This window comes from Tamandua tetradactyla, chromosome 20, assembly GCF_023851605.1.
Source record: "Tamandua tetradactyla isolate mTamTet1 chromosome 20, mTamTet1.pri, whole genome shotgun sequence".
Lineage (NCBI taxonomy): Eukaryota > Metazoa > Chordata > Mammalia > Pilosa > Myrmecophagidae > Tamandua > Tamandua tetradactyla.
The window spans coordinates 29,743,630-29,887,808 of NC_135346.1; the positions used below are offsets into that span (position 1 = coordinate 29,743,630).

Here is a 144,179-nt window from a genome sequence, read left to right on the forward strand (position 1 = left end):
GTTATTTCTTTCCTTTTGCTTGCTTTGGGGTTAGCTTGCTGTTCTTTCTCCAGTTCTTCCAAATGGATAGTTAATTCCTGAATTTTTGCCTTTTCTTCTTTTCTGATATAGGCATTTAGAGCAATAAATTTCCCTCTTAGCACTGCCTTTGCTGCGTCCCATAAGTTTTGATATGTTGTGTTTTCATTTTCATTCGCCTCGAGGTATTTGCTAATTTCTCTTGCAATTTCTTCTTTGACCCAGTCGTTGTTTAGGAGTGTGTTGTTGAGCCTCCACGTATTTGTGAATTTTCTGGCACTCTGCCTATTATTGATTTCCAACATCATTCCTTTATGGTCCGAGAAAGTGTTGTGTAAGATTTCAATCTTTTTAAATTTGTTAAGACTTGCTTTGTGACCCAGCATATGGTCTATCTTTGAGAATGATCCATGAGCACTTGAGAAAAAGGTGTATCCTGCTGTTGTGGGATGTAATGTCCTATAAATGTCTATTAAGTCTAGTTCATTTATAGTAATATTCAGATTCTCTATTTCTTTGTTGATCCTCTGTCTAGATGTTCTGTCCCTTGATGAGAGTGGTGAGTTGAAGTCTCCAACTATTATGGTATATGAGTCTATTTCCCTTTTCAGTGTTTGCAGTATATTCCTCACGTATTTTGGGGCATTCTGATTCGGTGCGTAAATATTTATGATTGTTATGTCTTCTTGTTTAATTGTTCCTTTTATTAGTATATAGTGTCCTTCTTTGTCTCTTTTAACTGTTTTACATTTGAAGTCTAATTTGTTGGATATTAGTATAGCCACTCCTGCTCTTTTCTGGTTGTTATTTGCATGAAATATCTTTTCCCAACCTTTCACTTTCAACCTATGTTTATCTTTGGGTCTAAGATGTGTTTCCTGTAGACAGCATATAGAAGGATCCTGTTTTTTAATCCATTCTGCCAATCTATGTCTTTTGATTGGGGAATTCAGTCCATTGACATTTAGTGTTATTACTGTTTGGATAATATTTTCCTCTAACATTTTGCCTTTTGTATTATATATATCATATCTGATTTTCCTTCTTTCTACACTCTTTTCCATATCTCTCTCTTCTGTCTTTTTGTATCTGACTCTAGTGCTCCCTTTAGTATTTCTTGCAGAGCTGGTCTCTTGGTCACAAATTCTTTCAGTGACTTTTTGTCTGAGAATGTTTTAATTTCTCCCTCATTTTTGAAGGATAATTTTGCTGGATATAGGAGTCTTGGTTGGCAGTTTTTCTCTTTTAGTATTTTAAATATATCATCCCACTGTCTTCTAGCTTCCATGGTTTCTGCTGAGAAATCTACACAAAGTCTTATTGGGTTTCCCTTGTATGTAATGGATTGTTTTTCTCTTGCTGCTTTCAAGATCTTCTCTTTCTCTTTGACCTCTGACATTCTGACTAGTAAGTGTCTTGGAGAACGCCTATTTGGGTCTAATCTCTTTGGGGTGCGCTGCACTTCTTGGATCTGTAATTTTAGGTCTTTCATAAGAGTTGGGAAATTTTCAGTGAAAATTTCTTCCATTAGTTTTTCTCCTCCTTTTCCCTTCTCTTCTCCTTCTGGGACACCCACAACACGTATATTTGTGCGGTTCATATTGTCCTTGAGTTCCCTGATACCCTGTTCAAATTTTTCCATTCTTTTCCCGATAGTTTCTGTTTCTTTTTGGGATTCAGATGTTCCATCCTCCAAATCACTAATTCTATCTTCTGTCTCTTTAAATCTATCATTGTAGCTATCCATTATTTTTTCTATGTTTGCTACTTTATCCTTCACTTCCATAAGTTCTGCGATTTGTTTTTTCAGTTTTTCTATTTCTTCTTTATGTTCAGCCCATGTCCTCTTCATGTCCTCCCTCAATTTATCGATTTCATTTTTGAAGAGGTTTTCCATTTCTGTTCGTATATTCAGGATTAGTTGTCTCAGCTCTTGTGTCTCATTTGAGCTATTGGTTTGTTCCTTTGACTGGGCCATATTCTCAATCTTTTGAGCGTGGACAGTTATCTTCTGCTGCTGGCGTCTGGGCATTTATTCAGATTTCTCTTGGTGTTGGACCCAGCAAGGTTGTAATATTTTTCTGTGAAATCTCTGGGTTCTGTTTTTCTTATCCTGCCCAGTAGGTGGCGCTCGTGGCACACGTTTGTCTGCGGGTCCCACCAGTAAAAGGTGCTGTGGGACCTTAAACTTTGGAAAACTCTCGCCGTCCGGGGGGTTCGCTAGCCGAAACGGCTTGAGCCGGCCCGGGGTCCGAACGCAGGGAGGGTTGCTGGTCGCCGCAGCCAGGGAAAGAGCCCGTCCGAATTTCCTAGTCGGCCCTGGGCAACAAGCGTGGCGGGAGGGCGCCAGCGGCAGCGGCCCGCCCGAGAGAGTGCACGTTCTCCGGGAGTCACGGGTTTGGAAGGGGCCTCCCCCACCCGTCACCGTTCTCCGCGGCCTGGGGGTTTCCGATCCAATTCTCTCAGTTGGTCCGGGGGCTGCGCGTGGTGTGGGCGCCAGCCGTCTTTGTTTCAGGGGACCGCCTCTCCAATTCTCCCAGCCGGCCCGGGAAGGGGGAAGGGAGTAACTCCGGCCGCTTGCCACCCCGCCCGGTAAGGCCCGCGCGCCTCGGCGATCTCACCCGAGCTGCTTCTCTCAGCCAGCCAGCCGTTCCAGGATGGGGTACGCTGTCTTTTTTATCTCTGTTGTGGCTTTGGGCGCTTTCTGTATCGTTTCTACTCCCCTAGTAGGTGTCCTGGAGAAGAAACTAAGATCCGCGCGTCTTACTAAGCCGCCATCTTCCAGGAAGTCCTTTACTTTTGTTTTGATGTGTATACATTCTCAGGACTCAATCAAATTGCCCATAAAATGATACATAAGAAAGACTAAAGGCCAGTGCCCTTCCTCTCTTTTTCCTCACTGTCCCTTCAAGACAGTGCTATTCCACCTGCAGATTACAGAATCATGAAATCAATTTGGTGGGTCAGGAGCTGTACCTTTTAAGAGAAGTAGAATAGAATATTGTGAAATAACAAGAGGAGACAAAAGCATCAGAGTGTACCGCATGTTATTAGAAATAAATGGTGTTTTGCCAAACATGCATGCGTGTATGTTTGTGCATATGTGCATGGGGATACAATGCAAAATGCATTTCCTACCGTGGGTCATGGTAAAAAAAAGTTTTGAAAACCACTGCACTAGGCTGATCCAGAACAAGTAAATACAGTCTTTGGGAAATACATTACTGCCCCCTACTGGAACTCTTGATTTTTCCCAGAGAGGGACAACCCAGCATGCAACTGTAGCTTTGCAAGGACCTGTCTTCTCCAAACCCATCTCATTACCCATGCCCCGTCCAGAAGCCCACCTGGAGAGGACTCACCCCTTGAGCTAATTCAAGACCCTGGACTATGCGTCAAAGACACAACTGGAAGAGGGTATCGGAGCTCCCACTTTTAAATAAGTCAGTAAGCACACTGCTACCCACTCCCCAGCACTCCCTTCCCCTCCAATCTCTCCTAGGCACCTATGCTGAGCTGGCCCCATTTTGGGTCCAGCCACAGGTGTGATTCTTGGTCCTAACTCTACCCCGTCACAGCTGGGCAGAGCCCAACCCTAAGCAACCACCGTCTCCCTGCTTCTCCGGGAAGGATACGTCCCTCCGTGGAATGCAAACCAACTGCAGGTTCTCAGTGTCAGGACTTCAGGCAGCCTTGATCCTCTAATCCCCTCAAGTTCTGATGTAACTGGCTTGGTTGAGAGAGCGGGAGGTACACACCAGAAAGGATGTGCTGTCCCATAAGAGGTGAGCCTGAGAGACAAAGGCCCCGGAGAACGCTGCACCCTGACACACACACCCGACTTTAGGCGTGGGCCCCAGAACTAGCCACGCTTATGAAGAACCTACTAGCACCAGTGCTCACACCAAGCATACTTACATGGGTTATCGCAATTAAAACTCCAGGCAGAGGAGAAACCTGACATTTAAGGAGGTAAAGCAGCTTGCTCAGGTCACTGAGTGAGGAGGAAGAGAAACCAGCTTTAGATCCACGTGTCCTGGAGACAGGGCCACTGCCCCCAGCCATTGCCCCAGACTTCAAGGCCTCTGTCAGGAGCCAACAACATGTGGCAGGTGATATTTGGTATGAAAATAAGTTTTAATGTTAACTTTAAAATAAATAAACTGACGGGTGGGGTCAAAGTAAGCATTTTTTAAAACAAGCCACTTTATTAACTCCCTTTAAAAATAGCCTCTGTTCTAAGTCCTGAATTTGGGCTTCTAAAGAAGGTAAGTGTATCTTTATCAGATCAGCTAGCATTTGCAGTGTGCTGTGTGTGCCCACTGCTCTACGTGTATGCTCTGAAGTCATTCTGTCAACACTGGACTCAGATGAGTTAATTCAGAGAAGGGGACTAGAGAAGGTTGCATGGCTAGTAAGTGGCAGAGGCAGGATCTAACCCAGGTGTGCCTGACTCCAAAGCCTGTCCCTGACTCCTTCCTGGAACTGTCCCCTGGGCATTCCTGCCAGCAGCTCCATTTTGTCAACATCCTTAAATTTCTATCTCCTCCCTCCCTTACCCCTTGCTCCAATACTGCTCAACTGGAGCAACTCTCGGGAGGAAAGTCCATCAAAAGTGTCAGGGTCCTGAAAACAAGGAAAGACTGAGACACTGTAAAGGAGACATAGAGATCAAATGCAATGCAGTGCCCTGGACAGTGAGCTGGAGCAGAAGAGGACAGCCGTGGAAAAGCTGGGGAAATATCAGTGAAGTCTGGAGTTCAGTTAACAATAATGTACCAACATTGGTTTCTTAATTGTGACAAATGCACCATGGTGATGTAAAGTATTAATAATAGGGGAGACTGGTCAAGAGTACATGTAATTCTCTGTCCTCTTTTTGCAGCTTTTTTGTAAATCTAAAATTACTCCAAACTAAAAATTTCATTTAAAAATAAGTAAATAAATACATAAAAGGAAATGCAGAGTGCATTTGGGAATAGAGAAAAGAAACCAATGTTTCCGTTAATCCCTTCCTTTCCCTCAGCCTTCCACATCCAAGGACTGCTGGACCTGTTTTTTAAACATCATTTTCATGGGTTCCCTTGTCCTCAGACATGCTACCCTGCCATCTCTCCCTGTAATGTTGCGATAGCTGGGTCCTCACGGGTCTGCTGCTGGCCCTCTTGCTGCCCTGCAATCCATTCCCATGCAGCTTCCAGAATCATCTTTCCCTAGCACAGATCAGGCCGTGTCTCCCTCTCCTGGTTATAAGGCTTCCCACAGCCACTCTCACCCTCAGGATCAAGTCCAAACCCCTTCAAGGTCTGTCTCCAGCTCCCCTCTCCAACATCTCTCATCTCACCTCCCTACCACCCTGACTCTGCTCCAGTGTTGGTGAACTTGCTGCTATTCTCAGAAAACGTTAGCCTTCGCTAACCTCTGGAACTTTGTTTGACACATGCTCTGCCCATCAACACCACACCCAGGCCTGCAGTTAGAATAAAGTAGATCTTCCTTTCAGGATTCAGCTTAGATGTCACTTCCTCCAGGAAGCCCTCCCTATTGTCTTCATTCCCATGCCTGGGTTAACGCCCCTCCCCTGAGTCCCTCTGATACCCTGTAATTAACTCCCATCACAACCCTTCTTAGTCTGAATTATATTGCATATTGGATCATTTACCCTTGTCTTCTCACATCACTGAGTCACACTTTCCCAGAGTGGGAGGTACATGCCCAGACGTGACACCCAACATCATCGGCTCTCTTCATGAGGAGGTCAGACCTTTTCACTGCTTTTTCCACTTCTCTGATTGCTCAAAGAGAAAGTCTTCCATGTTAGTCTGTCTTCAACACTCCCCACCACTTGTTAATTTCTCTGTTTTCAAACAAGGCCACATCAGATGTAGGCTGGGCACTTGCAATGGCTCTAGCTCGAACTTAGTACTCTGTTTTTACAAATCTGTTATTATTAACAGAATCTTCTTTATGGAAAGCAGTACAAGTTTTTCTTATATATGGACCAGTCATACCTTATAAAATGAATTTATGTGAGTAAATAAAGTGAATCAATTTAGAAAAACAAAGCTTGGCAAATGACTATTCAGTCATGTATGCACATGATTATACATGCATAGAGACAGACATGCATACGTCCAGACAAGTGTGTAGGTAGTCCCCGAGGTACAGAAACCCTGCCATTAGTGCAACTAAGCCTTTGGGTGGTGAGACCCAGGTGAGACCCCCAGGGTACTGTCGCCTTTGCCACTAACTAGATGACTGACCGGGAGAAAATTACTTTTCTGTTTCTTCACTTCCTTGCCTGTAAAAAATGAGAATAAAATAGGGCTATAAAAGTATTATGATGTCATCTCCCAAATACTGCCTCCCTTCATGCACAGCAGTTATAGAAATAATATTGCTGAAAAAAGGACCCAGGGGTGACCACACTTACTTTGTAGATCAGAAGTCTGAGGTAGCTGGAGCTTAGGTTAATTGGCCAAGGTCATGCTGCATTTAATGTCAAAATCAAGACAAAATTCAGGTCCCTCTCCCTCCTGGTAAGTGTTGCCCCCTCCCATTCTCACCCCCACCCCCAGCCCGGAATACTGCCTTCCGCACATAAACCCCTGTCAAAAGAGCTACATTTTATTTGCAAAACATAACCAAACACACTTCCACATAATATGCAAAAGCATCTTAAAATAATGCAAAAGCAAATAAGAAAAGGATAAAATCAATATTGGATTTCCGAGCATTGCCACCATTGGATAGGGAAGGAATGTCCTCCTGAAAGGTGAGAAAATGTATCACAGGGTTCTCCACAACGCTGCAATTGCCTCTGCAATCTTTATTTACATTAGGAGCCAGGCAGTCCACTCAAGTTTTCCGGGAGGATTAGGACAAAGAGGGTAGCTAATTCATCTTTGACTGTGATATACGTACATAATAAAACCTGCTCATATAGAGACCACTGTTGCATTCTCTGTAGGTCATGAAACAAAAACAGCATCAACAAAATTCCAAGGGAAACCATCAGCCACATGTTAAAAATGGGATTTCCAAATACTTTTTATGACTATTTTGGCAGAGCAACTTGCATATGGGATGGAGTAATTGCAACAATACAGTACAATGTTTTTATCAAAAAGAAAAAAAAAAACCAGGAAGAAAAGATCTACCCTTGTCCTTGGAAACATGCTGAACATTTTTCTAATCGACCTGGTGAGAAGCAAATTTACCACATTTACAAGTAAACCAAAGAATATAGGATCAGAAAATTCTAAACAAACGCCACAAAAAAAATGTAAAATGAAGCGATACAATGCCCTGCAGTTGATTACATATATAAATATCTGTAGCAATTTAAATCAGACTGGACAGAAGTTCATAGAAGAAGATATAGAAGTCTCAATCAATCACAAGCTCTATGTGAGCCAATGATACAATGTGGCTGTTGGGGAAAAGAAAACCTTAATTCAATGCTAAAATGCAACGTTAAATCATAGCAAGAAAAATACAGTAACATCCCTGGGTACACTTCACCCACCAGGCAATACTTTAAGAGGGACAGAAACAAATGTGGATTTGGCCAGAGAAGAGAGACAGGGTTGTGAGAAAAGAGAGGTAGTCTGCAAACCGTGTCAAATAAGGAGCAGTTATGACCTGGCTTCCTGGGTCAAACGAGCTTTCTTCAAACATAAGATGCGTAACTGTCCTGGAACGCATTCGCCCCTGTCCATCTCCCAGGAATGTTGCTGAAAGGATCACATGGAAGCTTAGACTGGATGGCCTCATCCACAATGTCCCTCCCAACTCAGGGATTTTATGGTTTGTGGGAGCAGCAAAACCACATCTATTTCAAGTGGTAGTAGGCTACGTCATTTCATCTCCTTCTTGGGGCAGAATATTCTCTAGAGTAGAGAGTGTTTTGACAACTAACTAGGCCCTTAAGAGAAAAGAAGATACACTGATGTGCAGATAGCCTTGATGACTGGAAGATACAACGGTGACTCAACCCAGTGCCCCCAACCCACCCTAGCACACGACCACCACCTGCTCAGATAGTAGGGCCATAAAATCTACACTGATGGGCCACCAGGAGGAAAGGCCCCCGGCCAGACAGTCTCATGTATTCACATATTTCAGAGCAAGTGGTTTAGGGCTCATTCTGAGAGTTTGTGGATCTTAAAGTGTGGCCCGAGGACCACCTACATGGGGGTCATAGGAGTTGCTTTTTAAACCTACATGGTCCTGAGGCCTTTCCCGCTGAATCAGAATTATTAGGGGCAGGAACCAGCACGTTCAGTTGCAATGAGTTCCCCAAGCACTTCTTAAACACATCATCTCAGAACCAAAGCCACGTTTTCCTACTTTGGTATACATTAGAGTCACCTTGAGAGCGTGTTAAAGCTCAGGTTCCTGGGCTCCAGAGATTTCACCTCCTTAGATCTTAGGTGGGGCCCTAGCATTCGCCTTTCGAGAACGTTCACAGGTGATGCTAATAACCAATGGACTGTCCTTAGAGAATTCTAATTCTAATCAAAGAACTAGGATACTGTCGCAGGCAGCTTCTGAAATAGTCCAAATGCCAATTCCCCACCTGCAAGCAGTCACTCTTTGATAATCTCCTTCCCTATGGGATTGGCTGGACCTGGTGACTCACTGCTAAGGAGGAACAGACTAAGGCAAAAGAGATGGAATTTCACTTTTGAGATCAGATTATAAAGGACTCTCCGTCTCTGTCTCACTCTCTGTCTCTCTCTCTCTCTCTCTGTCTCTCTCTCTCTTAACTCTGAGATAATAAATGTTGTTTCCAGCTACTAATTTTAGGGGTGATTTCTCACGCAGCGATAGACTAATAATATAAACAGATTATGAAAGATTACCCTGAAATCAATCAGACACTGGTATTTAACCCATCATTCTTCAAGTCCCATCTTATCTGTCTCTACTACAAAGGAGACAAAATGTGCATATAAATGTAAATATTTAATAATATACAGTTTGCATGTCATTTATATCATAATTTCCATTCAAGCCTTGACCTTGGAAAGCTGCCCCGGGGTGCCTGGGAGGTGGTGTGGGAGCCTAGCCTTGGGGGCAGGATGGGGATGGTGAGTATCTGCAAACCTCACACCCTGGGAAGCAAATTCTCTCCCTCCATGAACAGGGGCCATGGTACCTCCTCCAGTTCTAGCTGAAGAGAGAAGAAATGATGGGTTTCTTTGCTGGCAAGGGGAGGTGTCTTTCACCGAGAAAAATCAGTGATGGGAACGCATTCTAAATTGCTTGCCTTCTCACCAATGCGGTGCCTTATTTCTTCATTAGGGGGAAGGCAGTAAGGTTTCCCAGGGGAGAAGGTTTCTCATTTTCTCCAGGAGAACAAGCGTTGAGAAATCTCAGAGGCAATCTGTACGGAGGCACCACAGCCAACTGCAAAAGGCTCTCGATCTCAAGCCCGGACCCAGGACTTCTGAACTCTGCTGCATCAGTAAGCCCTTGGTGACCCAGGACGAGCCCCTCTACACTTAGCTGTCCTCATCTTTAAGATGAGGTGGCTGGGCCAGGTGACGGCTCAGACCCTACGGGATTAGGCCTGCGAGTCGAGGGTGGGAAGGAAACTTCTGCCGTGTCAGCGGCCGGCCGGGCCGCAGCGCCGCTCAGAGGGCCAGGCCCCCGCCGCTCAGCCACCGTGCCCTCTCGGAGGAGCGCCCGGCTGGGCTGCTGCGCCACAGAGGGCTCCGGCGGAGGAGGTCCAGCCTGTTCCCAATGGCGTCCTCCAGCTTCTGGTCACCCAGCAGGACTGCAGCCGCCAGGGCCAGCAGGAAGTACTCAGTGGCGTCGTGGACATCCTAATCCCGCGGCGTGGGGGCAAAGCAGAGACAGCGTTAGCAAACATTTCCAGGAGAGGGTGGGGAGGCGGTGCTGGGAACTCTGGCGATGACAGCTTTTGCCTGCCCAACATGCTTTCCCATCCCCTTCTGGTTCCTCGGGGGGACTCCTCGCCCACTCCACTGTTGTCCCCAGGACACTGCTCCTCCCCAGGCTCAGCCGAGCAGGCCTGCATGGCCCTGGGCCCCCTAGCTCAGGGACGCCCACATGACCCCAGCTGGCCGGTCCCAGCCACACCCCCGGACTTTTCAGCCTGCCTTAGGAAGGAAAGGGGTCCCTCATCTTTTAGATGTAGGTTTGAATCTGCCAGGAGCTGGAGGGGCATGAAGCCAAGAAACAAAAAGAAATAGGAAAATCCAGAGCCAAGAGATATGGGTGCAAGTACCTGATGACACTTGAGTCTCAGGATTCTGAACGATCAAAAACTAAATCTGTACCTGAACCTTCCAGTTACTTGAGCTAATAAGTGGACTTTTTTGTTTGGTCTTTTTTTTTTTGGCTTAAGGTCATTTGAATTGAAATCTCCCCCTCGCAGTCCATAGAGTCCTAGGTTGGTACAAAAAGATCACTCACACTTTTTGCCCCTGAATCACTTGTTTGGAGTTTGCAGGGCAGAGGCAAGATGCCAAGGGAATACCTTCACTACCAACTATCCTTCCCTACATGGTAAGGATGAGAAACAGATGCCTCTTTGGTTAAGAGTCAGAGAGAAATGCCAGGATTCCATTAACACTTACAAGTCAATAATTAATTCAGGCCAGAAACAAAGTCTGGCAAATAAGTGTAGGACATCATAGCTGCCATGAGGGTCCCCTGGGAACCCACCAGCGGCAGAACTCATGAGGCCACTGCATCACAGGATTAAGGATTGGGGTGGATGGGACAGGGGCCTCTCATAAAGGGAAGCCAAAGATCCAGGACACAGTACAAGGGTCAGAGTTGTAACAGAGAACTGCAGACCATTCACATAGTTCTGGAAATGACTGGAAAAGTAAGTGTTGGAGCCAACTCCAGCACAGCAAGCAGGAGAAGCAGGGCTAACTTAGAGCCATCTTAAAACCTAGGCCTGCTTACATTTGAAGACCCCACACCTCATTATCACAAAGATACTAAAATGTATCCACCTTGCTCCTTAAATATAATTTGAAATAACTTCCTAAGAAGTGGGTTGCAGTTGGCTAGTTGGCTTGTCACATTTAGTGGATATTCAATTAAGTATTTATTAATTTCTATTTTAATTTGGGAGCTTGTATGTGCATGGCCCATAAAAGGCCATGTTCTCAATCTATCCCTGTGAAGGCAGAGCTATTATTGGGTGGAACCTTTTGATTAGGTTGTTTCCATGAAATGTTTCCATTCAAGACAGGTCTTAGTCCCATGGCTGGACTCCTTTATGAGAGGATAAAAGACACTTGAAACTCAGAGAGCTCAGAGAAGCAAAGAGATGAAATCCAGCGAGAAACGCCCTGGGAATATGAAGAAAGGATCCAGGGGAACTGAGAGAGAAAACCACTGAAATCAGAAGCTAAACCCCAGAGAGAAGGACGAGCAGATGTTGCCATGTGACAGAGAAAACCCAGATGCCAGCAGCCTTTCCTCAGAGAAGGTATCCTCTTATTAATGCCTTAATTTGGATATTTTCATGGCCTTAGAATTGGAACTTGTAACTTAATAAATCCCTATTGTTAAAAACCAACCCATTTCTAGTATGTTGCCTTCCAGCAGCTTTAGGAAACCAAAATATTGCATTTCTTTTGTTTAGGGGTCATATATTTTTGTAGGCCCTTAAGGAGCTCACAGATATTAGGCAACATGCCTGAAGTGGCTAATGGATAAAAAGCCTCAGAAATCATATGATCTGTGTCCTCAACAGAGATGGGAGCAACCTCTGGATCCCCACATGGGCAAAATAGAAAGAGCTGACGTCCCCAGTGGAGCCACTACCCACTTTATGAGACAAGACTCCCCATCCCTAGCCCTTTGGATGGTCTCTACCCCATGCCAAGGGCTCTTGACCACCTTTGCATGGGTCAGGAAAGAATGCAATTAGGTGCTTGTCCTTGCACATCCTTGGAAGCTTCACTCTTACCTTCAGCTGGTTGTAGGTGAGTAGGCCCAGGCGATAATACACCCTGGCATAGTACAGGGCCTCCTTCGGACTCTGCAGCCAGGGTGGACAGAGGGACAGAGTCTTCAGATAGCAGTCTTCAGCCATCTCGTACATGTGCAAAGAATAGTACACCGTGGCCAGGCGGTGAAAGGCCACCAGCTCCTGCTTCTGATCTCCTGTGATTTGGAAGGCAGAGAGAGAGAAAGAGAAACCCTGTAGCCCACATTTTGCATCATTCATTCATTCATTCTGTAGAATTTTTTGAAGATCTTCTAGGTGTCAAGAGCTGTGCTTGGGCCTAGGTATATGATAAAGAACAAAGTAGAAGAGGTTCCTGCTCTTATGAAGTTTTATGCCTCATCGGACAAAGACATTCCTTAAATAATCACACAAACAAACAAATATAAAATTACACCTGTGTTATGCTATAGATGAAAACATAGGACTCTAATTGGGGTATTTTTCCTGGTTAAGATTGTCTAGGAAGATTCACTAAAGAAAATTCTCTCCTTATTGCAAATGTCACCATAACTCAGAACTCTGGAAAATAATCATTTCCAAATCCCTTTGATGGGACATGATGACAAGACTTTATTGACTGAGTAACCAAGAATGCCTTACAATGGAATGTTTGTATAACAAATGTCTTCCCCACATTAAAGTGGCTCTCGTAGCAGACATGCCAAATACATCTGAGACCAGTGGTGGTCTCAGATAAGCCACAGAGTTATCACATGTTCACTTTTCTTTTTTTTTACATGGGCAGGCTCTGGGAATTGAACCCGAGTCTCCAGCATGGCAGGCAAGAATTCTGCCACTAAGCCACCGTTGCACCACCTGTCACCTGTTCATTTTTAAACTGTGCTTTGGAATGCTGATTTCTAATGAGTCTATGGCTTGGTATTTGAAGTTTTGGTGGGTATGCTGTATTAAAGCTAGTTGAGCCCCTTTAATACAAAATGATCTTTTACAGGGAACAGAGGGTTCCAATGTTGTCTTTGGAATATTTGCAAGGTAGCTGTTTGATATACTCTAAAAACATCACTTTCAGGCTTCAAAGGGTCAAATGACTAAATTAAATGAGAAAGTCCAAGGCAGAGAAATATTTTCTGATATGGAAAAATCCAGTCATGGGGAAATTGCTTGTATATAGTCTGCTTTCAGCTTCTGTCCATGGAAGGGAAAAGAATGCTCAGAGGGAGCCTCCTGGGGCAACCTAAGGCTTTTCCTGAGATTAGCAGACAGTCGGCTCAGATAAGATTTTCTGCAGTAAAGGAAAAGGAGAGAGAAGCTTTGAAGTGCAATTAGTCACGGTAAGTCCAGCACCATCCACACGTGAAGCCTGAAAATGCCCAGAAGTCCCTTCCCTTCTAGAATTGTCACAGAAGACTCCATTTACCTCTATATCCTCCTCTAATCAAGCCTGCTTTTCCTCAAGCACCAACACTTTAAGAGGAGGTTTTTTAAATCTTTTTTTAGTCTGCTGTTTTTCTGTTTTAATGGCTTGCATTGTTTTCTACTGGCTTTTGTTGAAAAACAAGCTATTTCAGCTATGTCATGAGTTGAGTTAATGCCCTAGCTAGCCTGAGAAACTGACCTTCATTTACGTTTTGATTCCATGGGAAAAAATGAGCTTTTCACTAACAACCAACCAATTAAAAATCCAAGAGACAGGATTTTGTCTTTAGCCTTTTGTAATGGGGACATCGCATGTGCACAGGATAAAATGCCATTTACCCTATACTCAGAGGATAATACCAACTGCGCTATAATAATTAACATGATGCAGGTAACACTTATCAAAGCACTGTGCTTCCTCATAACAGCTGCATGCAGTGGGTGCTATTGTCAATCCTGTGTTGGGATGATGATCTTGAGGTTTATAGAGGTTAAGCAACTTGCTTAAAGTCTCCCTGCATATTGAGAAAGCCTTCTTGACCAAAAGGGTGAAGGGAGAAATGAGACAAAATAAAGTTTCAGTAGCTGAGAGATTTCAGAGTCAAGAGGTTATCCTCAAGGTTATTCTTATGCACTATATAGATATCCCTTTTTAGTTTAAGGTGTATTGGAAAGGCTGGAGGGAAGTCCCTGAAACCGATGAGCTGTGTTCCAGTTGCCTTGATTCTTGAAGACAATTGTATAATGATATAGCCTTTACAATGTGACTGGTGATTGTGAAAACCTTGTGTCTGATGCTCCTTTTATCCAGGGTATGGACAGATGAGTAAAAAATAAGGATAAAAATAAATAAATACTAGGGGGGATAAAGGGTAAAAAATTGGGTAGATTGAAATACTGGTGGTCAATGAGAGGGAGGGGTAAGGGGTATGGGATATATGAGTTTTTCTTTTTTCTTTCTTACTTCTTTTTCTGGAGTGATGCAAATGTTCTAAAAATGATCATCGTGATGAATACACAACTATGTGATGATATTGTGAGCCACTGACTGCACACCATGTATGGACTGTGTGTGTGTGAAGATTTCTCAATAAAAATATTTAAAAAAAAGAAGTCTCCCTGCAAATGACACTGGGACCTGGGCTTTGAACTCAAGCAGTCCTATTCCAGAACTTATGCTATTGTCGATTTGTTGTCTACCCTTGAATAGTGTCTATCCTTCCCATTTAACATGCTCAACAATGAGGACCACCTACCAGTGACCGTGCTCAGTCTGGCAGCCAGGGTGGCAAATTCCAAAGCCTTGTCATAGCCTTCGAGGCTCATCTGTAGCTCCGTCAGCTTGTTGAAAATCCGGAGCTCAGTTCTGACCACTTTCATCCTCCTTGCTAAAGGAACAGCCCCAGCCTGAGAACAGAGGCACAAAGAACCTTAGTTAGTCCTAGCTAGGAGCTATCAGTTACGTACCCCAGGAGCTTATGTTCTACTGGCAGGACGAGGGGAGGGCGGTGGACTGAAGTGAATGCGGAAGGACCATGTTTCCATGTACGCCTTTTCTCAGTTGGTTCTCCTGGTTCTTGTTCTTTGTTGCTTTGCCCAGATCTTCGAGGTGGAAGAATAAAAGTCATCAGATCCAACCCTGTCTCCTAAAACTGGAGAAACTGAGAGCAGGAAAGGGGAGGTGATTTTTTCCAAGGTCACATGGGAACATCACCCAGCCATGTGCTCCCATAGCACCCATAGTGCTAGTTTATGAGTACACACATGGTCTGAAAGTGTTTGAAAAATGGTCATTTCTATTATTTTTATTATTATATAATTTTAGGCAAGTCGCTTCATCTCTCTGAACCTTATTTTTTTAATCTATAAAAGGCATATGGAAGTAGGCACTGGTTTCTGCTATGTCCCCACCCCTGTGCCTGGCACATACTGGGCGTGTGATAGATATTTGATGACTGAATAAACAAATGAACAAACAAATGAATGGCTATCTGATTAAGTGATATTACAGGATCAAATAAGATAATGAGGTTCCACGAAGTTCAGTCAATGATGGACAATAATTATAATTTGTGATATATTTGTTTGACACCTGGACAGTTATTTAGTTAGTATTATTTTCTAAATTAACTGTCTTTATCTTATGCATTATTTCTTAAATTAACTCTTGCTTTATCGTCTATAATATCTGTGAAATCATGTTTGATGAGCTAGTATTATACATACATTTTTAATGTTTAATGTATCTTAATACATGCTTAATAAAAATAGAGCGGAACAAAAATGCTCATTCATGTCCCATCTTGAATCGCGTCTCAGGCCACCAGTAGTATGTGGGAAACACTCTGGGAAACATGAAAGTGTGTTACAAACTGTAAAGTGCCATGTGCCCAACAAATGTAATTATTACGGTGTATTATTCAAGGAAGGATAATTTATCAAGCCTGAGAATGTCTGAACTTATCAGACCCTTCCCCAAGAACCTGCCAGACAAAAGAGGAGGGACAGCATGTGGGCAGTGGACGAAGGAGGGAGAAAAAAGAAATCCCGGCAAGGGAGGGAAAGGGGGCCCAAGGCGGTCCAGTGCGGCCCGCAGATCGCCTAGCCCCGACTTACCCGATAATACTCTACTGCGCGATGCCTGCTGCGGGGCCCATTGAAGAACACATCGCCAGCTTCTTCATAGAGTCTGAGAGCCAGGGAGGGCTCCTCTGACTTCAGGGCTGTCTGGATGGCTGCCTGGTGGGACAGAGATGGCCATCAAAGGCAGAGAGAAGGACTTCCAACCTTCTGTGGGACTTGCACTGGTAAGACCTTGACTGCCCGGTTTAGCCCTCTGCTAAAGCCCTCCAGATCCTAGATGGTGCTTCGCACTCATAGGGCCAGTTAGAAGCCTGAGAGAGCTCTAGTCCAGCATTTTCTCCTCATGGTATAATTAGCGTGACACAGGGAATACTCATCAAAGACCTATTATGTACCAAACTGTGCTGTGTCCTTCACAAGGGTAATCATTAATTTTTGATTAATACTTGAGTTGGGTGATTATTTTTTCTGGTACTAGAAATTATTTTTGGCAGTGCATAAACAAACATTTTACATTTTAATAGTTATTTTAATGCATTTATGTATTTTAATGTGTTTTAGAAAAGAAAACATTAAGAATAATACATCAACCTGTGATTTCAGATAGCATTATTTAGGATAAGGCTAAGTTTTAAACGTTAAGTTGATTTGAAGTTGAGTCAAAGAAACATAAGTGACTAATGGTACGGATGGTACATGAATACGGCAAAATCATAAGCTTGATATGTAAATGACTGAAGTTTGGAAAAGAGTGATCTGTCCAACCTACATTTTCCAGGTGGAAAAACTGAGGGTCGAAAAGAATAAGGAACCTCTCCAAATTCAAACCAAGAGTAATGAACAAACGCTAGCGTCTTCCAGCCCAATATTCTCCTCCTGTCCTTGCCATCTCTACTTCATCTAAACGAAATGCAATGAGTCGAAGAATGAAGAATGTCCTGCTGCATCTCCAACACAGTTAAAGGACCTCGAATAGCCCCAGGTGGGAGAATGAGTCACTTGCATGGGAATGACACTGCAGAACCACAAGCTCAGATGAAGCATATGGGTGGGTGGGACCCAGAACCAGTGCTGGTCAGTGAACATTTAATTTCTGGTGCAAGACCTTCCAAATACTATTACTGAATATGCAGTTATACAGAGAGAGAGAGAGAGGCAATGAGATGAAATCCTGGGGTCAGAGGTCTCTGCCACCAAATGCAATGCACAAACCTGAACAGCTCTTTCTGGCTCTCAGTCTCCCAGAACATGAGAGAAGCCTGAATGGTCTGCTCTCTGAAAACTCTTCCATATCCAAAATTCTGAGGCAGAATAGTGTGGAGTTTGAGAGTGAAGGCTCTATGTCAGACTGCCTGTGTGCAAGTCTCAAGCTCCAGCACTCACCTGCTATATTACCTTGGGCAAGTTACCCAGCCTCTCTGAGCCTCAGCTATAAAATGGAAATGGAAATTACAATAGAGACTTCTATTGCATGAAGTGTATAGTCATCTCCTGTACATGGTAAGCATTCAATCAATATTACACAGCTTTATTAAGCCTCAGCGGGAGTGAGTGTCTGCTAGTTTGAGTAAGGTGTGAGGGGGAAGGGATAGGGAGTACAAAGGGAAATAAGAAAGGGGAAGGAAGAAAAGATAGGCTATTTTTTTATGAAACAAAATTCCCTAAACACTATGATACTACTCAATGTCAGTATTGTGCAGATAACAGTAATAACAATAATAATAATGAAATACCATTCAGTATTTACTAAGACCCAAGAAGTTATTGTATATTTATTATGCAAAACCTTGCAATCAGGGTGTACGTCCGGCTTTGGAAAGATGAATATACTTGACACAACAAGGGAGGGAGTGACCTCCCCTCACTTCCTTCAGGGAAATTCGGGCTGCGGCTCAGGGACTGGCCCTTGGCTGCTGTTGCTCACCCTGTCAGGCCACCCTGGTCTCAATCACATGTCCAGTGAACAGCCCAGGCTGCTGACCCCCCCTTCAAGGGCTTGGCCTGGCTCCTTCCTCTCGCTGGTTCCAGCTGGTGACTTTGAGGGCCGAGCTGACCTCCCCAGCAGCCCAAGTGCACGTCCTGGAGAGCTCAGCAAGGGGCCCACCTGCAGGTACAGCTCCACCAGCTCATCTTCCTGCAGGAGGTAGTGGAGTCGCCCGGCCCCCAGCCAGGCCTCGGCCGCCTTGTCTCTCTCCCCCAGGTCGATGAAGATGCGCAGGCTCTCCTTGATGCACGTGAGGGACCTCCTGAGCGACCTGGGGGCAGATAGGAATTGGTGAAGTGGGGGGGGGGGGGGGCGGGGGTTCAGAGGGGACCTAAAGGCCTCAGCACAGAGGAGCCCAAGGCTCTGGGAGAGAACCTGGTCCCAGATCACACAAAGACGTCAGGACCTGATTTGAACTGTGGCCTGTCCCAGACAGCTGTGTGACCTTGACACAGTACAGAGCCTCTTCAATGCCCAGGTTCCCTGCTATGTAAAATGGGGATATAATTGTATCTGCCTCCCAGGACTGTTGTAAGAATTAAATGAGGTCATAAAACTAGAGAGCTTAAAATTGCCTTGCATGGAGTAAATTTTTTATGTTAGTTACCATTATTATCATTATGACTGATTCATGGGCCACCAACTTTTCTACTGCTCTATAACATATTTTTCATAAGCACCTAAAACACAGTGGATACCAAATGCATTTATTTTTTTAATGGATGCAATCAAGTTTCCCTGCAAATGGAGGATTTTCCAAGACACTGACTCTTATCGAGATTTACACCTGATTCATGGTCTCGAGTTTAAAAAAAGACCATAGATTTTAGGCCTTTCTTTTTTTTCTTTTTTCCACATGGGCAGGCACCGGAGAGTGAACCTGGATCTCCAGCCTGGCAGGTGAGAATTCTGCCACTGAGCCACCGTCACACTCCCCAAATTTTAGGCTTTTATGGTCTAAAGTTGGGAGGTGGTCTCCAGTTTCCTTGGTTCTCTCCTGTCAGCACTTACCATCTCATTGTTTAACAACCATACGTGGCTATGTCACCCACCAGATGAGCCAGTGGCTTGGCCCGGATTGACCCAGCGTGCCAATTCCCCCAGCCACCACCTGCAGTCCAGGCCTGGTCCAGCTTTCAGATGAAAAGATGTAAGGAGTGTGGCTGGCAGATCAGTGTCCATATCACTTTATTCTCAGTTCTTATGCACTGCTCTGCTTGGAGATCTCTTTTTTCTAATCTCAAGTCTTCTCTTTTCCTTATTTTTCCTTTCCCCAAAGTTCAGCCTCTGACGCTGAGTCCTGCTTCTTCCTTCCTGCCTTGACACTAGCCATGATCCTGGGGAATAGTCACCCTGATACACCTGTATGCCCAGACTTCCTCCTACCAAGCCCTGTGAGGATTCCCAGATATCTGCCCGGATGACTCTGTCCTGCCACTGGCCAGAGCCCAGCCTCCACTAATTTGTCCTGTCCTGTGTCAGTAAGAAGAACTGCCATTTATGGAGGGCTACCCTCCTGCCTGCTGTTAGGTAAGCACCTTCAGTATACATCTGTCATTTAATCTTCATAGAAACCCTAAATCATGAGGGTCCTTATGAAGAACACTTAACTTATAAATAACTTAAAGCCAGTTATTTTTAAACTTGCCCAGGTTTGTGCTGCTCATTTCTAAAGCCTTCATTTTAAGCAAAGTGCTACTTTGTCTCTAAGAAATCAGTACAATTAATATATCCACTTTAAAAATGGAAAAATTAAGGCTTGGAAAGTGTAAGTGACTTAGACAAGGTAATAAACCAGTTTAAAATAGGCTCTGACCCCGAAGGTCTGACTCCAGAGTCCCCAGGCTCACATCAGCAAGCAGCATTTAATTTCCAGCTCAGGGATCTGCAAGTGAAAAATTTCTGCTTTCTTTTGCCCCTTTAAGAACGCTGACGTTTTAAGAACATAAGCTATTTTAAAGCTTGAGCAAAGTTTCCTCATCTGCGAAATTAGGGCACTGATGCACAGCACAGTCTTGTGTGATGGACTGAAGCTGTATGAACCCCAGAAAAAGATATTCTTAAATCTAGTCCATTCCTGTGGATGGGAATCCATTGTAAGTAGAACCTTTTGATGAGATTACTGCAGTTAAGGTGTGACCCAGCCCAGTCCCCCGGGGTGTTAATTCTAGTACTGAAATTCTTCATAAGCCAAACAAAATTCAGAGAAAGCCACAGACTGCAGCCAGAAGCTGAACATCAATGGAATCAGGAAGAGAAGGGAGAGACCAGAGACCAGGAGACGTCACCATGTGCCCTGCCATGAGACAAGCCAAGGATGAAACATTGCCGCAGCCAGCCCCAGAATGCCAGTCTTTGGGGAGATAGCATCGCCTTGATGATGCCTCAATTTGGATATTCTTTTAGCCTCAAAACCCCATTGTTTAAACTAAACCAATGCATGCTATTTGCTTGAGCAGCCTAGGAAACTAAAACATCTTGTGATCAATGAGAAAATGTCAGTGAAAGCAATTCTTTCCTGGTTTAAGACTACAGAAATTCTACATATGGGTAATATTAGTTATATTGAAAGCCAAACATTAAGATCATTTTTCCCATTCCACAGGAAGACAGTTAAAGAGGTAAGAATAAAAGCAGAAGTAATGCCTTCCAGGCTGCTATTGTGTTCTTACGCAAGAATTAGTCATTATTTAGTGTAGAACTATTGCATGCAAGGTGTTCCTTCTCTTTAAAAATAACATGCACATCCTTTGTGGCACTTACCACAGTTTATATGATAAGTTGGTGATTATTTGTATAATGTCTATTTCCTGTAGCTCTGTGAGTTTGGGAACTGTATCCCTTTTGTCAGTTGTTAGCACAGTGACCGAGCCCTAGTAGAATCTCAGTAAATATTTAACTGATTCAATATAGCCACAAAGTTCTCGTGAGCCTTACCTGGGTCAGTTCTAGAGAAGGGCACCCTTCTGATTTCGGTCACCTAAAGGCAGATAACGAGACTCCCAAGGACCCCTCCAATTGAAAGACTAAAAACCCTTATCAAACTAGATTCAAAGTATCCCAGCTAAAGACTGAAAGGCTGGGCCAAAAGTTTTCAGCATCTACTTACCCAACCCCACCATCTCCCACCGCTAACCCCTACAGAGAATTCCTCCAATAGGAGGAGTTTAAATCGGTAGAAAGGCAGGATAGGATGATGAAAGCTACCTGTGTTAGTTAGACTCAGTTGTCAACTTGGCCAGGTGAGCATACCTAGTCTTGTTGCTGCGGACATGAGCCAACGGTACGTGAACCTCATCTGTTGCCAATTACATCTGCAGTCGGCTAGGAGGCGTGTCTGCTGTAATGAGTGACGTTTGACTTAATTAGCTGGTGCTTGAATGAGAGAACGCAATGTAGCACAGCCTAAGCAGCTTGGCATTCCTCATCTCAGCACTTGCAGCTCAGCCCAGGCCTTTGAAGATGCAGAGGGAGGTCACCCCCGGGAAAGTTGTTGGAACCCAGGGGCCTAGAGAGAAGACCAGCAGAGACCATCCTGTGCCTTCCACGTAAGAAAGAACCTCAGTGGAAAGTTAGCTGCCTTTCCTTTGAAGAACCAACAAAATAAATCCCCTTTTATTAAAAGCCAATCCGTCTCTGGTGTGTTGCATTCCGGCAGCTAGCAAACTAGAACACTACCCTAAGTTGGGGTGTTGTGGATCTGAGCTAATACCAGTGAAATGAGAGCCTACCAGCGTAATCAGTTTGGACTCTGTAGCAAACAAACCGGGGTCAAACCAGATGAAAAATGAACTCATTTTCATCCTTACAATTCCATGAGATTTTACTACATAGCCCTCCGCACCTATTGTTCATCTAGGATGATTAGTACTGGCTGAGCAGGCAGAATATATACCAAGCAGTTACTAATATGCACTGTATGTGATGCCCTGATAAATTCCAGAGTGATTTGAACACTGAATAAAGTAGTATTTGCTAAGTCCCTGTTCTAGTTTGCCTGCTGCCAGAATGCAATGTACCAGAAACAGAATGACTTTTAAAAAAGGGAATTTAATGAGTTGTTAGTTTACAGTTCTAAGGCTGAGAAAATGTCCCAATTAAAACAAGTCTATAGAAATGTCCAATCAAAGGCATCCAGGGAAAGATACCTTGGTTCAAGAAAGCCAATGAAGTTCAGCATTTCTCTCTCAAGCTGAAGGGCACATGGCAAACACAGTCAGGGCTTCTCTCTCTCATCTGGAAGGGCACATGGCAAACATGGCATCATCTGCTAGCTTCTTCTCCTGGCTTCCTGTTTCATGAAGCTCCCCAGGAGATTTTTCCCTTCTTCATCTCCAAAGGTCGCTGGCTGGTGGTCTCTGCTTCTCACGGCTATGCCATTCTGCTCTGTTCTTTCTGAATCCCTTTCATTCTCCAAAATATTTCCTCTTTTTTAAGACTCCAGAAACTTATCAAGACTTAGGAGACATGCCTCCAGCTATCCAGATTAACAACCACATCTCCAGGGAGATGATCTGATTACAGTTTCAAACATACAGTATTGAATAGGATTATTCTGCCTATGAAATGGGATTTAGATTAAAACATGGCTTTTCTAGGGGACATACATCCTTTCAAAGCATCACAGTCTCCTTGGGGGAATGGTGAAAAAGGGGGGAAATTCAACTTCCCCATTTGGAGAATTCCTGATGTTCTCGCAAGCATTGGGGACAAACAAATCAATAGGCCAAGCCTTCAATCTTGGGGTTTGTTCCTATGAAACTTATCCCCGCAAAGGATAAGCAAAGCCTACTTAAAATTAGGCCTGAGTCAACCCCAGAGAACCTCTTTTGTTGCTCAGATGTGGTCTCTATCTCTCTCTCTCTCGGCCGACATGGCAAGCAAACTCACTGGTCTCCCCTCCTCTATGTGGGTCATGACTCCCAGGGGTATAAATCATGGAACAGAAATCCTAGAATGAGCTGAGATTGAGAAAACCTTCTCAACCGAAAAGGGGAAAAGAGAAATGAGACAAAATAAAGTTTCAGTGGCTGAGAGATTTCAGAGTCAGAGGTTATCCTGGAGGTTATTCTTACACATTATATAGATATCACATTGTGCTGGTTTGAAAGGATGTATGTCCCCTAGAAAAGCCATGTTTTAATCCTAATCCCATTTTGTAAAAGCAGCTGCTTCTTCTAATTCCTATTCTGCATTGAATGTTTGAAACTGTAATTAGATCATCTCCCTGGATTTGTGATTTAATCAAGATCAAGATGTGGTTGTTAAGCTGGATTAAGTAGAGGTGTGTCTCTACCCATTTGGGTGGGTCTTGATTAGTTTCTGAAGTCCTATAAAAGAGGAAACATTTTGGAGAATGAGAGAGATTCAGAGAGAGCAAAGCAGAACGACATAGCCACAAGAAACAGAATCCACCAGCTAGCGACCTTTGAAGATGAAGAAGGAAAATGCCTCACGGGGAGCTTCAAGAAACAGGAAGCCAGGAGAAGAAGCTAGCAGATGATGCTGTCTTTGCCATGTGTCCTTCCAGATGAGAGAGGAACCCTGACTGTGTTTGCCATGTGCCTTCTCACTTGAAAGAGAGTCCCTGAACTTCATTGGCCTTCTTGAACCAAGGTATCTTTTCTTGGATGGCTTTGATTGGACATTTCTATAGACTTGCTGTAATTGGGATATTTTCTCTGCCTTAGAACTGTAAACTAGCAACTTATTAAATTCCCCCTTTTAAAAGCCGTTCCATTTCTGGTAAATTGCATTCCAGCAGCTAGCAAAATAGAACACCCATTTTTAGTTTAAGATGTATTTAAGAGGCTAGAGGGAAGTGCCTGAAACTGTATAGCTGTGTTCCAGTAGCCATGTCTCTTGAAGATGATTGTATAATGATATAGCTTTCACAATGTGACTGCATGATTATGAAAACCATGTGTCTGATGCTCCTTTTACCTATACTATGGACAAATGAGTAAAAAATATAGATAAAAAATAAACAAATAATGGGGGAACAAATGTTAAAATAAATTGAGTAGATTGAAGTACTAGTGATCGATGAAAGGGAGTGGTAAGGGGTATAGAAGAAAATAGGGGGAACAAAAGTTAAAACATATTGTGTAGATGGAAATACTAGTGGTCAATGAGAGAGAGGGGTAAGGGGTATGGTATGTATGAGTTTTTTCTTTTTTCTTTTTATTTTTTTCTGGAGTGATGCAAATGTTCTAAGAAATGATCATGGTGATGAATATACATCTATGTTGTGATGATATTGTGAGCCATTGATTGTACGAGTATGGAATGTTTGTATGTTAAGAATGTTTGTGTTTGTATGTTGTTTCGTCAATAAAAATTAAAAAAAAAAAAAAAAAAAGAATGTGCACTCTAGACCCAGGGTTGGCAACTATGGCACAGGGGCCAAATCCAGCCTGCCACCTGCTTTTGTAAATAAAGTTTTATTGGCACACAGTCACACACATACGATCTACAGCCACTTTCATGTTACAACTGCAGAGTGAAGTAGTTGTGACAGAAACGTAAAGCCTACAAAGCCTTAAATATTTACTATCTTACACTTTACAGAAAAAGTTTGCTGACCTCTGCTCTGGACCCAGTCTATATGGGTATCAATACCTGTTGTCTGGCATCCTGCAAGTTATTTGGCCTCTTTGGCTGTCAATTTTAATTCTTCCTACCTCATATGGTTGTCCTGAGACTTGAGTCAAAAGCCCTCAAAGCAATTACACAGTGCCTATACAACAGATGCTTTTTGTTAGCATTATGGACAATATTTTCACTGTGGATACTCATTGTGCAGACCCAGAGGTACACTGTCCCCCTCCCAACCCCCTCCTTACCTCCTGCAGGCAGGCTTGAGTCCTCTCTCTACTTCACTTCCCCTGTCTGGCTGGTCATCGAACTTTGTCTGTTAAATCTACAAATGTCTTACAAATGTCTTCCATTGCTACTGCTATTTCTTCTTCCCAAAATGCTATTCTCCTACCCTTCTTCACTTTTCGAAATCTTACTTATCCTTCAAGGCCCTCCTCAGATGTTTCCATCTTCATGAATTCTTCCCAACAGATCTTATCCACCTTACCTGAAAGAGTTCTCTCCTTTCCCTCCAAACCTGTCCCTGCAAATGCCTGCAGTTTCTTCCATGAAAGCTTCCTGCCTTTTCTGGCTATGGCTTAGAATTTTGGGAGAATGGAAATCCCCTAAGGAGAGTTCATTAGTTGAAGAAATCTGTCTTTTGTTGAAGAAATCATCAAGACTCACTTAATTAAATTCCTCTTATAAATCTGTGCCAGGAAAAAAATTTGTTCCAACAGAGACATTTGTTTATGGATTTTTATCAGACAGTGAGAATTTCATAAGAGCTCCCCCTTTTACCCCAGCTACCAGGAAGCTTAGAGCTAAATTACAGTAACTATTCCCAGGTGCATTGAACCTGGGAACATTTATCTGTGTTTGTGAGCTGGTCTTTGTTCATTTCTTTTTATTCAAGTGCTCTGTAGGAGTAAGTGATATCTATATGCTAAAAAGTATTACAACATGTTCTCTTTGATGAACTGGACATTCTGCAAGGGGATAATGAGCTCATGTTTGCAGGAATTGCCTCTGACACCTGAGACATTTCCCAATCTTCCTTTCAGTATCACTCATGGTGGTTGTAAAGCAGAAGTCAATGTTATTTTCCTTCCAACTATGCAAATAGGAGCCACAGATATCAGAATCACAGAACATTAGGATTAAAAGACCCCAATCCTCAATAAACTTCAGGAATGACGAAGTAAGGACCACTGACAATCTATTCCTCTATAAAAGCAACGAGAACACTGGCAAAAGTTGTCAAAATCAACTTTTACAGGTCTCTAAAAACACACCAAATGCTTGTAGCAGTCAGAGGAACATCTATTCAATAAGAATTGCTAAGTCTCAATAAGAACACCAAACTTTGTTGCGTTTTAGCTTTCCCTATCTCCATCCCCCTCTCCACATCTCTTTGGTAGCCTTGAAAACCAACAGCCTCACAATCATGGCAGCCATGAAAACCTGCAGCTTAGCTGCCATCAGAGAAGGCAAAATGGGTTTGGGGTTCCCCAAAAACCCCATTCCCAGAGAACTGTCACTATTTGACCTGCCTGACCATTCCGAGAAGGGTCCACTTGCAGGGCCTATCTTTATTTTACCTGACTCAGAGCCCTCTTGGGAAAGAACAACCTTCCCCCCAGCCTCCACCCCACACCCCACACCCCACCATCCAGGGCATTTGTGGTAAAAACATCAGTACCAATTTTTTAACATCACTGCTGCTTCAGAATTTAGTAACAGTTGGGTCAAAGAAAAAGCTGACAAAAAAATATAAGGGGAAAATCCGGGGAGTAACAAGTCCATGGAGGGATTTGAAAAGCTCCAAAAATTTCCTGGGAACCTAGGAAACCACAGGCATGTACAGAGTTGAGCACATGCTCAGGAAAGACCTTAAAAGGCCCTAATCTATCACCTCTGACTGACATTCAGGCTCTGCAAAAGCAGGAAGCAAAGTTTAAGGCAGAGTTGTAAAGTGCCTGCTGAAGCACTGAATACATACCCCGACATGCACAGAGCACTTCAGGAAATGCTGGGAGATTTATTGTTGCAAGGCATTTAAGCAAATGTCTGTCCAATCATTAGCTGACCAATAAGTTAAGTGAGCAGAGGCTTCAGTGGTCAAAATGACAAAGAATACAGACTTAACAGAATTACCTCAATAAAGGTAACAGCAGCAGCAGCAACAAGTCTTGAGGAGAGGAAAGAAATAGATTTCCAGAGTTGATACATTGTATTATTTTAAATGTCCAATTTTCAATTAAAAATCATGAGACATGGAAAAATAAGAAAAGAAAACAGCCAGGAAGGTATGGCCCATACTCAGAAAAAAATCAACAGGAACTGCCCCTAATAAAGCCCAAACATACTAGATGGATACTTTAAATCAGCTATTATAAACATGTTCAAAGAATTAAAGTAACTATATCTAAAGAACTAAAAGAAAGTATGAGAATGATATTTCACCAAATAGAAAACATAAATAAAAAGATAGAAACTATTTTTTTAATGAGAAAAAGCAAATAGAAATTCTAGAGTTGTAAAGTACAATAACTGAAATGAAAACTTCACTTGAGGGGATCAACAGCAGATTTGAACTGGCGAAGCAACAGGTATTTTAATATAGGTCAGAAAAGAATGAAGAAACATGAAGAGAGCCTCAGAAACCTGTGGACACTATCAAGCATTCCAAAATATACATAACGGTAGCCTCAGAAGGAGAGGAAAGAGAGTAAGTGGCAAACAATATTTAAAAAATAATGCTGAAAGCCCTCCAAATCCGATGCAAAACATGTACACATCTGAGAAGCTCAATGAACTTTAAGTATATCAACTCAAAGAAATCCACACCTAGAAACATCCTAATCACACTACTGAAACCCAAAGACGGAATGAGAGAATCTAGAAAGCATGTAAGACACGGAATTCATCATGTCCTAGGTATTTTCAAAAAGATAGTTGACTTTTTATCAGATAACATGGAGGCCAGAAGGCAGTCAGTCAGATGATATTTCCAAAGCGCTGAAAGAGAAATATTGTCAATCCAGAATTCTATATCCAGCAATACTATGCTTCAAAAATGAAGGAGAAATTAACATATATTCAGATTAAAAAATTGAGAGAAATCATCCCTAACAGACTTGCTCTGTAAGAAAGACTAAAGGGAGTCCTTCAGATTGAAAAGAGAGTAAATTAAACAGTAACACAAATTCACACAAAGACTTAAAAAGCATCAATAAATGTTAACATGGATTAATAAAAAAGATAATGAAAGTGTATTTTTGCAGCTCTTTTCTTCTCCCGTCTGATTTAAAAGACAACTGCATAACGCCATAATTACAAAACCGTAGAATGAAGTAATTTGTATAATAGTCCAAATAAGATGGGATGGGAAAGGACATATATTGGGAACAAGTTGTTGTATATCATTGAAATCTACTTGGTAATAACCAGAACTAGATTGTTATAAATTAAAATGTTAATTGTAATCTCCAGAGGAATCACTGGAAAAAAATAAAGAAGCAACAAGGGAATCAAACTATTCATGGAAACATTTCTACTTCTAACATTTCTAAACATTTCTAACACAAATGAAGGCAGTAAAGGAGAAACAGAGAAACAAAAAGAAGAGAGAAAGAAAACAAGAGGCAATGCGCGCGAAGCCAGGGCCCCGGGGGCGCGAGCACGCTGCCGCCACCTTTGGCCGGGACCGTGGAGCGCCCGCGAGGCGAGCATGGGAGGGAGCCGCCGGAGGGTCCGAGTCTTACAGCGACAAGCACAGATGTATGTGGCAGAAAGCTGGTTGGACTAGTCACAGTGAGCAGTAAGGCGCCATTCCAGTTATTCACATTTGTCGGTTCTTTTTGACTCCCATGCCAACAGGAAAGAGAAACTGGAAGTATTTTTTTTTTAATCATCATTTGATTTGATCACAGTGTCATTGAGGTGTTCTGAAGTGTCTGCTAAAGAGCCACCCTGCAATGTGACAACAGCACTGGACAGAATATGACAGACACCTAGCATGTAGCAAAATAATTGGCAGCAGCCTACCTTGACCCAAACTTGAATCACACACCAAATTCATGTAGGAAGACTCACCTGGGTACTGATATGGAATACTCCGCTGGGACGATGGAGCGAGTGCTGACGATCTCTCATTATTTTGAAAACAGTAGTGAACCAACCACATGGGCCAGTATTATCAGACATGGAGATGCCACTGATGTCAGGGGCATCATTCAGAAGATAGTTGACAGTCACAAAGTAAAGCACATGGCCTGCTATGGATTTCGACTCAGTCACCTGCAGTCAGAGGAAATTCACTGGCTCCATTTGGATACTGGTGTTTCCAGTGTGAAGGAGAAGTGTGAACTTGCATTCCCAGCAGAGGAGTGGAAATAAGAATTGAGAATTCCTTATTTGTCCAAAGGATTGTTAAACCAATTTACCGAAGACAAGCCAACTGAATTTCTTCTGTCAGCAGGTGAAGAGTGATTATATGTTAGAAATAGCTGATCAAGTGGACCAAGAAATTGCTTTGTAGTTGGGTTGTCTAGAAATATGACAGTCATACTGGGAGACTGGGGACAATGCACTAGAAAAGAAGTCTAACTATGAAGTATTAGAAAAAGGTATTGGTTTAAAGTTATTTTTTCCTAAGAGTTTACAGGATTCTGTCAAGGCCAAAATGCAAAGAAAACTGATCCAACAGACATTTAGACAATTTGCCAACCTTAATAGAGAAGTATTCTGAAATTCTTTGGGATTCTTTCTCCAGTGTTCAGATTTGATAAAGGATGCTTCAAATGTGCTCTTGGTTCAAGCTGGATTATTTCCGTGGAGCTGGCGATTGGCCCAGAAGAGGGGATCAGTTACTTGACCGACAAAGGTACCTGACCTTTGGCAGACTTTAATCGAGTGCAGACCATTCAGTACTCAAACAGTGAACACAAGGACAGGAAAGGAATGCTGCAACTGAAAACAGCAGGAGTGCCCGAGCCTCTGATGGTGACGGCACCATCCTTGACCATAGCAGAGAACATGACTGATTTAGCGGATGGGAACTGCCGGCTGGTGTGTAGATACGCCCTCTCTTTTATCATAACACCCCAGAAAGAAGGTGAGCGGGCTTTACCATCAATATCAACGCTGGCCAACAGCGAAAAGCAAAGCGTGTAGACACATACATCTTCCGTGTCAGTAACAGACGACTATGCTGAGAACATAGATAAAGAAGATATTTATACCATACCCTCAACCAGGGATTAGGAAATTCAAAGAGAAAGGATAGAACTTGGATGTATTGGGGAAGGCCAATTTGGAGATGTACATTAAGTTTACATGAGTCCAGAGAATCTAGCTTTGGTCGTTGCAATTAAAACATGTAAAAATTTTATTTTGGACAGCATGAGAGAGAAATTCCTTCAAGAAGCCTTGGCAGTGCATCAGTTTGACCATCCTCATGTCATGAAGCTGATCGGTGTCATCACAGAGTACCCTGTCTGGATAATCATAGAGCTGTGCATGCCAGGGGAACTGAGGTTATTTTTGCAAGTAAGGAAATACAGTCTGGATCTAGCTGCTTTGATCCTGTATGCTATCAGCTTAGCACAGCTCCTGCTTATCTAGAGGGCAAAAGATTTGTACACAGGGACTTTGCTGCTCAGAATGTTCTGTTTTCCTCAACTGATTGTGTAAAATTAGGAGACTTCAGATCATCCCGATATATAGAAGTCAGAACTTACTACAAAACTTCCAAAAGAGAATTGCCTATTAAATGGATGGCCCCAGAGTCCATCAATTTTTGACATTTTACCTCAACTAGTGGCATGTGGATGTTTGGTGTGTGTATGTGGAGATACTGATGCATGGGGTGGAGCCTTTTCAGGAAATGAAGAACAACCACATGGTTGGACTCATTGAAAATGGAGAAAGATTGCTAATGCCTCCAAACTGCCCTCCTACCCTCTACAGCCTTATGACGAAATGCTGGACTTATGAAATGCTCGCCCAGCGAGCAGCCCAGGTTCTCGAAACTTAAAGCCCAACTCCGCACAGTCCTGCAGGAGTAGAAGGTTCAGCAAGAAGAACAGGTGAGAAGGGAATCAAGAAGACAGGTCACAGTGTCCTGGGACTCAGGACGGTCCATGAAGCACCTCCCAAGCCCAGCAGGCCTGGTTATCCTAGCTTGAGGTCCAGTGAAGGATTTTACCCCAGTTCCCAGCACCTGGTGCAGGCCAGTCATTGCCAGGTCTCTGGCTACCCTGGCTCACATGGAATCACTGCAATGGCTGTCAGCATCTACCTGGGTCAGGCAGCTCTTTTGGACCAAACAGATTCATGGAATCAGAGGCCTCTGGAGAAATCAATGTGGCAGTTCAGAATGGAGGACTCTGCAACATTGGATACGCAAGGAACTGGGCAAGTATTGCCAACCCACCTGGTAGAAGAGAGGTTTGATACAACAGCAGCAGGAAATGGAAGACGGTCAGCACTGGCTGGAAAAAGAGGAGAGATTTCTAAAGCCTGACATGTGACTCTCTCAAGGCAGCCTAGATCGGAAGGACAGGGCCAGGGACCAACTGGAAACCAGCACAACTACCAGCCTGTGGGAAACCAGACCTTGTAGCTCCATCAATGAAAATGCCATGCCCTGGAGCCCCTGGTCACATAGACAGCCTTGCTGGCCTCAGCAACCCTGGGGACAGTTATAAGGAGGGTGTCAAGCTTCAGCCTCAGGAATTCAGTCTTCCCGCTACTGCCGATCTTGACCAGTCCAATGACAAGGTATACGAGAACGGCACAGGCCTGGTGAAAGCGGTCATCAGAATGTCCAGTAAAATCCAGCCAGCCCTGCCTGAGGAGAATGTTCTGATGATAAAGGAAGTTGGCTTGGCCCTTAGAACACTAATGGCCACTGTGGATGAGACCTTTCCTGTCCTGCCAGCCAGCACTCACCAAGAGATCAAGATGGCCCAGAAGCTCCTGAACTCTGACCTGGGTGAGCACATCGAGATGAACCCGGCCCAACAGTAAGTCATGACGAGCCTCCAGCAAGAGTACAAAAAGCAGATGCTGATGGCTGCCACACCCTGGCTGTGAATGCCAAAAACTTATCGGACTTCATTAACCAAGCAAGATTGGAAATGATTGGGCCGATGAGGTTGCACTAAGCCTTGCATGTGGAGCAAGACTTCCCACACAGAGAGAAGCACCCTGGGGAAGATGCCTCCAGCCTTCTACCAGTGAGAGGCGGTAGCTCTGTGTCCTTAGTCACCAGCATTGACAGCTCTAACTTCTTTGACTGACGGTGGGTTGAACATCATCTCTCTCATGTGAGTTTCATCACATTTTGATTTGGGTTGGGTGTTTTTGTTGTTGTTGTTTAATCATAATGTTCAGACATATTTGGGATCCAAAAATGTGGTATTTTCTGAGAATGAGAATTGTACCTGAGAAGCTTTTAAAAATCAGGAAGAACAGTTCATGTTCTATTAAATGTATTTTAGTGGGGAAAACAAAGACAAGAAAAGAAGTAGCAAAACGGAAATAAATCTTACAGTAGTTACATTAAATATATTTGTATTAAACACTCAGGTCAAAAGGTAGGCATTGGCATAACGGATTTTAAAAAATGCTGTCTACAAGAGACACACTTTAGATTCAAAGATGTAAATATGTTGAAAGTAAAAGAATGGAAAAAAAGATGTACCACAAGCAAGCAGTAACCAAAAGAGAGCTAGCATGGCTATACAAATACCAGAGGGTGGAAAGGCTAAAAATGTTATGAGACAAAGAAGGTTATTTTGTTATGATAACCTTGATGGGTCAATCCATCAAGAAAACATAACATTATAAATATATATGTTTATAACATATATAACCTCACAAGAGAGCCACAAAAAAAAACCAGAAACAAAGACTAACAGAATTGAGGGGAGAAATTGACAGTTGAACAAAAATAATTGTATACTTCAATATCCTACTTTCAGTAATATATAGAACAATTAGAAGATCCACAAGGAAGTACTAGGCAGCAATTAGACCCAAGATAAATCTATAGAACGCTCCACCCAACAATGGAAGAATACATTCTTATCAACTGCATATGGAACTTTCTGCAGAATAGACCACATATGAGGCCACAAAACAAGTCTCAAGAAATTTCACAGAATTTAAATCTTACAAAGTATGTTCTTCCACCACAATGGAATGAATCAGACATCAGTGATGAAAGGACGTTTGGGCAATTCACAAATACGTGGAAATTAACAACCCACTCCTAAATGTACAATGAGTCAAAGAAGAAAGCACAAGGGAAATCAGAGGTACTTTGGTATGAACGAAATGAAAACATACCAAAATGAATGAGATACAGCTAACACAGGGCTTAGATGGAAATTTACAGCATAAACACCTATGTGAAAGCAAAAGACCATGGTATTCCACTGTAAGGCCCTAGTGAAGAGGAGGGAAGTAAACCCAAAGCAAAGAGAAGGAAGAAATCATAAAGATTAGAGCAGAAATAAATTACAGACCATAAAAACATGAAGAGAATCTGTTAAATAAAAATTTGGTACTTAAAAATGATTGACAAAATGGACACACTTTAGCTAGACTGACCAAGAATAAAAGACAGATGACTCAGATTATTAATATCAGAAATAAAGAAGAGGACATTACTATCACCCTTACAGAAATAAAGTGTTATAAGGAAATACAATCAACAATAGTGTGTCAACAAATTAGACAACTTAGATGAAATGGACAAATTCCTAAAAAGATACAAACTACCAGAACTTCCTCAATAATGGAAAATACAAATAGGTGTATAACAAGTAAACAGATTAAATAATTAATCACAGTGCTCCCCAAAAAGAAAAGCATAGTCCCAATGATTTCACCAGTGAATTCTTCCAAGTGCTTAAAGAATAATTAACATCAGTCCTTCCAAAATTGTTTCAGAAAACAGAAGGGGATGAATTCCATGAGAGCAATAGTACCCTGGTACCAAAACCAGACAAAGACATCACATAAAAAGAAAAACACAGATTAATAGCCCTTAAAAATATAAATGTAAAAATCCTAAACAGAATACTAGCAAAAATCCAGCACCATATAAAAGGAACATACCTCATGACCAAGTAAGATTTATCCTAGGAATGCAAGGTTGCATTCCTAGAAATGAAAATCAATCATTGTAAACACCACATTCAGGAACTAAATGAATAAGAACTACATGATGATTCAATAAATGCTGAAAAAACATTTGACAAAAATCAGCACTTTTTCATTCTAAAACATTCACAAAATGGAAATATAAGTAAAGTTTCTCTTTGATAAAAAGCATCTATGAAAATCCCACTGGTAGCATCATACTTAATGGTGAAAGATTAAAAGTTTTTCCCCTAAGATCAGAACAAGAAAAGGATGCCTACTCTTGCTGACATATTCAGAAACAGGACAAAGATGTCTGCTCTTGCCATTGAATGTTCTATTCAAAATCATACTGGAATTTCTAGTCAGAGCAATTCAGCAAGAAAATGAAATAAAAGGCATCTACATTGGAAAGGAAGAGCAAAAATTATCTCTGTTTGAAGATGACATGATCTTAATATAGTTAAAAAACTATTAGAACTAATAAACAAGTTCAGTAAAGTTTTAGGATACAAGATCAATATATAAAGATCGATTGTATTACTATACATTAGTAATGAACACTCTGAAATGATTTAATAGAATAGTTCCATTTACAATAGCATCAAAAACAATAAAATACTTAGGAATAAATTTGACAAAAGAAGGGCAAAATTTTTACTCTGGAAGCTGCATAATAGTCAAAATATTACTGAAAGAAATTAAAGAGTAGCTAAATAAAAGGAAAGACATATGTTCATGGACTAGAAGGCTTAATATTGTTAAGATGGCAATACTCCCCAAAGCAATCTACAGATTCAATGCAATCCTGTGAAGGATTGAATCATGCCCCCCAACAAAGGCATGTTTAGGTCCCAACCCTTGGTCCTGTGGGTGTGAACCCATGTATAATAGGGCCTTTGAAGACGTTATTAAAGTGTGACCAAACTGAACAAGCATGGGCCTTAATCTACTATGGTGACATCGTTATAAACAAAGGAAACTAGAAACAGAAGGAGCAGCCAGAAGCTTCAAGTCAAAGGAACCTGGAAGAGAAAGGAAGAAATGCCGCCACGTGCATTGCCATTGGCAGAAAACCCACGGACAGAGACTCAACAACAGCCAGCCATGGAATACCACAGTCTTCAAGGAGAAAACCTTGCCTTGCTGATATTTCAATTTTGGACTTCTCACCTAGCCTCAAAACCATGAGCTAATTAATTCCCATTATTTGAGCCAATTCATTGTATGATTTCTGTTTTAGCAGCTAAGAAAGTAAAACAAAATCTTAGCTGGCCTCTTTGCAGAAATTAATGAGCTGATCTTAAAATTCACACAGAAATTCGAAAGAAACCAGAATAGCAAAAAAATAAATAATTGAAAAGAACAAAGTTGGAGGACTCACACTTTTCAATTTCAAAACTTAGTACAAAGCTACAGTAAATAAGATAGCATGACACTGACATCCTTATGACATATAGATCAATGAAATAGAATTCAGATTCCAGAAATAAACCCATATATCTATGGTCAATTGATTTTTGACAAGTCCACTAAGGTTATTCAATAGGGAAAGAATAGTCTTTTCAGCAAATTGACTGGGACAACCGGATAACCACAGGCCAAAGAATGAAGTTAGACAGTACCTCATACTCAAAATGGATTAAAGACCTAAATATAAAAATTAAAACTATAGAACTCTTAGAATAAAACATAAACATAAATCTTCATGACCTTAGATATAGCAATGGATTCTTATATATGGTACCAAAACTATGAGCAACCAAAGGGAAAAAAAAGATAAATCAGACTTCATCAAATTAAAACTTTTTGTGCATCAAAGAACACTATCATGAAAGTGAAAAGACAACTTACTGAATGAGAGAAAATACTTTCAAATCATATATATATGAAATAAGAGGCTTGTATATAGAATAGATAAATTCTTACAGCTTGACAACAAAAAGACAAGCAATCAAATTTTAAAATGGGCAAAGAACTTGAATAGACAATTCTCTAAGGAAGTATACAAATTGCCAACAAGCATAGAAGAAGATGATCAACATGATTAAAATCATTAGGGAAATGAAAATCAAAACCGCAATGAAATATCACCTCATACCCACTAGGATGGCTATCATCTAAATAACAGAAAGTAAGTGTTGGCAAGGATGTGGAAAAATTCGAACCCTTGTGCATTGCTAGTGGAAGTATAAAATGGTGCAGCCTCTGCGGAAAACAGTTTAGTGCTTCTTCAAAAAGTTAGAATTACCACATGGCCCAGTGTTTCCACTCCTAAGTATAAACCCAAAAGAACTGAAAGCAAGTATTCAGAAGTGCTTGTATACAGATGTTAATCACAGCACTATTCACAGTAGTAGCCAAAAGTTAGAACCAACCCAAATGTACATCAACCAATGAATGAATAAACAAACTGTGGCATACACAAACAGTGGAATATTAGCCATAAAAAGGAATAAAGTACTGATACATGCTACATCATGGATGAACTTCAAAAACATTATCCTAAGTGAAAGAAGTCAGACCAAAAAATTTCATATATCATATGATTCCATTTATATGAAATAGCCACAATAGGAAAATCCATAGAGAAAGAAATCAGATTTATCTTTGCCAAGGACACACGATAGGAGGGATGGGAGTGACTGCTCAGTGGGCTTGGGATCTCCTTTTGGTATGAAGAAAATATTCTGAAATTAGATAATGATGATAGTGGCACCAGTTCAGGAAACTTTTCTATAAGATTCCTGAATAGGCAGGCTCTGCTTGAGGCAAAACTTACCCATTCTCCATTTTAATCTGTGGCAGTCAAATCAGCATTTAGTTGCAGCCTAAGAGCTGTGAGCTATTGGAACAAGTAACTAGCTACTTGGTTGTCCTGCACAAGCATGCATTGTATGTCTCTTCCATGTCAAGCTCTGTACTAGACATGGTGCCAGCCCAGGTGGAGTTTACAGTCACTATGCCAAGACATTCTGAATATAGTGCAGAATCCTTCAAAACCCCAAAAGCTTAGGTCTCTAAACTAAAAGTTTCCTAGAAACTAGCAACTTCCTGAATATGTGCCCTAAAGTTCAAGACTCTTAGAAGGCACAAGGGATTCTGGTATAACAGGTTTGTTGCCAGTGTCAGAATAGCATAGTTGCTTGGGCCCGGACTCAACATTTTAGAACTGGAAGTTACCTTAACATTCACTTGATTCAATTTAACTTTATAGCCAAGAGAAGGAGTGACTTTTAGGCCACTTTATTAGTTCATGGCAGGATCAAGTGTTCTGAATCCTATTTATGTTTTGGTTACCCCTCTCCTACCTCTATGGCTTCCAACTTCTTTAGTCACTCATGGATCAACTGCAGCTCCACTCTCTGCTCCTCTCCATCCCCTAAGAAGCACAGTAATCCTTGATACTGTCTTAAATGAAGCCTCTGCAATCCATGCTGATGGTGACCAGGGTTTTCTATCTCTGGTTTCCCCCTTGGGATTTCAGGGGTTTTTGATAACTGTTGGGAGAAGACTGGGGAACAAAGGATGGGAGTAGGGAAGGCAATGACAGAGAGCTGGGATTAATATAAACCTGAGTTTGCGCAGCAGCAAGAGGAGGCAATAAGCCACCTTAAAATCCAAATTTCCCAAAGCCCAGCTCCATGATGCGTCACCATGAACATACGACTGTTTCATCTCAAAGGTTAATTTAAGTCTGCCCTCTGGACCTACTCCAAAATCATCCAAACTGCAGGGGGGGATTCTGTAAAGGAATCAGGGCGGGACTGGGACCCGGCCTCCTGTCCCCTTATGCATTACAGTCCCTCTGTGGGACCAAAAGTGAACACAGTGGGAGGTGTGGAGGATGCTTGATTTTTGTGAGAGAAGGAAAGGGAGAAGAAGTGAAAGCGAGAGAGGGAAAGCATTATTGATTGTTCATATTATTCATGATCAGGATGTCCAGGCACCCAAGGTTTCTGTGTTGCCTAGGGAAGCAAAATCTGCCATTTAATTAGGCCCTCCTTTATCATTCTCATTTAACACTAGCAATTATCCCTGTTCTACTTTAAAAATCACTCATAATTATGAATACAATGCTACATTGCAAATCTGTTGCAAAGTGAAATTGAAAATCTTGCAAACCAGGCAGGATCTAATGAAATCAATTATAGGGTTGTTAGAGAGCAAAGCTACAGGCCTTGCCACTGAAAATGAGGATCAAGCAGTTAGAGCAGTAAATAAAGCAGAAAATCAACAGGAGATGGCAGGATAGGTACTTCACGTGAGAAAAATTAGAACATCAAAGGGTTAAAAGAGGCCTTTGGGTAAAAGGGCTAAGTCTTGGTATATTCTTGCAAAATTCAGTCTTTTTTGAAACAGTGCTGAAAAGTCAATCACAAAACAGAGGAGATCTCATTGTGCTGTTATGCAATTTTGTCAACAAGATTAAACCAAAAAAATCAACACTTCTTTGTTTACTCTAAGACTTAGTGCAGAGTTGCAGCTATAACTAAATGTACTTAACTAAAAGGTACAAAGAAACTTAGTTTCATAATTTTCAGTTTCACTTGTAAGGCAAGGTCTCAATCAAACATTTTTACTGTGTAAACTTACAGCTTTGCTTTCAGTGCATTTAGCTTCATTATGTGTCCTTTCTCTAATACCCCTTGTCTTCAGATAATGAAGACCTCCTGAGGGTTCCATGGTCCCCAGTAAAACTGCTGCCTCTCTGATTTATGCACCCTCAGGCACAGTCAGGTGATGGATTGTTATGGAAACACACAAGTAACCGTAATACAGTTTTTTGTTTTGTGTACATTAACCCATTTATTCCTCACAATAACGATGTAGGATGGAAGCCGTTATTAACCTCATGTCATTGATGAGGAAATTGAGGCATCAAGAAATGAAATAACTTGCCCAAGGTCTCCCAGCTAAGTGACAAATGGCACTTGATTTGCACTGTGTGGCAGCTCCAGAGCCCACACTCTTCACCTCAGTGCTGTGGGCAGACCATGTGCATTTGGGCTCAGCTGTCTCAGGAACAGAGCAACGTATTTAAAGAATGAAAGATGCTTCTAGGAATGTCCCCAAGCCCTGACTTACCCGGCTGTGTTTAGGTTCCGATAGAGCTGCCCGAGGGACTCCAGCAGTCTCCCCTCCATCTCCCGGTCCCTGAGTTGCTGAGCTAGGGCCAGCCAGTGTTCATGGTAAGTGATGCATGCCTCTGGGTTTGGGGACACAGAGCTGTAGAAATGGCAGAGGGATTTGGTGACCTCAAGCTGACCTGAACATAAAGCAGGGAGAAGAAGGAGATGACTTGAGATAGGACATGGGTGAAACATCTTCTGACTTCTCTCTAAAGTTTCCCAGGAGCCCAGGACATACTCACTCTTTAGATGTCGATGCCTTAAGCCAAACAGCAATGCCATCTCATAACAAATGCGACCCTTGGCCAGTTGGCGTCCATACACCTGGACTTGGGCCAACCAGAGAAGCACCTGCACTAATTCCATGTCTGTCTCCTTGCTGGCCTGGAGTTCCGAATAGAGTTGGATGGCCTGCAGGAGATAGTCCCGGGCCGGCTGCTGAGCCCGGGAACTAAGGGTCAGGTGGCCAAGATTGGCCATAGTCACCGCCTGGTTACGCACATCCCCCATCTCACGGGCTCTGTTCAAGGCCCGGAGATAGCTCTTGGCTGCCCTGTTCACCCGGCCTTCACCTTGAAGCGCAAGCCCCAGGAGATTATGGACCACTCCCTTTTGGGTGACTCTCTCTGTCTCCTTCAGGGAGCATAACAGTGGCTCAAGGATGTCCAAAGCCTTCTTTGCCTGGCTGGCTAAGAGGTAGGCCCAGGCCAGGCAGAGGGAAGACTCAAAGGCTTCCTGCTCACTCAGCAGCTGCCCTAGCACCAAGGCTTGGCTCAGATAGTAGATGGCACCATCAGGAGACCTATGCTGGAGGTACATTTTGGACAGGATGAGACATAGGACCCTCTGGGTGCTCCAGTCTGCCTGCTCCTCACAGGCAGCCAGTGCCTGCCTGAGTGTTGGACAGGCCAGGGCGGAAACTTCATCCCAGCCTAGGGAGGGAATGCCAAGGAGCTTGGTGACGTTCTGGAGAACCAGATGGACCTGCCAAATGGGAAGAAACATCCCTTGGGCACTCTGGGTACCACGATGCCGTACAGAGGCCACTGCAAGATGTGGCAGGTATTTCTTATCGTAAAGAAAGCTCAAGATAGTGGCCACAGTGTCCGATGCAGGAGTGTGTCCAGAGAGGAGCTGCAGTCGCTCAGCGAAGGGCAGGACCTCCTCGTGCCGGCCCAGGCTTAGGAGCATTCGAATGGCCAGAAAGCAGGCCCTGGCCTCCAGGGGGCTACTGCCCACCACAATGCCCTGGCGCAGCACATAGGCCACCACGTCAAGCTCGTTCTTGGCACTAGACTCGCGGTCAGGCAAGCAGGCCAAGAGGGTGCCTGCCTTTTCCAGCAGGGCTGAGCTCTTATGCCTCAGCCTCTGCCTCAGGTAGATGGCAGCCAAATTGGTGTACAGAGCAGCCGCCAAGGACAGGTCCTCAAATGCCCCATTGAGAATGTAGATGGCCTCCTCAAAGTACACCCTGGCCTGAGAGAGTTTGACCTTCCTGACACTCAGGCGGCCCAGGAGGAAGCAGAGCCTGGCGTGGGCCCAAGTCATGTGGCTCCGCTTGGCCCACTTCCTTGAGGCCTCCAGGTAGGCCACGAGCTCGTCTTCCTCAGAAAAGCTGTAGAAGGAAGAAGTGAGAAAAGAGAAGGAGAAATCATACAGGCTCTTAAAATGGTCGGTGTAACCCTTATGATCCAGAAAAGCCAATATGGGGGCGAAGTTCTCAGCCTCCTCATCCTCCTGACCAGTGTTCAGGTCCACGAACAGTTCCGGGTCATCGAGGTTATCAGGCTCCGGCAGGTGATAGCTGTCCGAGGCAGCTGAGAGGAGCTCCTCCTCCAGGCTCGAGTCCTCGGAGCTGCTGGACTGTCCGGAGCCTACGGCCTGATGCTCCTCCCAGGCTCCACCACACCTGACCTCCTTGAAGCCTTCGGGCTGGGATGCTGTAAGGGACAGTCAGAGTTGAGCAACCGTAAACCCTTGCACATAAGGTGGCGAGTTCTTGGCCAGTGGACAAGAGTGCTGTCCTGTAGAACTAGAGGACAGATTCAGCGTGATCTCTACTCACCACTCAGATCCTTTGGAAGATTCTGGATGGATTCAAATCCACCTGGATAGAGATGAAGGACAAACTTGGTGTTACATCAGAATGGACCACTGTGTACCTGCCTCCAGGTATATCCCACACCAAAGGTCCCTTAGGAGACTCTGCGTTTAAGTTTCAGACCATCAGTCATCTTTAGGGACCTGGGCACAATTCTCCCCTCAGCACCAGTTTAAGAGCTGCAGGGACCTGAACATCATCTTGCTTGATCCACTCACTATACAGATGCGGACTGAGATAGAAATGAGTCCTAGAGTCAGAGAAGACATACTGAAAACACAACCTCTAGGCCAAGAGGTGTGGGTTCTGGGGGGATAGTGGCTTCTGGAGGCCAGAGGGGGGCAGAGGCTCACCCACATCTCTCAGTGAGTTTAGAGCAGAGCCAGGAATAGAACTCCAAGTTTAGTGTACTTTGTGGCACATGATATTTCCCCACGTTTCTGTGTGTGTCACGTCCTTTCTTCTTCCTCCATTCATTCCTCATCCATCCACCCAACTTAGCATGCATAATGTGCCGGGCACTCTATTTCTTAAAACCAATAGGTTAAGTGACCAGATGTGAGCAGTGAAGCAAAGAAAGCAAAGTACATCTGAGGGTTCTAGTTTTATTCTCCAAAGTGATGTAGTGGAATGAGGTGGGGGGAGAAGGGATACTGGAGCACAATTTTAGACATTTTGAGTTTGAGGAATTTGCAGGAGCCCTAGACATAGAATAAAATAGGTCTATGGCCACGGAGAAAAGTTGAGACTCACAAATACGGATTTCTGACCTACAACAGAGAGAAAAAACAAAGCAGGCCAGGGAGTGGGGTGGTGGGGGACGTGATTTGTTAATGAACCTGAGGAATATCAGCATTTACTGGCAGACAAAGGAAGTTATAAAGACATGGAGAGGAAAGGAGAGCCACAGAGTTACAGAGGCCAGGGTGGAGAGACTTATAACGGTCACCTAATGTCACAAAAGTGAAGCGAGACCAGGTAAGAACCAAAAAGATACCTTGGGTTTGGCAGCTAAGAAATCAATGCCCGTGGCCAAAGCAGCCACAGGTTTCTGTGGAGGTGAAGGCCATATTCATACTCCACTCCTGACTTTTCGATAAGTAGCAATAGGCTCCATGTACTCACCTCCTGCTGCCTGGCACCCCTCCTGGAGTTTCCCTAACAACTGGATCAATGGTTAGGGAGTACCTTTAATCTAGGCCTTCCCCTCGCCCCTGCCCCCCAGGCCATACACTGAGTAGTTCTTGATTCTCAGTCTCAGCTCCCTCCTACTATGCAGCACTGTCAGCTTCCGCTTCCTAGCTCAGCCTGGTGGGGTATGTGATCTGCATGTGGCGAGAAAGATCTGCCAAGACTTGGGATGATGCCTGGGAGCATCAGATGCTCCTTACGGATGGGTAAAGCTCCCAACTCCCACTTGTGCTCCTGGGGCTGGCCTTCAGAATCTCAGGTTATACCCATGAAATATGACTTACTTAATCTGGCCACACAGGGATGGACCCAACGTTACCACCACTGAAGAGACTAGAAAAACGTGTCCTTTCTCAAATCACTGACAATGAATAAGTATACTTCCTAATAAAGAGCAATAGGCACTACTCAAAGTAAGGAAAGGAGTAACATTCATTCACTCATTCATTCATTCACTGTTGAAAACTGTGCTAGGCAGAGAGGTAGCCTCACCAGCCAAAGGCTGACATACCCAACAGTCCAACGTCATTCTGGCCTGGGGGCAGTGCAGTGAAGTTGAGATTGTCCTGACTAGATGCTAGGAGGGCTCAGTTCTTATCCTGTCTCAGGCACTAATTCATTTGGACCTCAAGTTTCCCATTTTGTAAAATGAGAGGTGAAGTCATCTCTTAGGGCCTTTCCAGCTGTGACATTCTGCAGCCTCATGTTTGTCAGAAGGAACCTAGACCCACTTCAGCCAAGGAAGTTTGTCTTCTCCATGATTAGAGTATAGGCCTAATACAGCACACCACTTATGGTATAGCTGATTTGGTTTCATTGTATATCATAGTTCCTAGGTAACGCATCCCCATGTAACCCCAGAATTGTCTACAACAAATCAGATTTGATTCCAGTCATCAACTGAATAGTGGCCATGGCCCCAAATTCATAGATGGGATTAGAATTTAGAGATATTCTGTTCCTGGCTGGGGACCTAATTTTGAGGAGTCTAGGTTTCAAACAGATCTTAGGAACAAACACTCACTAAGCCTGTAGACAGATGTTATATCAGTATGAGCAAGAGAGTGGAGAAAGCTGATGCATTCTGCTTTCCTCTCACTTCCCAGGACCCACAGCGAGCATCTTTCCTCGTCACTGAAAAAGGCAGAGTTCTTGCTCCTGCATTAAGGAAAAAGACATAGAGACAGATCAGTGGAAGTTTCCATATATAACCCCTTCTGCCCTCCAGGTCAGGACATAATGAAGGGCACAGAGAAGCCACCAGCCCATTTTGTCCTTATCTGAAATCTGACTCCTCATTTTCCTATTGCATTCAGACTGCCAATGAAGAAGAGCTATTACCGTCTCAACCCTAGTGACATGAGCCATGCTGTTGCTGAGCAGGTCAAAGTGGGAATGAAAACACCCCACCCATTCGAACCCCATCTCCCAAGAAGAAACAGAGCCCCTTCATCTAACCCTTACTCATTCTATGAGAACACGTGGTGCCCATTTTTAATTGGTTGCCCTAAACATAACGGCTGGAAAGGGACCATTAAAAGAAATTTTTTTGTCCTTCAATTATTTTAGGAAAAATCTAGGGACAGGTGACACAATGCGGAGAAACAATGAAGAAACTTTTACTGTGGTCAGAAGGAACCTCTCACAATTGTTGAGATCTGAGTTAGAACGACAGCATCAGGAACCACTGAGAAAAGAATAGAATTGCAAAGAGATGGGAAATGGGTGGCAGGACGCAGGGCTAGAAGAAAGCGATCATAAACAATGGAGACCTTTATATTTACTCTGTTGTGTAAACTAAGTGTTAAAACAAATTTGCCTACTAGATGTGTTGTAGAATTCAAGAATTTGCAAACCAGAAATTCCTTAGAAAGTATTCAGTCCATAATGTATCTGAAAAATTCTTAAGATCCTTTTCAGCTATAAATAGAGAGTTTTTTGTTTGCTTACATCAGAACTCTTTTTTAAATTAAAAAAAAAATTAGCTTGGAAGCTCGAGTTAATAATAGCTAATACTTTTGGAAGATTTATGAATTAGACATTGTTATCTCATTTAATCCATGCAATTAACTCTATGAGGCAGTAAATAAATTTAACCCCTTTTTTAAAGATGAGGAAACTGAGGCACAGAAAAATAAAGTCTGTGCTCAGTGTTCCTTAGTTAATAAGGGTATGGCCGGACAAAAGAAGAACTTCTCTTCTTAAAAGCAGAATTGAGGGAGGGTTTGAGATAAGAATGCAATAGTCTTGTTCCTTACACTTTATCCCTGGTCTTAGATTAAAAACACTTTGAAAGCCAGTGATGAGAAAATTAGCAGCTGAAATGAACTGCTCAAGGTCACACCGTTAATTAGCGGCGGAACTGGCACTGGCGTCAGGTATTCTGACATCTGGCCCAGGGCTTTTCTCACCAGACTCTACTGAACCCCCATGCCTTTGGCTTGATCCCTAGATCTCGCCAGCAGTATGAGCATATCCATCCTCAAAAGAATATGTAAGTGAAATCTACAGCTAAATTTGCCTTGGAATAAAAAATAATATGTGATTCCTAATTTTTACAGAACTCTTAAATTTTACAAAGCACTCCTGAATTTACTATTTCATTTACTCTGCATAACAACCCTATGATGTAGGTATTTTCCCCCCTGTTTATTGATTAAGAAATGGGTCCAGAAAGGTTCAATGTCTGCTCAGAGCTGCACATCTCAAAAGTATGTACTATTGAGACCAAAACTGAGTTTTTCCTCCTCTGTGACCATGGCACAACTGATCTGCTGATGCCCTAAGGTCCAGGTAGGTGGAAAGAGTCTAAGAAGCTTGGAAAACTACATTAGGGCTGCCCTAGCATGGAAGTGGTGTTAGAAGGAGTGCAGTAGGACTTCTAGCAACACATTAGGCCATGGAGCACCACAAGGGATTACTCTCCCCGTATACACAAACCCTGGATAAAATGTGACAAAGATGTTAATAAATACTCTAAAAGAAAAGAAAGGGAAACCCCTAGGAACCAGAAACAAAAACTAAGGTGGGCGCACATGGTCCAGAGACCCTGAGGGCTCTCGTCTGGGATACTGGCCCTATGAGCTGGGGGTGACCTTCTAAAGTCCTTGAACAGGAGATGTGACCTTGGAGCTGCTTGAAGCAGGAATGCTGGATTGATCTCCTTACATAAAGCCTAAAGTCTGGAAGCACTGCCATAAAGAGGATATTGGAAAGCTTTCATAAAGAGGAAGTTGGAAAACTTCTTACTATCTTTCCATCTGTTTGAGTCCTTGAATAAAAACCAAATACCCATGCTTGCACCACTGAGAGATATGGGACCTGAGTTTACACTGCACAGTATAGGTACCACAACCAGAAAACTTAACATTAAAAAACTGGCCCTGGACCATTGAATTCTTAAGTCTCTAGGAGATGAAAATGCAGAAACTACCCTCAGAGATGCTAAGTCCAGGATTCATATAAAGACAATCTTCAAAAATGCTGAAAATTAGTTCATATAACAAAAAATACAAACCACACAAAAGAATGAAAATAAGTAAATTAACACCGTAAGATCTAGAAATAACAATAATAACCATGATTAAAATGATAAAAAGATAAAAAGAATGAATAGAAGCTACAATGAGAGGTTGGAGCATTGTCAGGAGAAAACAGGTATATGTGAAAAATAACAGAATACAAATTCTAGAAATGTGAATAAAGGCATGGAAATTGAGCAGTGCATGCATCGGTTAAGCAGCAGATTTAATCACAGCACAGGAGAGAATTGATGAAACAGAAAATGGCTCTGAAGAAATCATACGGAATGTAGCCTAGAGTCACTGAAAGATGAAATATACAAATGAATTGATTAAGCCAGATGGGGGAAAGAATAAGTCCAACATACCTCTAATAGGAACTCCAGAAGGAGAGACTAAAAGAATGAAAGAGGCAATATTCAAAGGGAGAATGACTGAGAATTTTCCAAAATTGAAGAAAGACATGGGTCTTCATATTGAAGAAACACACCAAGTCCTGAGCAAAATAAATAAAAATAATATAATAATTTTAACATGGTTTCCATTTCTTTAAAGATCAAAAAGTCTTTTCAGGTTCTCTGTTTCTCCTAATTCTTCTTTATGAGTTCAATTATCCATTTTATTTAGATATTCAATTTTATGAGATGAAAGAATTAAACATAAAAGAGAAGAATATAAATTAATGAAATAAAAACACAGAAAGTAGAAGAAAATAATCAAGATAAATGACGAAATTTAAGAAAAGGAACAATAAAGATGGTCAACAATAGCAAAAGTTAGTTCTCTGCACAAAGACAAAATGGACAAACTTTGGTAAAATGGATTCGCACTTTTATATTAATAGCTCTTTTTCCCTCTATACTTTAAAGTTGTTATTCTATACCTAGTTAAATTATCAATCAAGAGAGTAAATTATGTTTTAAGACAAACAAGGAGGACCAAAAGTATTAACAACTCATATATGTCTACTGAAATAACTAGTAAAAAGTATACTTTATGAAGAAGTAAATGAACAATTTTCTATAAATATACATATATTTATAAATATAAATATATAGTGTATCACATCTAGATATATCACGATACAGTTACAAAACATCAATGACAAATAGTAAATCTTAAAGAAACAACTAGTGGAGAAAAAAATGACTACCTGCAAAGAAATGGCTATGAGACTGACAGCAAAATTCTAATCAGCAGAAATATATGCCAAAAGAAATGTAATTATAAAGAAGATGCAGATAAATAATATGAAGAAATGGGATGCAACAAAGAAAGTTTGTTTTTAATTTTAATACTATTAAATCCTAGCTTTTTAAACATTATTTTCTCTGATTTTGACTTCATTCATTCATTTTTCAATTCTGCTTGTTTTTAAATTTATCCATTTAGGTATGTAAATTTCCTATAAATAATAGTTTATTAAAACGAATTGAACCTATATCAACACAATAGGCACATGTAGACTGAAAAAAAGTCACCTGCAGAAGAAACATTTATATATATATATATAATTTTTTTAAATATATAAAGCCATACTATTTTGTGTTTATGAACAAATATCTATTTTTAAATGTATCAGAATAAGGAGTAGAAAGATACATTTAAATTTCAAATTAAAAATTGCATCTGAAGAGGGGATCAGGATCAGGGAATAGAAGCACAAAAGAGAAAGGAATGAACTGATTGCATTGAAAACCTCTTTTAAAAAAAGTCTTTTTCTTTAAAACACAAATGGTTGAAAATTGGTGCCATAAAAAATGGGAACCCAGATATTTGCTTCTATGGATAAGCAGGATCCTTTTTCCAAGGCGCAGAGGCTAAATCTGGATCAGAAAATATCTTCTGAGAAATTTCATTCACAATATACTGTTGATTTGTTCAAACAAACAAACAAAAAGTATTCTAGGGGCAACAAATCAGCCAAGCACAGGGAGGGAGCCATGCTGAGACCAACTTCAGAAACCTGATGCCAAATGAACATAGACTCAGAGCGACACCCAGTGGCCAGACTACCAACAGCGCACACTGGGCAGGAGATTTCAACTTCTGGCTGCTACTTGTGTCCAGGTTGTTTGATTAGCATTCCTCTGAGCTTAAAATTCATCCCTCGATTGCTGCAGTTCAAGAATGTCTGTAATGGAGAGTGCTTTGAGGTATATATAAGCAGCCAGCCAGCCCCCATCCCTGCTGTTCTCCCTCTTCTCCCCCTCCCTGTTTCCTTCCCTACAGAATGTGTCATCTCTGGTACACTGGGTGACCAGGTGTGGGCCAAAAAGGACACTAGGAATAAGGAGAAAAACTCATGTCATCTACCATGATCAGAAGACAATATTCTGCAGCATGAGAGTATTTCCCCCAACAAATGAGCCAACTAAAATGCGATGACTGAATTTACTTAATTGTCATTCAGGGCAAGGTATAAGGTGCAGAAGTCCAAATATAATTTATAAAATCTGACACCTTTAATTCCATTAAACTTCCTCTCAAAGATTACACTACAGCTGGGAACAAGAATAACAGCAACAGCAAACACACATTGATCACACACACACACAGTGTCAGGCACCATTCAACGTGCTTTGTACGTATTACCTCGTTTAAACTCATGACAGTCTTATTAGGCAAGTGCTAATACAGTCTACATTTTATTGATGAGAAAACTGAGGAATAGTGAGATAAATTAACTAGCCCAAAGTCACTCATCTGGCCAGCTAATGGAGACACCTGACGAATTCATGAGACCCTAAAATGCCCCTTCGGCAGTCTGTCTCCAGAACTCTTGACTACTAAGGCACGCTGCCTCCCAGTGACCAAGGCCCTCCCAATGGGCAGTCCCAAAGGCCATTCCTCAGGCTTCCTTGCTTCACCTGAGGCCTTCAAGTGGTAACCTTCCCCTCACCGTCCCCATGATGGTTCCTTCATCTCTGCAGCCTGCTCCTCTACCTCCTTTGCTATATTCTCTGTCTTTTGCTCTGAAAATAAAAGTGCTGTCCGAGATTTTTCCCCACCAGCCCTATCTTACACCCCGTTTATTCTCTCTCCCTTTTACCAGGACATTAGCTGCAGAAGTGTGGTGTTGAAAGAGAGCCCTGGATTTAATGCCAGGAATCTGGGGTTCCTAGCCAAGGCCTAGGGTCCAGCCCCTACACTCCTCAGTTCCTTATTAAAATGAGGGGGATGGTTCAGGAGTGGGTCTCATCTTGCCTGCATCACCTGGGGAGCTTTTATAACTATCAGCTCCCAGGCCCCATGCAGACCAGTTAGGACAGAATCTCTGGAGATAGGACCCAGGTATCCATATTTGTAAAGTTCCCAGGTTCTTTAAATCCCTTGATTGCACTTCAAAAGTGCCCTCTCCTCTCCAGTCCCATCACCCCTTTCTTAGAGCAGGTCTAGGCTTTCTCAATAGACTCCTGCCTCCAGGTTCTCCTCTGCCTCACCCAGAGCCAGGTTTAGCTTCCTGGATAAAAGTTCCTGAGACATTGTCACCCCCACTCAGAGACTCAGTGGCTCCCCATTCTTCGACAAGTTAAAGATAGACCCCTGGTAGAGGCATTCCTGTCTTCTACATCATGGCCCCACCAGGCCTTTGCAATACCAGTGCCCTCCTTGATACCTGCATCCCAACCGACATGAGTCATTTCTTGAGCATCCCTGTGCTTTCTTACCTGTAGCCTCCTTTCCCCACTAACATCTGTGGAACATTTTACATCATGCAAGCCTTAATCAAATACTACCTTTTCCATGAAATCTCTCTTGATAACCTTTTCCTCCTTGTAAATCTCCATAGCACTCTGTACCTCTAAAGTGAGGTACCGAGTGAGTGGTCTTCCCTGGTTTAGTTATTTAGGTCCCCACATTTCTGTCTTCATTCCCCATGAATGCACTTAACTTTTCACCACGAAAGGACTTAACTTCTGCCCCAAGCCTTCTCTCCTCACTGGCTTTTCCCCAGGAGAGAAGGAATTCCAATCTGTTCAAAGCCTTAGGCATTCTTTGGGCCACATTTCCAATTGTTCAGGGCTGTGGTATATCAGGAGTAGGAAATAACTCCATGTTTCCTCTCGTACTTCCTGGACCCAGGCTTTCTACAATTTCTTATCTGCATACACCCCACCCCACTTCCCTTCTCAGGGAGACCGGGCAGCACTCCTGAACTCTGCCCCTTTCAGGCAGGGTGAGTGAAGCAGATTGGCCATCTGCTGTCTGTTGGCCAGGTGGATGGAGTTGGCACCTCAGAACCACCTTTCAGGATTCACGGCAGAAAAAAATTGAAAAGCGTACTTTATCATCCTGGTCAGTGATGCTGTCACAAATTAAACTTTTAGCATATAGACCTACAGGGGAAGGGAATCTCCATTCACCAAACTGGTCATCCCTTGGTCCCTGTGTGTGCACTTCCCTTGATGGGGATGCTTCATTAGAAAAGAGTGAGTGGCAGGGTACAAGTTCCAACTCACACCCTCAGTGCCTAGCAGTGGGTCCTTTGTGTGGGGGTCATCTTTCCTTGAACAGAGTAAGGTCTTCAGACCATCTGTTGAAATGAACTGAACAGACTTATTCCCTCTCCTTCCTATCACTTTCTGGGTCCACCTCAGTTGTCAGAATGTGCTCCTCTAGCTCCGTGTTACCAGATAAGCCATGCAGCTCATCTGCAAATCTCCGTAAAGAGGGGGGTAACCACTGGGAAGGTAGCCCAGCTCCATGACATCCCAGAGGCCTCTCTGTCATACTCACATTGGGGAATAAGAATCAGGATCTATGTTCCTGGTAGGCACAAAGCCCACTTCTCCTGAGGTCATCGACTTCCCAATGAACCACTGAAGCCCAGGTATGATGAAGCCGATGATCTCGATGCTTTCTCCCTGGTGGAAATTCAATTCATCCTTTTCTTCCCTTTCAGAATCCTTCAAGGCCTTACACTTTCCTCTGCCTGTGGGGAAATAGCACACAGGTCAGCTATATAAGGCCTACTAGCTGCGCCCTCTGCTACATTGCAATGTGATATAGCAGCAGGGGATCCCAAACTTTGAAATTCAAAAAAAAAAAGTTTGGCAGAAATGATACATGTACCTGACTTTTCAAGTTGCTTAAACTAGGACATTCAAATAAATGAACTCTCATCCACTCTCACCATCTTATTTATACAAGAAAAGATATTTTACTTGTAGAATCTGAGGTTGTTGTATAGCTTTGTTAAATGGGTTTTTTTTTAATGAAAAAAAAGGAAAGATATTTTAACAAATGTAGTCAACGTAATCTCAGAGTACCCTAAAAATGGAATAATCTTAGCTAACTGAAAACTCACTCCATTGTCTTGGCGTGTACATTTTGTCACTGTCATGTGAACACTTCATCTTGTTGGACCAACCCACACACAGACCAGCATGGGGCACCACCATACCGGGCCTCTACCTCTCCTCTCTCAGCCTAGTATCCACTATGACCCTCAGTTTTCCTGGCTGTAAAATGGGGATAATAAGAACATCTGCCTCTTAGAAATATTAGGAAGGATCAAAGAGAGTGCGCCATGCTTGGTACCTAGCCAACACTCAATAACTGTTCGCCTCTTTGCCATGGGTGGGATCAAGAACTGCTGATGACCCAGAGGGATCTGGGACACTCTCCTTCTGACTATGGTAATTACCCAGTTTGTTCAGGTGCGTAAGTAACATCTAGTAATGACACACTTTTTGTCCACTTTACAAGGTACAGTTATATCCATTTCCTCAGATCTTCCCTAGGGCCCCAAAGGCAGCAGGGCAACTATCAGAACCCCTTAACTCTAGAGAGAAAATGGAGGCCCAGAGAGGGTATGGGATTTGTCTAAGGAACTTATATATGGCAAAACTGGTCTAGAATTTAAGTCTTCCAACTGCCGGTAAACTCCTCTTCCCCTGAGACCTTCCCGGATGTCATAATGGCACTCATGTGCCTCGGCTTCCATGTTTGCTTTAGCTCCTCTGCTAAAGCTCACGGGCTTGTTTTTCATAATGACTCTGGTTATGTTTCTTTTGATTACATCTTCAAGGTCAGAAATTTCCAATGCTTTCTGGATTAATAGCAGCTACATACCACATATTAAACACTTACAAGGGGAAAGAAACTGTACTAAGTGACTTATAGAAGCCATTTGTTTCCCTTTCTTGACGGCATTTTAAATGGGTATTATCATATTTTAGAGAAGAGAAAGCAGCAGCTTAATGAGGGCATGCGAGTTGGTCATGGTCACACAGGCTTTAAGTTGTGGAGCCCTCAGAATTCAAACCCAGAACGGCTGACTCCACAGCCCACATCTCTAACTACACTGCTTTGGAGAGCTAAAAATCTAGTCGGTGGTCACTATTGATTAGACCTAGTGGTTGGACTCTATAAGTCCCTCTGTTTCCTTATTGTTAAAAGCATTATTTGGGCTTAGAATTTGGAAAATTGCACTTTGTACTATGCTGAGAATAGAAATGGGGCTCTAAAACTGAAACGAAAGAAATGTATATTCTAGACACCCAGAAAACATTGAAGTTCATTATTCAGTAGATACATACATACTTACAAATGTGTGTGTATATGCCCACACTAATGCATACATGTACATATTTAATTCACTTATTGAACAAATATTTATTGAGTACCCACTGTATACCAGGAACTCTTACTCTTCCTATGTTCAAGGTTACTTTCACAAAACTCTAAGAGAAATTAGAAGACATTTTCATCAGAGATTGAAAACAAGCAGCCATGTTTGGCTCACAAAATGTTTAATTCGGCCCACACAGATCTCCTCCTCCCCCACCCCACCTCGACCCCTACCCCATGCCAATCCCTAGCAAATTCCATCCAGGCCACCGCACTCATCTGTGCATTCTGCCTGCCCCTATCAGCATTCGAATGACAACCCTGGATTCTGGATCGAGAGCACATCACCACGTTTTGCAAACAAGGAAACCCACGTGGATAGACCATAACTGATGTCCTTAAATCATGTCAGATGCAGAGTCAGACAGAAATTCACCCCAACTGATGCCAAACCTACAGACAAAATTAGGAGGCAGGATGACATTATCTCCCTAAGAATACTGTGTTTTCAACTCAGGCATACCGATCGGATAGGAGCCTGTCCAATCTCTCTTCCTGGGAAGGCCACAGCTTCCTGGATAATTCTTTAGGAACCATCTGCCAATGGAAACATGGGGTTTGCAAACAAGGATTTCAAAAAATAATTAGAAGAATGAGCAGAACAGACTATTAAGTGGTGATGAGATGATAGTGGTAGGGTGGTAGGTATTGTTATCTACTCTTATGATTAACTATGTACTGGGCACTGCAGAAAGGAGACAAGCAGGCCTGGGACATTTCTTGACTGAAATTAGGGTGTCAGTTAAATAGCTAGCAAACAACCCCTGTACGTTCTCACTGTCAGAATCTCTGCCAGAGCCACACGCGGGGGTCGATGGCATGGTGTAATGTTTACTGTTACTCTAAATGTTTGAGTTTACCATAGCTTACAGCAAGGATTCTCAAACTTTAGTGTGGAAAAAATCACTTAAGGAGCTTACTTTCAGTGCAGACTCCTGAGTCCATCCCCAAGAAATTCTGACTCAGTGGGTCTGAGGAGAGCTAGGGGTTCCAAATTTGTAATGAAACCCTAGTTGATTCTGAAGCAAGTTGTTCCCTGTCCATATTTTGAGAAAATGCTACATTGGAGATCATGGAGTATGTTCCTCATAAGTACAATGTCCATTGAAAATGGACAGTTGCTACAATTTCATTAAATCCTGCAAACCTTCAATAAAACAACAAAGGATGAAAGCCACCCTAGTGCTTTATAGGCTCCTATCTGAAAGCATGCCTACCCCTCTCCCAGAAGGCAGTGGCTACTCACTGGTGGAAAGGGAGTGGCAAGGGCTCCAGGGCTGACACCGGCACCAGGCCCCGCTGACCCGTCACCAAGGACACACCTTCCCACTCGGGCCCTCCCTCGGTGGTCTTCACCGAGATTAACTCGTTCTTGCAAAATGTCAAACATTCCCCTTCCTTCTCGGCTGGCTGAGCCACGGAGCACGTGGCTCTGCAGAAGAAATGGCCTGTAGATAAAAAGGAAAGCCATTTCCACGGAGCAGCAGGAAGTAAGAAAAGATTATCACACATGCAACATTTCTATCCAGAGTCCACATATTTTTCTCCCGAGAGATACGTGCAGGCAGCCCAGAGGGAAGCAGTACAGGAGGTTGTATGATCCCAGGAAACCCGGTACCAGGAAAAATCCACTTAAGAAGGAATTCGCTTATAACAGGCACCAACATTTCTGTGCAATATATAAAAATAAGGTTTGATTGGGACTTTACCTTGAAAAAAATGAAGTGAAAATATGTTTATATTTAATAAAATTTAAGTTATAATTGCAACCTCGCACATAATCTTAGGACCAAAAAAAGAATAAATAATGCTAATTTGGGTGAATATAGCTTCTTCAACTAAATTTTATAATAGCTTGATATGAAATTCTTTCGTTCATATATAATTTGTGCAATGCAATCATAAAGAGAATCATTTTTTGCAAAAATATTCTAGGGCTTTACACAAAGCTGGCTCTTTCAATGTGTCATGTCATCAGGCTTGTCCACTTCAGTTATTAACTGGTCAGTTGTAACCTTGGTCAGATCCTCACTTGTGAACAGACTGGCGGGTGTTTCAAGCAGTTTATCAACATCACTTTGCTCAACTTCATGAAAGCTTTCAAGTTTTTCGAGATATGGAATTTTATTTTACAATCAATTTACAGCATATGTTTAGAAAAGTGATTCCCAATCTTGGAAGCATATTAGAATTACCTGGGCAACTTTTTAAAAATAGCAATGCCTGGACCTTACCTCCAGAGGTTAAATTGGCCTGGATAGAGCCATGGCCTGGGCATCTTTAAATGATAATAATAATAATAATAACCCAAGTGATTCTAACATCAGATAATGAGAGTGATTGACCAACAGAGCTGTTCATCTAATATTAGCGTCAAATTGAGAAAGATGTTTGCAGTAATATTGTAACAGATCAATTTATTCAAGAATATTTTCATGTTTGAATGATTTTAGCCTTCCTTTGTAACCTAGTTACAAATCACCCGGGATCTAATGCAAAAACAGACTCTGATGGGTGGGCCACGGTGGCTCAGCAGGCAAGAATGCTTGCCTGCCGTGCCAGAGGACCCGGGTTCGATTCCCGGTGCCTGCCCATGTAAAAAAAAAAAAAAAAAACAGACTCTGATAATAAATATTCAAACAAGAGCCCCATCCCTACCCCCCCTCCATGCTTACCTTCCTGGACCAGGAGTCCCAAGTATATTGCTTCCAGGTGTTTATCATCTACCAAGACTTGAATCTCCGTATCCTCCATCAATCTGCAGTTAAGCCAGTGCTTGTGGTCAAAGAGGAGATGCTCCAGACACGTGGATACGAAGCCTTAGGGGTTAAGCCAACAAAATTACAGAAAAATAAATTACTTCTAGCATTTGCTGAGCATGGAAGAGTGAGAAAGCACCTTGTTGAGTTTCCCTCCCAGACTTTGATCCCCAACCTGACCCAATTTAACTGAAATTGAAAGAGCATGAAGTTCGGGAGAAGGAACTAGAAAATATATAGAATGAACAGATTTTTGTTAAACATCTTTTGGGAAGTTCAAGGCATTTTTAAAGGATATTTTCTATTTTCAAAATGTTCTGGGTCTCCATAAATGCAAAATGAGACAAACCCCACCCCACCCCCCAAAGTCAATTCGCCTTTTTCTAGTACATCCATGGGAGAAATCTTCAAGTTTACAATGCCAACTTTGGGGGTTCCTGGTCCTCCCCTTGAAGTTCTGCTGTCCTGAGATTCATATTTCAGTTCCCCTGATGATTCACTAGCTGGAGTTTTTCCTTGACCCAAAAAGGAGTCAAGATTTACTTCAATGCCCTGCTCCGCACCTCCTCTTCACCTAGTGCTCACTAAATTCTGCCTTGTTGAAAGCAGACTAAAAACTTTAAAATTTCAAATTCCAATAATGCATGTATTTTATTTTAAACACACCTACAAACATGAATTATATCAAAATTTTGCTTCGTTCTCGGCTTCCACTCATAAGATGCAAAAATCTGTCCATTGTACCGATCGAGGACTAGAGTAGCTTCTATAATTGTGCTCCTCAAACTTTAATGAGCAACACAAATCACCTGGGGATCTAATGAAAAAACAAACGCTGATTCAGTAGGCCTGGGATGGGGGCGGGAGTTTGCTTTTCTAACAAGTCCTACGTGATGCCGGAGCTGCTGGTCCATGGACCACGCTTTGACTAGCAAAGATCTCTAATAGTCACAGGAAGAGATGTGTAGTGTGGAGATAAGAAAATCACCAAATCTACTAGAAGGTACCCCCCTCTCCGTGAGGCATTTTGACCCTCCACTCCTGCATAACATCACTTACTGTGAAAGTCCACTCCATCTCTGGGAGATGTAAACATACAACCAATCAAGTGACTTCACCTTGATTTGCTGGACTAGCAAAGTCAAAGCTCTGCTTTGTAACCAGAACTTCAGCATCCTAATTTATTCTCCCTGGAGGTGGGTGAACCAGTTCTAATCACTGTGGTACTAGTGCTGCACCCCAATGTCTTTATTTCCCTTCTGGAAAACCCTATAGCCCGAGGCTGCTAAAAGCAGATCATTTCCCTGTCTTCTATGACTCTTTTCCGAATACTTGGGATAAAGTATCTAGAACTTCCTATTTTTGTCTTACTCAAGCTAGCTCTTCTTTTTTTTAACTGTCAACTTTGCATCTATCTCAGTACTTTGAATTTAGTACATGACTAATAAGTATTTGCCAATTGATTGATTATCTAATAAAAAAAAAAAAGGATCTCCCTAAAGACAAAGACACCAACTTCATCGCATGGCATTTTAGAGTGGTAGTTAATATTTGCTTTTGATTAATTTCCAGGCAGTTTCTAATATTTTGCAAAGTTGACTGTCCATTTCAGGACTCCACTCCTTCTCACTATCAGAGCCAGACCAACGTTTTGATGTCAAGCCCTAAAAATTGGCTGGACCGTGAAGTAGCTGCTCCTCTACCAGCCTGCTCCGTGGCACACCTAAGCTCAGGTAGGTGCAGAACTTCCAGATTTCCTCGAGGGTCTTGAAGGTGATGAGGAACTGAGCCTTCTGGGACTGGATACTCACCAACCTTGCAGAGAGATCCTGAAGAAAGAGGACAACAGGTCAGCCTGGGATAACTGAAATGTCCTGTTAACAAGCTCACATATGTACAGAATGACTTGCACAGGCTTATTGATTGTGGTATAGATTATTTTTATTAATAGACTTTCTGTTAAGAGCAGTTTTAGGTTTGCAGAAAATACAGAGAAATCATACATTCCTTCTATTCCCTGATCACAATTTCCCCAATTATTAACATCTTGCATTAGTGAAGTACAATTGATGAACCAATGTTGAGGCATCATTAAGTCAAGTCCATAGTTTGCATTACCATTCACTCTTTGTGTTTACAGTTCTGACACATGTATAATCCCATGTATCCACCACTATAGCAGCATACAGAACTGTTTCACTGCCCTAAAAGCCCCCTGTGCTCCACCTATTTATCCTTCCCCATCCCCCATCTCCAAGTCCCAAGCAACCACTGATCTTTTCATGCCTCTGTAGTTTTTCCTTTTCCAGAATGTCATATGGTTGGAGTCATACAGTATATAGTTTTTTCAGATTGGCTTCTTTCATTTAGCAGTAGCAGTTTGCTAATGCTGCCAGAATACAATATACTAGAAATAGATTGGCTTTTTTTTTTCTTTTTCTTTTTCTTTTTTTTTGCATGGGCAGGCACAGGGAATCAAACCCAAGTCTCCAGCATGGCAGGTGAGAATTCTGCCACTGAGCCACCGTCACACTGCCCTGAACTGGCTTTTACAAAAAGGATTTATTAGATTACAAATTTACAGTTCTGAGGCCTTGAAAATAAGGCACCAGCATGAGGATACTTTTACCCCAAAAAGGCCGATCGCGTCCCAGAATTTCTGTCACATGGAAAGGCACATGGCAACATCTGCTGTCCTTCTCTTCCAGCTTCTGATTCAAACAGCTCTCTCGGCATCTACAAGCATCTGTGTCTGAGCTTTTTCCAAAATGTTCCCTTCTTAAAGGACTCCAGTAAGCTAATTAAGACCCAACTTAAATGGGCAGAGTCACATTTCCATGGGGATAATTTAATCAAAAGGTCCCACCCACAATAAAGTCTAAGCCCACAAGATTGGATTAGTAGAGCATGGCTTTTCTGGGGTACATAACCATTTCAAACCAGCACAGGGTCCTTTACATCTTTTGTGGCTTAATAGCTCATTTCTTTTTATTACTGAATAATACCATGTTGGATGGATGCACCATGGTTTGTTTCACCTTTCTAAGGACACTTTGGTCCTTCAATCTGGGGCAATTATGAATATAGCTGCTATAACCATCCATGTGTAGGTTTTGTGTGGACATAGTTCTCAAATCATTTGGATAAATACCTATGAGTACAATTGCTGGATAATATGGTAGGCCTATGTTTAGCTTTGTGAAACACTGTCAGATGGCAGGGATTTTTTTTTTTTTTTTTTTGCTGGCATTTATTTTTAAATCACTAAAAATAAATAAATAAATAAGCAAACCTAACTGGGAACAACCTAAAATGTCCATCAGTAAAAGACTGGTTCAAATGAATTTTGGTTACTCCATGCAATGGAATATTATGGTATGCAACCATAAAAAAAAATGAAGAAGCGCTTTGTTGACTGATGCAGCTCCAAATATATACTGCTAAATGGAATAACAGCAGCAACAAAAGAAGCAGGGTGCAAGTTATGGTGTACAGAGTCCTATTAGTTGTGCCTAGGGAAAAAAAGGTGTGGAGGGGGAGAATGGATCACCTTGGAAGCCAACTGATTGTGAATCTATGTATAATGATTATTTTTATAAAGGTGGCAAATAGAAAAATCAAAGCACACAAAAGTAAAAATCACCAAACATCCCTTCTCCTAGAGAAGATCAATGCTAACAACTTCATGTATTAATGTTCAGTCTTTTTTCTATACAGCTATTTTTATATAAACAGAATCATACACATAAATTGTTCTGTAATCTTTTTGTCTCTAGAAAATATTTTATGAAGCACTTCCCACGTCATTAAATAGACTACATTATTCTTAATAGTTACATATGTCATTGGGCATTAACACAATTTATTCTATCATTTTCCTATGGTTTAACATTTGGGTTGTTTTAATTTTTAAAGAATCTTACACAAAACTGTCATAAACATTCTCACAGCTAAATCTTTGTGCACATCCTTGCTTGTTTACATATAAGTAATTCTGAAAAATATATTTGGAGAGTGCAAGGATATGCATATTTTTAGTCCTTAGATGCTAGGGTCCAAACTGTTCTCCAAAAGGGCTGTCCCAATTTACATGCTCACCAGGAGAACAAAAAGAGGCCCGCAAATCCCTATTTTTATGCATGTTAAAAAAAAAAAAAGTCTTTTAAAAACAGGCCCAATTCACTACCAAGATTTCCCCCTAAAGTCTTTCTCTGCTGTTTGTCCAAGCTTCTGAAGTTGATTATATCTAGAGCTCATTCTAAAGTCCCTTCGAGGGAACCTGGGGGAAAACAGAGAAGAGGATAGAAGGTCCAAAGGAAGAAGCCGCCAGTTCAGAGAGATCAGAATTTTGGGGAACAGATGCCACACTGCCCCAGAAGGACCCAGATCCCTGGAGGATGTAGATGCAAGTAGACAGGGAAGGAAGTAAAAAATTGATTTATGGAAGGTTTACTACAGACCAGGCACTTCACCTAAAGCTTGCCTAGCAATACTTCATTTAACTCTCACCATAACCATCAAAAACGGCACTTAAAAATGATGCATTTTATAATCAATGGCATTTGGATTTAATGAAAAACAGTATTATCCCTGTTTTACAGTCAAGGAAGTGGGAATAGAGAGAGGTTCAGTAATTTGCCCAAGGTCACTTGCTGGTAAACTGCCAAACCCTGGATGGACCACAGATGCAGCTGACTCCAGGCTTCAGCTTTAACCCTGTTGCAAGTTTGCCTAGCTGAAGCCCCTGCCCAGCTTGCCAGGAAATTCTATTGTTCCAATTAGTAGTCATTGCCTCCAAGTTCCTGAACTCCAGGGATTATAAGAAAAGGAAAAAAAAAATCCTTTAGCCAATATTTATGAAGTACTTTTCTCAAATTAATAACTAAAACAACTAGAATTTTTAATGTAATATTCTCCTTCCCCTACCTCTAGTGGCAACTTTTTGCCATTTCTGAATCTAGTTCTCCTAGAAGGTATCTCCTAAACTGTAAATAATTTGATCATACTCTTCTTCCTCAGTTTAGCAACTTAAGATATTATCTACCCCCTATGAAAGAAAAGGAATTGATTTATTTGCTTTATTGCCTTTCCCTCCTTTCATCCTAACGTTTGCATTTATTATTTTTGTATTGACAATGTTGGCACTTTTAAAAAGTCTACTTAATGAGATAGGCATTATAATGATTTCCATTTTATAGAGTTAATTAACTTGCCAAAAGATCATGCAATTAATGGTGGCAGATTTGAAACCAAGTTTTTTACTTTGACCCTACAAGTGTTTGCCCATTCTTGCTAAGCAGAGGATATTTACATATCCTTCATTTAGTCAGTGAGGCCCCTGCTTGGTCCAGGAACTGTCCTTGGTGCTGGGGATCCCACAGAGGATGGGCACAGAGCCCAGGCCACTGAGTTAAATGCCATCTCTGCCAAGACTCACCTTAAACAGTGCCTGCACCTCCTGGTTCTCATTCTCCAGTGCCCAGAGCCTCCTCCTGGCAGCTTCCTGCAAAGGGCCATTTACACACCTTCTGGAGCGGCTCTTCACACAGAAGGAGAGCACCAGATCTGAAAGATCACAGAGGGAGGAGGATCAGGCCAGAAATGCCATAAAGGGATGAAAATTAGACAAGCCCCCAATGTTTCCCATACCTGATTATTTAAACCCCAAATAACCTTTAATTAAAGGTTAGAGGTGGTCTCAATTATCCTCTAAGAGCCTCCCCCACTTAAACTGGCCTCCCCAGGAAAGAAAAAAAAAAAGAAGCTGAAAACTGGGAGAGTTCTGGAATCCTGGGAGTTGATGCTTTCAATGGCATTGGTTACTTCTGCTTTGTGCAGGGTTTATTCCTCCCTGCCTGGCACAGTTGGCACAGAATCACCTATGACATATATAATTTGTGGATGTCTTGAATGAGTACTCCTTTATCCATTTTGAGGAAATGTATTTACACATCAAACTTAAAGTATGTAATAGGTATTATATACTTTTATGAATTATACATACAATCTCTCATTGTCATTTAACATTGTCTCTAACCTACTTCTTCTTCCCAATGTATTTATTAATTTTATCAGTGCAACTGGATAAGACAAAATTTTATCTCTAATTTTTTTCTCAAAATGGACATTTATTCAACAAATACTTATTAAGGGCCTCCTGTGAGCCAAAAGTTGATTTAGGTGCTGGGGATACAGCAGGGAGCAATACAGTCATGGCCCCCGTTCTCATGGAGCTTATGTTCTACCTGACAAGTAACTAATGATATGAACACAATAATTTCAGATGAGAAAAATGCCATGAAACAGAGGTCATAGGGTAGTGAGACACAATGCTGGAGCAGCTGGAGGGCAGGGTCTGTCTTTGGATGGTGTTATCAGGAAAGGCCACACTGAGGAGGTTCCTCATATAATTGCACTTTGCAATATGTCTTCTTTAGACAATAAATATCAACTCCATTAATGTTATCAAATGCAATAAACCAGGAAGGTGTTTGCATGATTATTCTTCCTGTTTATTCACGAAGATTATTCAGATCACTCTTCTGGCCCAAAGTTACCAGAGCCTTTGTAAATTCCTGAGCACAGCAGAGCCGGCCCCTTTTGTGTCAGCCTGGGTCCACACAGCAGCCCTGGACCCCTACCTGTAAAAGGCCTGTCTTTGACCTGGAAATCCTGAAAAGGCAGTAGCTGCTGACTAGCTGCTGTATGACATGCTCAACTGACCTGGCTTTGATGTGAACTTTGGATGGATGTTTGTCCCCCTCCCTTCCTCCCTGGCCTGTATTCTAATCTCACCCAAACCCCTCAACTTCATTTTGCCAACACTGGCCCGAGTCCGAATCTCCATCTGGTAGCTTCACTGCACACCGATCTCTAGGAGGACCTACAGCACAAAGGAGAAGCCCAGGGGAGGGAAAGTCACACAGACTCAGGCTCGAGACTCGATTCCATCCCTTGCTAACTGTGCCACCCTGGACAATTAATTACCTCTATGCTTCACTTGTCTCATTAGCAAAATGGTGATTATAGTACCTACCTCAGAGGAGTCTTAAGAGGCTTACGAAATGAGATTATGCATATAAAGCTTTTGCTCCGTGTCTGGTACATATTAAATATTCATAAACAAATTGAGTGTTAGCTGTTGCCATCATTATCTGCCCCTTTGAGTGCTCCAACAATTACTGCTCTTGACTGCCCTCATCTGGTCATACCTATATTAACTTTGGCACTAACTGATTCTGTGACTCGTTTTCCCTAAACCCCAGCCCTCCCATCATTCCAAAGCCGAAACCAAACTCTCAATAGCCCCTCCTGACTGGTATTCTTTCAGTGAACCATTTATATAGAATTCAAAATACCCAGATTATAATAAGCAAATTGCTTTTGAAATCTCAACCAGTGGGAATTGATGTTCAGGACAGAGCCTCTGGGAAGGCGAATGAATCAAGTCCTCTCTCATTTTAGTGTAAAGTGTTTTTTTGTCATATTTTAATCCTCTTGAGAATTGAGCCTGTGATTGTGGTAATATGTCTGATTGATTCTGCGACTCTTCTACACAGAGGAGAGGCTGTCACTCCATGCATTCCTGGAAGCAGTATCATAGTAAAAAATGCTAAAATATGGACAAGTTCAGCCTCAAGTTGGTTTGGCTTCACCTACAGAACCCTTTGTTGATTAGCCTTCAGGCATCGATAAAGCAAAATGCTGACTCCACAGCGTTCATGAAACAACAGATGGTGATTCAGCTTTTTTCGGAGCAGACAGACCAATGAGCAGATTGACACAGTAGCAAGAAATAAAGGGCAAGGTTTTCTCACTGACAACCATTCGGTTTGACAGAATTTGAAAGGGGAAAAGAAAGAGCCTGGTATGACATTTATACAACATCTCTCAGCCTGGTTTATGTCCTGAACAACATTCATGATGTAAATCTTTTCCACAATCTATAATTTATGCATTTTTGGAGAGGACAAGGAACATCATGGTGAGGAGCAAGGTCCAGGTTGGAGTCCCTTCCCTACCACGTATTAGCTGTGTGGCCATGGGCAAGACACCTCCCTCTCTGAAACTCTGTTTCTCACCTGCTCTATGGGAGGGGAGAGAGGGGAGTTTGACACCATCTCAGACAGATGAGCATGTGAGGATGAGATCATGGAGAACATGTAGAGCAGCCTTCCCATGATTCATTCTCAAAAAGTATCACTGTCACTGGGCCACAGAAACCAAGTCTCCCACAGGTTTGTCCTAAGAGTTTCAGGTACAGGGTTCAGCTCAGGTGTGACCCTCTCCTATGACTCCTCTCTCTTCATGGGCTTCACTGAGTTCTCTTAAGGGGCATATTGTGAGGGACGTGTATTGAGAAAAAGAGTTTTTTTCACATTAATTTCCAAAATCTTTTCCTGCTTCTGAAAGATTCATACATGGTAAAGACAGATGCCTTTTTGCCAAATCAATCTCATCCCGCAAATTTAACCCTTCATTCACTAATCCATTTATGTGGCAAATATTTCTTGAAAATGTACTATGTATAAAATACTTAGGCACTACATAGAATATAAATGTGACCTTCACATATTCATTCAACTGTTCATGTATTTATCAAACATTTTCTGGGCACCAATTATATGCAAGTAACTGTTTTAGGTACCATATGCAAAACATAATTAGTCAAAAGAATTACTCCTGCCTTCTAGCATCTTAAAGCCTAACATTATATACTTGCATTAATACAACAAATGTATATGGAGCACTTAAAACACTGCAGATTGTGAAGCTTTGTGATTCAGCCTGAAAAGGTTTAAATTAATCTTATAGGCAATTGGGTAGCCATAGAAGATTTGTGAGCAAACAAATGTCATAGTCATAGTTATGCCTGCAAAGATGCATTTGTGGTGGTGTCTAGAAGGCATGTGATGGGAAGAGTCTACAGATGGCAGTTTTAAGGAGGCATTCAGAATTCTCTACATAAAAGCTATAAAATCTTTGGGATTTAAATACCTGGTGTCATGTTCTGCCGCAGGAAACATTTTTCTTTATATTCTGGTGAGGATATAAACTCACTTGATGTTGTTGGATCCCTGGAAGGAGTTTCTTTACCTGGAGGAGATAAAAAATGAAAGATCATTTGTGAGAGTGGGTCAAAGCCTTATAATTAGTTCAACTGTTGTCAAAGTCATACAGGCTATGTTAATCCAACAACAGCCTTGGTGTTCCCATTTTATTTAAAAAAAAAAAACAGATTCCCATCACAGATTAGACTGAATCCCACAGCTTAGTACACTGTATGTATTCAATATATACTGAACCTACATAAGCCTTGTGTATCTTACTAACAGCATGGTTTATGGTCAGTAGGCACATAACAGAAAGGCTGGATCAAAGAATAATGTCATCCTTAGAGAGATGGCTGGCATGTAGTTGGGATGGCCTTGAAATGTATGGTTGATCCTAGACTATCCTTCTCTCTGCCCATAAAAAGCTCTCCTCCACAGCTTTCAAAAAAATTCTTATCTTTAATGGTGAAGAATTGGAATAATAAGGAGAAGCAAGCAAATCAGGGCATAGGCTAGCGTGGGGAAGAGGTTATTTTGATGAGAAAGTTTAAAAGAGAGGAAAAGAGTGCATCTGTAAAGCACAAGGCAGGATATAAGAAGAGAGGAAAATTTCACAGGTATTGCTATGGAGTATAGATGTCCTTCATGATGTCCCCAAATTCAACAAGAGAACATAAGTCTTTAACACATTCTCTTTGGTTGATGGACTCTGTTCCTTCAACCATGACACTGCTCAGGTCTACCCCATAGGGTCAAAATGCTACAAGCATTACCTGGTCGTGGAGAGGGAGATTGGAAATCTTGGGTCTACCACTGTTGTGAGTCACTCATTTAATCCTCCTTATTTCTTCAGTTTTAAATTTGGGAATGTGGGATGGATTTAAGCAGGACTACCAGATTTTGCCTTCTGGACCTGTGTGTCTATTGAGGCACCCAACAGAGCATCAGAGATGCAGCAGTCACGCCCACTGCTGGTTAGAGTTGGATCTGAGCCACCTAAATCCTCATACTGCTGCCAAGAGTCTCCATCTCCATTCTGTGCCTGTGTGGTACAACTTTGGAGTGGGGGACCTTCCATTTCTTCCTAGCAGAACCATTTAGCACTTGGGTGAGGTTATAGGGGTAATGAGGAGATGACTCATAGCTTGAATGGGCAGAAGGAAGTGTCCATAACTCACAGCTCTTTATCCAGCAAATCTTGTTAGGTGTGCAATGCTGAACAGTAAGCAACTTAGCTGGAAAGGCTCTTTTGTTCAAAAGACTCTTTTGTTGCTCTGCCCCCAGGAATCAAAAGTAACCACAGCAAAAAGGCACGAGCTGGGAAATCATGAGATAAGAGTTTGAGCATAAGTCACAGTCTACCACTTTAGCTAAGTGAACTTGGGTAAATCATTTCACCTTTTTTTTTTAACAGTTTTATTCACACACCATACAGTCCATCCAAAGAGTAGAATCCATGGCTTTCAGTATAATCACAGAGTTGTGCTTTTCATCACCACAATCAATTTTAGAACGTTTTCATAGCTCCAAAAGAACATCAAAATATTACTAACTGCTCTCCGCCGGCCCGCCGCGCGGCGCCCACGCCCCGCAGCAGCCGAGCCGCCCGCCCTACTTCTCCCCTCTCTTTCTCCGCCGGCCCGCCGCGCGGCGCCCACGCCCCGCAGCAGCCGAGCCGCCCGCCCTACTTCTCCCCTCTCTTTCTCCGTCGGCCCGCCGCGTGGCGCCCACGCCCCGCAGCAGCCGAGCCACCCGCCCTACTTCTCCCCTCTCTTTCTCGGCTCCGGCTGCTCTCCAACCACCACGGTGCCCTCTTCCCCCGCCTTCACCGTGCTCCTCTGCCACCAGCCTTGACAGCCTTGCCGCCCTCACCTTTCCTCCTCCAGAACAGCTACTGGGGGAGTGGAGATAATACAGAGCAGCTCCCGGAGCCACGAGGGAGATCAAAGGGACAGCGTACCCCATCCTGGAACGGCTGACTATCTGGGAGAACCAGCTCTGGTGAGATCACCAAGGGGCACGGGCTTTCCTGGGTGGGACGGCAAGCGACCGGAGTCCCTCCCTTCCACCTTCCTGGGCCAGCTGGTAGAATTGGACAGGCGGTCCCCTTAGGCCGCGGCGGCTGGTGCCCCCACCACACGAGGCCCCCCGGAACAACTGAGATAGTTGGGTCGGAAATCCCCAGACTGCGGAGAACAGTGACCGGGGGATTCCTTCCAAACACGTGACTCCCCCGTCGGCTGGGAACAGTGTATTCTTCCGGGCTGCGACAGCTGGCACCCTCCCGCCACGCTTGGTGCCCCGGGACGACTGGCTAATTTGGCCGGACGCTCTCCTGTGCTGCGACGGCCGGCGACCCTCCCCGTGTTTGGAACCCCGGGCCGGCTGGCATTCTTCCAAGACGCTTCGGTTGCCGAACCTCCCCTACGGCGAGAGTTTTCCAGAGTTGAGGGACCCACAGCAACTTTCGCTGGTGGAACCCACAGACAGGCGTGTGCCACGAGCGCCACCTACTGGGCAGGATAGGAAGAACAGAACCCAGAGATTGCACAGAAAAATCTTTCAACCTGTGGGGTCGAACACCCGGGGAAATCTGACTAAATGCCCAGACGCCAGCAGAAGATAATGGATCATGCTCAGAAAATTGAACATATGGCCCAGTCAAACGAAGAAACCAATAGTTCAAATGAGATACAGGAGCGGAAACAACTAATGCTGAATATACGAACAGAAATGGAAAACCTCTTCAAAAACGAAATCGATAAATTGAGGGAGGACATGAAGAAGACATGGGCTGAACATAAAGAAGAAATAGAAAAACTGAAAAAACAAATCACAGAACTTATGGAAGTGAAAGATAAAGTAGAAAAGATGGAAAAAACAATGGATACCTACAATGACAGATTTAAAGAAACAGAAGATAGAATTAGTGATTTGGAGGATGAAACATCTGAATTCCAAAAAGAAACAGAAACTATCCAGAAAAGAATGGAAAAATTTGAACAAGGTATCAGGGAACTCAAGGACAATGTGAACTGTACAAATATACGTGTAGTGGGTATCCCAGAAGGAGAAGAGAAGGGAAAAGGAGGAGAAAAACTAATGGAAGAAATTATCACTGAAAATTTCCCAACTCTTATGAAAGACCTAAAATTACAGATCCAAGAAGTGCAGCGCACCCCAAAGAGATTAGACACAAATAGGCGTTCTGTGGAGAGCCGCCTCCCGGGTCTGGCCTAGTGGACACGCTGCGGCCTGCTCTAGAGATCCCCCCGCCCATCGAGTGAGTCAAGATGGCGCCCGCATCCTGTTTCCGAGTATGACGCACGCACCCACCAACCCTATCTTCCAATCACCTCTGTATACGTGGCACTAACCTATTGGGTTTGGGCACAGTATATAAGAGGTTACCCGGACAGGGTGGGGGGAGACGACCCATAGGGAGCTGTGGAGAGCCGCCTCCCGGGTTGGGCCTAGTGGTCGCGCTGCAGCCTGCTCTAGAGTTCCCCCCGCCCATCGAGTGAGTCAAGATGGCGCCCGCATCCTGTTTCCGCGTATGACGTACGCGCCCACCAACCCTATCTTCCAATCACCTCTGTATACGTGGCACTAACCTATTGGGTTTGGGCACAGTATATAAGAGGTTACCCGGACAGGGTGGGTGGAGACGACCCACAGGGAGCCGTGCCTGACGGCCGCATAGAGGTTGTTCCCCCGCGGGGTATCTTGTCCCGCGCGGAACCTGTAACAGAGAATGCAAGCTTAACTCCAGTAAAGGTCTGTGCTTACAACTGCTACGTGTCTTGGATCTGTGTTTCTCACCAGCGCGGATTTGTCTGCGTCTCTCTGTCTCTCCTCATTGTCTCACCCGCCGGCCGGGGGCTTGACGCTGAGCGAGAAGTCGCGGACAAGTGGTGGCCCGTACGGGGAACCCTTCTGCTGCCTTTCCCCGAGCTGGTGAGGACGTGCTTCTTGAGTTCGCAGCGGACTTCCCGCGCTTGATCACCGCGAGAAGGTGAGTACTTCTTATTACGTGAGAGTTAAGGCCCGCGGGCTTTCAGGTAGCCCCGGGGACTCGGAAGAGCTCTCCGAGTGATTAAAGTACAGTGCCGACTGCAAACATGGGGCAGTCCGGAAGTTTACCTTTGTTAGCTCCCTTAAAGACCCTTTTAGCGGACGGCTCCTGTGAAAGTGAGCCGCCCACTTGTAAGCCGCCAGAGTCTGGCGCTAGTTCAGACACCTCTGACTCAGAGTCAGATGGTGATGAGACCGAGGGTGCAGACGCGCCTCCGCTGATCGATTGGGGGAGGCCCCCTGTCTCACCCACGCAGCCTTCCGCCCCGCCAGCGCCTGCTGCAGGGACGCGGCGGCTTCCGGTGAATGGTTTTGGTGATCTCGCCAAAAACCCTCACCACGGGCTCCCTCTGGTGGCCGAATCAGGTAATTACAGTGGCCCTCCTTTGCGAGACCCGGAACCCCTTACAGGCTGGTCGGGGGAGGAGCAGTTACTGCCGTGCCCCCCGCCCGAGTACACAGGCCCTCAGAACTCTTCGTCATCAGGTAACAGAGGGAGACATTTCTGGAAGTGGACCCCTTTCTCAGCATTTAGACCTTTTGGCATGCTGGGTGGTTACCAACCACTTGAGCCACAGCCAGCCTCAGAAATGTACCCAGTTATTATCAATCCCCAAGGTAACAATCAGCATGAGCCATATGATTACAAAATTTTAAAGGAATTGAGGCAGGCCGTCCATCAGTATGGCCCCAATGCCCCTTTTACCCTGAATATGGTTGAAAACCTCTCCGCCCTGAATCATACACCCGCAGATATTTTTCAGCTGGCCCGTGCTTGTTTACCACAGGGCCGATATATAGATTGGAAAGCATGGTTTGAGGAGCTAGCTGAGGAACAAGCCGCAAAAAACGCAGCGGGGAGACGTGGCGGGTGGAATGCAGATATGCTATTGGGGAAAGGTGCCCACTCCCAGAATCAAACAGGGTTCCCTCAAGAAGTTTACGCCCAGATTTTCCGTTGTTTCATAGGAGCCTGGAAAAAGCTGACAGGTGAGGGAGAGGCTCAAGCCTCACTCAGCAACATACATCAGGGCCCCACAGAACCCTTCGTGGATTTTGTAGCCAAAATGCAAACTGCGGCTGAGAGAATTTTCTCAGATCCAGGAGTGGCAGAGACTGTAGTTAAACAAATGATATTTGAGCAGTGCAACAAGGAATGTAAAGTTATCCTAGCACAAAACAGAGGGAAAAGCTTGACAGAATGGGTTCGGCTCTGCAGGGATGCTGGTAGCCCGTTAACTAGTGCAGGCCTAGCTGCCATGCTGGCCAGCTCCTTACGAATAAATGCAGTGCAAACCGAAAACCCAGGAGCAAAGCCTAAAGGATGCTACCAATGTGGCCGATCGGGACACATAAAAAGAAATTGCCCTAATAAGGACCAACCAACCACCGCCCAACAATCTAATAAGCCTCATGCGATGTGGAGAGCCGCCTCCCGGGTTGGGCCTAGTGGTCGCGCTGCAGCCTGCTCTAGAGTTCCCCCCGCCCATCGAGTGAGTCAAGATGGCGCCCGCATCCTGTTTCCGCGTATGACGTACGCGCCCACCAACCCTATCTTCCAATCACCTCTGTATACGTGGCACTAACCTATTGGGTTTGGGCACAGTATATAAGAGGTTACCCGGACAGGGTGGGTGGAGACGACCCACAGGGAGCCGTGCCTGACGGCCGCATAGAAGTTGTTCCCCCGCGGGGTATCTTGTCCCGCGCGGAACCTGTAACAGAGAATGCAAGCTTAACTCCAGTAAAGGTCTGTGCTTACAACTGCTACGTGTCTTGGATCTGTGTTTCTCACCAGCGCGGATTTGTCTGCGTCTCTCTGTCTCTCCTCATTGTCTCACCCGCCGGCCGGGGGCTTGACGCTGAGCGAGAAGTCGCGGACAGGGAGCCGTACCTGACGGCCGCATAGAGGTTGTTCCCCCGCGGGGTATTCTGTCCCGCGCGGAATTTGTAACAGAGCTTGCAAGCTTAGCTCCAGTAAAGGTCTGTGCTCACAACTGCAGCGTGTCTCGAACCCGTGTCTGTCACTTGAGTCGGTTTGTCTGCGTCTGTCTCTCTCTCCCTCCTGTTCCCTCCGCCGGCCGGGGACCAGAAGCTGAGCGAGACGGCGCCGGACAAGTGGTGGCCCGTACGGGGACCCTCCTCTCTCGACACCTCTTCTGCAAGGAGAGCCGTACTGTCTCTTCTTGAACTGAGAAGGACGTGCATCCTGAGCTCGCAGCGGACTTCCCGCGCCTGATCACCGCGAGAAGGTGAGTACTTCTTATTACGTGAGAGTTAAGGCCCGCGGGCTTTCAGGTAGCCCCGGGGACTCGGAAGAGCTCTCCGAGTGATTAAAGTACAGTGCCGACTGCAAACATGGGGCAGTCCGGAAGTTTACCTTTGTTAGCTCCCTTAAAGACCCTTTTAGCAGACGGCTCCTGTGAAAGTGAGCCGCCCACTTGTAAGCCGCCAGAGTCTGGCGCTAGTTCAGATGACTCTGACTCAGAGTCAGATGGTGACGAGGCCGAGAGTGCAGGCGCACCTCTGCTGATCGATCTGGGGGGGCTCCCGGTCTCGCCCCCGCTGCCCTCCGCCCCGCCCGTGCCTACCGCTGTGCCCCTAGAGACGCGGCGCCTTCCGGTGGATGGTAGGCAAGGGCTCCCTCGAGTGGCAGCATCAGGTAATTCCGTCTGCCCTCCATTGCGAGATCCGGAGCCCCCTGCAGGCTGGTCCGAGTGCAGTGGAAGTTACAACTAATTGATTACAGTCAGTTACAGATTACTTTGTTCATTCTCCAAAAAAGATTTTAGAGCATTACCCTACCGCAGTTGCAGAACTAGCCCTAGAAGCCATCAAGAAGGCCATACAACATTTTGGCCAACCACCCAAAAACCTCAGGGTGCCTTACTCTCTCCAGCAAATTGAAGTACTTACCGGGTGCATAGATCAATGGGCCGTTCTCCGGTGCACCTTTTTGGGATGTATTGACAGTCAATACCCTAAAGACCCCCTCTTACAATTTGTTACCCGACATCCAGTGATCTTTCCCAAAGTGACTTCGCCTAAGCCACTAGCGAGCGCCCTCACCGTGTACACGGATGGCTCCAGCTCCGGTACAGGGGCGTATTGTGTGGAAGGGGACACTCCCAAAACAGTATTTTTTCAACCACAAAAACCTCAGTGGGTTGAATTGCAAGTCATTATTACAGTCCTGAAAGAGTTTCCTGGCCCCCTGAATATTATCTCTGATTCTATTTATGTCGTAAATTCTCTACAAATTTTAGAAACTGTGGGCATTATAAAATGTTCCTCCACAGTGAGCACATTCTTTCTCGAGCTTCAAGAGACAATACGTGCTAGACAACATCCCTTTTACACAACTCATATTAGGGCCCATACAGGCCTGCCTGGTCCCATGACACAAGGAAATCACATAGTAGATGTGGCCACTCGACAGCCACACGTCTTCCCCGCGCTGACACCATATCAGCAAGCCCGAGAGTTCCATGCCAAATTTCATATCAATGCAGGTACCCTAGCTAAGCGGTTTAGTATTCCGCGTGCAGCGGCTAGAGATATAGTCCGAGCCTGCAGGGATTGTGCAGAACAAAGAGCAGTCCCTTCGGTTGGAGTTAACCCTAAGGGCCTCATCCCAGGAGACATTTGGCAAATGGATGTCACTCATCATTCAGAGTATGGTAAAATTAAATACCTGCATGTGTCAGTAGACACATGTTCTCAGATATTATTTGCCTCTGCTGAGACAGGAGAAAAAGTCCACCAAGTCATTGCACACTGCCTTGCCACTTGGGCAGCGTGGGGTAAGCCAAAAATATTAAAGACAGATAATGGACCTGCTTACACCAGTAGAACCTTCCAAAAATTTTGTGATAATATGGAAGTACAATTAAAACATGGCATCCCTTACAACCCTCAAGGACAAGGAGTCATTGAGAGAGCTCACAGGTCTCTCAAAGACTTACTAAAGAAACAGAAAGGGGGAATAGGTCACGGCCTGTCCCCAAAGGCTCAACTGTCTATAGCCTTGTTTACGTACAATTTTTTAAATGAAAATTCACAGGGAATGACACCTGCCCTTCAACACACCACTCCGAGTCCTCCACATAGAGGTCTAGTCCGATGGAAGGATGTCCTGTCGGGACAGTGGCAAGGCCCTGACCCCGTGCTCAGCTGGGCCAGAGGCTCTGTTTGTGTTTTTCCCCAGGAGCCAGGACGTCAACCAGTGTGGGTTCCGGAAAGACTGGTGAGAACCGTGACATCGCCCGAGGAGGCCACGGAGCTGTTGCCCAAAAAACCAACAAGCCTTCAACCTGAACCATCAGATCAGGCCTCCAACTCTGCTGATGACGGCGGCGACTGACGAGATGGCAACGAAAACGCCGGTCACCCTTCGACTGTTTAGAAGGGGGGGACCAGTTTTAATACCCCCCGCTCTCCCAACAGGTGGAATCAGACCTTAAAGTGCTTGGGAAGATCAAGTTAACCCCCGTTGCCTTCGACCTTTCCAAACTGGGCGAGACTGTACAAAGTCTATGGAACCGAGTCACCTCTTGGTTCTCTTGGCCCAATTTGACTACTTGGATTCTCGTAGCGGTGGGACTATTAGTGGGATTAGTCACTGTTAAATGCTTGTTAGAACGCTTGTTCCAGACACAGCAGCAATTGCGTGTTACTACCATGTTGGCTATGTTACTCGCCCCTGGTGCTCCTGACAACGACCGCCCTGCTGCCCAGTCCCCCATTTCACCGTATGACCCATCCCGGCCACTCAGGGCGGGACGCTCGAAAGCAAGACCCGCTGCAAGGCCCATGGCTGTGTCCCGGGTATAAAAGGCGGCACCAGCAGTCATAATTTTGGTCGTAGGCTGATCTCTTAGGCGAAGTCGCAGTCCTGGCCAGACTAGACTCCAGCCATTGCACAGAGACACCTAGCGACACTCTCGATTCTGGTTGCCGCTCTCCTGCCCCCCCTCATAACCCAGTTGCGAGGCGAAGCACTGCAGGGAGAGTCACGTGGTTTCCAGCTCACGGGCTCTCCGGTCTCTATATGAGGTGGCATTCTGGTTGGTGCCTAGCAAGCCTAGTCCAGACTCCCCAAAGCACCAAAACATGTAGTGGGCCACTCAGGCCCACGGGAGCACACTCATCAATGGAGACACTGGGTCAAAATAAATAAAAAAAGGGGAGATGTGGAGAGCCGCCTCCCGGGTCTGGCCTAGTGGACACGCTGCGGCCTGCTCTAGAGTTCCCCCCGCCCATCGAGTGAGTCAAGATGGCGCCCGCATCCTGTTTCCGCGTATGACGCACGCGCCCACCAACCCTATCTTCCAATCACCTCTGTATACGTGGCACTAACCTATTGGGTTTGGGCACAGTATATAAGAGGTTACCCGGACAGGGTGGGGGGAGACGACCCATAGGGAGCCGTACCTGACGGCCGCATAGAGGTTGTTCCCCCGCGGGGTATTCTGTCCCGCGCGGAATTTGTAACAGAGCTTGCAAGCTTAGCTCCAGTAAAGGTCTGTGCTCACAACTGCAGCGTGTCTCGAACCCGTGTCTGTCACTTGAGTCGGTTTGTCTGCATCTGTCTCTCTCTCCCTCCTGTTCCCTCCGCCGGCCGGGGACCAGAAGCTGAGCGAGACGGCGCCGGACAGCGTTCCCCAAGACACTTACTAGTTAGAATGTCAGAGGTCAAAGAGAAAGAGAGGATCTTGAAGGCAGCGAGAGAAAAACAATCCGTCACATACAAGGGAAACCCAATAAGACTATGTGTAGATTTCTCAGCAGAAACCATGGAAGCTAGAAGACAGTGGGATGATATATTTAAGTTACTAAAAGAGAAAAACTGCCAGCCAAGACTCCTATATCCAGCAAAATTGTCCTTCAAAAATGAGGGAGAAATTAAAACATTCTCAGACAAAAAGTCACTAAGAGAATTTGTGACCAAGAGACCAGCTCTGCAAGAAATACTAAAGGAAGCACTAGAGTCAGATACAAAAAGACAGAAGAGAGAGACATGGAGAAAAGTGTAGAAAGAAGGAGAGTCAGATATGATATATATAATACAAAAGGCAAAATGGTAGAGGAAAATTTTATCCAAACAGTAATAACTCTAAATGTCAATGGACTGAATTCCCCAATTAAAAGACATAGACTGGCAGAATGGATTAAAAAACAGGATCCTTCTATATGCTGTCTACAGGAAACACATCTTAGATCCAAAGATAAATATAGGTTGAAAGTGAAAGGTTGGGAAAAGATATTTCATGCAAACAACAACCAGAAAAGAGCAGGAGTGGCTATACTAATATCCAACAAATTAGACTTCAAATGTAAAACAGTTAAAAGAGACAAAGAAGGACACTATATACTAATAAAAGGAACAATTAAGCAAGAAGACATAACAATCATAAATATTTACGCACCGAACCAGAATGCCCCAAAATACGTGAGGAATACACTGCAAACACTGAAGAGGGAAATAGACACATCTACCATAATAGTTGGAGACTTCAATTCATCACTCTCATCAATGGACAGAACATCTAGACAGAGGATCAATAAAGAAATAGAGAACCTGAATATTACTATAAATGAACTTGACTTAACAGACATTTATAGGACATTACATCCCACAACAGCAGGATACACCTTTTTTTCAAGTGCTCATGGATCATTCTCAAAGATAGACCATATGCTGGGTCACAAAGCAAGTCTTAACAAATTTAAAAATATTGAAATCATACACAACACTTTCTCGGATCATAAAGGAATGAAGTTGGAAATCAATAATAGGCAGAGGGCCAGAAAATTCATAAATACATGGAGGCTCAACAACACACTCTTAAACAACAAATGGATCAAAGAAGAAATTGCAAGAGAAATTAGTAAATACCTAGAGGTAAATGAAAATGAAGACACAACATATCAAAACTTATGGGACGCAGCAAAGGCAGTGCTAAGAGGGAAATTTATTGCCCTAAATGCCTTTATCAGAAAAGAAGAAAAGGCAAAAATGCAGGAATTAACTGTCCACTTGGAAGAACTGGAGAAAGAACAGCAAACTAATCCCAAAGCAAGCAAAAGGAAAGAAATAACAAAGATTAGAGCAGAAATAAATGAAATTGAAAACATGAAAACAATAGAGAAAATCAATAAGACCAGAAGTTGGTTCTATGAGAAAATCAACAAGATTGATGGGCCCTTAGCAAGACTGACAAAAAGAAGAAGAGAGAGGATGCAAATAAATAAGATTAGAAATGAAAGAGGAGACATAACTACTGACCTCACAGAAATAAAGGAGGTAATAACAGGATACTATGAACAACTTTACGCTAATAAATACAACAATTTAGAAGAAATGGACAGGTTCCTGGAAAGACATGAACAACCAACTTTGACTCAAGAAGAAATAAACGACCTCAACAAACCAATCACAAGTAAAGAGATTGAATTAGTTATTCAAAAGCTCCCTAAAAAGAAAAGTCCAGGACCAGATGGCTTCACATGTGAATTCTATCAAACATTCCAGAAAGAATTAGTACCTACTCTCCTCAAACTCTTCAACATAATCGAAGTGGAGGGAAAACTACCTAATTCATTCTATGAAGCCAACATCACCCTCATACCAAAACCAGGCAAAGATATTACAAAAAAAGAAAACTACAGACCAATCTCTCTAATGAATACAGATGCAAAAATCCTCAATAAAATTCTAGCAAATCGTATCCAACAACACATTAAAAGAATTATACATCATGACCAAGTAGGATTCATCCCAGGTATGCAAGGATGGTTCAACATAAGAAAATCAATTAATGTAATACACCATATCAACAAATCAAAGCAGAAAAATCACATGATCATCTCAATTGATGCAGAGAAGGCATTTGACAAGATTCAACATCCTTTCCTGCTGAAAACACTTCAAAAGATAGGAATACAAGGGAACTTCCTTAAAATGATAGAGGGAATATATGAAAAACCCACAGCTAATATCATCCTCAATGGGGAAAAATTGAAAACTTTCCCCCTAAGATCAGGAACAAGACAAGGATGTCCACTATCACCACTATTATTCAACATTGTGTTGGAAGTTCTAGCCAGAGCAATTAGGCAAGAAAAAGAAATACAAGGCATCAAAATTGGAAAGGAAGAAGTAAAACTATCACTGTTTGCAGACGATATGATACTATATGTAGAAAACCCAGAAAAATCCACAACAAAATTACTAGAGCTAATAAATGAGTACAGCAAAGTAGCAGGCTACAAGATCAACATTCAAAAATCTGTAGCTTTTCTATACACTAGTAATGAACAAGCTGAGGCAGAAATCAAGAAACGAATCCCATTTACAATCGCAACTAAAAGAATAAAATACCTAGGAATAAATTTAACCAAAGAGACAAAAAACCCATATAAAGAAAACTACAAAAAACTGTTAAAAGAAATCACAGAAGACCTAAATAGATGGAAGGGCATACCGTGTTCATGGATTGGAAGACTAAATATAGTTAAGATGTCAATCCTACCTAAATTGATTTACAGATTCAATGCAATACCAATCAAAATCCCAACAACTTATTTTTCAGGAATAGAAAAACCAATAAGCAAATTTATCTGGAAGGTCAGGGTACCCCGAATTGCTAAAAACATCTTGAGGAAAAAAAACGAAGCTGGAGGTCTCGCGCTGCCTGACTTTAAGGCATATTATGAAGCCACAGTGGTCAAAACAGCATGGTATTGGCATAAAGATAGATATATCGACCAATGGAATCGAATAGAGTGCTCAGATATAGACCCTCTCATCTATGGACATTTGATCTTTGATAAGGCAGTCAAGCCAACTCACCTGGGACAGAACAGTCTCTTCAATAAATGGTGCCTAGAGAACTGGATATCCATATGCAAAAGAATGAAAGAAGACCCATCTCTCACACCCTATACAAAAGTTAACTCAAAATGGATCAAAGATCTAAACATTAGGTCTAAGACCATAAAACAGTTAGAGGAAAATGTTGGGAGATATCTTATGGATCTTACAACTGGAGGTGGTTTTATGGACCTTAAACCTAAAGCAAGAACACTGAAGAAGGAAATAAATAAATGGGAGCTCCTCAAAATTAAACACTTTTGTGCATCAGAGAACTTCATCAAGAAAGTAGAAAGACAGCCTACACAATGGGAGACAATATTTGGAAACGACATATCAGATAAAGGTCTAGTATCCAGAATTTATAAAGAGATTATTCAACTCAACAACAAAAAGACAGCCAACCCAATTACAAAATGGGAAAAAGACTTAAACAGACACCTACCAGAAGAAGAAATACGGATGGCCAAGAGGCACATGAAGAGATGCTCAATGTCCCTGGCCATTAGAGAAATGCAAATCAAAACCACAATGAGATATCATCTCACACCCACCAGAATGGCCATTATCAACAAAACAGAAAATGACAAGTGCTGGAGAGGATGCGGAGAAAGAGGCACACTTATCCACTGTTGGTGGGAATGTCAAAGGGTGCAACCACTGTGGAAGGTAGTTTGGCGGTTCCTCAAAAAGCTGAATATAGAATTGCCATACGACCCAGCAATACCATTGCTAGGTATCTACTCAAAGGACTTAAGGGCAAAGACACAAACGGACATTTGCACACCAATGTTTATAGCAGCGTTATTTACAATTGCAAAGAGATGGAAACAGCCAAAATCTCCATCAACAGAAGAGTGGCTAAACAAACTGTGGTATATACATATGATGGAATATTATGCAGCTTTAAGACAAGATAAACTTATGAACCATGTAATAACATGGATGGACCTAGAGAACATTATGCTGAGTGAATCCAGCCAAAAACTAAAGGACAAATACTGTATGGTCCCACTGATGTGAACGGACATTCGAGAATAAACTTGGAATATGTCATTGGTAACAGAGTTCAGCAGGAGTTAGAAACAGGGTAAGACAATGGGTAATTGAAGCTGAAGGGATACAGACTGTGCAACAGGACTAGATACAAAAACTCAAAAATGGACAGCACAATAATACCTAATTGTAAAGTAATCATGTTAAAATACTGAATGAAGCTGCATCTGAGCTATAGGGTTTTTTTTGTTTTTGTTTGCTTGTTGGTTTGTTTGTTGTTGTTGTTTTTTACTATTACTACTACTTTTATTTCTTTTCTTTATATTAACATTTTATATCTTTTTCTGTTGTGTTGCTAGTTCCTCTAAACCGATGCAAATGTACTAAGAAACAATGATCATGCATCTATGTGATGATGTTAAGAATTACTGAGTGCATATGTAGAATGGTATGATTTCTAAATGTTGTGTTAATTTCTTTTTTTTTCTTTCTGTTAATAAAAAAATAAAAAATAAAAAAAAATAAAAATAAATAAATAAAAAAAAATATTACTAACTATTTTCCATAGTTTGCTTAAAATCAGTTTTCCAATAAACCACCCTATTATTAGCACCTTGTAATGGTGTCATATATTTGTTCTAGATCATGGAAGAACATTCTTATATTTGTACAATTAACTACCTCATCATCCACAACACAGTTCACTATGTTATACAGTCCCCTGTTGCATCCTCTAGCTTTCCTTCTAGTAGCATACATGACCCTAAACTTCCCCTTTCAACCACAATCATATACATGATACAGCTCTGTTAATAACATATACAATAATGTGCTCCTATCCCTTCCATTCATTTCTAGTCTACCTTATTTTTAAATTCTGCACATCAGTTCTCCATTTTCTACGTTCATTCTATCTTCTGGTAACTTATATTCTAGACATTAACTCCATGAGTTTGCTTGTTATATTTAGTTCATATTAGTGAGGTCGTACCATATTTGTCCTTTCATTTAACTTAATGCCTTCAAGGTTCATATATGTCGCATGCATCACTTCTTCTTACAGATGAGTAACATTCCATTTATGTGCATGCACCACATTTTGTTTATCCATTCATTTGTGATGGACATTTGGGTTGCTTCCATCCTTTGGCAATTATGAATAGTGCTGCTATATACATCTGTGCGCAAATATCTGTTTGTGTCCCTACTTTTGAGTTTTTCTCGGTATATATCAACTGGGGTTGCCAGTTCATATGGCAGTTCTGTATTTAGCTCACTGAGGAACTGCCAGAATGCCTTCCACAGCAGCCGTACTATTTTACATTCCCACCAGCAATGAATAAGTGTTCCTAATTTCCACATCCTCTCCAACTGTCGAACTTTTCTGTTTGTTTAATAAGGACCATTCTAGAAGGTGTACAATGATATCTCACTGTGGTTTTGATTTGCATTTCTCTAGTAGCTAGTGAAATTTAACATTTTTTCATGTGCTTTTTAGCAATTTGTATTTCCTCCTTGGAAAAATGTCTATTCATATCTTTTGCCCATTTTTTCATTGGGTTGATTTTCTTCTTATTGTTGAAATGTAGGATTTCTTTATATATTATGGATATTAAACCCTTATTGAATATGTGGTTTCCAAATATTTTCTCCCATTGAGTAAGTGGCCTTTCCACCTTCTTGACAAAAGACCTTTGGAGAGCAGAAGTATTCAGTTTTGAGAAGGTCCCATTTATCTTATTTTTTTTCACTCATTGCTTGTGCATTGGGTGTAGGGTCTAAGAAAACACTACTGCAAGGTCTTAAAGATGCTTCCTTACATTTTCTTCTAGGAGTTTTATGGTATTGTTTCTTATATTTAGACCTTTGTGATCCATTTTGAGTTCATCTTTGTATACCGTGTGAGATAGGGATCCTCTTTCATTCTTTTGCATATGGATATCCAATCCTCCTGCACCATTTGTTGAAGAGATTGTTCTGTCCCAATTGAGTGGACTTTGCAGCCTTGTCAAAAATTAATCGACCACAGATGGTGGGAGTTGATTTCTGAACTCTGAATTCGATTTCATTGACCAATATGTCTATCTTTATGCCAGTACCATGCTGTTTTGACCACTGCAGCTTTGTATTATGCCTTAAAGTCAAGACATATGAGTACTCCAACTTCATTCTTCTTTTTCAAGAAGTTTTGGCTACTCACGGCCCTTTATCCTTCCAAATAAATTTGATAATTGGCTTCTCCATTTCTTCAAATTAGACTGTTGGAATTTTGATTGGATTGCATTGAATCTGTAAATCATTTTGGTAGAATTGACAGTATACTGATATTTAGTCTTCCAATCCATGAGCATGAAATGTCTTTACATTTATTTAGATCTTCTTTAATTTCATTTAGAAATATTTTGTAGATTTCTGTGTAAAAATCCTTTACATCCTTGATTAAATTTATTCCTAGATATTTGATTCTTCGAGTTTCTATTGTAATCAGAATTTTTTTTTCTTGATTTCTTCCTCAGAGTTCTTACTGTTATTGAATAGAAACACTACTGATTTTTACATGTTGATCTTGTATCCCGCCACTTTGCTGAATTCATTTTTCAGTCTAGCAGCATTTTTGTAGAATTTTGAGGGACTTTCTATATATAGAGTTATGTCATCTGCAAATAATGAAGGTTTTATTTCTTCCTTTCATATTTGGATGCATTTTATTTACTTTTCTTTCCTAATTTCTCTGGCTAGAACTTCTAGGGCAATGTTGAGTAACAGTGGTGTCAGTAGGAATCCTTGTTTTGTTCCAGACAAGCTTTCAGTCTTTCACCATTGAGTATGAGGCTAGCTGTAGGTTTTCATATATGCCCGTTATTATTTTAAGGAATTTTCCTTCTATTCTTATTTTTCTAAGTGTTTTTATCAAGAGAAGATGCCTGATCTTGTCAAATGCTTTTTATGCCTCAATCGAGACCGTCATGTGGTTTTTCCCCTTTGATTTGTTAATGTGGTATATTACATTAATTGATTTCCTTGTGTTGAACAATTCTTGCATACCTGAAATAAGATCCCTTTGATCATGGTGTATAATTCTTTTAATGTGCTGTTGTATTTGATTTACAAGTATTTTGCTGAGGATTTTTGCATCTATATTTGTTAGAGAATGCTTTGATTTACTAAAGCTGCTAGAATGCAATATACCAGAAATGGATTTGCGTTTATAAAGGGGATATTAGGTTCCAAATTTACAATTCTAAGGCCATGAAAATGTCCAAATTAAAACATCAAGGGAGAGATAACTTCTCTGAGGAAAGGCTGCTGGCATCCGGGGTTCCTCTGTGACACTGGAAGGCACTTGGTGATGTTTGCTGTTCTTTCTCTCCCAGCTTCTGGTTTCAGTGGCTCATACTCTCCTCTGGAGAGATCCAGGCTTCTCTCAAGATTTCATCTCTTAGCTTCTCCCTGGACGTTTTCTCTCTCTAAACTCTCTCAGTTCTGAGCTCTCATCAAAATGTCTCTCTCTTAAAGGACTCCAGCAAAAGGATTAAGACCCACCTTGAATGGGCTGGTGCACATCTCCATGGTCCCACCCACAACAGGTCCCACCCACAACAAAGGTCCCACCCACAACAGGTCCCACCCACAACAAAGGTCCCACCCACAACAGGTCCCACCCACAACAAAGGTCCCACCCACAACAGGTCTGTACCAGCAAGGATGGAATAAAAGAGCATGGCATTTTCTGAGGTACATAACAGTTTCAAACCCACACACACAGATTGGTCTATAATTTTCTTTTCTTGCAGTATATTTTTATCTGGCTTTGGTATTAGAGTGATATTGGCTTCATAGAATGAGTTAGGTAGTATTCCCTCCTTTTCAATTTTTTGGAAGAGTATGGAAATGAATAGCAGGATTGTTATTCATTTTTCTTGGAATGACTGGTAGAATTCACCTGTAAAGCCATATGATTCTGTACTTTCTTTTGGGGGAGATTTTTATTAGTGATTCAATTACTTCTGATTTGTTTGTTGAGGTCTTCTATTTCTTCTAGAGTGAGTATAGGCTGTCCATGTATTATAGGAAATTATCAATTTCATCTAAGTTGCCTAATTTATTGACATACAGTTGTTTATAATATTCTCTTATGATCTTTTTTATTTCGATGGGGTTAGTAATAATGGCCCCCTCTCATTTCTGATTTTATTTATCTACATCATCTCTCTTTTGTTCTTTGCCAGTCTTAGTTAAGGGTTTGTCAACTTTATTGATCTTCTTAAAGAACAAGCTTTTGGTGGTATTGATTCTCTAGGTTTTTATTCTCAATTTCATTGATTTCTGTTCTGATTCTTTGTTATGTCTTGCCTTCTGTTTACATTGGGATTAGTTTGCTATTCTTTTTCTAGTTTCCCCAGGTGTTCAATTGGGTCTTTGATTCTAACTCTTTCTACTTTCTTAATGTAGACATTGAGCGCTATAAATTTCTCTCTCAGCACTGCCTTCGCTGAACCCCATAGGTTTTGATATGTTGTTTCCTCATTTTCATTCATCTGAAAATATTTATTGATTTTTTCTTGCAATTTATTCTTTAATCACTGAGTATTTAAGAGTGTATTGTTTAACCTCCATTTATTTGTGAATTTTCAAGTTCTCCACTTGTTATCAATTTACAGCATCATTCCATTATGATCAGAAAAAGTGACTCACTGCTTCCCATAGGTTTTGATACATTGGGTTTTCATTTTCAGTCATCTCAAGATATTTACTGATTTCTCTTGCAATTTCTTCTTAGATTAAGTGATTTTTTTAAGAGTGTGAAACTAATTTCCATATATTTGTGAATTTTCCACTTTTCCATCTGTTACTGATTTCCAGCTTCATTCCATTATGGCCAGAGAAATTGCTTTGTATACTATCAATCATTTTTAATTTATTGAGGCTTGTTTTGTGACCCAACTTGAGGTCTATCCTGGGGAATGATCCATGAGCACTTGAGAAGAATGTATATCCTGCTGTTTCGGTGTGCAATGTTCTTTATATATCTGTTAGGTCTAGTTCATTTTTCAGATTATTTAGGTTCTCTGTTTCCTTACTAATCCTCCATTTAGAAGTTCTATCTATCAATGAGAGTGGTTTATTGGCCTCTCCAACTACTATTGTGGAGACATTTATTACTTCCTTCAGTTTTGCCAGTGTCTGCCTCATGTACTTTGGGGCACGCTGGTTAGGTGTATAAATATTTACAGTTGTTATTTCTTCTTTGTGAATTGTCCCTTTTATTAATATATAATGTCTTTCTTTGCCTCATAACATTTTTGCTTTTAAAATCCACTTTGTCCAATATTAGTGTCGCTACCCCAGTTATTTTTTGGTTACTATTTGCATGGAATATGTTTTTCCAGTCTTTCACTTTCAACCTAATTGTATCATTAGGTCTAAAATGAGTCTCTTGCAGACAGTAGACAGATAGATCATATTTTTTATCCACTCTGCCAATCTGTGCCTTTTGATTGAGGAGTTTAATCCACTAATATTCAGTGTCATTATTAAAGGCAGTACTTATTTCAAGCATTTTATCCTTTGGCTTTTATATGCCATGTCTTATTTTTTGTTTCTCTTTTTACCCTTTTAGTTACCCTTACTGATAATCTTCATTTCTACACTCTCCTCCAAGTCTCTCTTTCTCTTGTCTTTTCTTTTGCTGCTGCAGAACTCCCTTTAGTATTTCTTGTATGGCAGATCTCCTGTTAACGAACTCTTTCAGTTTTTGTTTATCTATGAATATTTTAAACTCTCCTTCTTTTCTGAAGGTCAGTCTTGCTGGGAAAATAAAAGAGTTCTTGGCCGGGCAATTTTTCTTTCATTATCTTAGATCAATCATATCACTGCCTTCTCCCTCTGTGGTTTCTAATAAGAAATCAGAATTTATTCTTATTGATCATCCCTTGGAATCATTTTTCTCTTGGTGCTTTCAGAATTCTCTTTTTATGGCATTTGACAGTCTGATTAGCATGTGTCTTGGAGTAGGTCTATTTGGATTTACTTTGTTTGGAGTACATTGTGATTTTTGGATATGTGTATTTACGTCTTTTATAAGAGTTGAGAAATTTGGGGCTGTTATCCTATCAACTATTTTTCTGCCCCTCTTCCCTTCTCTTCTCCTTCTGGAACACACATGATGTGTATGTTTGTGTGCTTTGTGTTGTCATTCAATTCCCTAAAACTCTACTCAATTTTTTCCATTCTTTTCTCTATTCTTTCTGTTCAATTTCAGATGTCTTGCCTTCTAGCTCACTGATTCTTTCCTCTGCCTGTTAAAATCTGCTTTCGTATGTCTCTAGTGTATTTTTAATCTCACTTATTGTCTTCCATTCCAATAAGAGCTGTCATTTTTCTTTGCATGCTTTTAAATCCTTCTTTATGCTCGCCCAATGTCATCTTACTATACTTTATCTCTTTAGTCATATCTCTTCTTAAATTGACTTAGGAAGTTTGTCTGAATATCTTTGATTAGTTGTTCCGAATTTTCTAGCTCCTCTGACTTTTTAATTTATTCCTTTGACTGGGCCATATCTTCCTGTTTCTTACTATGGCTTGTAATTTTTTGTTAATATCTGGGCATCTAGTTATCTTGATGGCTTTATTCTGAAGGTCGGTTTCTCTCTCTTGTCTAGATTTTGTTGTTGATTAGGTTTGGGTTAAGGCTTTTCTTTGACAGTTGTTCCATCAGTGTTTCCCAGTCAAAACAGACAGGTACCTGCACAGAGGGTGCAGACCACATCCAAAAGGCCCTGGGGAAAGGATTGGGGAAAAAGCCTTTTATTTCCTTCAGCTTCCCAGTGCTGTGCTTTCCTGACATGCCCAGCAGAAAGCACTGTTTGACAACCTACTTCCCTCGACTCTACAGAGGCAGAGTATTTTTAGCCTTTTCCTGTACCTCTGACACAGGCAACTGCAAGGGCACCACGATGCCTAGCTCATTCATACCAGAACTGCAGGATCCAGTGATCTGAATCACCAGCCAATATCTGGATCAATACTGGGCCACATCCCCCTTTCTTGGGGCCCACCAGGCAGGGATTGGCTCACCCATAGCTACTTGCCTCAAACCTAGGGGATGGGAACCCGGCACCAATGTCAGACTTACTCAGGTCTCTCACTATGATTCCTCAGTCTCTTCATCCTGCACTTCCCTGGATGCTGCTCAGTACTTCCCTGGTTGCCAGAGCCTTATATCAGTTAATTCAGACAATCCCTGCCTGTCAACTCGCTATTTTGAGGAGAGGAGCCTTGCATCTCCTTCCCCATTTCACAATCTACTTGGCCCTTTTCACCTTTGGAGATCTCATTTTTTCCATCCATAAAATGAAGAATCAATCAAAGTTAGTGTTTCTCAACCCTGGCTACCCATCTGAATCACCTATGGAGCTTTTTGAAAATACCCATGCCTGAGCCTCATCCTCAGAGATGCTAATTATGTGGTCCAGAGTACAGCTAGCACAGATTTTTTGTTTGTTTGTTTGTTTGTTTACGGTCTCCTAATGGTTCTAATTTGAGCCAGGGTTGAGAACCTCGTGTCTAGATTGGTGCTTTTCAAACTTCAATGAGCATATGAATCACCTGGGGATATTGATAAAATGTAGATTCTGTCTCAGTAGTTCAAACCCCCAATTCTACATTTAAAACATGCTCCCAGGTAGTGCCCACACTGCTGGTCCCAGGACCCTGTGAATGGCAACCTACCACACTGAATCGTGGTATTCCAGGACAGAGTCTGAAACTGATAGACCACAGCTTATATCAAGCCCACAGATAGTTTTGGGGGGGCCCACACAGTGATATTTTTTAAGTTTTCATTGCTTCACAAAATTTAGAAATTGGGAACTTATCCATAAACTTCAGATAGCTAATTTGCTTTTTAAAACCAGAAGATCTAAATTCAGCAAAGTGGCAGGATATAAGATTAATGTGCAAAAATCAGTAGTTTCTATAACAAGCAATGACCTAACTGAGGAGTCAATTAAGGAAAAAATTCCATTCAAAGTAGCAACTAAAAGAATCAAATATCGACGGTACGACGGTGGCTCAGTGGCAGAATTCTTGTCTGCCATGCTGGAGACACAGGTTCAGTTCCTGGTACCTGTCCATGTAACAACAACAAAAAAAAAAAAGTAAGAAAAAAAGAATAAAAAATCTAGGAATAAACTTAACCAGGGATGTAAAGGACCTATACATAAAAAACTACATAATATTGCTAAAAGAAATCAAAGAAGATCTAAATAGGTGGAAAGACACTCCTTGCTCATGGATAGGAAGGCTAAATGTAGTTAAGATGTCAATTCTACCCAAACTGATCTACAAATTCAATGCAATACTAATCGAAGTTCGAACAACCTACTTCGAAGACATGGAAAAACTAATTATCGAATTCATTTGGAAGGGAAAAAGGCCTTGAATAGCTAAAAATATCCTTAAAAAGAAGAGCAAAGTGGGAGGATTAACACTTCCTCGTTTTAAAACTTATTATAAAGCCACAGTGGTCAAAACAGCATGGTAGTGACACAAAGGTAGAAGTACTGACCAATGAAATCAAATCAGGAGTACAGAAATAGACCACCAAATCTATGATCAATTGCTCTTTGACAAGGCCCCCAAATCTACTAAACTGGGACAAATTAGTCTTTTCAATAAATGGGCATGAGAAACCTGGATATCAATAACCAAACGAATGAAAAAGAATCCTTACCCTTACCTTACACTCTATACAAAAATTAACCCAAAATGAGTCAAAAACCTAAATGTAAGAGCCAATACCATAAAACTCCTACAGGAAAATATATGGAAACACCTTGAAGACCTAATAATAGGAGGTAGCTTCCTAAACTTTACACCCAAAGCACAAGCAGTGGAAGAAAAAAATAGATAAATGGGAACTCCTCAAAATCAACTGTTTTTGTGCCTCAAAAGACTTTGTCAAAAAGATAAAGAGGCAGCCAACTCAATTAGGAGAATATATTTGAAGTCATTCAACAACAAAAGAACAAACAACCCAGTTATAAAATGGGCTAAAGATATGAATAGACATGGTTCCAAACAGCAAATACAGATGGCTAAACAGCACATAAAGAGATGCTCATTTTCATTAGCTATAAGAGAAATGCAGATCAAGATGACAATGAGATATCACCTCATACCTATAAGAATGGCTGCTATTAAACAAACAGGAAACTACAAATGTTGGAGAGGATGTGGAGAAATTGGAGCACTTATGCACTGCTAGTGGGAATGTATAATGGCAGTTCCTTAAAATACCCAATATTGAGTTACCCTATGGCCTGTCAATACCACTACTCAGTATTTACCCAGAAGAGCTGAAAACAGTGACACAGACATTTGGACACCAGTGTTCATAGCAGCATTATTCACAATCGCCAAAAGATGGAAACACTCCAAGTGCCCATAAACAGAAGAATGGATAAACAAAATATGGTATATACATACAATGGAATATTATGCAACAGTAAAACAAAATGACACCCTGAAGCATATGACAACATGGATAAATCTTAAGGACATAATGTTGAGTGAACTAAGCCAGACACAAAAGGATAGATACTGTATGATTTCACTTTTATGATCTTGGTAAAGGTAAACTCAGAGGCTTATAATACTGAATATAGGGGATATACAAATAATGGATGCTAGAGATGGATGGACAGTTAGTTAAATGTAAGGTAATGAAGGCAGTTCATTAGTGAGTCTATAAGTAATATAAGCAATAGTGCCATATTTGAAAGTGAATATGATTGAAATGGTTTGTATAGAGCCATGTGTCCCACCGATTAACACTATAAATATAAATAAGTTTTTATATGAACTATTTCAAAGGTATGAATCTTGTACAAGCAGTAAATAATATTGGAAAAATAGAGGGGAAAAATACTATGGCATGCTATTGTCTATGTTTAACAGGAGGACATCAGCAGTACCAAAGGTAAATAATTGGTGGGGTGGGCAGAGTTAAAGGGAGGTTTGGATTTTCTATTTGGTGAGGGGGTGTTTATCGGTTATTTTTCTCTGGGAGCTATGAAAATTGACTGTTGATGATTATACAGCTGAGTGAGGATAATGTGAGACATGGACTGTTGACGTCAGACATTATACATGAAGCTCCATGAAGCCACATAAATGGCTGAAGGACACACCGAGGAAGTAGAATGGCGAATTGTGGTGTACACATATGATCAAATATTGGGCTGCTACAGAATGGAATGAAGTCACGAGGCACACAAAGATGCAAATGAACCTGAAGGACTTTATGTAATGCAAAATAAGACAGAAACAAAAGAGCAAATATTGTATGGTCACATTTAGAAAATACTTATAAGAAAATTGGCGCCTATGTTGTAAGCTCTTATAGCAGTAACAATTAGTCCGGAGCTGTAATTGTTATTTCCAGATTTTGAGAGGCTGTGCTAAATATGTACAACCTGGTATTTCCTTTGGAATTCTGGACACACATGTGACACCTAAGACTCAGAGTAGAAGCTCTGCAGGTCTTGAAGTCAGCATTGTCACATACAATTGTTTAAAAAAAATTGAAAAAGAGATCAGGCTTCAATTAGCGATAAGAACAAAGCCAATCCGATTGGGGCTAAGGTAAATCAGAACACAGGGGTAAGGAGGATATTGTTTGTACTTTAGAACTTCACCTACTCTATGAGACCAACAGGGGAGAGGTTTATTTTGTCCAAAACCTAAATTTTCTAGTAGCACATAATCTATCTATAGAGGAGAGTGGTGTATTGAAGTCTCCTACTAGTGTTGAAACATCTATCACTCCTGTCAGTTTTGCCAATGTCTGTCTCATGTACATTGAGTTCCTTGATTGGGAGTATAAACACTTATGATTGTTATATCTTCTTGGTGAATTAACCCTTTAATTAGTATATAGTGTCCTTCTTTGTCTCTTATGATGTCTTTACATTTAAAGTCTATTTTGTCTGATATTAGTATAGCTACTCCTGTTTCCTTTTGGTAACAACTTGCATGGAAAATCTGTTTCCATCTTTTCACTTTCAATCTATTTGTGTCCTTGTGCCTAAAATGAGTCTCTTGTAAGCGGCATATAGCTGTATTATGTTTCTTAATCCATTCTGCCAATCTGTAGCTTTTAATTGGTTAGTCTAGTCCATTAACATTCAAAGTTATTACTGAAAAGGCATTTCTTAATTCCACCATCTAATCTTTTTTATTTTATTTGTCAGATCTGTATATTCTTTTCCCTCTCTCTCTTTGTATTCTTTCAATCACCCTTAGTGGTACTCTTCAATTCTGCGTCCTCCTCCAGACCTACCACTCCTGTCTTTTTTTTTTTTTTTTTCCTCCAGCCAGCAGAACTCCTTTTAGCACTTCTTGTAGGGCCAGTCTCTTGTTGACAAATTCTTTCAGGACTTCTTTGTCTGTGAAAACTTTAATTTCTCCCTCAATTTTGAAGGACAATTTGGCTGGGCACAGAATTCTTGGCTGGAAGTCTTTCTCTTTCAGGATCTTGAACATATCATACTACTGCCTTCTCACCTCCAGGGTTGAATAGTCTGAACTCAGTCTTATTTGGTTTCCCTTGTATGTAGTAGATTGTTTTTCTCTTGCTGCTTTCAGGATTTTCTGCTTCTCTTCAACATTTGACAGATTGAATAGTATGTGTCTTGGGAAAGGCCTATTTGGATTTATTCTGTTTGGAGTTCATCAGGCTTCTTTGACTTAAATATTTATCCCTTATGAAGATTGGGAAGTTTTCCCCTATTATATCTTCAACTACTCTTCCTAGCCCTTTACTCCTCTCTTCTCCTTCTGGGACACAATGATTCCTATATTTGTGAGCTTTGTTTTGTCTATCATTTCCCTGAGATTCAATTCAATTTTTTCCATCTTTTTTGCCATTTGCTGTTTTGAGTCTTCGAAGTCAGTTATTCTGTCCTTTATATCACTTATTCTTTCTTCTGTCTCTTCAAATCTTGTGTTATGTGCCTCTAGTATATTTTTATTTGGTCAGCAGAATCTTTAATCTCTGTGATATCTGCTATTTTTCTATTTATTCTTTCAAATTCCTCATTATGCTCTTCTACTGTCTTCTTGATCTCCTTTATGTCATTTTCTATCCCACTTATTTTATTAAGTAGAGTTGTATGAACATCTTTGATTAGTTCCAATGTCTGTGTCTCCTCTGGTGTTTTAGTTTGGTCATTAGGCAGGGCTATATCTGTCTGCATTGTGATATACTTAGTGATCTTCTGCTGACTTCATGGCATATAAATATCTTGATTGATTTACTTTGGGAGCTGATTTTTTTCGTTCGTCTGAGGCCTTGTGTTTGCAGGATGGTTGCACATCAGGGAGCAGGGCACAGGGTGAAGAACTCAAGTACGATGATTTGTTTCAGGGCAGGTATGGGCTCAGGTTGGGGATGTTATGCTGATGCTTGTGAACGTGGGTGCCCAGTGGCCAGGGAGGATGTAGCTGTGTGGGTGCACTGGTCTGGAGGGTGTATCCCTTGTGTGCACTGGTCTACGGCACGGGGCCCTTTTTACACATGCATTGTAGCACATAATCTAATTCACCCTGTCTGGATAGATCATTTAAACAACCCAAACACATGGACCCAGAAAGGGAATGAAAGCTTGTAATTCTGTATAACTTAATGTAACACCCAGATATATTCCAGAGTAGATAACTGAAAGCATTGGCAAAGCGCCTTGAGGGATGGGAGAAAAAATATGGAACTGTGAAATTTTAACACTGGGGAAACCCTTGATACTGTCTCAAACATAAGGGACTCCCAAGTCAATAAAGCCAAGCCCTTGATCTTGAAGCTTGCTCTTGTGAAACTTATTTATGTAGCAGTAAAGCTAAGCCTGCCTATAGTTATGCCTCAGAGTTACGTCCAGAGAACCTCTTTTGATGCTTAGATGTGGCCTTGCTCTCTTTAAGCCCAGGTCTGCGAGTAAAATCATTACTCTCCCCTCTACATGGGACATGACATCCAGGGCTGAAAATCTCCCTGGCAACATGGAATGTGACTCTCGGGGATAAGCCTGGCCCTGACACCATGGGATCGGCAATGTCTTCCCGACCAAAAGGAGAAAAGAATTGTAACAAATAAGTTATCAGTGGATGAGAGAGTTCAAATAGAGTTGAGAAGCTACCCTGGAGGCTACTCTTATGCAAGCTTCAGCTAGATATTTATCATGGTCTCCCAAACCCCAACCAAAACCATTCCTGCTTATTCTAAAGAACACCTAGGCCTTTATCTGAGATTCTACAAAGGATTACTTTCCAGAAACCTATATCCTCCAGATGGGTTCCTAGAGCAGTTAAGTTCTGAAACACTGAGGGGCCAGCCTCTCCAGAATGTCGTCCAATTCCATCCCCATCCCATTTTCCAACATGAAAATGTTTGAATGGGTATAGCCCAAATACCCCTAAAGATTGGGAGAAATATCAAAGGAGAAGATGGAGTTGTAACAGAGAAGATATGATTTAACAAATGATTATGACTGCTGGATCATTATATTGATATTTCTTTTAGTCTCCAATGTCTTGGAGCAGCTTAAAGGGAAAACCGAAAATTGTGGAACTGTAACTCATACCAAATTCTGGAATCTGTTCTATAATTAATTTTTGTGGTGTGCTTTGAAATTCATTGCTTTTTTTGTATATAGGTTATTTTTCACAATAAAAATTTGAAAAAAAACTGGAAGATCTGCAGCCCAGGGTCCTCATCCCAGAATGGATAAATAAATAATGGTATATACCATTAAATACAATACAGCAAAGAAAATGAATGAATTACAAGCGCACAAAGAACCATAATGGTTATATTACTTTGTGAAAATTCATCACTCATGATGTTGTGCACATTTATTTATGAACAGTAAAATTTAATTAAAAATTTAAATTTTAAAGAATTCTTGGAGCCCTTCTCTAACTAATGAAGTGTAATATATAAGGCTGGAGTCTGGAGATGTGCATTTTTAATCAGCCCCCTTAGTGTATTTTTGATGTCTCCTGGTCCATAAGAATCCCTGACATAGAGAGAGTCAGTTCATCTGAGCCCTTGGAACCCATGAGCCAGAAGGGCAGGTCCTTGAGAAACAATGAGAAATACGGAAAATAAGAGTCAGCTCTATAATAGAAAGAACAGTTCCTAGTTCACAAGGAACAGTTTACAGAGCTCCTTTACACGTGGCATTATATTTCAACATGAAGGAACTGTGAAGACTTGACCTGGGCTAGGAAAAGAACCAGGCACAATTTCAAGCCAATAAGAACTGTCATATAGAATGAAGTATCTCAGGAAAAATGCATGATTTTTTAAGTGACTGAAAGGATATAAACCAAAAGTTTATATCCAAAAGTGGTTATTGGGGAGTCTTTTTTCTTTCTTTCTTTTCTTTTTTTTTTTTTTTTGGCATGGGCAGGCTGCAAGAATCAAACCCTGGTCTCCAGTTTGGCAGGCAAGAATTCTTGCCACTGAGCCACCATTGCACCATCCAGGGAGTCTTTTTTAATTGCCTTTTCTATGTTTTTGTTTTCTAACACTGAAAACATGTAAAGAAGTGGCTAAAAGCATAGTCTCTGCAATTTGACCATCTAGGACTCAAACCCTGGCTTCATGGTTAGCCATGTGACCTTACAGAAGTTACACGAAGTCTCTGGGTTGCATCTCCCTTATCTGCAAAGCGGGGGCCTTGATGGTACCCGCATCGGAGGATTATTGTGATATGTAAGAGAAAATGCAGGTAACAGAGTCAGCACGCTCTGTGTAAATAATAAGTGATCGATCAATATTAAGTACCGGAAATCAACCTTCATTGTTTCTTTCCTTTCATAGCATCTATTCTGTTGGGTGGATCTTCCTCAGAGAAGCTACCCCCTTCTGATCTTTGTAGTTCTTTTCTCATCCCTAACTCCAAAAGTAAGTACATGACTCAAACTTCAGCCAGTCTGGTTATGCTGTCCCATGGCTACGTGACCAAAGTCAAGTCAATGAGAATTAGCCCCAAAACCCTCATTGGCCCTAAGAGGGAAGAGATTATTTCGTTCCGCTACACTTGATGTCCTTGAGCTTTGGGGCCCACCACAGACAGAAAATCTGCCTGGGATTTAACCTACTCAGAAGAAAAAGAGATTAGATAAGGTAGCTTCCAGACGACATTATTTGAATGTGTTGAGCCAGCCATACCTGAAGCAAAGTTCCTTGGACTTTCATTTACAAATCAATAAATTACCTTTTGGCATAATCCAGTTTCATTTTTATTATTAAAATTTATCATAAAATGTTACACTCAATTCCTTGAGACTTATAAGAAACTCTCGAACTATTTGGCCGGAGTTGCTGTACCATTTGCATCCCCAGCAACAATGAATGAGAGTTCTGTTGCTCCCACATCCTTGCCAACATTTGATATTATCAGTCTTCAATTTTAACCATTCTAACAGTTATGTAGTAGTATCTCATTGTGGTTTCAATTTGCATTTTTCTAAAGATTAATGACGTTGACCATTTTTTTTCATGTGCTTATTTTCCATCCATATATTTTTTGGGTGGAAGTATGTGTACAAATATTTTTTAGTGGGTTCTTTGTCTTCTCCTTACTGAGTCGTAACAGTATTTTTTGTACATTTGGGGATGCAAGTATCAGATATGTGTTTTGCAAATATTAGCTCCCAATTTGTGGCTTGCTTTTTCTTTTCTTAACAGATTTCTATAGGTAGAGGCAGGGAGGAGATTACTAGTAAAGAGACAGAAGAATAGGTAAGAATGATGTATGTATGCATGTGAGATGGTAACAGACTAGCCTGTATGCACCAGAGAAGTGGGTGATCATGGGAATAAAGTTGATAATCCACATCAAAATAGGGTCAGGATAAGTAAAGAACTGTAAGGCAGGAAGAGTTTAGAATGGATACAGCAAGCAGTGGGAAGCATACAACATTCTTAAGCATGGGAGTAGCATTAAAAAGTGGAAATTCAGAGGAACCCTGACCGTATTCACCACGTGCCTTTCCAGATGAGAGAGAAACTCTGACTGTATTTGCCATGTGCCTTCTCACTTGAGAGAGAAACCCTGAACTTCATCGGCCTTCTTGAACCAAGGTATCTTTCACTGGATGCTTTAGATTGGACATTTCTATAGACTTGTTTTAACTGGGACATTTTCTCGGCCTTAGAACTGTAAACCAGAAACTTATTAAATTCCTCTTTTTAAAAGCCAAAAAAAAAAAAAGTGGAAATTCTACTTCAGGTGGCACAGGAAGGACAAATTCAAAGGATGAGAGGCAAGGAGGCCTGCTGGGAGGCTATTCTGGCATTTGAAGAGTGCAAGTATGAGAATGTAGGCTGTGATTGTGGCAATGGGAAGTGAGGGGACAGAGTGAATGACACTACATTTTAAAGTAAGAGAAGAAGAGGCATCTCAACATAATGAACGTGAGGGATAAAGATGGAGAAGAATCAATAGTCACTTAAAATGAATTTTGGAAAGTATCTAAGAGATCATTTATTTCCATCTTTAATTTTAGATGGAATTAATTGAGACACTAAGGCCCAGAGAAGAGTAGTGATTTTTCCAAGTTTCCACAGCAAGTTATCACCAGAGTCACAGACACAGTCCAGATCAACAGATGCAACCCTTACTGTATCCACTACATTGACCTGACCTTGGTACTCTAAGGTCTCCAATCAAGGAAACATCTTACACACAGAATCCTGTTGGAAATGAGAACTTGCTACCATTTCTCCTCTCTTGGTCTCTACTTGCTCCTGCCTGCCCACCACCACCCCAACTTAAGAAGAAAGCAAATAGTGTTTCCCCTACATGCTTTGTTCTGTTCACCCACATACTTTTTTGCCTCTGTGGCATGACAAGCATGTCACCAGCAGTTTGCATTATGTAAATCCACATTCTCCTTGTTGGGACAAATATCAAATTAAAACTATAGCGAGATCTGTCTACATGGATATATCTCAGATCATAATGTCAAGCAAAAAAAAAAGGAGGCTGCATATAATGTTACAACATGACATTTTTTTAAGTTTAAAAATCTGAAAAACTATTTTCAATGATTATGGATACAGGAAATTACAGGCATAAAAGCACTGAATCAGTGAAAGTGGTTAACTTTGGGACAAGAGAGAAGGGAATCCAAGGGACCCTAATTATATCTGAAATGTTTTATTCCTTAGAAAAGAAAGAGAAAGCGGTGAAGAAGTTCTGATGCAAATATGGCAGAACACAGAAATTTGATAAAACCAGATGGTGAGTATATTATTCTAATATTCTCTATTATCTGGATGTTTGGAATGCCTCAATAGTTTTTTAAGTATTAAATGGAAAGCATCATTTAATCCTGTCGCTGCTCACACTCAATCCCTTTCAATGATTTATATTTAGCTAAAGGTTGAAAGGAAAGCTACAAATATCCTGATCAATGTAGGGTAATGTATCTCGCCCACATCCTCTGTTGAAGGATGTAAATCTGCCAAATTTCTTTGAGAAAGTGGTAAAGATAAGAGAAAAGTGATGGAAGCTTTTAGATCTATGACATTTGACATGGCTTGCTCTGTAACTAAACGAGCAACTGTAGTTTATTAAACAATGGCAAGAATCTCAAAGAACCCAAGAAATCAAAAATAATGGCAATTGGCAAAAAAAAAAAAAAACACCCTTTCACTATATGCAATTGGGAGATTTATGTGTGCAAATGAGTGACACCACGTAGGAACAAATGCAGTAGGCAGAGTCCACTTGATGTGAATGCAGCACACATTCGGTATAGGCAGAGCCAGCATTTATTACTGTGTCGCACCACGGCCAGCCAGGTGGGCAGCTGTCTAGCATTCAGTGCTACCAGGAGCCTTCTCCTTCCTTCCTCCCTTACCACTGAGGACTTGCTGTTTGGTCCTCATGGTCCACTCCCACCAACACAGACACAATAGCAGAAGCAGTCAAAGAAACATGAGCACAGACTCCTACTCCAGTGGATTTAGGTATTAGAATAAAGGAAAGGGGATGGCCGATATTAGCTAATGATGAAACTGTGCTAAATCCATGAGATGAATTATCCGATTTAATGCTCACAACAGCCCCAGGTGGTAGGTGCTACCATTAAATCCATGTTACAGCCAGGAAACCTGAGCATCATAGAAGGTAAGTGACTGCCCAAGTTGTTCCAGGATGTGTCTCATATCTTGTTCCAATTCTTTAGGCTAAAAAAGGAGAACCTAAATGGGGGTGTTTCAATCAACTGGTCTCAGACCCACAGTACATGTTTCAACCTTTGTAGGGAAAGGCCCTGGCAAGTATGAAGAACATTAATGGCAAAAGTCATGAAAAGCCTCAATAAAAATTAATAACAGGCTGAGTCTTGTTGAAAGTGCGAACCCAGGATTCTAACCAGTTATCAATGGCAAGTTGTAAGAACTTGGAGAGTGCTTTCTTCATTATTGGCTCATTTGTTTATTTTGCACTCTAGACCTCTATTTTATGTGAATCTTTGACTGAAGGACAGGATGTCAGGCAGAAGCAGAACTGCTGTGGTCAGGGAGCAGGAACAGAGCTCCCTAACACCTCTCCAGGGCAGAATTTGCATCCTCCTCCTTTTATTGATGAACAAATGGAGCCCCAGAGGGAAAATGTGATTGCTAGGATCTTAGAAAAGTAATAACAATGGCTAACATTTGTTGTGCATAACCATGTACCAGGCTGTTTTAAGTGTTTCACGCACTTACTTCCCACAACAACCCTAGAAAGCATGAGTAATTATATGATGAAATCACACAGATGAGGAAACTGAAGCACAGAGAGGTTGAGTAAATTGCTCAAGGCAAGTAAAAGAACCAAGGTCAAGCCAGACATGTTGGCCTCAAATCCCAACCTCCCTCATCCATGTCTAACCAGGGGTAGACTGAGTCAGATCTAGAATCCAGATCCCTGGCTTTCAGACCAGTGGTCCAATATGTTCCCCATTACCCCATGTTATGTCTGCCCCTCTGAGGTAAATGACCCAGGACTTCAAGGGAGAGAATATGAAAGGTTTATAAGTCCCAGAAATACAGAAGTAAAATATTTCATAGCCAAAGGTCGTGCCTTTTGTGCCAAGGGAATTATTGGAATTTGGTTGCTTCTAGTTTGGGGGCCAGGAAAGATGGTGTTGGGGAACCACTCCTTTGCTATGGGAGCCAAGGAACCTAGACTGAGACTTCAAGCAGAGGAAGCAGGATAAGGCTGCTTCAGATCTGCTTTAAGGACCTTGAATGTCCTCTATGTTGTCGAGCCCAGGACAAAACCTAGAGGGGAAAGTTATCTGTCTGGAAGTAAAACCTCTTGGCTTCAAGAGGTGCTCCTGGGCTCTCCCTCTCAGGAACCACAGCAGAGCTCCAGGAAGACATGGATTCCCAACAAGGGTTAGGGATGACTCTTGGAGTGATGCCCTGTATCTCCCACCCAACTCCTCCCCCAGATCTCACGTCCCCTTCCCCCAAAGCCCAACATCCAGGCCACTTCTCACTGATATACTCTCCACATGAGGCCGTTGGGCCCCACCTCAGGGCTACTCTAAGAAGAAGCAAGGGACTCGCATCAGGGTGACTAGCCATCCTGGTTTGCCCAGGACTGTGCCAGTTTGATCCCTGAAAGTCCTGCATCCCAGAAAATGCCACAGCCCCAGGCAGATCAGGACACTTGGTCCCCTTGTGTCGAGTCTCAGGTGACTTGACAACTTCTTAGAGCAGCATCTTCCCATGACCTCAACTTATCTTACCAAAAAAAAAAAAAAAAACCTCACTTTAGCAGGTAGGAGCCAGGAAACTGCCTGTTTTATTTCAATAACAGCACCCTGATGAAAACAGGCCAAATATGACCCCCTGGGCCACAGAGGAACTCACTGCCTTCCTGTCCCGGGGAATCTTGGGAAGAAAGGAAGGAAGGGCTTAGTCACACCCGGGGAGTGGCGGCCAAGAGCTGCGCCCTCCGCAGAGCCAGGCAAAGACTCCTTCTTCAGGAAAAGATGTTTCACAGGCTTCACTCCATTTTTGCACAGCCAGGATGAAAAATGCCTAACTGGCGAGGGAAGAAAGGCAGCCAGAAACCAAAACCAATGCTCTGTGTTTGGAAGAGCAGCTTCCCCAACCCAGCAAGCCCCTGAGCCTTCGCGGGGCAAACCACCTGGGCCAAGCCAAGGCCAACCCCACCCCCACCCCAAGGAAACTCACCTGGGCCCCAGGACACACTCCGCTCCCCAGGGATACAGAAGCAGCCGCCCATGTGTGCACCATCCTCCCCAGGCTGAGGCCCTCGGGAACGCCAGCCAGAGAGCGCTGGGAGGGGCCGGCCTCCCAGCAGTGTCCCTCCTCCCGCCTCCTCCGGCCACACCAGGGACCAGGGCCCGGCTCAAGGCACAATGCAGCCTTTGATATCCGGGCTGAGCGGGAGGCCCGGGAGGATGGGAGGGGCAGCCCAGCCCAACGCCCAAAGTCCTTGCAACTTCAGCCTTCTGACTGGGGAGCAGCGCTGCTCCCTGCCCTTCTGCAGCCGCCTCAGGCCTATCAGGCTGCGGCACATTCCTCGCATTCTAGGATTGAGATACACAGTTTGGTTCTTGTGGGGGCGGCTGGGGTGGGGGAGGAGGGCAGAGAGCATCCTGGGGGGTGAGGCTGCTGCACTGGCCCCCTCCATCCTCCACGCCTGACTCGCCAACCTCTGCGTGCGAGGGATCCCCACCCAGCCTCTCCCTGCCAAGCCCTCCCTTGGGTTTCTGGATGCAGGTGGAGCTGTGGGCACAGCGTCTCCCCTCCACCCCAGCAGCCTCGACGACCCAGCTGCCCACGGGTCAGCGTGCCTGCCCTCAGCCACAGGCAACAGAGACTTGGTCAGAAGGACTGTGGGGATTCCAGAGGTAGCCCAGGTTTTACAGGTGAGAGGCTGGAGGACCAAATAGGGTCAGGCAACAAGCATGCCCGAAAAACTGTATGCCTGAAAAACTGGTCACACCAGGCTAAGCTCTTTTCTGACTTGAATCCACAGTGAAGGAGAGGAATGCAGTTGATACAGTGTAGCTGAACTTCAGAAAACCTCCCTGGGATCACACAAAGGAGATTGAGAAAATATGGGTGAATAGCGGTGAGGTTAGACAGAGGCAGGACTGATCTAACAACCAAGCTCAAGGACCCTAGTTAGTTACTTGATGTTTCTTTACGTGGCTGAAGTGAAGGTCCACAGGTGAGGGAGGGGATGAGGGCAGAGAAGGCAAGTGGGTGACAGACTCGTGTTGCAGGCTGCCTGGACACTGAACTTGCAGTTGAATTCAAAGCATTTTAAGGAGGGCAGGAGCCTGGTCAGGTTTGTGTTCTGCAGGACACTGGAGTGGCCCAGGGGTCAGTCTCACTGTAGTGGTCACAAGAGTCCACCGCACACAACAGTTCCACCCTGGTGACGGGATCTGATCCGCCTCTGCGAATTCTAGCTGCAGTTTCAGTCTGGCTGCTCTTGAGTTGTAGTTACTGAATCTTTACTCTGGGTCAGGTACCATTCTTTATCAATTTATTTAAACCTCATAACAGCCCCATGATGTAAGCATTATTTTTTCCATTTAGTAAGGAAACTGATGAAGAGGGTCATATAACTTGCCCAAGGCCACAGTGTTTATAAATATAAATATTAAGGACTTGAGCCAGGTCTGCTTGATTCCACTGCCCAGGAGCACCCCCTTTCTCATAGACGCGCTCTTTCTAAGACTGCCAGGACATCTGACAAGGAAGGATTATGTGATCTAATTCCAAAATCTTTGGTGACCACTTATGGAAGGCCCAGGGCGGCATGCCGATTGATTTGGGAGGAAGGAAAGGAATTGAGAGGGTCTCTCTGGTCATAGTGTCACCATGGAGGATATTTTCACTGTGCACGTTTATTTAAAGTAGCCATTTCCCATAATGTGTCCTCTCCCCTTTCCCTCACACAGCAGGCTGTTTTGATTATGAATTAGCATGTTTGGAAGGACCCAAGATGAAAAGGGAAGGGTTTCTTAAAAAGCAGGCACTTCATAAGGAAGAACAAAGGAATGTCAATAATGCAGGATGTTGAAAACAGGTGGTGATTAATATTTTAAACCTTTGATTTATGTGTAAGACTAAAGCAAAAAATGTGTATTTGGTATAAAACTTATATTTTGATTAGTGCATTTCCTAATATAACTTATGTGGACAGCTTAATTGAACATTGTAAGTACATAGGACCTTGAGATGGGCATGAGGTTTTGTAGGTTTGCCCAGAGTGATGCCTCGATAAATCCCAGAAGGATTTGAACAGTGAATAAAAAAGTATTTGCAAAGTCCCCTTGGGGGGATGGTGAGAAAGGGGGAAAATTCAACTTCCCCAAGTGGAGAATTCTTGATATTCTCACAAGCAATGGGCACAACCAAAGCCATAGGCTGAGCCCTCAAGCTTGGGGTTTGTTCATATGAAAGTTAACCCCACAAAGGATAAATCAAACCTACTTAAAATTAGGCCTACTTAAAATTAGGCCAGAGAACCTCTTTTGTTGCCCAGATGTGGCCTCTCTCTCTCTCAGCCAGCATGACAAGCAAACTCACTACCCAACCCTCTCTATGTGGGACATGACTCCCAGGGGTGTGGACCTTCCTGGCAATGTGGGACAGAAATCCTAGCATGAGCTGGGACTCAGCATCAAGGGACTGAGAAAACCTTCTCGACCAAAAGGGAGAAGAGTGAAATGAGAGAAAATAAAGTGTCAATGGCTGAGAGATTCCAAACAGAGTCAAGAGGTTATCTTGGAGGTTATTCTTATGCATTAAATACATATCACCTTTTTAGTTAAGGCATAACAGAGAGGCTGGAGGGAAGTGCCTGAAAATGTAGAGCTGTGTTCCAGTAGCCATGCTTCTTGAAGATAATTGTATAATGATATAGTTTTCACAAAATGACTGTGTAATTGTGAGAAAAAAAAAAAAGAAGAAAAGGAAGTTACTTGGATAAGTTAAAAAAAAAAAAGCAGCACTCAGAACTTTAGGAGGTTCATGAGAATCCAACATTGAAGAGAAACCTTGGTCTAACTTGCTAATGTGAACAGATGCTAGACTTATCGTTTCTCCTTGACTTGCCTGGACAGGTCAGCAATAATCAGAAATTTTAAATGATCCAAGACCAACCATTGGAACTCCAGGCCAACTTTCAGAGATGACACCTTGAGGCAGTGGTAGTGACACATATTTTTTAACAAATCTGAAATGAACATTCTGTAATGGATGAAGTTCTGGATACAGCTTCTCTTAGGATGCAATAAATTCTGCTTTTGGGTAGCTCATATGAATATATGCACAAGGAAGAGCTTTCCAAGCAGAGAGAGAGCAGGAGGTGCAAAGGCCCTGAGCCTAAAGATTGCTTGATGTGTTAGAGAAAGAGCATGTATGGCTGGAGCCTAATGAGCAAGAGGAGAGTATAGAGGGGAGATCAAAGTAAGCAGCCCACAACCATTTTGTGTAAGCTCTGAAGGCTAATGTAAGGACTTCAGCTTTTACTCTGAGTGACAAGCCAACAGTGGAATAAACAAAATAAGACGTGACTTAATTGAGTTGTGGTTTTAAAGAGCCACTGTGGCTTCTCAGTGGAAGAGGCTGTAGTTGGACTTCTAGGTATGAGGCAATTATAATATCCAGAAAAGAGATGATGATGGCTTGAATCCGTGGGGCTGTAAGAAGGGCTTAGGTCCTGGGCATATTTTGAAAGAAGAGCAATGAGGATGTTTTGACAGATTGAATGTAGGAAAGAAAAGGCAAATGGAGAATGTCTCTAAGTTGTTTAACCTGAAAAACTGGAATAATTAATTTAATATTGATTGAAATGTTGAACACTGGGAGAGGAGAAGCTTTGTGAGTTAAAACCAGGAGTTTGATTTTGTACGTGCTAAGTTTAAGAGTCCTTTAATACATTCAAGCAGAGAAAATATATATATTCCAGCCTAACACAATGCCAAGACCAAAGAACACGCTACACAGAAGATTACCCATGAGTTTAATTAGGGGCTTACAGGCAGGAGAATCTTCCTAAAGGCATCTGGTTGGTAGATGAAAGTCTGTCCTCCACCCAAAGCCAAGAGAGAAAAGTAGAACAAGGCATGCCCAAGGAAAGGCTTATACAATTTAACAGTCTCGTGAGACTTTGTTGCAACAGAGTTTCAGCAGACTTTGTTGAAATTGAGTTCTTAGGGGAGGGAATGGTTTGCGGTGTTTGACCTTTAACGTCTGTCCTGGTCCTGCAGGCGGCCATGGGACTCTCAAAGGGAGGAGGGGGTGGGGCCCGGGCCCTGAGTCCTTACAGTCCACCCCCCACGGCACACTGTGCTGGCCGTGGGACAGGCACTGCATTCATTAACAGTGTAAGGGACAACAGAACAACAGGAGTTCCCTACACAGAAGTAACTCCACGACGTGAGGCCTCCATGGCTAAGAAAGGGAATTAAGCCATTCTACTGATAATTGATGCAACCTGTGATTTCAGTCCTAAATGAGAAGATTCTCTTCCAGATTTTCTGATGTGCTGAATTCTGCCAGGTCAGCAGGGTATTCAATGCAGTCCAATTCACAGGGTCACAGTCCAAGGCAGGCTGGTGGCACCAACAGTGGCAGTTCAGTGCACACTCAGCATCGAAATCTATTGTGCACGTAGGTTACCGCAGAAGCCTATTGCAGGAGGGTATTTGGTGCGATGCTAAGGGCAAAAACAATACAAGCTAAATTTACCTTGGTAAACAGATGCCACACTTTCCCCCCACTGCAATTGCAGGGAGGTTTCTGAAGTCAAATCCTCAGTTATCCTGGGCAGAGTAAGTATCCACAATCATACATACTGTGCCTTGGGGTATGTGGGGGTCCCAGGTTGATTACATATACAACTTTTGGCATTTTGTGAATAAACTATGGTCTAACATTAAATATTGGGTGACCGCAATACCCAGGGACCTAGGATTCCTGACCAACACAGCTTTGGCCAGGACTATGGCCAATTGACCTTATTTTCCCCAATTTCTAATGCTTGTGGCACAGGCAAGAGCAAGTTATTTTCACTATCTTATTGTGGCTGTAGCATTGCTGGTCCTTTCACCTGAACTTGCACTGCCTGCACGGAGTCTACTGTGATCAGTTCAACAGGGGTGGGAGCCACTGCTCAGGGCCATGAATTGAGGCTGGTGAAGGTCAGATACAACTGGTGTGTCCGCTGCTGCAGAGATGGCTTATCATCTTTTAATTGCTCTTTTGAAAGCCCATTTCATCCTTTCAATTAACCCCATTGCTGTGGGGTTGTAAGGCAAATGAAATGTCCATAAGATGTCATGTTCAGTAGCCCAGGCTTGGGTTAGTTGTTCGGTTATAGGCGGCTGGAATTGCTATGCCAAAAAGAGCCTGGTACCCTTGGTGTCCTTTTTATGCAATCATTCAGCTGCCTTATGATATGTTGGCTCTAGGCTACAAATTTTTGCTAACGCGTCTATTTCAATATTGCCAGGTAAAAAATCAGTGTTATGGACAGGGACATTAAACACGGTTACCTTTTGCTTGTGACAGGTAGTCCAGATGTCTTCTCACCTTTTCCCCATAAGGGGCAGCTGACTACAGTCCACTGCTGTTACTTCCACATGATCATCCACACCCGCAGGCCCTGGTTCTACTGCCCAGTTGTCAGCACAAATTTAAAGCAGCCCCTGGTTCATGAACAAGGACCATCCATACAGCCCTTAATTCAGCTCATTGGCTACTTTGCATAGTCCCAGTTTCCCATCATATAGTGTCCATACTAGGTTGCATGGCTACTGCCATCCAGGTGGCAGGCTGCCCTTGTGCTGATCCATCAGAATACCAGGCTCACTGAGATATTCTACCACATCTGTCAATGGTGGGTATAGACACAGCCACCTCAGGAGGATCAGCAGGGAGGGGCAAGTGTGTTCTTCCACACAGGAAACTGTTCTCAGGATATCATGCATTTTTGCACTTAAGAGCCTGTTGTTGAAAATGCTGTACTGTAGCAGATAAGCTTTCCATTTCATTAATATGCACAATAGTGCATTGCCGGAATGAGGCCAGGTGATAGTCCTGTATCCACCTCCATATGGGATGGCTGTTCTTAATTTCACAAGGCATTTCTGAGTTAGTCCTTCAACTTGCAATAAGGCATTATAAGCTGCACACAGTTGTTTTCCTAAAGGACTGTACCACATTTGGGCTCTTTTAATTCACTTTGCCAGTTGCATTTGCCACAAAACCCACCCAAAGCCAATATTGGTACTGGCCATATCTGATTCAAAAGGTATATCTGTGTCCACCCCCATAAAGTCTGAGCCAGTGTGATGACCCATCTGGCTTTCTCAAAAGCAGCCTGCTATGAGGTATCCCATTCTCAGAGATAGCTTTTCCTAGTCAAAACATATACAGGTTTTAACATTTGGGCTGAGTGAGGAATGAAAGGTTTCCAATACCCCTAACAATGCCAAGAAAGCCATTGGTTGTTTGGACATATGCAGCATAGGAAAACATTGTACCTTGTCAATTATTACAGAAGAAATAAATGTTGCCTATCCCAACCAAGCAGTGCCAAAGAATTTGATAGGCAGCCAAGGCATCACAGTCCACCATGATTAATTGTCTATCCCTAGCTGTTAAGATGAAATAGCAATGAGCCTGGGCTTTTTTTTTAGTTCTGGAAAAGAGGTGCTGGTTAACATGACATCATCAATATAATGAAATTTTCCATTTAGCCAAATCCTTTGCTATGAGTCGATGGCAGGTAGTCAAGCCATGTGAATAGCCTCGTGGGAGTGCAATGAAAATCCTTTGTTCTACTTCCCAGATGAGGGCAAACATAGGTTGACTGGCCCTATTTAAGGGAATACTAAAGAATCGAGTGTTAATTCCTTGTAATAAAGAGCCAATCTTTGGAAACACAGCATACAAAGTAAGATGTCATTCCACTCTTTATCTCACAAACTTCTTTTTTTCTCCTTTTCATCATCAGATAAGGAATCTACAGGACCTCAAGCCTTTGGATCCCAGTCAGGGGGAGTCAGAATATGCCTGCTTACTTTAGCATATCAGCATGCTAATGTTTCTAAACTCTTATCTACAAGGCATAGCCTCTTTTCAAATCTGCTGATTGTCTCTTTCTTTCTGAAACATTCTGCTGCAACAGTCCCTGCAGACTTTCAGATTTCTCTGTTTTTCTCAAGACTGCCCTCCATAGCTGGCTACACCACACATGATGGCCAACCAACTGCAGCCAGTTAAGCAATTGGGTAACCCCTTCCCAGGCCAAGAAAGCAGCCATCCCCTGAATTATCCCCGCAGAGTCCCCCTTTCCCAGACTCAGGCTCTCTATAGCTGTGGCTCTTTGGTCTCCTGGCTGGCTCACCATATGTTCCAGCCCAGCACAACTCCAAGATCAAATAACACACTAGCCTACCCAGGAGTTTAATTATGGGCTTAGAGACAGGAGGAAGCTCTTCCCAATGGCAGCTGGTTGGGAGATGAAACCAGCACTCCACCTAAAGCCAAATGAGAAAAAGGCATACCCAGGGAAGGCTTATAAAGTTTAACAGTCTCACAAGATTTGGTTACAACAGTTTCAGAAGATTTTCATGAGATTTCATTATTAGGGGCAGGGGATTTTACATTCTTTGACCTTTAACATCTGTCCTGTAGATGATTACGTGACTTGCTCTCAGAATGGAGGAGGAGGTGGGCCCAGGCCCTGGTTCCTTAGGGTATAAGAGTCTGGAGTTTAGGAAAACTTACAAACTGGAGATAAATATTTCAGAGTTGCCAGTATAGGTAAGGTATTGAAAGTTATGAGGTTATATGAGATATCGAGGGAATGTGTGGTGGAGAGAATATAGAGGATGTATCAGGACATAATCCTAAGAGCACACCAAATCTTTATAGGAAGAAAATAAGAGGAGAAAGCAGCAAAAGAGATTGAGAAGGAGGGACCAGTGAGAAGATAAGAATCAAGAGAGTATGTTGGCACAGAATTCGAGTGAAGGAAGTGTTTCAAGAACGGGAGGCAACCAATTGTGTGCTAATAAGTAAGATATGTACTGAATTGAACATCTTGATGGAGCATTGCAGAAAAAAGCTTGATTGGAGAAAGTTCAAAAGTATATGTTAGAGCCGGGTCAAGATGGCGGCTTAACAACGTGCGTGTTTTAGTTTGTCCTCCAGAACAACTGCTAAATAACCAGAAACAGTACAGAACAGCTCCTGGGGCCACATCAGTGACCAGACACACAGCGTACCCCAGTCTGGACCAGCTGGACCGGCTGCAAGCACCCCCCAAAACCGTGAGTTCCCAAAGCTGCAGCGGCCAGCGCCCCTCCCCCAACAGGCCGCTTCCCAGAGGGGAAAGGAAAGGACTTTACCAGCAGCACTGACTGGGCACAATCAAACGCCAATTGTGGAACTAATTAACAAATTCTGACTACTAAAAAATAGGCCCCCAGCTTAGGTGAACCCGATCAAAGCGGAGGTTGCTCATTTTTGCCCCGGCACCAAGGGGGCAGGACTGACAGAAAAAGGGGAAAAAAAAGAAGGAAACAGGTTTTTGTGGCTGTGTATCTACAAAGGCTTGACTGCCTCTGGATACAGTGGCAAGACTTTTCAGGCTGCAACTGCCCCAGGCATAGGCAGAAGTGAGCTCTTTTGGGGGCTTATCTGGAGCCTGTGCCTTCCCCAGGGGAGGGATGAAGGCCCACCCAGGTGGAATCCCTCCATCAAGGAATTCAGACACCAGTGCTTGGTAATTTGAAGCCATTAAAACCAGCCTACAACCTCTCCTCTGTCTCCAACAACCCCCCAGCCAAAGTTAAAGGTACCGCATCATCTTATGCTGGTGGGACCTGCAGTCAGACAAGCACCACATACTGGGCAGGATAAGAAAAACAGAGTCCAGAGACTTCACAGGAAAGTCTTTCAACCTGCTGGGTCTCATGCTCAGGGAAAACTGACGCAGGTGACTCTTTCCTCCTGATAGGAGGCCAGTTTGGTCTGGGAAAATCTGGCTGGGGTCTATAATATCTAAGCAGACCCTCCTAAGTGTGTGTGGGGGAAAGGTACCACACAAACAGGGCAAGAAACAAGAAAACAAGAATTGAAAAATTCTCCTCTGTTAAACAAAACCTAAGCTAAAGGTTCAGATAAAGCTGAACAGAATGTCAAAGAACAGATAGACAACAAACTCATCCAGCAAGAAACCCCTAGATAAAAGAAGTGAAAGCAATCTCCAAAATAAACTAATTAAGGTAATTAAATGCCTAGACGCCAGCAAAAAATAACAAATCACACTAAGGAAATTGAAGATATGGCCAAGTCAAAGGAACAAACCAACAATTCAAATGACATACAGGAGCTGAAACAACTAATTCAGAATATACGAACAGACATGGAAAACCTCATCAAAAACCAGATCAATGAATTGGGGGAGGATATAAAAAAGGCAAGGAAGGAACAAAAAGAAGAAACTGAAAGTCTGAAAAAACAAATCACAGAACTTATGGGAATGAAAGACACAGTAGAAGAGATGAAAAAAAACAATGGAAACCTACAATGGTAGATTTCGAGAGGCAGAACATAGGATTAATGAACCGGAGGACAGAACATCTGAAATCCAACAAGAAACAGAAACTATAGGGAAAAAATGGAAAAATATGAGCAGGGACTCAGGGAATTGAAAGACAATATGAAGCGCATGAATATACGTGTTGTGGGTGTCCCAGAAGGAGAAGAGAATGGAAAAGGAGGAGAAAAACTAATAGAGGAAATTATCACTGAAAATTTCCCAACTCTTATGAAAGACTTAAAATTACAGATCCAAGAAGTGCAGCGTACCCCAAAGAGAACAGATCCAAATAGACATACTCCAAGACATTTAATAATCAGAATGTCCAAGGTCAAAGAGAAAGAGAGGATCTTGAAAGCAGCGAGAGAAAAGCAATCCATCACATACAAGGGAAGCCCAATAAGACTATGCGCAGATCTCTCAGCAGAAACCATGGAGGCAAGAAGACAGTGGGATAATATATTTAAATTATTAAAAGAGAAAAACTGCCAACCAAGAATTCTATATCCAGCAAAATTGTCCTTCAAAAATGAGGGAGAAATGAAAACATTTTCAGACAAAAAATCACTGAGAGAATTTGTGACCAAGAGACCAGCTCTGCAAGAAATAGTAAAGGGAACACTAGAGACAGATACGAAGACAGAAGAGAGGGGTGTGGAGAAGAGTGTAGAAAGGAAGACTATGAGTAAAGGTAAAAGGAAGGAAAATTAGATATGACATATAAAATCCAGAAGGCAAAATAGTAGAAGAAAGTACTACCCATACAGTAATAACACTGAATGTTAATAGATTAAACTCTCCAACCAAGAGACATAGTCTGGCAGAATGGTTTAAAAAACAGGACCCATGTATATGCTGTCTCTATTCAAAGGTCATGAGGCCAAGGACACAAATGGACATTTACATGTTTATAGCAGCATTATTAACAATTACCAAGTGATGGAAACAGCCAAAATGTCCATCAACAGACAGTTGACTAAACAAACTGTGACATTTACATAAGATGGAATATTATGCAGCTGTAAGACAGAATAAAGTTATGAAGTATGTAACAACATGAATGGACCTTAAGGACATTATGCTGAGTGTGATTAGCCAGAAACAAAAAGACAAATATTGTATGGTCTCACTGACATGAACTGATGTTAGTAAATAAACTTAGAATATTTCCTTGGTAACAGAGACCATCAGGAGATAGAAATAGGGTGAGATATTGGGTGATTGGAGCTGAAGGGATACAGATTGTGCAACAGGACTGAATATAAAATCTCAGATATGGACAGCACAATACTACCTAACAGTAATGTAATTATGTTAAAACACTGAATGAACCTGCATGTGAGAATGATAGAGGGAGGAGGACTGGGGACATAAATGAAATCAGAAAGAAAGATAGATGGTAAAGATCGAGATGGTATAATCTAGGAATGCCTAGAGTGTATAATAATAGTGAAATGTACAATGTACAAATTTAAGAAATGTTTTTGCCTGAGGAAGAACAAAGGAATGTCATTATTGCAGGGTGTTGAAAATAGATGATAATTAATACTTTAAAATGTCACCTTATGTGTGAGACTAAAGCAAAAAATGTTTATTTGTTACAAAATTTATATTTTGACTAGAGCATTTCCTAATATAACTCATGTAGATAGTTTGAGTGAATGTCATAAGTACTTGGAATCTCAGGTAGCATATGAGATTTTGTTGGTTTGTCCAGAGTGATGCCCCGAAGAATCCCAGAGTGATTTGATCAGTGACTGGAAAAGTATTTGCAAGCCCCCTTGATATTCTCACAGCAGTGTGGACAACCAAAGCTATAGGCTGAGCCCCCAGGCTTGGGGTTTGTTCACATGAAACTTAACCCCACAAAGGATAGGTCAAGTCTACTTAAAATTTAGGCCTAAGAGTCACCCCCAAGAGAGCCTCTTTTGTTGCTCAGATGTGGCCTCTCTCTCCAGCCAACACAACGAGCAGTCTCACCACCCTTCCCCTCTCTGCGTGGGGCATGACTCCCAGGGGTGTGGACCTTCCTGGCAACGTGGGACAGAGATCCTGGAATGAGCTGAGACTCAGCATCAAGGGACTGAGAAAAACCCTAGAATGAGCTGAGAATTAACATCAAGGGATTGAGAGAACCTTCTCGACCAAAGGAGGAAGAGTGAAATGAGACTAAGTGTCAATGGCTGAGAGATTCCAAACAGAGTTGAGAGGTTATCCTGGAGGTTATTCTTATGCATTAAGTAGATATCACCTTGTTGTTCAAGATGTAGTGGAGAGGCTGGAGGGAACTGCCTGAAAATGTAGAGCTGTGTTCCAGTAGCCATGTTTCTTGATGATGATTGAACAATGATATAGCTTTCACAATGAGACTCTGCGAATGTGAAAACCTTGTGTCTGATGCTCCTTTTAGCTACTATATCAGCAGAAGAGTAGAACATATGGAATAAAAATAAATAATAGGGGGAACAAATGTTAAAATAAATTTAGTTTGAAATGCTAGTGGTAAATGAAAGCGAGGGGTAAGGGGTATGGTATGTATAATCTTTTTTTTTCTCTGTTATCGCTTTATTTCTTTTTCTGTTGTCTTTTTATTTTTTTTTCTAAATTGATGCAAATGTTCTAAGAAATGATGAATATGCAACTATGTGATGATATTAAGAATTACCGATTGTATATGTAGAATGGAATGATCTCTTAATGTTTTGTTTGTTAATTTTTTTAATTAATAAAAAAAGTTAAAAAATAAAATAAAATAAATCTGTTCTAAGAAAAAAAACGTATATGTTAGAAGAAAAAGTGGAAATTCACAACTCAACCCATTATCATCTACATACTAATATTTGTTGTTCTCTTTATATTTGGTTGTTCTTTAGGGGTTACAAAGTCATAAGTCTACAAGAGCTGGACAGGTAATATGAATGCATGAGACTGGCTAGATTTCAAGGGCATCTGACCCCAGCTTCAGGGCTGGGGCAAAAACAAGGAGAGGCATAATTGCAGTGCACAGGAGATCACTGCTCAGTTCAAGGAGAAGCCCCGACAAGACTCCAGGAAATGAGGAACATGGTACATTGCAGGCCTTATGGGACCAAACCTGATTTGTCACAGAAACTAGAAATCCAGATTTTCATGTGAAGTTTCCCAACTTTTAATGTTCAATAATGATTCAAAATATGTTTCAGGGCAGGCCATGTTAACTCAATAGGCAGAGTTCTCACCTACCATGCCAGAGACCCAGGTTTGATTCCTGGTCCCTGACCATGCAAAAAAAAAAGCCAGATTCTCTTCACATAGGGCAATTTATAAGATTCCACAAGGGTTCCAGGCAGTAGACTAACTTTCCAGAAACCTACAACCTTCAAATGGGTCCCTGGTCCAGATAAGTCCTGAAACCTAGCCCAGCCTCTCCAGAACATCAGATAGTTCCATCTCCCTACCCCATATTAGTGATAGACCCTTCCAATATCAAAAATTTAGAATTGCCATAGCCTAAACAACCCCAAAGAGAGGTATGGAAAGATCAAAGGTGATGGTGAAATTATACATAGAAGATAGGACTTAGCAAATGAGTATGAATGCTGAATGATTAAACTGGTATCTCTTTAAGTCTTCAGTATTTTAGAGCATCTAGTAGTAAAAACCTAAAATTGTGAAATTATAACCCATGTCAAAGTCTGAAATATGTTCTACAACTAATTGTGGCGCTGTGCTTGGAAATATATAGCTTTTCTGTATATATGTTATTGTTCACAAAAAAAGAAGGAAAAAAAGTTGATTGTGATGATAAAAAGATATTTAAGCCCTCTAGCCTCCTATATTCTGGAACAGTTAGAAGGAAATATCTGAGAGGATCGTATGGTAGCCCATGACAAACTCTGGGATCTGTCCTGTAACCGCTTTTTAAAGAGTGCTTTGAAAACTATTGCTTTTTTATTTCTTTGCTTTGTATATATGTTATACTATACAATAAAACAAGTTTGAAAAAATGTTTCAAAGCATGGAGTCACCAATACTTCAGGACAAAACAAAATATACCAGCAGACCAAATCTAGGCCTAGGGCCACCAATTAGCAATCTCAGGTATAAAATTGAATTTTTTTAACCAAAATGTTACAGTCTAGTTGGGGTTAAAACGATATGCACTTGAATACTACAATTCTAAGGGAAACTGAAAGATAAGAACAATAAAATATAATTTATTCAATCATACTATTCAATAAATAAATATTCATTGAGCATCTACTACATTTAGGCATTGACCTAAGTTGTGAGAATACAGCAGTGAAAAAAACAGACAAAAATATCTTCTTCATATAGCTTATACTCTAGTGAGAGGGGAAAGACAAGAAACATCATAAATAAGCAAATTATGTAAGGAAGACTTTTTTAAGAAGTCTGAAGAGGCAAGCCTCCTAGGGCACAGAGTAGAGAAGCGTGGAGAATGAATTTCAAAGGATAAATGAAGTTAATCCATTATAAGTGAGTAGAAGGAGATGAAGTTAGAGGTAATGGGAGTCTGACAATGTGCAGCCAAGGAGGTCATTTTAAGGGCATTGACTTTCACTCTTAGTGAAATAGCAACTATTTGAGAGTGTTCAGTCGTAGGATGATATATTATGACTAATATTTTGAAATAATTACTTTGGCTGTTGTTGTGGTAGATTGAATAATGTTATCCAATTTAGACATGTCCTTACTTTTAATCTACATTCCTGTGAGTGTGAAACCATTGTAAATAGGACCTTTTGAAGATGTTATTTTTAGTTAAGTTGCAGCAAACTGAACCAGGGTAGGTCTTAAACCAAATTACTGAAAGCCTTATAAAAAGAAAACCATAGGAAGGAGCCACAAGCTGGAAGTCAACAGAAACTGAGAAGAGAAAGGAGAGGGCATTATCATGTGATAGAAAAGCAAAGGAACCCAAGGATTGTTGACCAGACAGCTACTGACCCCAGGAGAAAGCATGATCTTGCCAATGCATTTGATTTGGACTTCTAAAACCATGAAGCAATGAATTCTTATTGTTTAAGCCAAGACATTGTGTACTATTTGTCATAGCGACTGGGAAAACTAAGACAGCTATGTTGAGAATAGACAAGGTGAGATAGGACAAGGCTGAGCCAGAGAGACTAGTAGAGGGCTATCTCAATAATGCAAGCAAGAGAACACTATCTCAGAATGCAGCAGTGGAGGCGGTGAGCAGAGGATAGAGTCTGACTGTATTCCAAAGGTAGAAACAACAGATTTGGGTCGTGAATGAGAAGTAAGGAATGAGAGAAAAAGAGAAGTACTAGAGGATCCACATTTTGTGACCTGAGCACCTAGAAGGATGGGGCTACCAAGACAAGAGATGGGGTATTTTCTGTAGGGAGAGTGAGTTTAACTGACTGTATGGTAGGTGGACAGCTTGAGTTTGAGAAGTCAATTCAGTACCCAACTAAAGATGTTGAACAGACAGTATGACACACAAGCCTGCAGTCAGGGTAAAGGGTTCTTCTGGAGATATAACTTGGGACCATCAATAGATGGTGATATATCGATGATATGAGGAGGACATTAGAACTTCCAGTGAGGAAAAAAAATCTTCATGGAAGAGGTGGCATGTGATTGAGAACTGAATGATAAAATGAAATAGTGGGAAGAGGATCCGAAATTCAAGAAGAGCCATTAGTAAGACTAATGCTGGGGGTGGGGGGGTGAGCAGCAGAAATGGGACCAGAACACAAGCCTCTTGACTCCCAATTCATGTACATGCTGCTGGGGACATGTTTACCGAGCTCTTATTACAGGCTCACATGAAGAGTCCACACTGAATCCGCATCCACCTATTTATGGACAAGGAAACTGAGAGTGTGAGTGACACACCCCAACTCACAGCTGACAGGCTATAGCAGAGTGGGGATTTGAACCCAGACAATGTGACCCCAGGGCCTTTGTCCCTACTGTTCTGCTTTCCTGCCTGATGCTCTGTCAGAGAGACTGAACCAGGAGCGACCTGGCAGCCACCAGAACGTGCAGACTATGGGTCATGGTTTTCTCCAGACTCACCTTTGTAAGGGATGTGGAGCATGACCTTGCCCAGGGTCAGCTGAGGAACCAGCAGCAGCTCTACGAGAGGAGGGGTCTTGTGAACTGGGTGGAGGTCACCAAGCTGCCAGCTCTCCCCCCCTCCCACCCCGGGGAAAGCAGACCGCATAGCCCACGGTGTCAGTTCCTGATTTCTTGGCTCCAATGGCAAATCCGGGGCCAAGGGCAGCAACCTAACTAAGCCTTATCCTGGGAGGGTGGCACTGCGAGTGTCCTCAAGCAGTAACGGGTCTGCTCCTCTACAACGCATTAACCTCCAAACCCATTTTAAGGATGAGGAAACTGAAGACCATGGAGGCCAAGGCACTTGTTCTACATTTTCTAGGAGTGTTTGTGGCAAAGCCTCCGTTAGAACTCAAATCTCAAGACTCTCAGTCCAGTGTGTTTCCCACAAAACATCCTATCATTGATCAGCTCATTTTTTCAGAAGTGTGCTTGCCAATAAGCAGGCTGTGATAGGATCCTGGTGAGGGTGGGGGGTAGCAAACAGATCACACCAAACTGCCACGGGCAATTCATTTATTCAGTCCTTAAATATGCATTGAGTGTCTTCTGTGTGCCAACTTTGTGTTTGGGGGGTGGGTGGGGATCCAGCAGTGAACAAAGCAGGCAAACAGCCCGGTCCTCAAGTAGGGTGGCAGTGAGGGGATGGAGTGGGGGCGCGCTACTATGAATGTCTGCGCATCTGAAGTGTTTTAACTAGAATATTTCATGGTGGTAACTTTACAAAGATAAAAGCATATAAACAAAGATAAGGAGAGGGTGGGCCAAGAGGAACAGAAGTGCATATGTAAATGTGGGGTGCCAGGGGTGCTTGCAGGAGGGAGGCCTGGGTTTCTCCTGGGCTATACACTGTTGGCCTGGCTTCAGGGATGGCTCCCTGCACCCAGGAACCCAGAGTACCAACACCGGATCCCGAGTGCCAAACAATGTCCACAGGATCTTGGAAGGAAGAAGAAGCAAAATCTAAAACATTTTCTGCAATAAGCACATTCTAGTAACTGGAGTTTCCATAACTCCCCGTAGTTTCTTGGTTCCCCAAATAGAGCACGGCCTGTAGCTATTACAGCCCCCTAGTGGGGCAACTTTTTAATGCCAGGGTCACCTTCTGGAACTGGTGCCATGCTGGCTGGAAGCTGGAAAAGCAGGTATGGCAGGAAGACAATGGGGTGAGAGAATCCAGGGGGCTGGAGAGAGAGTCACTGAAATGGCTGACCTCAGAGCCAGACTAGATGGGAAGGCCAAGTGGGGTGGAAAGGACTAGAAGAACAGGGAAGGGCTGTGATACCAGGTCATAAGAACGTCAAAAAAGACAGCAGATGTGCGAAGAGTCAGGAAGTAGGAGAACTGCAAAGATGGAGGGAACAGAGAGAGATTTCAGAGTCAGGGGTATCTCTGCATAAACATACACACACATACACACACACACACACAAATTGGCCCACTGTCCACTCTTGGCACTGTGGAATTACCTCACATTGTGAAGGAGGTAACTTTGACTTTACCTGCTTCATTGAAGTTGGCATGGGCAATTGGAAGGCAGACAGATGCATGCTGTCTGTGGAGAGGAGAATCTTAGTGTGGGCAGCCAGACAGCCTGTGAGGGATGAGGCGACAGCCACTGGTGAGGCTGGCCCAAAACGCCTTCCTCCTTCCCCCTTGATGAAGTCAGAAAAATCATGGCCCAATAGTTTTGCCACATGGTTTTCCAATGTCTAGGAATATTTTCCTACTTCCTGGTGGGAATTGTTTATCTCCCTTCCTGGAATCTTAAACAAGGTTCACAATAAACTTCTAAACAAAGGGATCCTCTGCTCCCTGGTTCTCAACTCTATTCTCTCGAGAGGAATTGGCCAAGATTCTCTTCCCCTGATGTCTTTTGCCACCAGGTCCTACAGAGGACCCCAGCCCAGGCTTCCCCTCTCATCTCCCCAGCGGCCGCCGATTGTTGTGCACATCCCCACGAGGGTAGCATTTTGCTTCTTTTGATCCGTTTCTTTGTGTCGTTAGAATTATGCAGGGAAAAGAAAGTTGTTTCCCTATAGACGTCATTTGGGTCTTTTAGACTGCTCTAGGTCTGAGTGGTCTCTCCTAAGAGCTGAATTCATCAGCAACCAGTTGAAGGAGGTGAAAAGAATCCTAAACAAAGAGAAGTGAGGGGACTACCCTGGAGTCCTGAGGCTGCTGCCAAGTCAAGGTGAGGCTCACAGTGAGCTGCTCTTCCAGGGGGGGGGGGGGTCATCTATAAAATGGAGATAGGTCCCTGTCGACTTTACAGAGTTGCTGTGAAGAGAAAGTTAGATCATAAGCCTCAAAGTATTTTGTTGATTGTGAGGTGCTGAGAGACGCTGAAAATGGTTCATTAAATTAAGTTATCACACAACTGGGGAAAATGTTTGGTCATAGAGAGGGAAATGAATCTGCAGCCGGCATAAAGGAAAGGACGCAAGAGCAGGTCACCCTTGGATACTAATTGATGCTGCTGGGGAAGCACTCTCATTCAGGTCCTCAGGGCCCTGTGAAGTAAAGAGGCAGTGTTAGGTGCTATCCCATTTGCAAAGAGCCTAGGTAGAGAAGGGAAGCTGTGCTCGCTCCTTCACCTGGTGGCCCTGCGAGCTTCATCCTCCCAGAGTCCTTCTCTGAGAGGGGATGCAGCAGGGGCCCAGGGCAGCCTCACTAAGCATCATTCTACTTGACCCGAAATCCCCATGGCAACAGAGCTCACCACACATTCTCCGGGAGGGAAATGCTAAGAGAAGGACATGAACTGTGCAAAGGGCCAGCGGGAGTAGAAAGAGAGCTGATGCACTTGTCACACACCATGATAATGATTAGCATACGTTGCGGGTTTCACATGGATGCACAACACTAAGTATTTTAATGCATTTGCTCATTTAAACAACAATCCATGAAGTAGGCGCTTTCATCTCCACTTACAGATGAAGAATCTGAGGCTCTTAGAGACTGAGGAAATTAGTGATGCCACACAGCTAGTAAGTGATGGAGCCCAGATTCAGAACCAGGCAGGCATAATTCAGAGTTTGGGCTCCTGCCTGTGACACAATCAAATTTCTCTAGTTACTGCTTTTGGAGAAGAATAATGCAATCTACATTTATAGAATCCTGGAGTATGGAGAGTGGAAGAAATCCTAAAGGATTTTTAGGACCTGGGACATTCATTCAACCAATATTTATTAAGCACTAACTATGTGCCAGGCACTAGTCCCAAATGGGAGGGGGAAGGGAGTACAGCAGCAAACCCGCAGACAAAACCTACTGTTTCATAGCAGAGGACAGAGATGATAGAAGAGCACAAATTAATTAGCCATGGGGTACATAAATGCAGGGATAGGGTAAGGTGATGGGGAATGCAGGAACATGAGCTAGCAGGCTCCAGAAACCTTTAATGTCTCATCCACTGGTCCAGTCGTCACATTATACAGTTGAAGACCACAGCAGAAGGAAGAGACCACTGCAGAAGAGACAGCAGTGGCCTGTTCAATACTGGACAAGCTTGATAGCAGCAGAACTGGCAGTGGAAACTGTCTTCCTGCAAAATCAGTCCTCTTTTCACAACCACACCCAATTAGGACCTTCTTTAGCACGCTTAGTTGGCTCGGTCCATCCTCCCCCCTCCCCACCCCCCAGAAGCCCAGGCAGGGTGGCGGTTCAGAGACGCGTCCGCGCGTCCAGTAGGTGGCAGCCACGAGCGGGCGCGTCCACTCCCCAAGCACCTGCCTCCTCTGCTCCCTCCGTCCCTGGCCAGCCCATCAACCGGCATCACCGACTTCCAGCTCCCTTATTTCGCAGACTCTGGATGAGGACCACGATTCCCGAACCCGTCGCAGAGGCCTGGACAGAGGCCTTGGCTCCCGGCTGAGAGGAGAGGCCTGAGTCTGGGCGGGGACGCGCAGCCCTTGCCGGGCTTCTCTGAGGCCCACACCCTCTCCGGCCTCGGGAGAGGCTGGGTCTGCGGTGGGCGCAAGGAGGCGCTGCCAGCAGCTGCTGCCCCGCATTAGGGTCCCAGGAAGAGAAGGACCAGGACGTCTGAGACCTCCCCGCCTCCTCCTGCTTCCTGCTCTCACCTGCACCTTAGGTTAGTGACTAGCCTTCTAGGCCAGCGGGCCCAGCCTAGACTGAGAGGAGACCGGCGGGAGAGAGAGCACCTGAGGATGCAGAGCTGACAGTGAGGTGCGTTTTCAAACCTCAGTGATGTGTGAGGTATGAAGAAAAGATTTAAAAGGCAACTCAGCTCCCCCCCTGTGTGGGACATGACTCCCAGGGGTGTAAATCTCTCTGACAACATGGGACACAATTCCCAGTATGAACTGGGGCCCAGCATCATGGAATTGAGAAGGCCTTCTAGGCCGAGAGGGGGAGGGAGAGATGGGCAAAATGAAGTGTCAGCAGCTGAGAGATTTCAAACAGAGTCCAGAGGTTATCCTGAAGGTCATTTTTATGCACTATATAGATATCCCTTTTTACTTTATGGTGGAGTGGAGTGGCTGGAAGGAAGCACCTGAAATTGTTAGGCTGTGTTTCAGCAGCCTTGATTCTTGAAGGCAATGTGTAACAATATAGCTTTTACAATGTGACTGTGTGATTGTGAAAACCTTATGTCTGATGCTCCTTTTATCCAGGGTATGGACAGATGAGTAAAAAACTAAGGGTAAAAAAGTAAATAATAGGGGGAACAAGGGGTAGAAAAAATTGGATATATGGAAATACTGTGAGTCAGTGAGAGGGAGGGGTAAGGGGTATGGGATGTATGAGTTTTTCTTTCTCTTTTTATTTATTTTTGGGGAATGACACAAATGTTTTTAAAAATGATCATGGTGATAAATACAAACAACTATGTGATGATATTGTGAGTCATTGATTGTACCCCATATATGGACTGAATTTTCGTGAAAATTTCTCAATAAAAATGTTTTAAAAGTACATTTAAAAAGACAACCCAGGCAAAAATGAGATTAAAAGTACCCTTGTTGGAAAGGAAGAATTAAAATTATTTCTATTTGCAGAATGCATGATCTTGTATATAGAAAATCCTATGGCCTCCACTGAAAACTATTCAAACTTTAAAAATGGTTTCAGCAGGATACAAGATGAACATGCAAAAATCAATTGTACACTGTCTCATCTATGTTCAATTGATTTTTGATGAGAGTATCAAGTCACTGAATGAGGAAAAAGTAGTCTCTTCAACAATATACAAAAATTGACTCAAAATGAATCAAAGATTATTGTATCTAATCAAAGACTAATGGATCAAATAATCAAAGATTAAATATAAGAAGCAAAACTATAAAACTTCTAGAAGAAACCTCAGAGAAACATCTTCATGACCTTGTGTTAGGCAATAGTTTCTTAGATTTTACACCAAAAGCCTGAGCAATAAAGAAAAAATAGATACATTGGACTTCATCAAAATCAAAAAATTTTGTGCTTCATAAGAACCATTAACAGAGTGAGAAGACAAGCCCCATAGTAAGAGAAAATATTTACAAATTATATATCTGGAAAAGGTCTAGTATTCAGAATATAAAAAAAAAAACCTCTCACAAGTCAACAACAAATAAACAAGCAACCCAATTTTTAAAACAGGCAAAGTGTTCAAATAGACATTTCTCTAAGGAAGATATACAAATGGCCAATAAGTACATGAAAAGATGATCAACATTCTTAGTTATTAGGGAAATGCAAACCAAAACCATGATGAAGTACCGCTTTGCGCCCACTAGGATTTTCATAATTAAAAAAAAGGAAAATAAGTGTTGGCAAGGATATGGAGAAGTTGAAACCCTCATACATCGCAGATGGTTCAGCTACTGTGGAAAACAGTTTGGTGGTTCTTTAAAAACTTAAATGTAAAATTACTACAAGACCCAGCAATTCCACTCCCAGGTATATTCCCATTAGAATTCCATACAGGTATTCAAACAAAAACTTGTACACAATGTTCATAGCAGTTCTACTCATGGTAGCCAAAAGGTTAAACAACCCAAATGTCCACCAATGGATGAATGAATAAACAAAATGAGATATATCCATAAAATGGAATGTTATTCAACCATGAAAAGGAATGAAGTACTGATACATGTTATAACATAGATTAATCTTGAAGACATCATGCCTAGTGAAATAAGCCAGACATGAAAGGCTATGCACATTGTATGATTTCATTTATATAAAATGTCTAAACTAGGCAAATCCAAAGAGACAGAAAGCAGATTTGTGGTGTCAGTGGGCTGGGGGGAGGAGGGAAGAGGGAGTGACTGTTTAATGGGTCTATAGGGTTTCCTTTTGGAGTGATGAAAAAGTTCTGAAAGTGACAGCAGTTTTGGTTTTACAACATTGTGATGGTAGCTAATGCCACTGAGTTGTACATTCGGAAATAGAAATTTTATGTTTCATGTATTTTATCATAGTAATAAAAAATAAAACAATGGTGGGGGGGGGAATACCATGCAAGCCCCAATGAGAACAAAGCTGGAATGGTTAAACTACAGAAGAAGAAATATTACCAGGGATAAATATGAGTATTACATAATGTCAAAGAAGTTAATTCACCAAAATAACGTAATCTTAAAGGTGTATGTGTATAACAAAACAGCTTAAAATACATGAAACAAGAAGTACTAGGACTGAAAGGAGAGCTAGAAAAATCCACTATTTAGTGGGTTATTTCAATTCTTCTCTCGCAGTAATTAATAAGAAATGTCGTCAAGAAAAAACATAAGAGTATAGAAGATTTGAACAACCCTTTCAACCAATCTGTCCTAATTGACATTTGTATGACACTCCACCAAAAAGCAGCAGAGTAGATATGGAACATTTTCTGAGCTAGGACATACTCTGGACCAACGACAACAAACAAAAACATAAAAAATGTACAAGGATTGGTATGAGTAAAGTAGTTTCTCTGACCACAAAGGAATTGAACTAGAAAGCAACAGCAGAAATATATACATGGAAAATCCCCAAGTATAAGGGAGATATACAAATGGCCAACAAGTACATGAAAACAAGTACATGAAAAGTATAGGCACCACTCTTAAATGACTAAGATGACAAGGAAGAAATCATAAAGGAAACTATAAAAGAATTTTAATGCAATGAAATCATACACAACATATCAAAATTTGGGTTATGCAGGAAAAGGAGTAGTGAAAGAGGACTTTGTAGTATTAAATACTTGTATTAGAAAATATGAAATGTCTCATCAACAATCTAGGCTTCCACCCTAAGAAACAAAAAAAAAAGGAGAGCAAATTAAACCCAAAGAAAGGAAAATAAAATAATGAAGTTAAGGGCAGAAATCAAGTACAAACTTAACAAAAAATATAAAGCATCAATTAAACCTAATTGCCATTTCTGTGAAGAAAAAATCGTTGAAACTCAGCTGGGCCCCAGGACACACTCTGCTCCCCAGGATACAGAAGCGGCCACCTGTGTGTTCACCATCCTTCTGGGGAGGAGAGACCAAGAAACATCAGGCAGAGAGCGCTGGGAGGGGCCGGCCTCCCAGCAGTGTCCCTCCTCCCGCCTCCTCCGGCCACACTGGGGACTAGGGCCCGGCTCAAGGCACAATGCAGCCTTTGATATCCGGGCTGAGCGGGAGGCCCGGGAGGATGGGAGGGGCAGCCCAGCCCAACGCCCAAAGTCCTTGCAACTTCAGCCTTCTGACTGGGGAGCAGCGCTGCTCCCTGCCCTTCTGCAGCCGCCTCAGGCCTATCAGGCTGCGGCACATTCCTCGCATTCTAGGATTGAGATACACAGTTTGGTTCTTGTGGGGGCGGCTGGGGTGGGGGAGGAGGGCAGAGAGCATCCTGGGGGGTGAGGCTGCTGCACTGGCCCCCTCCATCCTCCACGCCTGATTCGCCAGCCTCTGCGTGCGAGGGATCCCCACCCAGCCTCTCCCTGCCAAGCCCTCCCTTGGGTTTCTGGATGCAGGTGGAGCTGTGGGCACAGCGTCTCCCCTCCACCCCAGCAGCCTCAATGACCCAGCTGCCCATGGGTCAGCATGCCTGCCCTCAGCCACAGGCAACAGAGACTTGGTCAGAAGGACTCTGGGGATTCCAGAGGTAGCCCAGGAAAAAGACTGAGAGGGCATAATTTAGGAATGCCTAGAGTGTACAATGATGGTGATTAAATGTACAAATTTAAAAAATGTTTTTGCATGAGGGAGAACAAATGAATGTCAATATTATGGGGTGTTGAATATAGATGGTATATAGGAAAAAGTACAATCAATGCAAGCTAGGGTCTGTAGTCAACAGTAACACTGTAATATGCTTACCCTGAATGAACAAAAGCATTGTGCTAAAACTAAATGTCAACAGGTGGGGGGATTCAGAAAGGGGTATGGATTCTTTGTGGAAGAAAATGAAATGTCTTCAGATAGAGTATGATGACAAAGGCATGTCTATACACTTAGGTTGGGTTGTATGATGTGTGTGTAAAACTGTTTTAAAATGAACAGAGAGAGGGAGCCGTTTTTCTTTCTTTCCCCTGGCTCCCCAGGCAGGAGCGATTTTCAGGCTCCCACCTGCTTTCTCCCTTTTTCTCTCCCTGCCTTCTCCCACCTGCTTTCTCCCTGCTTTCTCACCCCAATAAACCTGTTAAGCTTCAAAAAAAAATGAACAGAGAGAAACAAATGCTAGAGAAAATGTGGAGAAAGAGATGTACCTATTCACTGTGGGCAGGGAAGCTGAGAGCTGCAGCCCCTTGAAGGGCAGTGTGGTGGTTCCACAGGAGCCTAGGGGTAGGGTTGCCATATGATGCTGCAACACCATTGTGAAATGTATACCTGGAGGAACTGAGAGTGGGGACACGGATGGACATTTACAAGCTGGAATTTCTGGCGGCAGTGTTCGCGATCCACAATGAATGGAGGTGGCCTAAGGGTACCACGATTGAGGAATGGAAGAAGGTATATACCTTGTATGTGTGCATTACGGTGTATACGTACATTGGACTAATGAGTGGCTGCAAGAAGGAATGATGTTATGACACATGCAACTAGGTAAATGAACCTTGAGAGCTGTATGTTGAATGAAATGTCAGGAACAAAAAGACAAATGTTATCATGCCTCAATTATATGGACTGACTATAATATAAAAATTTGGTGAACTAAAGTCAAGAGCATGGGTTATCAGGTTGAGGCTTATTCTAAATGGTCCTAGATTATAAGCTCTTACAACAGTCACATACATTCAGGAGGTGTAACTGTTAATTCTAAATTCTGAGATACTGAACTGTTTGTATATAACATTGTCTTTCACAGAAACTTCAGGTATTTATGTGACAGCTGAGACACAGAGTTAGAGCTCTGAAACTATGAAAATCAGCAGTACCCCATGCAGAAATTGTTTAAAGAGTTGAAAAAGTGATCAGACATTGAGTAGAGATATGAATAAAGCTGATCTGGATAGGACTAAGGTACATCAGAAGACTGAGTAAAGGATGATATTATCCATATTTTAAAATTTCAACTTCTATGTGAGACTAAAGGGAGAGATGTTTATTTGGTGCAAAATCTGTACTTTGGGCAGTGCATCACCTAATTTAACTTGTATGGTCAGTTTAGTTGAACAGTATAAGTACATGGAATCTTGAATACAGCATGAGAATTGTGTTAGTTTGTCCAGGTTAGTGTGATGCCTCGATAAATCCCAGAGTGATTTAGGTGGTGAATAAAGAAGTATTTGCAAAGTCCCCTTGGGGGGGATAGGGAGAGAGGAGGATATATTCCACTTTCCCATTTGGAGAATTTCTGATATTCTCACAAGCAATGGGGACAACCAAATCAATAGGCCAAGTCCTCGATCTTGGGGTTCACTCCTATGAAACTTATTCCTGCAAAGGATAAGCTAAGTGTACTTAAAATTATGCCTAAGAGTCACCCCCAGAGAACTTCTGTTGCTCAGATGTGGCCTCTCTGTCTCTAAGTCAACCTGACAGATGAACTCACTGCCCTCCCTCCTACATGGGACATGACTCCCAAGGGTGTAAATCTCCCCAGTAATGTGGGACAGGACTCCCGGGATTCACAGGACCCAGCATCATGGGGTTGAGAAACGCTTCTTGATCAAAAGTGGGAAGAGAGAAATGAGACAAAATAAAATGTCAGTGGCTGAGAGATTTCAGAGTCGAGAGATTATCCTGGAGGCTATTCTTACACATTATATAGATATCCCTTTTTAGTTTATGGTGTATTGAACTGGCTAGAGGGAAGTACCTGAAACTTTTGAGCTGTGTTTCAGTAGCTTAGATTCTTGAAGACAACTATATAAGGATAAAATGTTTACAATATGACTGTGTGATTGTGAAAACCTTGTGTCTGATGCACCTTTTATCCAGGGTATGAACAGATGAGTCAAAAATATGGATAAATAAATAAATAATAGGGGGGACCAAAGGTGAAATAAATTGTGTAGATGGAAACAGTAGTCAATGAGAGGAACAGGTAAAGTGTTTGGTATGTATGAGGTTTTTTTCCTTTTTCTTTTTCTAGAGTAATGCAAATGTTCTAAAAAATGGTCATGATGATAAATACACAACTATGTGATGATATTGTGAGCCATTGATTGTATACCACGTACAGAATGCATGTGTGTGAAGATTTCTCAATTGAAAATAAAAAGAGCCAAATAGGGTCAGGCAACAAGTACCACAAAATATAGTCACATAAGATTAACTTCTTCTCCTTTCCGGATTCCTCTTTGGAATGCAGTTGACATAGTGAGTTAAACTTCCATGGGACCCCGCAAATGAAGTGGAGAAAATACGGCTGAATGCCAATGAGGTTAGACAGATTGACAACTGACTTAAAGATCACTAACTACTTAATGCTTCTTTGGATACTACTTTGAGCAAGTTCTTCATTTCAGCTCTCATCCCCTTACAGGTCAAAATTTAATAAAATCTTGGATGAGGTCACCAATTCACTCCTTTAAATAATATTGAGTGAGTGCCCACTCTGTGCTAGGCACAGAAACTCTTAAGTGAAAACAGAGACCCTGCCTTCACAGAACCTACAATCCCCTGGGAATGTAGATGTCAATCAAATCATCACATAAAAGGCCGTGCAATAAGGCTGTACAAAGAGGAAGATACTGCTATAAGTACCTGAAAAGGGAGTTTCACCTAGTTGGAAAATCAAGGAAGACTTCCCTACAAAAGTGCTTCTCAATCTCTGAAGTATAACAAGGTACATAGGCAAAGAAGAGAGGGAAAAGAACTCCAAAGATGACCAGCATGTGCAATAGCCCTGAGCCAAGAGGAAAATGACTAGAGCAAGGGATGTAAGGCTAATGAGCGTAGGGTTCGGGGAGCTTAGGGTACAGTGGCAAGGTCAGCACCTGCTAGATATAACCTCCATGAGGGCAGGGAATTTTTATTATTTTGCTCACAAGCTATATCCTCAATGCCTAGAACTGTTCCTAGGACATAGTGGGCATTCATGAATATGTATTGAATGGATACCAAATGCATGAAGCTGATGAAATATGCAGGTGCTATGAGCAATAGAAACTTCTGTAGGGTTTTAGGCAATAGGATGTCCTGAACATATTTCTGTTTTGTAAACATCAGCCTGGCTTCTGTGTGGTAAAAAGACTGGAGGGGCTAAGATGAAAATTTTGCCTCTGAATAAAGGCAGCTCAAACTAAGTCACAGTAGTGCAGATCTAGCAAAGTGAGAAGAATGGAGAGATGTTTAAGGGACTTCTGGACACTAATCAAAGTGATTGATGAGGAAGGACAGAGAGAACATGGGAAAATAGAATCAGAATTCACCACTATCTCAAACATTTTGAAGTAAATGTCAAAGTAAGATAAAAAGCAAATGAAACACACACCTATAAGAATGGCTGCTATTAAACAAACAAGAAACTATAAATGTGGGAGAGGATGTGGAGAAACTGGGACACTTATGCACTGCTGGTGGGAATGTATAATGGTGCAGCCACTATGAAAGACTGTTCGGTGGTTCCTTAGGAAACTAAATACCGAGTTGCCCTATAACCCAGCAATAGCACTACTTGGTATATACCCAGAAGAGCTGAAAGCAATGACACAAACAGACATTTTCACACCGATGTTCATAGCAGCATTATTCACAATCGCCATAAGATGGAAACAAACCACATGCCCATCAATAGATGGGTGGATCAAATGTGGTATATACATATGATGGAATATTACGCAGCAGTAAGACAAAATGACGTCCTGAAGCACATGACAAGATGGATGAGCCTTGAGGACATAATGCTGAGTGAAGTTAGCCAGCCACAAAAGGGTAGATACTGTATGATTCCACTTTTATGACCAGCATAAAGGTATAATCAGAGGCTTGTAATACAGAAGATAGAGGACGTAGAAGTTCATAGAAACTAGAGATGGGCGAACCACTAGCTAATGAGGTTGAATTCCAAAGTAAGGGAAAAGGTAGGAGCGAAGGTGATTCTCTAGTGGATCTAGAAGTAATATTACCATACTGAAGATGAACAAGATTGAAAGGAGTTGTATAGATTTACGTATCCCACTGACTCACACTAGAAATATGAATAAGTTCTCATCAGAATTATTTCAAAGATGTGATTCTTGTATAAAGAGTGTTTAAGTCCAGGGTACAGGGAGAAAACTGCTATTGCATGCTATGAGCTATGTTCAAAAGGAAACCATCAGCACTACCACAGCAGCAGCAGAGGTAAATAATGGAGTGAGGGACAAGGGTTAAGAGGAGGTTTAGATTTCCTCTAAATGAGGGTATGTTTATTGGTTTTCTGTCTCTTGGGAACAACGAAATTATCTAAAATTGAGAATGTTGATGGACTGTGGACTTTGGGCCCTCTACATGATGCCTGATGAATGCAGTGGCTGAAGAATGCACTGACGGAGAAGTAGATTGGTGAGCAGTGGTGAATACTTATGGACAATGGTTGTGCTGCTACAAAAAGGAACAATGTCGTGACGCATACAACGATATGAATGAACATGTGGGACATTTGGTGAGACAAAAAAGCCAGAAACAAAAAACACAACAATGGTGTGGTCACCTTTAGAAAATGCTTAAAGAAAATAGGGGCCTAGATTGTAAGCTTTTAGAGCAGACACATTGAATCTGGAGTGGTGATTATTATTTCTGGATTTTGAGAGGCTGTTTTATATATATAACCTGATATTTAGAGATAAAAACGAAGCCTAACAGGTTGGAGTTAAAGTAATTCAGAATATAGGGGTAAGGAAGACAGTGTCTATATTTTAGAACCACACATACTCTTTGAGACCAATGGAAGAAAGATTTATTTGATCTGAAACTGACATTTTTTTGTAGTGCATAATCTAATTCAACCTATCTGTATAGCTCATTTGAGCAATTGAACCACAAGAAGCACAGAATAAGAAAGAGGTCCTTTAATCCTGTATACATTATTGTAATGCCTGGAAACATCCTAGAGTATATTAAGCAGATACTCAAAAAGTTTTGATAAAGTCTCCTGAGGGAGGGGAGAAAGAATATGGAACTGCTAAACCTTATATCAAGGAATCCCCTGATACTGTGTCAAACTTTAGGGACACCCAAATTAGTAGGCCATGCCGTCGATTATGAGGTTTACTCTTGTGAAGCTTATGTAGGCAACGGAGAAGCTTAGACTACCTATAGGCATGCCTAAGAGTTACTTCTGGAGGACCTCTGTTGTTGCTCAGATGTGGCCCAACTCTGCAAGTGAAATCATTGCCCTCCCCCCTACGTGGCACATGACATCCAGGGGTGAAGGTCTCCCTGGCGACGTGGGAGATGACTCACGGGAATGAATCCAGACCTGGCACCCATGGGATCAACAATTACATCCTGACCAAAAGGGGGAAAAGAAATGTAACTAATAAAGTATCAGTGGCAGAGAGAGCTCAAATAGAGTCAAGAGGCTACTCTGAAGGTTGCTTTTATGCAAGCTTCAGGTAGACCTTGCTACCTATCATAACCTGCCAACCCCCAACCAGGACCATTCCAGCCAATCTTAAAGAACACCAAGGGCAATATATAAGATTCCATAAGGGTTCCAGGCACTAGAGTAACTTTCCAGAAACCTACAACCTCAGGATTGATCTCTGGTCCAGATATGTCCTGAAGCCTAGCCCACCCTCTCCAGAACATCAGATAGTTTCATCTCCCTACCCCATATTAGTGACAGACCCTTCCAATATCAAAAATTTAGAGTGGCCATAGCCCAAACAACCCCAAAGAGAAGTATGGAAAGATCAAAGGTGATGGTGAAATTATATATAGAAGATAGGACTTAACAAATGAATATGAATGCTAAATCATTAAATTGATATCTCTTTTAGTCTCCAGTATTTTAGAGCAGCTAGAAGTAAAACCTAAAATTGTGAAATTGTAACCCATGTCACACAGTCTGAAATATGTTCTACAACTAATTGTGGTGCTATGCCTGGAAATTTATAGCTTTTTTGTATATATATTATTGTTCACAAAAAAAAGAAGAAAAAAGTCAATTGTGATGATAAAAAAGTATTTAAGCCCCCTAGCCTCCTATATTCTGGAGCAGCTAAAAGGAAAAATATGAGAGGATCGTATACAAGGCCATGACAAACTCCGGGATCTGTGCTGTATTCACTTGTTGAAGAGTGCTTTGAAAACTATTGCTTTTTTTGTTTCTTTGCTTTGTATATATATTGTATATATTATACAGTTTAAAAAAGTGAAAAAAAGAAGTAAATAAAATAGGCTGCAGGAAAAGATGGCGGTCTCCATGGAAGTTAATGTTCCTCATAATTTCCCCTTGTTGGAAGAACTTGAAGAAGGACAAAAAGGAGTAGGCGATGGTACTGTTAGCAGGAGTCTGGAAGATGATGAAGATATGACACTTACAAGGTGGACAGGCATGATTATTGGGCCACCAAGGACAAATTACAAAAACAGAATATATAACCTGAAAGTAGAATGTGGACCTAAATACCCAGAGGCTCCTCCATCAGTCAAATTTGTAACAAAAATTAATATGAATAGAATAAACAATTCAAGTGGAATGGTGGATGCACGGAGCATACCAGTGTTAGCAAAATGGCAAAATTCGTATAGCATTAAAGTTACACTTGAAGAACTAAGACGTCTAATGATGTCTAGACAATATGAAGCTTCCACAGCCACCAGGAGAACAAACAATTAATTTTAGTAGATCTCAAACTTGTCTTAAGTCAACAACCTTCTACTCATGTTAATGTCTTAAGTATCACATTGCAGAATACTCACACGTTAAGTGAAAGAATTACAGCTGGTAAACATCACCTGGACATTTTTAAGAATATATTAATATGTTTTCCAGTAACAGGAAGAAAAAATGCAGCACAATTCTTTTTTTCTCTTATCAAGTCACTGTCATTTAAACATAAACCTGGAGTCCTCAAAGTAGAATTCAGGTTTACAAGATGAAAGCATGGCAAGAAGTGTCAGATTGCTGTGGAAGGATATGTGCATCTGAAAACTAATTCCAAGAAGGAAAAACAAAAATGGCATGCTTTATCCACTTGCTTAGTGAAAAAGCTGTAGTTTAAATTGTTTGAAGTAGCAAATACAATGAATGTTGTTGCAAATTGTGTTAATTTTTGGAGCATTGTGGGTGCTGACTATGAGCAGTATCAAAAATATGTTCAGGATTGCTTTGATACCTGTATTTATAATAAAAAAAAAAAAGTTGGGGGTGTTAATGAATTTCTGTTAAAAGCCATTCCCTGTGTGTTATTTATAACAGGCATGGTAAATATTTGTTTACAGTTTTGTTTAACAAGTTATGCATTTAAGTTTAAGTGAAACCAACTGAAAAGAAATATGTGTATGGATATGTGGTTTTGAAATTAAAGTTAGTCTTAAAATGTAAATAAAATGTGGAAAGTATCAAAAAAAGTAAATGGAATATATTCTTCAAAGTACACTCAAAAATACAACGGCATTATGACTGTGTGATTGTGAAAATCTTGTCTCTGAAGCACCTTTTATCTAGGGTATGGATAGATGAGTAAAAAGTATGGATAAAAAACAAATAATAGAGGGAACAAAGGTTGAAATAAATTGAGTAGACTGAAATATTAGTGGTCAATGAGAGGTGGGTATGGGGTATGGTATGTATGATTTTTTCTTTTTTATTTCTTTTACTGGAGAGATGCAAATACATGTTCAAAAAATTATTTTGGTGATGAATACACAACTACATCATGACATTGTGAGTCCTTAATTGTACACCATGTATAAAATGTTTGTATATCAAGAATGTTTGTATGTTTGTTAAAGTTTGACAATAAAAATATTTATAAAAATTATTCTTCGAAAGTGAAGGAAAAATGAAAACTATTTCAAATAAAAGTACTTCAGAGATGAAAAAATACAATTACAAGTACAGGTGAGAGAAATGGCTAAAAGCAACACATAGCAAGAAATGCTTCAAAGTTTTAGACATCCTCATGCTTCAAATGTGAATTTTCAGTAGACCGAAACACTAATGCAGTTTAGACTACATCGAGACTTATTGCATAACAAAACGAGATTGCAAATCTTGCTATATTCTGGGTTGGCTGATGGGACTGTGCATTCCGCTCTAGGTGCCAGATATAAAATTGGATATTTATCAACTGGAACTCACCCTGAAAAGGGCAACTAATAACACAGTAAAGCAAGCCAGTAGATATGGCAAATACTTATGTCAACAGAGTACGTTCCGCAGACGAGAAAAACTGAGGGAATAGATTAGTCATATTTAAATGCTCAAAGACCCTAATGAAAGGTAGGATTGTATTTCTGTGCTCTCCGGGAGCCTAATCCAGGGTGCGGGGTACAGGGACAAAGGTTTCCACTTAGTCACAGGAAAAGTTTTCCAAGTCAAGCCTATCCCAAAATAGAAGCGTGCAGCAAGCCTGGAGCTTCCTTTGAGAGAGACTTAGGGAGATGAAGGGAGAAAGAAGGCAGAGCCAGGTCGTTGCTTCTGCCTGCTTGAAGACGCAAATGATCCTGAAAGCTACATACGAACCTCACCAGCACTTTTAGGAGGACAGCAGCCTGTTTTATATTCTAAGAGCCCTCCAGGGTGGAGGCGGCCTGGCGGTCAGCGCACTGGGGCTCGGGCTTGTACCCAGCACACAGCAGCTCACGCCTAGGGGCCAATACTTTGATTGGGGTTGCATTGAATCCATAGATCAATATGGGGAGAATTGACATCCTGACAGCACTGAGTCTTTTAATCCCACGATATGTCTCTCCATTTACATAGGTCTAGTTTGATTTCTCTCATCAGTGTGTTCTAGGTGTGGGCATATAAATCTTGCATATATATTGTTATACTTATCCCATTTATCTCATAATTTTGGTGGCATTATAATGGTATTGTCTGTGTAGACATTCATGTCATCTGCTAATAAAGAAAAAATTTTTTTCTTCCTTTCCAATCTGTATACCATTTCTGGTTCTTTTCTTATTTTTTCTTATTGAACTGGCTAGGATCTCCAGTACTTTTTTTTTTAGGTGTGTGGGCCAGGGAACAAATCCAGTACAATTTTCTATTTTTCCTATTCAATAGGAGCAGCGTGAGCAGATACCCTTGCCTTGTTCCTGATGTTAAGGGTAAAGCATTCAGTCTTGCAGCCTTGAGCATGATGTTAAGTATATGCTCTCCATAGCTGACCTTTACTAGGTTGAGGAAGCTCTCTATTCCTAGCTTCTTGAAAGATTTAATCAGAAATAAGTGAGATGGCATTCCAGATGAAGGTAAAGCCACTAGTAAAAATACTAGAATAGGAAATTGGGGGCATGTTTAGGGAAGGTTAGTAGAGTAGGAGCATTTGAGTTAAGGGAATTCAGAGGCAGAAATGGAATTAAAACATGCTTCCTGATTTCCAGTTCGTTCATGCATTTATCATTTACTCATCAAACATTTATGACCAACTACTTGGTCCAGGGGCTATGCTATGCTGTGAACATTCATAATAAAAATGCGTATTGAGCACTATCTGCTCCATGAAAAAGGAAGCTTCATTTGTCAATAAAAGATATACTAACCTTACACACAACACACACACACACACACGCCCTGCCCAGATAAGGAAACTGAGAGTGTGAGTGACACACCCCAGCTCACAGCTGACAGGCTATAGCAGAGTGGGGATTTGAACCTGGACAGTGTGACCCCAGGGCCTTTGTCCCTACTGCTCTGCTTTCCTGCCTGACGCTCTGTCAGAGAGATTGAACCAGGAGTGACCTGGTAGCCACCAGAATATGCAGACTAGCAAGCTATGGTGATGGTTTTCTCCAGACTCACCTTTGTAAGGGATGTGGAGCATGACCTTGCCCAGGGTCAGCTGAGGAACCGGCAGCAACTCCCAAGACAGGAGGGGTCTTGTGAACTGGGTGGAGGTCACCAAGCTGTCGTCTCTCACCACCCCATCCTACCTGATCAGTTTATGGCTGGGATAGGATGGCGTGGTGTGGTGTGGTGTGTGTGTGTGTGTGTGTGTGTGTGTGTGTGTGTGTGTGTGTGTGTTTGCAGCTCCATCCAAGCCCAACACTGACATTCCTTCCCACTCTTAGGAAAGGAAATTTCTCCCCAGTTCACCATATATCAGGGAAATTCAGGCTTCTAGACATCCACTCCAGTAGATGGGACAGTCAGCAGGCACCCACCCACCCAGCAAGTCCACCTCAAGTGTCTTTCCTGGAGAAACACTCACACCTGGGCACTGAGGGGCACGTGCAAGGAGGCTGATGACAGAATCACTCAAAATCGTGAGAAACGGAAGGAATTTACACAACTGTCCATATGGGAGGGGTTTAGTAATGCTGGTGTATGTAGTCAGCAGTTTTAAATCAGGTAGTTCTAGAGATAGATCAAGGGAAGATCTCTAAGATGTATTGTTAAGTAAAAATAAAAGAAACTTGCAGTACAAGGCACGCAGTATAGAAGTAATGTATGAAGGTATGTATAAGGGTAAACTATATATACATACGACTTTGAAAGTGTAGAAAAATGATAACAGCAACCTGCTGAAGGCGATTCCCTTATTCATTGCACAAATGTGAGTTGAGTGCCCGCTGTGTGCCTGGTCTGTGCCCAGGGAGGGGGTCCAGCAGCAAACAAAGCAGCCAAACATCCCCGCCCTTATGTTTGGGGAGGGGAGGGGTTGAGGTGGCTGTGAGGGGGGAAGGGGCACTACCCCTTTTTCTTAAGTACTTCTGTGTTATCGTGTAAGTTTTTACAACAATAACTTATTCATGAATGTGTCATTGTAAGTACGTAAATCAACAAAAGAAGAAGACAGAGGAAGAAGCGAAGGAGAAGGAGTACATATGTAAGTGTGGGTGTCAGGGTGCTTGTGGAAAGGAACTCTAGGCCTGGGTTGTCTCCTAGACTTGATATCACAATGAGCCAACACCAATTCCCAGTTCCAAGAACGATATCCACAGGTCTCGGAAATCAGAGGAAGGAATCAGTTATATTATATTTTCTGCAATGAGAATATTCTAGTAACTGAGGATTCCACCCTCCCTGTGGTTTTCGATGTCCCAGACAGCACACCGCCTGCAGCCGGTTGCAGCCCTCAGAGGGGCTCGGCAAGCTGATAGCATGAGCCTGGCTGCACCCACTTCCATGTCATCACCCTGAAGACGTGGGGTTGCAGTTTCCTGGCTGCAAAAACAAATACCATACAGTGGGTTGGCTTGACAACAGGGATTTATTGGCTCATGGCTTCAGAGGCTAGAAGGTCTGCTTCCCTACAGGATCGGTATCTTCTGGCTGGTGGGCAATCTTTTGTGTTGGCACAGGCAGTGCATGTGGCAACGTCTTTCCTTTCTCTTCCAGATTTCGTTGACTTTTAGCTTCTGATCGCTCCTCTCTCCCTCTCTCCCTCCTTCTCTCTCTCTCTCTCTCTCTCTCTCTCTCTCTCTCTCTCTCTCTCTCTCTCTCTCTCTCTCTCTCCCTCTCTCTCCATCATTTATTCTGTTTATAAAGGGCCCCAGTAATACGGATTAAAGCCCAACCTGATTCAGTGGCGCCACACCTTACCTGAGCTAACATCTTGGAGCTATGTCTCTTACCGTGGGACCACACCCACCTGAATGCAGGTCGAGATCAGGAACATGTCCTAACTGGGGCACGGTTCAGTCCACCAGCATGGCCTGCACACTGTCCTCTCCCTGATCGTGCATCTCGCTCTGGCCTGTGCCTTGTTCAGAGTCAGCCTCTCAGAGGGCCCCTCCCTCCCCATTTTCAAAACGTTGTCCCAGTGAATAGCAGAGGGAGCCTCTTCCCTTCCTGGAGCGACATTTTGCTGCAGACACATGAGGAGCAGATGACAGCGAGTAGCACAGATTTCACAGAGGGACACACCCTCCCAGACGGACCCACACCTTGTCCTTGGACTCTTCGTCTGGTCAGCACTGAAAAATCGGCAAAGTATTGGCCATCAGCATAGCAGAAATCTTGCCCCTAATTTGATACATTCTTACTCTCAGTAATAAATTGGATGAGTAAATTTGGAGTCAGAGGCCCTCAGTTCAAATTCTGACAGTCAGTTTCAAGCTATGTTCTCATAGGCACATTTCTCTTCTGCAAGAAAAAAATTACTATTAATAGAGATAGCTAAAGAGCCTACGTCCCAGCACGGCTGTGAGGATTATGAGAGGTGTTTATAAGTGTTTGGTTTCTTTCCTTGTGTGCACAGTGTCGTCTTGTACTGGTTCTCCAGTGTTGGGCTCTGTTCATGCAGCCAGGACTCGTAGGGCTGGAAGAGGCAGAGGCATCCAGGGTGCAGAATGTACCTGGCAGCCAGAACAGCCATAAAATAAAATAAAAGTTCTGACCTGAAAGGCCATTCAGAAATTCACCCAAGTAAAACCAGATCCGCTTGTCCTCAGAGATAATCAAAAGATTCCTTTCAGTTGCCCGGGACCAAGGACAAACCGGCTGCACTGCTCCCCTCCTTCTCCTCAACTGGCTGGCACTTCCAAGTGACTTCACTTTTGAAAGTATTTACTTAGGAACCAAAAAATGAAGTTACAGGCTCAATTATTTTTAATCATTATGCTATTTGGCTTCAAGTCTAATGAATGTACTTTAATAACAGGGAGCATCTAGGTTCCTCTGTCTCTTTCTTTCTTAGAAATAGATTTCAGAGGGCAATCTTGAGCAAATTGAGTATTTCCCCCTTCAGTGTCTTCCCCTCTTCCGTGTGGCTTTGTGTGCCCACAGCATTTGGGTCTTGCTCTTTTAAAGACTGCAGCCAAGTTCGGCTGTGGCAGCGCGTCCAGGACTGTACCCTGGCCCCTTCCTGCTTTCTCTCCTGCACTTCTCTTAGGCAGCCCCAGTTCACATCTGCTCTGGAGAGGCCCCGATCACACTCTGAGAAACGCGACACGGACCAGCGGCCCTGATGCCCGGCTGCACCTCTGACTCACTTGGACAGAGGTATCACCATCCATCAGATTCCCTGCCGTTGCCCCTCCTGATGAACTGGAGTCTTTGGAGGCCAGTCCCTGGAAATTTTATTATGTACTTCCTAGGTGATTCCGATTATCCTGTTTATGCTAAAATTTTGCAAAAACTACATCCGTGGCTTCTTTCACAGGGGTGAGGGGGCAGCGTGTGGAAGGAATCCAGGGGACTGAATGCCAGGCCTCCTGTCATAACGACACCGGTTAGTTAGCGCCTTGGCCAGCTGGGGGCAGCACGCGCAGGGCATCGGAGCCCAGAGAAAATCTGACCGTCCACAGGTACGGAGCAGCGCTCACAAGGAGCCCATAATTGTACAGGAGGAGCATGTCGGAGGCACGATACAGCGGGACTCCTGGGTGCGGTTCTGGGCACGCTGCTGCAGAGGAACTTGGCTGCAGTCTTTAAAAGAGCAAGACCCAAATGCTATGGGCACTGAAAGCCACAAGGAAGAGGGGGGAAAATGAAGGGGAAAATACTCGATTTGCTCAAGATCACTCTCTGAAATCTTTTAATAATTCCCTGCTCCTGAAGCCTCTCCAGTGACTGTTTCACAGATACTATACCTGTGAGGTAAGGAGCGTGATGTCTGAGAGAAGTCAGGTGATTTCTCCAAGGTCTTACTGTTAATGTTTGGTAGAGATGGATTTTCGCACATGTACAGGAGGACAGGGGTTTCACATAGGATAGCTTCCACCGCTTACAGCTTACAAGAAGTCATGAACCCCAAAATACGCACACATCCACCACACAGCATGGTCTTCACTCCCAAATCTCACCTCCACCTTCAGCAATATCTGCCTAATAACAAATTCAAAGATACTGTTCACCTACCCAGAACCACACTTACAATGGAGGTTAAGGAAACAAGAGAACAAGCTTAGAAATCGTGTGCTTTGCTGACAAGTTTCCAACAAGGCATGCACAGTCAGCAGAAGTGAGAGTAAGAGAATCATTTAACTATCCTAGACTAGTGCTTGTCAATTCTTGAAGTGCACTGGAATACCAGAGACTACTACTTCTCAAACCTTAAAATGCAAACAACCACCTGTGAATCTAATTAAAATGCAAGTTCCGATTCAGTAGGACTGAGGTAGGGCATGAGTTTCCTCATTTTCTAATCAGCTCGCAGAAGATACAGATGGCTGCTGGTCCATGGACCACACTTTGAGTAGGAAAACCTATTTCACCCACTGCCACCGCACTCTGTGGATGGAGGCCCTGAGCTAGCATGAGGTGGAACCAATAGAGCTGCTGACCCCTTTAGTTCCTTGCCTTTCACTGCCTGAGTGTCTCTCTCCACTGAGAATAACTCTAGTATTTAAAAATCACGTAAGATTCATACATGGCCCCTTATCGTTACATAGCTGAAGAGAAAAGTGGGGTGTCGGGCTTCTAAGTTACTTCAAGAATTATTTTAACTAACTGATATTTTATCACTTCTCGGCCTGTTGGCTTAAATCAAGTGTAGTAACTAATGATAATGATATTTTGAGGTCCTAACCTCCAGTATGACTTGAATCCCATGTATTTAACAATATCATTGGCTTGGAGCAGAGGCAGGGTCCTTTGTGTGTGTGTGTGTTTTGCTTTAATTTTTTTTTTCAGTCTAGTCCAGCGGTTCTCAACCAGGGGCAATTTTGCCTCCTGCGGCACATTTGGCAATATCTGGAGACATTTTTGGTTGTCACAACTGGAGGTGGGGTGGGGGGTAGGGGTGTTACTAGCTTCTAGTGGGTAGAGACCAACCTCCTACAAGAAAGAATTATCCAGGCCAAAATGTCAATGGTGCCACTATTGAGAAATCCTGCTCTATTCTATCCATTCATATTGATCCATATCTTTGGCAACTTACTAGATGATTATTTGAATATTTCTACAGCTCAGGGGTAAGAAAAGATTATAGGCAACCACTCAAAATGAAAACCTATTCATAGATGTTTCCACTAGCAGGAGAGTTTGGCGGCTAAGTCCAGTGATTAGGTTTGAATGACAGTCTGCCACCAACAAGCAGGATGAAATGACACAGGGTACTCAAAATTTCTCAACCTTAATTTTCTCAAATATAAAATGACTACAAGCACCATGAGGGCAGGAATTTTCTGTATCTTGAGCAACAAAGTGTATATATCCTCCTGGCAGATAGTAGTTTGTATATATATATCAAAAGCTGAATGGTACTGACTTACTTATAAAATAATTATTTTTTAACCTGATTTTCTATGTTACTTTTGAAATCTGGATTACAGCCTTGAATGTTAGGGATTATTACTTTTGACTGCACCTTATCCTGGCACCTTATTCTTGTGCTCCAGGAACAGTGTGCGGTAGTGGGAAGGAACTGCCCCCTCCAGCATCACACAGCCTGGTCAAATCTTGGCTCTACTATTATGTGAATTTAAACATGTGATACAACCTCTCCAAGCCCCAGTTTCTTCATTTGAATTATGGGGATAAAAACAATTCCTGGTTTTCAGAACTAACTTATCAATTTCTATAAGGACATCAGCTGGGATTTTGATAGACATTTCATTAAATCTGTAGGTGCATTTGGGTTGTATTGCCATTTTTTAAATGTTGTCTTTTGAATGTGGGATATTTTTCTATTATTTAGATATTCTTAACTGCTTTCACCAATGTCTTGTAGTGTTCAGTGTCTGTGTTTTACTTCCTTTGATACATTTACTCATAAGTTATTTTAATATTTTTATTCTCTTGCAAATGCAATTATTTTCTTGATTTTGTGATATGCACAATATGAATGATTTATGTATAATGATGCTCTAGTCTGCAATAATATTTAACTTTTTCAATTAATTTGATAGTTTCTATGAAAGTAAGTAGAGTTTTGAAAGACAAGATCCCATCATCTTTCTCCAGCCTTTACCATCCTCCATAGTTCCAGCTAAGTGGTTTCTTTCCTTTCATCAGTTGTTTAAGAGGGACACGTTTCCAGGATATTTTTACATCACATGTTGATGATATCAGGTCCACAAAAAAGTATACAACTTTACTAAAAGAAATCAAAGTACACAAGTAAAGAGAAGGACAGTCCATGCTCGTGGGTCGTGCTGGTCTGAGGCTGGTATGTATCCCAGAAAAGCCACTTTCCTTTAATCCAATCCTGTGGGGGCAGATCTAATGATTGGTGGGACCGCTTGATGAGGTTGTTTCCATGGAGATGTGACCCCATCCATTCAAGGTGGTTCTTAATCTACTTACTGGAGTTCTTTAAGAAGGAGACATTTTGGAGAAAGCACGGACACTTAGAGACAGAAAACGTGCCCTTAGTTTAGCCCCAGCAGATGCTAAACTAAGAGTTAAAATCCAGAGTTTGCCCCAAAGAAGCTAAGAGAGCACGATGAATCACAAGTTAAAAGCAACTAACTGGGAGCAAGGGCCAGCCTCGTGCCTTCCCAGCTGAGAGACGTGTCCCAGACGCTGACAGCATTTCTTCAGGTTTGTCTTGTTGATGCCTTAATTCAGACATTTTCACAGCCTTAGAACTCTATTATGACCTACTAAATCCCCTTTTAAAGAAAAAAATCACACACACAAGGAAAAAAACAATTCTTACCGCACAGGATTCTTGGAAGAATTACAATTAAATGAGAGTATTGATACATCCGTAATTATTTATAATTGATAACTAATGATGAGAATAAAGGAATGTATTCTGTGAAAATAAGTAAGTGAATAAGCAGAGCAAAACCAGAAAATTTAAATGAGATAATGTATGCAAAGCCCTGAGCGCAGTGCCTGGCACACAGCAAGCTCTCCATAAAAGGAGGCTTTATTAGGTTCTTGGCCTCCAGCCCCCAAATCGAGGGCACCTGGTCAGTTACTGTTCAAAAAAGAGGTAGAAACACAGGACTGAAATCAGAACCTGCCCCCCGAGACCATGCTGTCCTGGCGCTGGCCTACGTCAGGAGCTCCCCTTTCCACTCTCAGCTCCACAAGCCTGAATGAGGTATTCTGGAATAAAATTCTGTACTCATCTGCATGCCCACTTTAAATTAGTCGTATGCAAAGTATGGCTCCAACGATTAGATACGCAGCCGTTTTATTCTGCTGTAAGGCCAAAGAACACTAATAAAGGTGCCAAAGCTGAAAATTGTTTGGAGAGCAAAGAGGCAGGTGAGGAGCGAAAACTGCAGCCTTTGATTCAGTAATGAATTTTGCATAAAGGGCTCGACGTTACAGTGCACCAGAAACCATATTGCCACACACTCCGCATTTCATTTTTTATGAGAAAGAGGGAAGTGGAAAAAAATCAAACTGATATTACGGGGTTATTCAAGAAAGTGAGTTCAAGAATATATCTTAATTTGAGCATGTGGACTCAAACCATTTATATTTAATAGCATAGTAACAGCATGAAGTTGAAAAAAGCCTCTAGTGCAATCCCTTCTTCTTCCAGATGAGCAAAGTAAAGCATCTGGGTATTAAATATAAACAGCACGCCATCAGCCTTGGAGTGGCTGACCTGGGAAGAGGAGCCAGGTGGTTGTCCCTCTGTCTAATCCAGCCTGACTCGGGGATAAACACCCCCAACTGTAAAGGCTAGAAGGAGGCAAGGAGGTCATCTAGTCCACTCTTCTCACTGGATTCATGAAGTTTACTCATCCATTCAAGTAATATTTGCTGTGCACGTATTATACACCAGACATCATTTGTTATTCTTGGTACCTGAGCTGCAGAGGGCAGGACTGGTACCCACTCCCATTGCACTTACATTCAAATGGATGACACAATCAATAAACAAGTGCACAAAGAGATTGTACAGTATAACTTCAGGTGGTGATATGAGATCTGAGAGGGACAGAAAGGGAAAGGGCAGCTTGAGGTTGGGTGGTCGTAGAAGCTTCTCTGAGGAGGAAACATTCACTGGAAACAAGGCTTGAATGATGAGGAGTCAGTCGTGTGAAGTTTAAATAAAAGGGGACTCAGGGCAGAGGTACCAACAACTACAAAAGCCCTAGGCAAGCATGGTATGCAGAATGAATAGAAAGGAAGTCTGTATGTCTGGAGTAGAATCAACAATGTGGAGAGTGGTAGGAAAGGAGAGCAGTGGACAGGGACAGGATGTTGGGGCTGGGAAGTTTGCCCACGGTCCTCCTGGAACATAGAAGCAGAACTGGGATTTGAACTGGAGCCTCAGATTCACAGTTTTGATAAGCCTCTTTGACTGTGCTGTGCAGGTCGTTCCTAATGGCCACCTTATGTTGGGTCAGTTATGGGAGGAGCCACTCTGGACAATGACTAAACACTGTGCTCACCTCGGGACCTGGCAAAGGACAGGGTTCCAAGGACCAGGGAGCCTTGTATTGTAAAGCCTATGGTTTCAAGTGCTGCCCTGACATGTTTGCCCCAAAGTTCTAACTGTGAGTTCCCCTGCTCTCTCGAGATACGCCCCCCACCCAGCAGGAAAGTCTTCCCAGCTGGCTAGTTCCCCTATCAACTAGACCCACTGCTCTCCACCCAGTCCTCAACCTCATGGATCCACCTTCCCTGCCAGCCCCTGGAATTATTCAAACAAGCCAATCACATCCTCCTACAGGAACCAGGGGCCACCTCATCCTCTTGTTACTGCAGAGCCTGAGTCCCAAAGCCCCTGCTGGTTCCCTCTCTTCCTGGGTGCGATCCCTGAGTGGCCCTGCATGGCTTTCAGCATCCTTCTCTCCCAGGCTGTGAATGGAAGTGACTAATGAGCTGCTGTCCATCTCATCTGTCCAATGTCAGGTGTCACATGCTTGACCATCTTGTGTTATTTAGGGCGGGAGTTCCTTCTTTCACCAACGGAGTGCGTGGGAGGTGATCAGAACAAGCCCCTCAGAGCAGAGCGACTGGAAGGCGTTGATAAGGAGAGTGGACCCCCCCTTCCCTTTAGTCACTGAAACTGACACAAAGTTGGTCATGAAGCTGCACAGCCTTTGAGAGGAAAGGCTGGAGAGAGGATGAGGCTAATCATTTAAGATTATTATTAATTTTAATTATACAGGAACTCATAAATACATTTTTCTTATTAAAAAAATGAAATGACAGAAAATAAATACGGTCCCTGCCTTATCAGCCAGGTGAAGATTCTCCCAGGCCATTTCTTATGCCTCAAAACGCATATTTATGCGCCCTAAGGAGATATAGTGTGATCTTTATGGGCTTGTTTTAATTAATTGCAGCATCGCATAGGTAATGATGCCAAAACTTATTTTTTATTTAATATTTTACTAAATCCACTGAACTGGCACAGAATAGTCTTTTTAATAAATGGACATGGGAGTATTGGATATCAACAGCCAAAATAATAAAAGAGGACTCCTACCTTATACTTTACACAAAAATTAATTCAAAATGGATTAAAAACCTAAATGTAAGAACCAGTACCATTTCTAGAAGGAAATGCAGGGAAACATCTTCAAGATCTAGCAATAGGAGGTAGCTTCTTACATTTTACACCTAAAACACAAGCAGTGAAAGAGAAAAATAGATATATAGGAACTCCTTAAGATCAAGAGCTGCTGTGCATCAAAGGAATTTGTCAAAAGGATAAAGAGGCAGCCAATTCAATGGGAGCAAATATTTGGAAACCACATTTCAGATAAAGGCTTGATATCCTGTATGCATAAAGAAATTATACTACTCAACAACTAAAGAACAAACCACCCAATTATAAAATAGGCAGAGGCTATGACCAGACACTTCTCCGAAGAGCAAATACAAAGGGCTAAAAAGCACATGAAGAGAAGCTCACTTTCATTAGCTATAAGGGAAATGCAGATCAAGACAACAATGAGGTGTCACCCACACCTATAAGAATGGCTGCCATTAAACAAAGAAAACTACAAATGTTGGAGAGGATGTGAAGAAATTGGAACACCTATTCACTGTTGGTGGGAATGCATAATGGTGCAGGCATGGTGGAGGACAGTTTGGTGATTCCTCAGAAAACTAAACATTGAGTTGTCCTATGACTACTCGGTATATACCCAGAGCTGAAAGCAGTGACATGAACAGATATTTGCACACTGATGTTCACAGACACGATTCACAATTGCCAAAAGATAGAAACAATCCAAGTGCCCATCAACAGATGAATGGATAAACAAATGGGGTGTATACATACCATGAACTATTATGCAGCAGTAAGACAGAATGAGGTCCCGAAGCACATGACAACACAGATGAACCTTGAGGACATAATGCTGAGTGAAATAAGTCAGACACAAAAGGACAGACACTGTATGATTTCTCTGTTATGTAAAGGTAATCTCAGAGGTTACACTGTAGAATATAGCAGTGTATAACACAAAGCTAGAGATGGGGGAAAATCTACCCAATGAGGTTGAACTTACATGCAAGGGAACGGATAAAAGTGATGGTAACTAACTAGTGGGGTTATAAGTAACATTGCCATTTTGAAGGTGAATATGATTGAAAGGGGATGTATAGTGCCATGTATCCCACTTATTAAATCTACAATTATAAATAAATTCTTGTGTGAACTATTTCAAAGGTTTGATATTGGACAAAGAGTCGATAGTAGAGGGGTGTAGTCAGAGTTCTCTAGAGAAACAGAACCAACGTGAGAGATCTATAAATACGAGATTTATAAAGGTGTATCATGCCACTGTGGGAATAGAAGAGTCCAGAATCCACACGGCCGATGGCTCTGATGAAGGGTCTGGATGAGTTCCACAGACAAGGCTTGCTGGCTGAAAAAGCAATGAAAGAGTCTCTCTTCTTTCTTAAAAGCCTTCAAGTGATTGGATTATCTCATTGTTGGGAGGCACGCCTTAGTTGATCACAGAGGTAATCAGCCATGGATGCAATCAACTGACTGATGATTTAATACACCAACCTTCTGGTTTATCAGCCAGTCATGAAATGTCCTTGCAGCAACAGTCAGGCCAGTGCTTGCCTGACTAGACAACTGGGTGTCATCACTTGGCCAAGTTGACACCAGAACCTAAGGGGTATAGGGGGAAAACTAAAAATGCATGCTATGGCCAACAGTTAACAGAAAAACACGGCAGTGCCACAGCACTACCAGTGGCAACTAGTTGGGAGGGAGGGGCAAGTAATAAGGGGTAGTTTTGATTTGACATTTGGGAAGGCTATGTTTGTCAGTTCTTTGTTGCTATGGACCAATGAAGATTTGTCTAAATTGAGAGTGGTGCTGATTGTACAATCAAGTAAAGATATTATAAGACATGGTTTGTTTATTTGGGACATCATCCATGATGCCCAATGGCTTTGAAGAGCTGAAATGTTCAATGATTGATAAGTAGAATGGTGAACTGTGATACACTACATGATGGAACATGGTGTGACTACAAAAAGGAAGGACATTGAGAGGCATACAGCAAACTGAATCAACCTTGGGGACAATGTGTTGTGTAAAATAATCCAGAAACAAAAGAACATATATGCTAAAGTCTATTTCAGAAAATACAAGAGAATGGGAGGCTAGATTGTAAACCCTTATAGCAGCCACACTTAGTCTGAAATTGTAAGTTTCTGAGACACTGAGCTATATGTGTAGTCACAGATATTACTCTGGAACTTTAAGTAACTCTGTGACACCTAAGACCCAGAAATGGAGTGCTGCAGCCATGAAAGTTAACATAGCTGTATTAGTTAGGGTTCTCTAGATAAACAGAATTAACAGGGAACACTTGCAAATATAAAATTTATAAAAGTGTCTCATGTGACCACAGGAACGCAGACTCCAAATCCACAGGGCAGGCTGTGAAGCCGACAATTCTGATGGAGGGTCTGGATGAACTCTGCAGGAGAGGCTCACCAGCTGAAGCAGGAATGGGGCCTGTCTCCTCTGAGTCCTCCTTAAAAGGCTTCCCCGTGATTAGATTTAGCATCACTAATT

General features: G+C 42.3%; 1 protein-coding gene and 2 pseudogenes across 1 annotated transcript; 2 read left to right on the forward strand and 1 right to left on the reverse strand.

Moving 5' to 3' along the window:
- Positions 1-6,822: 6,822 nt before the first annotated feature.
- Positions 6,823-98,479, reverse strand: SH3TC2 (SH3 domain and tetratricopeptide repeats 2). Its single transcript, XM_077137367.1, has 17 exons — positions 98,303-98,479; positions 64,039-64,137; positions 60,479-60,606; positions 56,765-56,870; positions 54,958-55,101; positions 53,529-53,730; positions 52,746-52,819; positions 50,387-50,582; positions 43,150-43,283; positions 40,899-40,940; positions 39,076-40,773; positions 38,790-38,970; positions 18,087-18,237; positions 16,016-16,138; positions 14,656-14,806; positions 11,981-12,177; positions 6,823-9,851 (listed from the first exon to the last, which is right to left on the reverse strand). The coding sequence occupies exons 1-17, from the start codon at positions 98,352-98,354 to the stop codon at positions 9,660-9,662; spliced, it is 3,870 nt and encodes a 1,289-aa protein (XP_076993482.1). The 5' UTR covers positions 98,355-98,479; the 3' UTR covers positions 6,823-9,659.
- On the forward strand, positions 28,196-28,946 carry LOC143664722 (focal adhesion kinase 1 pseudogene; annotated as a pseudogene).
- A 30,084-nt stretch (positions 98,480-128,563) lies between the features above and the next one.
- LOC143664308 (ubiquitin-conjugating enzyme E2 variant 2 pseudogene) lies at positions 128,564-135,237 on the forward strand (annotated as a pseudogene).
- Positions 135,238-144,179: the final 8,942 nt, after the last annotated feature.

Excerpts from the sequence above, each read along its gene's own strand:
- SH3TC2 (XM_077137367.1), bottom strand. The coding sequence starts at position 98,354 with ATGGGCGGCTGCTTCTGTATCCCTGGGGAGCGGAGTGTGTCCTGGGGC. Across the intron at positions 50,583-52,745 it reads GACAGGCTCCTATCCGATCG|GCAGAGGAAAGTGTAAGGCC; the intron begins GTATGCCTGAGT and ends ATTTCCCCACAG. Across the intron at positions 18,238-38,789 it reads CGGAACCTAAACACAGCCGG|GTCGCTCAGGAGGTCCCTCA; the intron begins GTAAGTCAGGGC and ends ATCTGCCCCCAG.